Raw genomic sequence first — 144,179 nt, forward strand, 5'->3', positions numbered from 1 at the left:
CACATAATCCCCATCAGTACCACTGTCAACCCCACTGCCAAATACACAATCTAAATAAAACCAGTATGTTTTTCACATAAGCCCAGTTTCAATTCAGGTCATCCAGTTCCTTCCATCTAGATTACACCAATCACAAACTGTTCCTAAGGGGAAATTCTTGAGCTTTCAATGGATTATCCAGCAGTGATGAACATAAACCAGAGAGTCTTCACCATATATCCTGGGACCTTTGTAACACCTGTGGATTTATCGTTCCACCACACAGTGAGATAGGGAGCCCAGAGCCAGATGTGGCAATAATGTTAATTATGATAGTAAGTTACACAATGAGGTATTTCTTACACTTAAATGGAGTGGAGTAAAAAATAATCACATGCAATATAATAATTGTTTAGCTTAAAATCTGTCTTTAGGCAACAAATACTTATGTCCTTCTTACATGTACTGCACCTTTATTCTCTATAAACATTTAGTGAATTTAAAACCATTAAGCTCCCACTTTATTAGTGTCTAAGGAAAGGAGGAGATTTTTTGTACAGAACTGGAAGTATAATGGTACAAGGTCAAACCCAGTGGGAACAAGAGGCATCAGGAAGAGAGAATTCCAAGAAGGAAGAATTTCCACATGGAAAAAGAACTTCCCCAAAGTTCCTCTGCTGTAACTCTATAAGGTTCTGTGTTCTCTTTTCCTAATAAAAGCCATGCATTGAGACGTTAGTAGGAATTTTTTACAGGTAGCTTTAAAAAAAACTCACAAAACTACTACAACAGGTATAAGACAGAATGGCCTTATGCACTGGAAGTCACTACAGCAGAGGCTGAAAACTAGAAAGCAGTGGGTTAACTCAGGTCCAGAGAATTTTTTTAATGTCCACAAAACGTTTATGGCAAATTTTAGGTAGGTGCCAAAAGTAAAAATCAGAAAGCTCACATAAAAATCTGTGATTTCCAGCTTTCTTTAAAAAATAGAAGACTGGACACATTGGGCCCCTGCATGTTCACCTTGCAACAATCAGCTGGACCAGGAAACTGCTAAACACTTTAGACACTGCCAGCTTACCACAGTCCAGCACCTTCAGTCCTGTGGCCCACTCCATTTATTTTGGGTATTCACAGCCCCTGAAGGCATCTGAACTATTGAGCTCAGCTCCAAAGGAGAAGTGAAAAATAGTCATTAAATACGTGGCAACCAGGAATGAGGGTGGCCAGAATTTGAAAATCAGCAAAGACTCTGATATTAACAGTCCTTTGCCCATTTTTTACACTACCTATCATAAATGGAGCAGGCCCCTCCATCAGTTTACTTCTCTTTGGCTTTTTCCTTGCATTGAACTATCATGAATTATCATGTAAGACATATTTCTTCTCAGTTATTAATTTCAAAGAGATATTTAATGCATATAGTGACTAAAAGAGCTGATTGAAACCTACCTCTCCTGGTTATAATAGGTTAGACAGGTTGTTTTTAAATGAATGTCTCAGTGCATTCACTCATAAAATGAATGTGTTCAGCTAGAATGATCATTTTCAGTTGGCCTCTCCCCCTCTATACCATCTCTACTTATCTAGAATCTACTCAGCCCTCCAGAGATGTTCAAGTTCCACTGCCTCTACAAAGCCTTTCCAGACTTCTCCTTCCTTTAAGTTTTTGAGCTAATCACCACCACCACCCAAACTAGCATTTTCTAATTCTCTAATTGCTTTGCTTGGAGTGCATCGGTTCACTAGCCATATTTAAACAAAAAATTCCTTAAATAAGAAACTATACAGTTTAATTTTTAAATTCTCCACAGCATTTTCCACTAAATAGGAATTCAATAAATTCAATTTATTTGTTAATTATTTACTATGAATGAATACAGAAAATAAACTGTATCATATATAAACTGGAAAACTTCCCAAGGAGCAACTTTCATCAGACCCCTCCAAACAAATTACCCTGATAAGGTAATAATTACCCTGATAAGATGGGCATCACAACTTGCCCATCTGATTCAGGCAGGCATAATGTGCATCATGCAATGAAGAGACAAAATACTAAATTACTGTATTACTTTGTACATGATCATTGCTTCCTTTCTTAGTTGAAAAGCTCAAAAGGGAAAAAAATATAAACAAACAATAAGTCACTATAATAAGCTATTGCCCAGTGAAAGATGTTACCCATTAAAATAGGACATGAGAAAAATTTTCCCACCACAACTGAGAAAAGAAAATCAATTACTACTAAGATGCTGCAGGTCAGACATTTGAAAAGTACAGTGAAAATCACCCTTGATCTTCTCCCACCCCTTGTTGTCATCAGAGGTTCTGAGTAACAGGAGACCAACATGACATGTGGGCGGGAATTTACCCACTTTCACAGGAAAAGTAGTGAGATACAGGTTCTACTTTTTCTGGTCAGACTCCTCCCCCCCCACCCCCCAAACATTAAGGTTTTAGATATGTGGTCAGCAATCAGTCCTTGTCTATTAAAGCACACAGGAGAAAAGAATAATTACGTATGAAATTATTTTTTGTGATTTCCTTAATTTCTCTATTCTCTATTCAATGAATTCAAGATAATTTACACTTAAGTAAACTGAATTAGTAAGTGTTAGTTAAACATGTCTTAACAACTAGCAAGTTCTAGTGGATTGAAATTAAGTCAATTTTTAAAATGCTCTCCTGTGATGTAACCAACAGTTAATACAGATGTTTTCACTTAACCCATACTCTATTGAAAGAGAATTAGTTCTATAATTCATATTAGACACATTCAATGCTTGCGGGTCTGAATCAAGAGGCAATGTAACCTTTAGGCTGGGGAAGGGATTAATTCAGGGGGCTTGGGGGGTGGGATGAATCATGAAAAACTTCACTTGGATCTTTCGGGAAAATCACAGCCCTATCCAATTTAAAAGGATGGGAAATACCGCTTAAATGCCTTTCAATTTCTCCAGGGAATGCCTATAAAACGCAACAAGGTTTTCAATCTGAAGGAAAGAACAAGCGTCTCAATTTTTTAAAGTAGATTTTTTACACTGCCTTTTAACGGTTTCGATCCTTCCAATGGTTTGTTTTTATCTGGTGTTTTGAATCCCTGTTAATTCATCCTCCCGGACAGGAAGCCTGTCAGTCTACCCAAACACAGCCTGAAGAGGGCTCTTGATTAGGCTCTCTACTTTAGCCACGCCTACACACCGAGCATCGCGAGGAATGGAAAGTATGCCCGGCCTCCGCACACCCTCACACCCTCACACCCCCATCTCCTCTTCTTAGCCCCCCAGTAGTTTAAGCCCAAGCTAGGTTTTCCCACATCCATGTCAAATAAAATGAGCAGAGATCAAACAGAACCAAAGAATGACAGGTGTGGATGTTTCTTTTGATCTAGGTCAATCCCAGTTCTATTCTTAAATGGTCCTTTGAAAGGGAGATGTTCCCGGTGGCGAGCTCCAGAGAGACAGGATATGTCCCTCTAGGATCAGAACCAGGCATGAAAAAGACCTACAAGCTCAATTTCCTATAGTACTGTGCCCACCACAGCAAAGGCACGTAAGCTTTAGGCATAACGTTGTACTTAAAATGCTCCCCCATGTTCCAGCCAACTCCTAAAGCCTAGGGTCGACTCACTAATTTCAAGGTTAGGGTGAAATGACGAAGGGTCCCACAAGCTTCCGCAACCGTCGGGGAACGAAGTCCTTACTTGGTCACACTTTTGGGTGGAAGGTCTTCGGGGAGGTGGTGAGGGGGAGAGATTCCCTACTCTGCGGACTCTCCCCTACTCTCCCCCAAGGGGCGGAGCTCCGACTCCAGGTAAGCCGGCCAGGTAACCTGGACACCCATTTAGCAAGGGATCCCCCCAAGCTAGCCTGACCAATCGCGGCCGACGAACCAAGACGACCAAACGTGACGTAAGATGTGATTAAATTGGCGCGTCACTTCGACGTCAGCCTCTCACCTCGGACGTCCCGTCCCGGGAGCAAAACTCCAGCGACTTTGGGCCCCGCCCCCGTGAGAGGGAGGGCGTCCAATGAAGGCGGTGCCGAGGGAGAACGAAGCCAATGAGACGAGGCCGGGGCGGGGCGCGGGACCAGAGGGTGGGGCGGGTGGCGGCGGTGGCAGCCCGAGGTCTGGCTGCGCGCAGTATATGACAGTACGTCAGCAGCGGGATGGCCGTAGCTGTGGCGGCGGCTGCAGAAGCCCAAGCAGCCGCGGCCGCAGTGGAGGCTAGAGCCCGAGCGGCGTCGGCGTCGGCACCCCGGGGAGTTTAAGATGGCGGCAGGGGGGGCGGCGGGTCTGCGGGAGGAGCAGCGCTACGGGCTGTCGTGCGGGCGGCTGGGACAAGACAACATCACCGTACTGCATGTGAAGCTCACCGAGACGGCGATCCGGGCGCTCGAGACCTACCAGAGCCACAAGGTGAGCTGGCCAGCCGGACAACCGGCAGGGCTGAGAGACGGAGAGAGCGCTCGTCGCTCCCGGTGGCGCCACCCGGGGCTCGGGACAACCGGCGCGGGGCCACGGAGCAGTGGCTCGCCTCAGCTGCCGTCCGCGCCCGCGGCGGCTAGGCTAAGCTGGGCAGGGCCGGGCAGGGTTGCTGACGCTGCCGTCCCGGATCGGCCGGGCGCCGGGGTGTTGGGAGGCGGACAGGCGGGCGGCCCCTGGCGGCAGGGCCGAGGCAGCCGCAGCCCTACTTGGGCTGCGCCGCCGCTGCGGGACTTTCCGACGGCGCCCGCGGGTTTCCTGGCGTTTTCTGTCCCAGGGAGGGAGGGAGGGGAGCACTAGAGACAAAATTGAGATGACTACGCTGTCCGTGACGGGGGAGGGGGAGCGGGTGCAGCGTACCAGTAACAAATGCCAAGTACCGAGGGCATGAGCCATCCGCGTTTGGGAGGTAACACATAGGCACCGCGGATCCGCAGAGACTCGGACACAGCAGCTCCGCGTATGGCGGTAGGACACACGTTGTACTAGCAAGGACTTGGGGACCCAGGTACACCGCGTGGTGGGGGGGCACACCATGTACTCGCGAAGGCTGGGACACGACGCTCCGTGTACGTAAAGTAGGGGGACACACCTTGCGCTGCCAGAAATTCGGGAACACTGGCGCTTCGCCTTGTCGGAGAGGGACCAACACAGTATACGGGGGAGCCACACACACCCAGCGCTCACCCAGGAGCAAGAGAAAGGTTCGCGGAGGCTCCTCGTACTCAAAAGACGCGCTGTGTGTCTCGGGCTGACTCCCGGTGATAGGGACATGGATCGAGGGTAAGGATGGGGGAAGATACACCGTGTCCAGGGCAGAGCCGCCCCACCCCCCGCCCGTTCCGCACCCCGTTCCGAAGAGACACCCGTGTATCTACACAAACAACTCAAGTACAGCTAAGACTCATAGACGCACACATGCCGCAATTGGAGTACAAACCCAAAAACGCTGGGTTTTTCCCCCTCGTTGGGGGGAAAAAATAAAAAAATTAAAAAGTTGGGGGTGGGGAGACAGCACACGCCATAACCCAGGGTTCATGGGGAAGCCGTTTACTGACATGCAGTGTGTGGATGTAAAAAGGGAGGAATATATCATATGAGAGACGGGTAACATTTACTCAGAGAGGAGGGATAGTCGGAGGGAAGTAGAATCTACAGGGCGTACTGACAAATAGCCCAGTCCATACCGAGGAAGCATGCTTCAGTTAACTGAAACAGGCACTGAGGGCCAGAAGGACACCCAGACGCAGACTCACATAGTTACTCAGATAAAATTGGAGAACAGAATTAACATCTGTTGAGCTCCCACTAGTGCCAGGTACTTTAAATGCATAGAAGGAAGCCGGATTTGGAAGCAGAGCCCAGAGAAAGGTGTGAAACCTGGTTCAGTGGGAGCTTATGAAGCTGAGTGAGGAGAGACTCTCCTCTTCAGAGAAGCCCCCTACATAAAGGCACCCACAGAGGGAGGCACACAGTTGTACACAGCTTGGGAAGTAGGTGAACTCATGATAGTAAAGATGTAAATAGCAGGAGAGACTCACAGAGGTGAACTTGCTCAGGAGGGCGCTCACAGGATTAAGTGGCTGTGTAAATGTACACTTCAGGGCACAGGTGTTACCCACTAGCATTGTGTATGGTGAAAAACACAGACTTAGGAGGGGAGGGCGGAATGTATGTACAGGGGGAAAAAAATACCTTCCTGCACACTGAAATCCCAGGGAAAAAGTCTCATTTGTGGCTGGGAAGTCAGTGTACACCCAGTAATAATGCAAGAAGATATAAGAAATGCAAACTGCATATGTCAGTGGCTGCTCCCAGACAGATGCACCTGCAGGGAAGGGACCAGCACCAGCATGGAGTAGGAGACCCGTATAGGGGAAGTCAGATAGGCAAGCAGAAGAACAGAGGCAGACGGTGGAGAGAAACTCAGCCCTGCAAGATGGAGAGATAAGCTTGCCAGTTCCAAAGGGAGGGCGTGGGAAGGAATGACACTGAAGAAGGTAGGTCAGGGGTGTGAAGAGAAAAGCACAGAGACTGAAGAGGAAGAAACAAGCAGGAGAAGCCCAGCTTTCTGTCAGAGAAAGACTGACACATAGAGGATTCGTAGATTCATCTCTGGGGACAGTAGGTCACCAACAACCTGGGGGAAACAAGAGGCAGACTGTACAGTTGACTGCAACAAAATTGACAGACACTATACACTTGGCAGGGAAGAGGTGGGTGAGGAGACCCACAATGAGGAGGGGGATGGTGCCCAGGGAGAGTGAAGTGCCAGAGGCCTCCAGTGCTCAATGGGCTTCTGGGCTAGAGCCCACAAAGAGTATTTGTTTTTCTACCTTCATTCTGCCTCCTAGATCTTACTGTGACATGCTTGGGATTAAGGTTGGAGTGCTTTGACTCCTGAAGTTCTCACATTTATAAATCATTGTCTTCCAAGAAACAGGAGATCAAAAATTCTCTCCCAAACCGCCACTTAGTTCTTCATTTTTTTTTTCCTTTGTACTTTTTATAGTCAAAGGTACTGAAGTCCATGGCTTTTTTCACTAACTACTTCTCTTGCCAACTAATGTCATTACTACATTTTTCCATCTCTGTGCATGCAAATTAGTGAGTCTGGTCATTCTGTACAGAAGCAAAGAAGAGAAAGGGAGAGGACTTTTCCAAGTCCTTCCAACTTTCTGAGGGTGGACCCAGGTAGATTGAGTTAGTTCTGGTATTCCTTTTCTCCTGAAAAGCTGATGGTAGAAGCAGTGGCATGCAAAGAGAGGAAGAAATAAGCTGACTTGGCCTTTGCAGCTCGACGTTGCCTTGTTTCTGACCTAACCAGCTTCTCACCCCAGGCCTCACTGTCATTTCAGCTACAAAATACTTTTCAAGGGCCTTGCAAAAGCAGGAATTGGGGTGAGAATGTTAATCTCCGGTGGCTAAGAAGTGGGAAGAGGTTGTAGAAAAACAAATGAGGCACCTTTTGGGTGACTACACTGTTGGTACTTATTGGTACTTACTGTACTTACTCTGGTGTATTCAGCTAAGGCTCCTACAAATGTGTTCTCAGTGACCTTCCTCCTGGCGCAGGTCAGACCAGGCTTCCCCATCAGGGAGTTGCTAACAGTACGCATCTGTCTGAGCTTTTATCTTCCAGTTGGAAGATAACTTATTTGGTCTCTTATACCTTAGGCCCTTATCAGAAGTTGGGCTTATGACCTGAAATTGTACCAGCTGTTTGGAAATATGTTGACACATATTGGCTAAATGGGAAGAAGTTTCTGGTGGTCAAGCCTCTTCCCCTTTGGAGAAGAATGGCTTTAATTTTCATTAAGACTGCCTTCACCATTCCTGTGCTCAGATGGAAGGTTTATACCTGGACAAATGGCTCAGTGGCTTTGGCCTGTACAAAGTTATGACTATTATTCCTCTTTTTCTATGACCTTCTAAGAGCCAGAAATTTCAACAGTTTCCTAAATTAAGCATCAGAAAGTGTTTTTTATCCAGATTACTTTGCCCACTAGATTTATTCTAAATTAATCCACTTGACCTATTTCAGGGAGGTAAATTCAGGGATTTTACTAAACTTTGATTTAAGCACAACACAGAAGTTCTTTAGATAGAATTGAACAAATACACGAAATTGTTAATGGTTCATGGAAACAGAATCTTTAATTGGAAATAATTCCTCAGGGGCGCCTGGGTGGCTCAGTGTATTAAGCCTCTGCCTTCCGCTCAGGTCATGATCTCAGGGTCCTGGTATCTAGCCCCACTTCAGGCTCTCTGCTCAGCAGGGAGCCTGCTTCCTCCTCTCTCTGCCTGCTTCTCTGCCTACTTATGATCTGTCAAATAAATAAATAAAATCTTAAAAAAAAAAAAAAAGAAAGGAAACAATTCCTCACTGTTTGAAAAGACAATCAAATCTAATTGACTATCATTATTCAAGTTTTCTATTTTTAGAGAAACGAAAAATGCTAACTTGAGAACTTTCCAAAATAGGGACAGGGTTGGGGGAGAGAGGAGGCATTGTGAGTCCAGGAATACGAGTTAGAGTTGGAGTGAATACCTCCTAAAAGTTGTCTTCCACTCAGTGTGAAAATAGAAACAGTTTCAAGTTGATTGTATATTAAAAAGTGTTAAATGGAAAGTAAATTTAGACATACTAATGCAGATATTTAGGATATATTGCAAAGCTACTTTTTTTTTTTTGTTAACTATAGATAATTTTAAATGAGAGGAAAGTTACTAAATAAAGTTACAAATTGTAACTTTGTGAAGTTACAACTTTATATTCATTCTAAATTGATGTTTGTGATTGCATGGTCTATATAAGCGCTACATACTTTAAGTGAACATATATTACTGTAATTATGTATTTCTCTCAGATGTATCCTAAAACTGTATTTAAAATTAAAACCCCAAATTCTACAATATATTTTAGCTAATTCAGTAATGTGTGGCTGGCTTATTCTGACATTTTTAGTAACAAAAATCCTACCAAAATATTGTAGCAGATTTTGTCATTGCTGAGCCTGTTAATTTATTTTTTTAAAAATTGTTTGGTTAAGGTTTCAAAGATGGTGGCTCAAACAACATCACCATGTTTACCTATTACATAAAAAACCTAGCCTTGATATGTTTGGGGCAAGTCCTTTCATTCTCTGTGCCTAAAGATGAGAAAGCAGATGTGTTTAAGAAGGATTCTGTTAACACATTCTCTTGTCAACCCTAATTATTGGCTTTAAATGCATATTCCTTCTTTGATAAGTGTCTTCTAGGAATATGATAGTGTTTTGAAAATTTGTACAAATACACTTATATTTAATTTTGCATAAGGAACTGAGTTTCTCTCGGTGTTACCAGATAAAATTATTTCTAATCAAAGCATAAATCTCCACAAAGTTACTGTCATTCACAATAGCTCCCTTTGTGTGTTACTTGGTCTTTTAAAATAACTGATTCCACAGGTCATGAGGTAGATGACTTCTCAGCTGTCTATCAGGTGAACTTTTTAGCATTTGATTCATTGTGGTTAAGGTACAGAAAAGACTCCTACCTTACTTTTTCTTTATCTCCATTTTTCTGCCTGTCCTCAAACAGTTTTGAGAATGTGTGTGTGTTCATATAAAATACAGAAGACCCTGTTCTTAAGGCATCACTCAAGCATCCAGACCTGTCAGCACAGAATTGCCACTGCCATAGGACATGTTTATTAACTAAAACAAAGAGGTTTGCATTGTCAGATACTTTTTTTTAAGTTCACATAATGAATTAGAGAACACTACATCAAAAATTAATGATATACTATATGTTGGTTAATTGAACTGCATTGTCAGATTCTTTTTCCTGCATATTTTAAATGTTGTCAGGTTTAATTTTAAAACATTAATCTTACTGACTTTTCCCTTAGATCCTTCTTCAGGCTGAACTTGATTTTAAATGCTTTTTATCAAATAAAGTCAAATTTATACCTCATGTTGCAGTAAGTGTTTGAAACTTTTTATCAAATGATCAGGCACTCAGTGCAAAGAAGGGTGCCGATCCCAGTGAAAAGCAGTAGCCAGATTGCCTAAAAAGAGAGACCGGGAACTTTGGCACCCAAGTTGGAAGGAGAAAGAAAGAACATATGTGAAGGATTGGAACATGTTCAAGAAAAGTGTTTAAAAGGAAAAGGGCATAGAATTCTTGGAATGATTTATAGGAAAGCTTATGGAAGATAGTCACCAGATCCAGCCTTTCCATTTGCTCCATTTGCACTTTAAAACAAAAAACAAAAAAACAAAAAACCATGAAGGCAGTGCTCATCATAGGGCCTACTAAGTAATTTGTGATAAAGCCAGCAGAGGGAGGAAAATTAGAATTTCAGTCGAACTAATCCTGGGTCATTTTTAACAATTTGCAGTGGCTACAGAGAGGCTCAGCTCAAGAGCCTTGCACCAGGGTCCAGCCCATGTATTTGCCCAGTGGGCCAAATGTATTTGGAGAATTTGAAAAGATGTCCCTAAAATGTGATGATATGGGCATTTCTATTTAAGATCAGCTAAATTTTATAAAAGAAAATATTGTATATAACCCCACATTTGACTGTCTTGCTTACCTCAGTTCCATACTGCATTTTCCATGACTTAATGCAAACATGTAACGAAGCAGGTCTGGAGTAGAATACAGTAAGGCAATGGTCGTATTTCCAAAGCCAAATTGAAAAAAAAAAAAAAAAAAAAAAAGCATAACTCAGGACAAATGTACCAAGGAAAATTGCTCTTTCTTTTCTTTTGCTCTCTCCCTTCCTTCCAATTTATCTCCCTATCTATAATTTCTATTGTGGCATTATGGCCCTTGAGATCTATGTTAAATGTTTAAGAAAAACTGGTTTAAGTGTCTCCACTAACTTTACTAGTAAAGGCCAAACCTAGCATTTCCATGGCTGGCAATAATACAGGATATAAGAAGAGAGAATCTTATTAATTAGGCTATATGCTCCTTAAACATTCATGAGTCAAATTGAACTCACCTGGAATTGAACTCACAGAGCATTTAAAAAACATCCTCCAATCTTAAAGGATTTTGTAAGAGTTTAACAGGCAAGGACTGGATGGGAGATTACCTCTCTAGCAGAGGGAGGGACAGCTGTAGAAAAGTTAGGGCTGGGTCTGAGAATCCCATGGAATACAGTGTTCTACTTAACCTGAAGTCAATTGGATTTAAGAGAGGAAAGGGAGATTAGAGCAGGTTAAATTTTATTCTGTCAAAACTGGGAAGATACTGATTAGAAATATAAAGTGATTTGAGCTGTGTTTTAGGATTATCCTGGCCTCAGCGTTCCATAATGAATATAAGGTAAATCTGGAAGGAAGTAGACAAGCTAAGAGGAGGTATGTGGTCCAGGCTAAAGATGCTTGGAATCTAAATTAGGATGCTGTGGGAGACATTAGAGATGAATACAACCTATAGACTTCAGCAGGTTTTGAAAGAAATAGGATTGAATTGAGATTTCTAGCCATCAGCACTAAAGATATTCTTAGTAAAAAAAAAGGGGGGGGAATTAGAGGCATTTGGGAGAGTGGGATGGAGAGAGGGAAGATAAGATGATGGGTACCATTTTAGTGAACGTTCAGTCTTTTGTTTGGTGATCAAGACACTTAGATTTGATTGTTTTTATATTTAAGAAGTTTATTTGGAGGTCTGAGGCTAGACTAGAACAGTGCTATATTGTTGACATATTTCCTACTAACTCTGACATTTGGATGGAAATTTAGAATATTGGTGATATTTGGACGGATGCTAAAATTAAGTGAAAGAAATTTTTGCTTTTGTGTAGGGATTTTTTGTTTGTATTTTTATAGACTTTTTTTTAATAACCTTCTCTATAACTTGCACTTAAGACCATCATCAAGCACAGATAATATGAAAATATAATTTGAGTCTAACATGGAGATTAGACCTTCTGTGGTTTCCATCCCTACTGATTATTGAAACATTAAGTAACTCTATATAAAAGTGCCTGGATTTACATTTCAAGCCCCATTTTGAAATGAGTCTGGAGGCCTTGAAAGAGTCAATGTCTTCACTTCCAAATTACCTCCATTTCTGTTTTGGTGTTTTGATTCTCCTCTTTTTGTTGTTGTTAGTTTCATTGGGGAAAAAAATAATGTAACTACATAAAGCTTTTGTTATACATTGTAATGGACTAGGAATGGTGCTGAGTTCATGGTCCTTAGAGATAATTTTGTCTGAGGAATTTCCACTTGACAGTGAGCTTATTCAAAGGTGAAACCAGGCTTAAACTTACTGGTAAGATTCACTGAGATACTTCAGGATCTAGATATGTTTACCCAGAAACTTAAGTGTTAGCATATTTTAAAATACCTTTTATTTAATATCATTGCTTTTGATTTCCATTATCAGAAATCATGATGCCTCAGAGGACCAGAAAACATATCCATGTAGTAGAAACTCAGTGGCAAAAAAAAACTTAAGATTTTTAAGAGATTAAGAGGTAGGAGTCAGAATTATAATAACCAAATACTTATTTATTCATTTAGCAAACACTTGTTCTATCTGACATGTGCCAGGCATAGAACTACACACTGGAGATACTCATATCTGAGTAAGTCCTGGATGGTCCCTCCCATCAAGAAAGTGCTTTTGCTTTCTCGTAGAAACAGGCACCAGACATGTGAACACATAATTTCAATAAAGTCTTTGTTCAAGGGGACACCTAAAGCGAAAAAGATTACATTTAAGGATGTTTCTGAAAAGCAGTGTCTGTTTCTTTACCTCATGTCCTCTGCTCATATCACTCTGGTTGGGTGGTCTCTACCACACCTATGAGATTGCACCTGACTAGGTTCCTTGTCATCTCTCTGTCAAGTTCATTGGTCATCTCTCTGTTCCTCCCTTACGTGACCTTAGCAGCATTCCATCCTGTTAACCAGTCCTTCCTGTTATGAAACACCTCACTGATTTTCCTCCTACCTCCTTGCCCATTCTTTCTCAGTCTCCTCTGTTGACCATCCTCTATTTGACTGGTGTTTGAATGTTGGAGATTCCCACTCCCTTCTCTTTATCTGTTCATTCTCTCTGTGTGTGCTCATTTAGTCTTATGGATTTAAATGTCATCTATATGTTAATGACTGGCAAATACTGATCTCCAGCTCTGACCTTCCAACTCCAGGCACTTATTTACAATACTTCATCTCCTTATCAGAGTTTAACAGTCTTCTCAGTCTTAACAAATACAAACAGAATTCTTGATTTCACTCATCAAACCTACCTCTTCAGAAATGTACCCCATCTCGGTAAGTGGCAGTATCTTGTCACCAGTTGCTTAGTAATTGACTAGTATTTCTGGATTTGTCTCCTCATTTCTTGACTTACTAGGTCAACAAGTCTGTGAATCTCCAAACATCCAAAGTCTAACCCCATCCTTCACGACTGCTCCAGTCCCAGTCATCTGTCAAGGATTTCCATGGACTTCCAAGTCTTCCAGTGTTACCCCCATAGTCCATGCTTCTCCACACAGCAGCCAGTGATCTTTTAAAAACATTTAGTATATTCATGTAGTTTCCTGGTTTCAAGCATTCTAATGTCTCCCTTTGTAAACATGATTTAGATGGTTTAGTTTATAAATTTCTTCTACTTTAAAAATAATCTCAGTCTTCCATTCCACATTAATCTTACTGCTTCTCCTTATGTTCCAGAGATTATGATCCCAAAGAAGAAATCTTCATTTACATTTATAGTCAGATTTGACACATAAGCTTTTTATATAATCACAAAGCCTTCTCAGAAAAGAAAAAAAAAAAAAAGATGGGATATTATGCTTCAAGTATTGTTATTTTAAAGCCTGGTTCACAGTAACTAACTTTTTAGCTGATTCTTCAGTTTAGATTTTGCCTTCCACATCTCTTTAAGAACTATTTGAAATAGTATATATATGTGTATATATATATATATGTGTGTGTGTGTGTATGTGTTGTGTATGTGTTTTAATTTGGCCTGCATCAGATTGATACAGTTTTCCAGAAGCTATCTTTCAAAACAAGGATTATGTTAAATAAATTTTTTTTTCACCTCTTCTCACTACTGTTTTGGCAATCCTTTTATATTTCATTCTTTTCTATGCTGTAATTATAGAAATGCATTATTCTTTATTGCACATGCACTTTAGTCTGGTTCTTCCAAATTTGTAGAGAAGTTTCTCATATGTGTGAGTTTGGATTACTCACAAAGCAAAATACTAGATTTTGTGAAACCTGGTGACTCTTTCTTATCATCTAGTAAAATGCTGGGGCAAGAAGGAGACACTGTTTAAGGTAGCTTTAGATTATCAATTATCAACAAATTTTTCATTTATGCTCTCATTCTAAATGTTACCAGCTTTTGACAAGAGCTAAATATATTTGATTTCTTCAGAATTAAGTGTCTGATTTCCTGCACTATTTCCTGCTTTAGCTCCAATATTCTTTCTGTGTCTTCTTTCCCTGCCTCTATATATATATATATATGTATATATATATATATATTTTTTTTTTTTTTTTTTACAGTGGTTAAAATACAATTAAGTGAGTTTTGGTTTCTCTATCAGGTAATGTTTTAAGAACAGAATAAAATTACTTTCTTAAAAAAAAAAAAAACACAACCACAATTTCTTAAACTGGTATAGTACTTCTTTTAAGAAAGAAAGAGGATCTTTTATAGAAAATATATCCCAAGAAAAATCATAAATACTTTTTATTATTTACTTGTATAAGTGACAGCAAATTCAAGTACCTGATACTTTCCTTAAGCTATAGTGCAGAACCAAAAAAAACTATCAATGCTTATCAGTTCTTATTGATTCTTAAATTTATAACTTTAAGAAGTTTCGCATTTTATGTAACCATTGTTAAGGAGTGACAGGAGAGGTTAGCTGTGTAAAGTGGTGTATAAGACCACATTTCTTGAATTAAGACCAGGTTTGAGTCCCAAGCCACTTACTAGCTTTGTAATTCTCAGGGACTTACCTGAGAATTGGAAATAATAATATCTACCCCACGAAGGTGTTCTCGGAATTACTGGAGGTGACAGTAAAAATGATTATAGTGTCTGACATATTTTAAGTACTCAATAAATAGTAACTAAGTAGCTATAAGCAATTACACTTAAAGCAATGACTTGACCCATCACCATTTCTAGAAAAGCTTCTGGTTTTGGCAAAGTTCCAAAATTATATTTGACTTTGGAAATTTTTTTGCGCTATCTTTATCATGATTTATATTGCAGCTTAGGCTCTCAGATAAATACCAAGTATTTAATAAATGCCTGTTGATTGAATAAATATTTGAAGTTAACTTTGAGTTACGTCAGAGTTCCACGATGGGTTTAGAAGGAAAACTGAAGAATATATCTAAACTGAGGGAATAAAGTTAGACCTTCCATAGTGTGTTTCTTAGAGAAATCACTCTTTTCTAGGCCCAGAATGCTATTTGTTATGTCTGTATATTCCTAAAACCAATGGTGGTTGATAAAGTCAAAGTAACCATAGATTTAATTTGTCTAAATAGATAAGCAGTATGTAAATAATCAAGAGATAGTTATAATAACTTTTATAGGATAAATAACTTTCTTCTACTCAACCCCAGAAAACTTTAGCTCTGCTCCTTCTCTACCACCCTCTAAGTATCATATCAGAAATTATTATTACTAAGCAAAATTAAAGTTACTTAATAATATTACTTAGAAAATTACATATTACTTTTATAGTCCTGATAAATTGTGAGGAATAGTTTCTGGAAATAAATGGACATAGATTTCTTTGGTCATAGAGCAATTTTTGTTGCAGTAAAGTTGTCTTGGAATGGTAAATGTCAAGAATGTTACAAAACTTGAGCAAAATGTATTGCCTACGTTTCTGTGCTTAAGAATGTCTTACATTTCCTAAGAGATACAGAGGGTTAATTCAAGGATCTCTAAAAACTGTGAAACAGCTAAGAGTTTAACAGAACCTTTTGACTACAAAACACCACCTTTATGATGTTGTTGAAGCATTTGTCAAAAGGAGTTTCTCTAGCCATTTTCAGTCTGTGCTGTTTCTTGGCTGTATGAATATGCAAGATCATTCTTACTTATAGCTCAACTATTACTCAGTTAAACTCTAGAGTTACTTGATTTTCAAAAGAGCTACTTGGTGCAAATATTTAATTAAAGCTAAAAATCAAAAATTGAAGCCCTTGTTGAAACTCATTTGTAATGGGAATGTACTTAGTTAAACATTTATTTTAAAATATACCTTATCACCTGTAATTATGTTATCTTTTAAAATTGAATTAAAAATATATATACAATGAGTTGAGGTCATGTTTGTGCAGTTAAACTTAGGCTAAAGAACATTTCGACAAAAAACTAACATGCATACATTTGCATGTAATGGTATTGACTTTTATAATTTATTCCTGGTAGCTACCCTATTAACACAGTGGTCAGATGCATGATAAGTGGTATAGAATTCCAGCTGTCTCCTCTTGTTGCATTTTTTTAAAGCATTCTAGAACTAGTAACATCTGGTAATTTACTAACATCTTCTTGTCTAAAACTGCAGTTAACATCAGTAAAGCATTGGAATTTCTTTCATGTATTTTTCTCTTCTGGATTGTCAGATAATCTTTTTTTTTTTTTTTAAAGATTTTATTTATTTATTTGACAGAGAGATCACAAGCAGGCAGAGAGGCAGGCAGAGAGAGAGGAGGAAGCAGGCTCCCTGCTGAGCAGAGAGCCCGACGCAGGGCTCGATCCCAGGACTCCGAGATCATGATCTGAGCTGAAGGTAGCGGCTTAACCCACTGAGCCACCCAGGCGCCCCTTGTCAGATAATCTTAAAGGAGTTTTTTAGTAACAGTGATCTTAGTTTATCCTGTTTGTCCTAAGCACCCATAACTATTCCATACATGAGTGTTTTATTACTTTTTAAATGAGGAACACGTTTATATATGTTCCTTTGTTATACATGGTCCTTCTAGCAAAAAAAAAAAAAAAAGTTATTGTTTATATTTTATTAAGCAGAAACTGAAGTCTGGAATTGTAATGATTTTATGAAATTCATTTTCCTTGCAAACAAAATGCCACAAAGAAAAAATAAAGAAAGGAAGAAAGAAAAACAAAAGAAAGAAAAGAAAAAAACAAAATGCCGGAACTGAATTGAACAGTCAAGGACTTTCAAATGTTCAGCACTGGGAAGTAACCTGTTAAGAGAGCCAAGAGAAGGAAAGTGTTCAGTATTTAGGATTCAGAGAGCTGGCTTTGACGTCCAACTTTGCTAATCACTAGCTTGGTGTTCCTGAACAATACCCTTTACCTGTTGGAGAGCCATTTATCTCCCTCTGAAATGGGTGGTAATGATGCCTTCCTACCACCCAGAGCTGGTTTTAGGAGCTCACTTGAGACAATGGATATAAAAATGCCCTACTACAACACTTACGTAAACAAAAATTACTTCTGTTGAGGAATCAAGAGGTACAGATAGAACTGTAAGCATATCAGGAGGTTAGATTCTAAATTCAAGTCCTGAAACAAAAAACTGGTTAAAGTCAAAATTACTCTTGGAAATTCCTAAACTAATATAAAGTGTGGTTCTATTATTTTGTCTATATAACCATAAATAGTAATCTGTAAAGTAGATGTGTATAGTAATATACTGCTATAAAGTAGTATAAAAAAACATGGCCAAAATAATTTTAAAATAGATTTTTTCTTTAGCTGAGCATAATGTAGATAAATACTTTTAAGTTAATATATGTTAGGCCCTATCCTAACAACTAAGAGTAAGACAACCTATGAAAATAATACACCCCCCAATGTAGTGGAACCCTAGACACAGGCATCTGGAAAAACAATACTTAAGGAGAGTTAACTCAAAAGTGGGCATAGTTCAGAATTAGCAAAATGGTGGCATCAGTGGTTTGGCTGGTAAGGGTTTCACATTTTAAAAATTGAATCCTTTTTCAGTTGCATTTATTCCCCAGGTGCTTGATATTCCTTGTTGCTTTACATCAGTCTCTTTCACATTTACTGCCTTGGGTCCTTAAACCCATTGAGTGTTTGATTCCTGATTTATCCAAAGAAAGGCCCACCTGAAGAAACTAATCTTAAACTAGAATGTTAAAAGTAAGTTATTAGTGTGGATTGACAAAATAGTGTCTGAGAAGGCATACCAGCTTGAAGGAAAAGAAGTAAGTAGAAATAGGAAGGAGTGCCTGGCTGGGTCTGCTGGTGGAGCATGTGACTCTTGATCTTGGGGTTGTGAGTTTGAGCCCCACGTTGGATATAGAGATTACTTAAAAACAAAATCTTAAAAAAAGATAGGAAAATGTTTATAAAACAAAAACAGCTGAAGCACCGTTGGGAGACAGTGGAAGATGAAATTATGAAATTGGTTGGTCCTGTAGGTGGAAGGTCTCTTTTCCATGTGGAGGAGTTTGCTTTGCTCTGATAGAACCCACTGGGAAGGAACCTTCTCATGACTGCTAAGGTGGTATTGGAGAGTTTCTGGTGGTTCTTTAAATGATGGGCAGTATTTGGAAGGAACTGAAGGGAAGAAGGAAGGCCTTTATCTAGCTGCTCAGTGATAGGGGCCTAAAACAGTCCAGAGGTTTTCAAAATAGAGACTAAGAGCCTAATTTGAGGGAATCTGGGGCTGACTGGCCAAAGATAAAGATTCAGAGCTGTGAAGCCACCTTTGCATCATTTTTCTTTGGTGCCTGATAATAAAGCTTTCAGCACATTTTATCATTCTTTCTGGGGAGTCTGCTCATTCCACCATCTCCTGTTTGCTCTGGGGAAGCCATACTAATTTAAGCCTTATCACTAGAGTATTTCTAAATAAAGCATCATCTGGAGCTGATGTCTAAATCCTTTTTCCTAGCCCCAATCCATCTCTCTCCCTTTTTCTTACACAGGACCAAAGGAGCTGCTTTCCCTGAAAACACTTCTTTCAGCAACTCACTTTGTTATTCCAAAAATTAGAAGCCCCCTCAATTGTTTATCATGTCAAGGGCAGGACTTAAAGGCCATCCCTGAGGGGGTGATAGAAGAGATTAGGGCAGGGTTATTTCACAGGGTGATAAACCTTTTGAAATCCTGAGATCTAAAATTTAAATTACTGTCCTATTTATTCTGTAGTGTATAGAAGCTAAAACTGAAGTCAAATTTTGAGGTCAAGGAAAGATTAGGCAGGGATGGCCAAGTCCAGTTCTTATCCTTTGTGTTGTGTTTCAAATGTGAAAGAACTCTGTACACACACACACACACACACACACACACACAGATCTGCCCTTTGCTTACACAACATCCATTCCTATCTCCTGGCTTTTCTGCTCAGGGCATTCCCTTTCCCTGGAGTTTGTCTTTTCAAGATTGCTGCTGAGATCCACTTTTTCATAAGCCCTTCAGCTTTCCTGTTTCTTCTAACCTGCATTCTTCTCTCCCTTTTTAGAATTCTTACTGACGCTCCCCAAAGTTACTTAGCCTAGTATTTGATCATTCTCATGTGTTCCCCAACTAACATGTGAACTCTGGCATGAAGGAGTAGGCCCCCATCATACTTTCGAGTGTCCCACTTCTTTTTAAGTGTGTGGAGCGCAAGGCAGTAGAAGAAGAGTGGCATGGGAGAATAGGAGGATTGAGTCCTGGGTTCCTGGTTCCAGCTTAGTTACTACTGGCATGCTTGCCTTGACTGTATTATCTATGATTTGGAATTCTGTAATTCTAGCAGTGTATAATGGGAGAATATGGTTAGGGGTAAGGGAAAAGAGACTGTAAATTAATTTAAGGTTGTGAGCCCAGTAAACCAAAAAGATAGAAGTATGCTTGCCAGAAAAGTAGGAAGGAGGTGCCATTTTGGTTGAGGGAGGAGTGGGGAAGGGCAGTTAGTATAGCGATTGCCAGTTTTGCGGTCATTGAGTTTCTAATGCAAAATGTCCCCAGACAGTGATAAGGCTGTGGAGAGAAAGGAGTTGACCAATAGAGAAGAGATTAAAAAGCATCACCAAACTGGCAAAGTGAACCTCCAGGAGGGTGTGGATGTAGAGAGAGCAAAGTGAAGGGCGCTAGCTTTTGAAATGAAGGGCATGATAGAAGAGCTAAGAGGACTGGTGTCTGATGTAAGGAATCTATGACATCCAGGGAGAAGTGAGCCATTTGACAATTGAGAAAAGTTAGCATTTGTTTGACTAAGAAGAATTGATGAAATTGATAGAGAATTTCAAATTCCAATGGTGAGCTGAAGACAGCTTCTGAGTTGCAAAAAGTCAGGAAGGAAAGTATAACCAGCCTCAAAGGAGTTTGGAACAAGCATTCCCATAGACAAACATTGGTGACTTTGGATATAGAAAATCGTGCCTGAGACTGTGGTAGATACTTACAGCATTTCTTCTAAATACACAACTCTGTGACAAAATATTAGTTATGAGGAGGACAAAGCTTGTTACAAAACAAAACATTCTTCTAGAAATTACATTTCTCCTGGTGAAGATCATATAAGAAAACTGGTAACCTGTTTGACCCTCCACTAGAAACTAACCTATGATAAAATGTGAGAAACTGGAAACCATAGTTCATTATCAAATACTTCAATTTTCTGTTCATAGTATCCTATTAGAGTTTTGTAAAGTTCCTCGAATTATCTCTTCCCTCCCTTTAGCCTTTTAAAAATATACTAAGAAACTAAGCAAAAGTGTGTTCTTTTAATGTGAAATTGAGTTAGTATACTAAACATTTTTTGCCAAATTGTGTCATCTGCCTACACTGCCCCCAACATACCTGTGGTTGTGTGATTTCAGAGAAATGTCAGCAGTATGACCTTATTCATTAAGTTGTCTTAATATGATGATATGTAAACCTAGTTACATAATGAAAAGATATTTTCACAGACTATGGCACTGAACAGATGCACAGATTTAAAATTTAAACATTTAGTTCTGTGACACAGTAATGAAGGCTGACTTATGTGTTTCTTTATGTTTCTTCCAATAGAATTTAATTCCTTTTCGACCTTCGATTCAGTTCCAAGGGCTCCAAGGGGTGAGTACTCCTGTTGATTCAGCAAGAAAATCTAATATTCTTCTTACATACTATTATTTTTAAACTCTTAAAATTTGTTTTTACTTGTGCCTCAATATAAGGTCGCTCATATTTTGTGAACTTTATGACCAAATGTAAATTTCGAATACCTTAATACACTTGAATTACCTTTCTGATTTATTTAAAAAATAATTCCAATGTACTTATTGAAGAATAGTTTTTCCCCAAATCATGAATAATTGCATTTTTTACCTTTTTTTGAAGTATAATATGTGTCACAGTATTAAGAGAATTTTTTTTACAATTAACCATAAGGAATTGCTAATTTCAGTCAAGTTATGATTATGTGATTGTTATTACTATTGATGAACTTTTTGCTGTCTGTAGACTTAATTTGATTGTACATACTAAGAAATGTGTAAATAGAAAATTGAGTTTTTCCAGTACGCAGAATAAATATTGTGTATCTTATTGCTGCATTTAAAAGTGTAATAAATGATAAACTCCCAATAAAATACACCTATGAATTCTGTGTTTAAAATAGATGATAAACTTTATAGGAGTAGTGTCAGAATTATTATTATTACTATTAATATTTAATATTAATAGAAAGTCTTAATCATTCCTTCCTCTAATATGCATTTCTGAATTTGTGTTTATATTTGGACTGTAGCACAGAGATTTGGAATATCTGTAAATGAATTTTAGAGCTCTAGGAATAAAGGCAAGCTGAGGGGAGATCATATTTCTGCTTATTATAAATCTACATTTGTGAATCTGTTTATTATGTCAAAAAAATGCAAAAATTCAATGTAAATCAGTACAGTCTTTCTAACTTTATAACTTGAAAACATTTCAAGAGTGGAGTTTAATTGTATATCATTCAATACCATCTCTAAGAGTACTTCTAAATAATGCTAACTTGAAGGAGATGTTAGTGTGTGGATGTCAGAGCTCTGCTTCTACATGATAGCTTTACAATGCAGTCTTTTTTCTTTCTTCCCTAGTAACTGAGTGTTTATGAATGGGATCCTAACTACAGCAAGCATCCTTCTTTTGTTTTATCACTTTTTACTTAGTCCTTAGCACCTCCTGGCACTATTTTCGAGGTATTAGTTTTGGTTATTTTCATCAGGCTTCTTAAGTTTTCTCACAAAATTTAATGGCATCGGTAATCTCTGAAAGGATGTTCCAGAGGCAAGCCTGAGTCTGTGAACCCTGGAGGGCCCCAGTGTTTTTCAGTAAAGGGTTATCTGAAATGAGAATTGAAGACCTGGCAGACCAGAGTAAGGTTTGAGCTTTTCCCTCACTAGCAGCTGTTAACCTTGCTTAGGACCTGCCTCTTCACTTAATTTTCTCTTTTCCCAGTTAGGACATAAAGGCTAGGGAAATGCAAGAGAAGAACATTTTCTTAGGAGGTACCAAGTTAGACTGAATAATGAGAAACCAACATGTGCAGGGTTCCAAACTCTTGATTCAGACACCCGCAGCTTTTAGCAGGCTTAAAAAGAATATGGTTTTCTCTGGCACACCTTTTGCCCCCAAAAGGCCCCAGGCACCATTGCAAAGCTGGTGGTTGATATTTGAGACCTTGGAAGTCCTTTTCTCAATTCTACCTACCTCCCGGAGGCTTTCCTGTGTCACGTGTCCAGGCTTCCTCAGTTTATCTTCGCAAGCTTCATTCTCCCTTCCTACTCCATTCCTTGCCTGGGTGTAGTTCACTGATAAAGATAACTTAGATGTAAATGACTGATAGGTTTAAATCTTAATGGGTGTTTGAATTTTAACAGATAACCTTTTTTAACCCAAAGGGATGGTTATTGTATTTAGAAGAGTGGGAGGAGGGGCAGGAGGCTATAGACTGGGAGCAATGGAATACTTGGCCCTACCTTCCTTACTTTGCTTGCCCTCTCCTCTACACCCCCCACCCAACTCCCACCCCCAACCCCCTTTTTATTATTCTAACTGGGAACAAAATATATGGACTCAGCATTGTTTCTGAGCCTGCAGCTGCATTCCATCCACCCTTCCCCCCTTCTCTTTGCAGAGCTCTCACCAGCCCTTTGGGACTTAGTAAAAACAAAGAGTCATTACAGGGGAGAGAGTGGGTTGGCACAGCCTACAGGGAATATGCAGAGCCACAAATTGTGAGGGTCTTCTGTACAGTGCTCTTCTGTTATTCTCGAGAGCCATGATAATTTAACCTTGCCTTGCTGATTGCTTTAAAAGCCCTGAAGAAGTATGCTTACAGTTTTCTGGGGTGGAAAATGTTCAAGACTTTTAAGAAGGCTTAAATTTAGATTTCCCACAAAAGTTAGTTTTTCTTAATAAGAAATTTTAATACACTGTTTCAGAAATTTTGTAAGTTTTTCTGGAAAGGATTTGGCAAATCTAAAAAATTTACAGTCTTTTTACATCAAATGTGATCAGAAATAGACAGTAACTATCATGATAGTCATATAGGCATATTTGAAACATAACTGGAGTACTGTTAAAAAATCATTTCAAAAGTGACCATTAAGAGACTGTTAAGGGTATTTCGTTTCCCTGATGCTAAGCACTATGTGGTTATTGCTGTTTCTTGTTACTAATTACAGGATTTTTCTTGCTTCAGTAATGTCTTTAGAAGGTCAGAGATTGGGTCTTGGCAGGTTAGCTTTTAAGCTTATTTACTTTTGTGCCTGAACATGTTCTCTTAGGTTGAAGTTTTCCTCTAAATAAATGCAGCCTGGAACATTAAACAAACTATAGCAGTATGCTGTTAACAAGTGAAATTGCTGAGAACCATTGACTGCCTAGATTTTTATCATTACAGTTGACCTGCAGCTTTTATAGCATAAAAAAGTATAAATTCTGTCTTTCACATTCCTGCTCACCCTTTTCCCTTAGTGGAAGACGGTGCTCAGTAAATTTGAGTGGTCATTGAAGGCATTTTCTGGAATCTGAAAGATAAGGAAATATCTTGGGAGCAGTTGAGTATGATTTCTAAACTCATGAATATTGGGAGCTGAATGAATCAGCCAAACTTGCCTTGTGGACTCTCAAGGGTCAATCAGTTATCCTCACAGTCCTAAACACATCTAGGATACTCATAACTGAAGGTTTATTGGGATTATAAATTTCTATAGATCATTCTAATTGACTGAAAAGATAGCTGGTGAGATTCATAGGGCCTACAATAATAAGGTGTTTTGAATTACAGTGTTCAGAGGTGTGTATTGTTATAATGCACCTGGTTTTCAGAAGCTGCCTCTTGATTGTCAGGTAAACTTTACACAAATCATTTGTATATTTACAGAAATATAGTTCTGTCTCTTATATTTTAACTGTATACTGAAAATGTAGCAGGTGAAAATTTTCCAAAAATATGTGTTCCAGTAAAATTTTTACAACTACACTCTATTTTTATGTTTGCTGAGGCTTCTAGTCTAAAGACACAATAGAGACAGAGCTGTAATTATAGTCTATGTCTTCACACTACCAGAGGAAAGTTCCCCTCAGTATACTGTACAGCTTGGAAGGGACAGGAACTGGAAGCAACTGAACTCATCATTTTCAAGTAATGGCAGTTGTTACTAGTGCAGTTATCTACTGACCTAGTTATTCTTTACAATAAATTATAAACAGGTGCCTAAGCAATGGTGTACTAATAGGTTTGTTGTTATATTTGTTTCTTATTTATTTCACAAACATTTTTGTAGTCCTTACTGGTGTCAAGTACTTTGCTAAGTGCTTAGTGTGTAGATACAGGGATGTGTAAGACATGGGTTCTGGCCTCAGGGAACTCAGAGTCTGACAAACACATAGAGACTAGTACTACAGGAAAAAATTAGTAATGTAGGACTTATCCAGAACTCACCACTCAGAATTTCTATGTAAATGGCACTGTCAGGAACAAGGCTTATGTGTATTTCTGATCGGTATGAATCAGCATTTTTCCCCCAAGATTTTATTTATTTATTTATCAGAGAGAGAGCAGTGTGCGCACAAGCAGGGGGAGCTGCAGGCAGAGGGAGAAGCAGGCTCCCCACTGAGCAGGAAGCCTGATATGTGTCCCGATCCCCAGGACCCTGAGATCATGACCTGTTTAACCAACTGAGCCACCCAGGCATCCCTGAATCAGCATTTTAAATAAAGATGTCAATGGATGCAAAATACATCCTGGTGATAGATATGTAAAATTCCTGAAGGCCTATTAAAATCTGTATATACATACACAAAAAGGTAAATCTGTGGTATTATTTAAATAAAAACTGAATTTCAACAGCAAATAATGGCCGCATCTGCTGGCCTTTTGTGGCCTTGCAGAGTGCACTTGCCTGCAGCCTCAGGACTCCTGTCCAGAGAATGAGTGTCCCAGGGCAGTGAGAAATAATGTTAACTTTGTCACAGTAAATGCGATTCCACCCAGACCTCAGTATTTATGAGAAAGTTGTTCCAGAATTTTCTAATTTAATTGCCTAGTTCAGACTTAGCAATCCCAGAGGCTTTAGAAAATAGAAGTTTGTTTGGCATATATAATTTAGAAATTATTTTTAAGAAGAGGACTGAAAATAGAAAATATTTTCTGTAAGTACCATGTAGTGTCTCCTGTAAAATAGTGAGTCACACATGCGTTTCCAGGAATGAACAAGGAATAACCAGCCAAACAAGTTTTAAATGTATGTCTTCCAAAAGATACTGTGACCTTCTGAAGATTTAGATACATCATTTAACTGCTAACTTTAAAGGCTTGAATAATGCTGTAAAACTCTTACAGTAGAGTCATTAACTAAAAAGAACAGAGGGTTGCATTTTTCTTGTAACCATTCAGAAATATTTTGTCAATGCTTGGTTTCCTTTGCAGGGTCGGAGAGAAGATTGGGTCTGAAATACTAAATTATACAGTATTTGAAATTAGTAGGCAATTTCAACCCACCTACAGATGCTTTCTGCAGACTACCCTTCTCTAACCTACTTGATACCTGGGAAGCAAAGATAACTATCCGTTTGAAACAGCAGCAGAGATAAAAATAAATCTCCAACACTGCCATTCCTTCGTAGATGATATGCCTGTACTCTGCTTTCCCCTGTTGTTTTTGGTTTGGCTAGCCCACTGATTTTGCCAATGGTTGTGTTTAGTCAGTCTGCTCAAAGGTTGCTGACTACTAATAGCTACCTTTAAACATTCAGCCCTGAATATAATTAATACTAGAAAGATTTTAGAATTATATCTTTTTGTAATGGCAGTTCTGTTTTAATTTTTTTAATATTGCAGTGGTTGACATGTATAGATAACATTTTAATATTTGCATTGAATCATAACTCTTTAACCATGTGTTGATTTACTAAGGTGTCAAACAATAATGGCCCAAGACAATAAATGGCCTAATTTGAAATACTTAACTTCAGTATATATCCAGGATATAGCTAACATATTATAATTTCATATATCCTATAATATATAACATATAATTTATATATATATAAAAGCTCATTTGACCAGGAGTATGGGCTGACATCGTAGAAACTCATTTTATCTCAAACAATAATTGAATCATAGTCTGAAGCTCCTGTAAATTGACCAATTGGTCTATTTTATCCTCATAGCCCTCTGCCCTCCTTTTCTTCTGGATCAGAACTAGCAGTGGTGTTTCTAAAGGAGAGCAATGAGCTAATAAATTCACCATCCATTGTTTCACACCTTGGCTAAGTAACAGGACAGGCACCAGGGGTCCAGGCCCCTCTTCTGCCTTGGAAGAGTGCAAAGGGCAGAGGGTGGGAGGATGACTTGGCCTTTCTGTTTGTGGTGCCTGCAGAAACTGTCTCAGAGTACTTGCTGAGCACACCTTCACACAAATTCAGTGTGGGCTACAAAGGACAAGCCTCCCAAAATATGATCACCAACAGGACCTGAGGCATTCTGCTCTGTTCTTTACCACACTGCAGTCACTTTAGAAGGCTGCAGTTGGAACTGTGATTGAAATCTGAAGCAGCCACAAATGCCATAAATTGTGTTCTTAGCAGTGAGTTAAGCCTACTGTCTACATTCAACAAGCATCATGAATACTCACTGTGTACCATGCACCGTGGTTGACACTGTATAGACAAAGGTAAATAGGACTTTGAAATGCCAGCTCTTGTTCCTAACAGTATCTGTTTGTCAATAAAATCTGCCACTGATGGCATTGCCTTTTTGTTTTTCACCAAAAACTGAAACTTGTGAAATTGAGTCACCAGTGTTACAGAAATTGTCACTTTAATAGCACTCGCTTATTTAAGCTTGAAAAATAGTATTTTACCATTCTTTAATGCCTTACCATGAGCATTACTTGAGTATCTTTTGACCTCTAACTATGTCAAGACACTGTTCTAGGCACATAAGATGAGCTTATGAAGACTTGTATTACAAAGAAAAGTCGAAATTTAAGCAGGAAAAATTTAGCAGAATATGTCAAAGCCCTAGATTTTTTCCGTTTAATGTTTAACGTCGTTGGAATTGGAGTGCCTCTCATTATAAGTGCATCTTGGTATTGTGTCGTAGTTGGTCAGCATTTTATGTTATGCAGTGGCACATAAAATCATAGTCTTAGCAATTGCTGGCATCGGAGAGTCCATGAAATACAGCAGTGCAGTGGGAGTGTTTAGACGGTCCGTGTGTTCTGATAAGATTTTATCTGAATAAAATCTTTGCAAAAGTTTTCTTTCCTGACCCCACCCTTGACTAGCTTGCTTGATAAACTCCATATGTTAGATAATCCGGGAGAACTTACAGGGAAGGTATATTTTTATAACCATTCTGGAATTGTGATCTAACTGGAAAGAACAAAAGTAGGAAATTATAATGTTCGCAAATTAGTTTTTAAGCTAAAACCTTTACTTATAAAAGTAACTTGTTTTGAAAACAAGTTTAGAAGAGTTTTGTGGATTTAAAGACTTCAAAAGTCCACAGACATGACTTGAGGCTAATGAATTTGCCCTTATCAGGCTAAGAAGTCTCAAATCTCTCTGCCTAGTCTTACAATTTATACCATATTTAGCATAAAGGAACAGTTATCTATTTGATTATTTTGTTGATAGATTCCAGTTACTTTTCAATGATTACAGCTAAAATTAATTGAATATTTATGACATGCCAAGAACTCCGTACTTTACACACATCATTCTCACTTAATCCTCACAGGAATGCTGTGAAGCAGATACTCCCATTTTGCTGATGTGTATACATGCCATACCTGTATACATACATGAAGTTAGTTTTTGAAGTTCACACAGTCAGTGAGAGTAAAAGCGCCTACAGTCCACTTTAATATCTGATTTCAGAGCCTGCTCTCATCACTACAGTGATCCCCACCTGCGTTCAGTAAGCATTTTACTTATTCTCACATTCATGTAAACATCTGTTCAGTACCTCTCCCACTAGCAAGAGGAAGAGCAACGGTTAGGAAGGTCTCAGGGAACTAATGCTGTTTGAACTGGGCTTTGACGGATTACCAGGAGTTGGCTGATCAAAAGAGGAAGAAAATGCTTTTAAGTCCAATAGTCCAGCATGAGCAAAGTGGTAAGCAGGTTTGTCAAACGTTCCCACTTTCTTAGTGAATTTGAATTTCACCTTGGAGAGCAATACTTCTTCTTTACAAAAATTTTCCCAGGAGGGGCGCCTGTGGTTCAGTGGGTTAAAGCCTCTGCCTCCGGCTCAGGTCATGATCCCAGGGTCCTGGAATCGAGCCCCGCATCGGGCTCTCTGCTCAGCAGAGTCTGCTTCCTCCTATCTCTCTGCCTGCCTCTCTGCCTACTTGTGATCTCTGTCAAATAAATAAATAAAATATTAAAAAACAAAAAACATAGTCTTTAAAAAAAAAAAAATTTTTTTCCCCAGGAGTCTATGATGAGGTCTGGGAAGCACAACTTTAATATTTTCCCCTAGCCTTTCTTACGATAGCTAGGTTTGCTATAATTAAGAACATTATAAGAATATCCAGATATATAGATATATAGGTGTGTATACATTCTGTTCTCAGGAGAAGGTTCACAACTTTCATTATTTTCTGGGTGGCAACTATTGCAGTAGGTGCTTTCAAACATATTTAGAAACAATTCATGGTAAGAAAAAACATTTCACATTATGACCCTCTACACTATAGGTATACACATTTATCCAGCTTAAAACAGAAATTTCACAGCACAATATTGTTTCTTCATCAGTAGAGTCTGATATATTCTATTTCATTTTAAAGAATCCTGGTCATAATCGACTAAATTAATGTCATGACCTTCCAGTGGATCATAGTCTATGGTTTTAAAAAGCACTGCAGGAAATTATCATCTATTTAAAAAATTTTACCCAGGGGTTCATGTGGTCAGATTTGCATTTTAACATCCAGTAGCTCCCCTAGCTTAGTCATTCCTTTTATATTGGAAGGAAGAAAAGAAAAGAGTCAAGGATGGCTCCGTATTTATGATGAGTATTTGGTTGGATGGTGGAGCTATTAAATCCGAAATAGATGAAAAACACACTGAGGCAGGAGGCATGGGATGTGTTTTGTTTGAGACATGCTGTACATGAGGGGGTTAGGTAATACTCCGTCTCTCATCTGTCAAGATGGAGCTATCTGGGAGTTTAGAGCAAAAGGATTTTCAAGAAACAACTCCAAAGGACATTTCATAGGATTTAATTATACATGGAAGTTTAGCAGTAAGAAGGGGAAAAAAAAGTGTATTTACTGATGGAATTCTGATATAAAGCTGTATTTAAGGAGTTATTTTTTTTTCAACTGCTAAAAATACTGGTTGACTTATGAATACTTAACTAATGAGTGTTAGTACTTTTAATTATTAACATTTAGGGAATTTAAAGCTCCTTTTGCCAAATTTTGTTCACACTAATTTAGAATAATGGCACTAAACTGTGCATACTGTTTCAGTGGAAGAATAATATAACAGTGGAAACTCAAGTGGACAGAAGACTGCACATGGCATCACACTGTTTTTATAAAGTTGAATAATAAGCAGAACTAATACATTGTAGGTATACACACATGCAATAAAATTATTGAAAACAAGAAATGATCATCAAAAAAGTTAGAGTAGTTGTTATGTTTGGTAGAAAAAGGCAGGCATAAGGGATTGGAGTGGAGCACATGGTTAGATCATTGCTAATGTTCTATTTCTTAAGTTGGACAGTGAGTTCATAGGTGTTCATTAAATCATCCAGCTGTATTTATTTTGTAGAAATAAATATCACATAAAGATTGTTCTCATTACCATTAACTTCAAATATGGTCTGTCATTTTATCTTCAGGGATTAAATGACAAAAGCCAGAACATATTTCACAGATGTCAAAAGGCATTTGATAAAAATTCATATAAAATCTGAATAAAAACTTAAGGAAATAAGTAAGTAGGGAATAGAAGATTTCTTTCTTAGCATGATAAAAAAAAGTCTCTATGAAACTAATAGCCAGTTACATACTTAATGATAAGACAATAGAAATATCTTATTAATGTTAGCAATAAAGTACACATGCCCACTGTCCTCTCTGTAGTTTAGCATTGTTCTGAGAATGCTCAGTAATGGATAAGAAAATGAAATAAAAGCTATGGATAATAGATGTTTGCCAGTATCTGCAGATAATCCAAGTACACAAGTGAAAAACTATAGGATTTCTTTCAGTAAGGTAGTCAACTTCAGAAAGAACTTGTAAAATCACTGGCTTAATATTGGGTGGCTGGTGTGACAAGACATTTCTCAAAATGAAAGAAAGAGCAGGACTTTTTTTTTTTTTTTTTAGATTTATTGGAGTGCAAGCTGGTGGGAGAGAGGGAGAGAAAGAATCTCAAGCAGACTACCCCCCCGACCCCGCACCACCGCAAGTGCGGAGGCCCACAGAGGATTTGAACTCCCAGTTGACCCTGAGATCATGACCTGAGCCAAAATCAAGAGTTGGACATTTAACAGACTAAGCCACCCAGTTGCCCCCCAAAAACATGATATTTTTTAATTGATGGGAGTATGATCCCAGTAGAAAGCAAAAATTGATAATGTAGAAGAGAGGGAAAGATTTGCTGTAGCAATGTCCCTGAGTAGGTTGGAGAAATGGTATCTGATAAGAGACTGGCTTTAGATAGGAGCAAAGAAAGTTCATCTGTGGTAGCTGGTAAGAAGACATGTATATGAGTGCGGATTTTGAAATTATTGTTGTTAGACCACTTCTTTGGCTATATCTTTGATCTAAAGTCAAAACACATAGGCCAAAGTCTTAAATGTTAGAGCTTGGCAATGTGTTGGCATATGGAACATGCCCAATAAATGATTAAGTATAATTTTTTAAAAATAACTGGCCTCCTTAAGCGCTAGCAATTAGTGTTTCAGTGTAAAAATGATCTCATTTATGGTAGCAACAAAAAATTACCAAAATGAAATACCAAAAATTAAGTATAGGTCATGTTATTCTAGATATGTCTAAAGAGCTATATTACTTTCCTGGTGGGTATAAGAGAATATGTAAGTGGTATATGGCAAAACTGTCCATTTAGGTAAGAAACTTTTAAAACTGTCATTTCATCTCCCTAATTAATCAGTAGGTAAAGGACATATATATACCATTATACTAATTTTAGAAAATATATAGAAACACAAATATAAACCTACGAAGTAAATATGAAACGCTCTAGACCAAAATGTCATTGCTGATAATCTATATGAGATATTTTTTTACATATATATTTGTTGGTCTCCATTCCTGATTGCTCTGTACACGTAAATGTTTTGAGATGCCAAGTTTAAATATGTAAAGAATCTAAGAGAAAGGCTAAATATTAAAGGTTGAAAAAAAATAGGTGGACAGTGAAAATAGAGAAGGCAGGTCTTAAGAAGTTATCTAGAGCTGGACACGAGCTAAATATCTTGCTAGTCAAAGACTTGATAGAGCTGCTTTGTCATCTATCAATGGAGAAAGAAAGTTTTCTCCCCATCTGTGATCTTTCTCCCCATTGGAAGGAAGGTACAAGCAGAGTTACTGGTGTTAACAAGGATATGAGAGGAAAGGGCACTTTTCTTTTTGAGTAAACAGTTGACATTTTGGAGCAGTAGTATTGTGATGTGCCGTAGGAATGGGTCTACTCTAAAAAGGACAAATTATGGCAATGAAAGTTGTAGTCAGCTGAATTTAAAAAGTTAAAATCCTTAGGGATTTATAGGTAATGAAATTCAGAATGCACAAAACTGATTAAGGATAACTAAGTTGGGCCCACAGTAGGAGGGTTGGTACTTAATTAGCCATAGAAAAGGGACAATCTTAAAATGCTTAGTGTTTAATAATAATTCAGTAAGTTATATTGGGGATATTTTAGACTGAGAATGTAAGGCATAGACATATTCACGAATGTGGTAATACTCTACAAATCAATACCAAGAAATTATTTGATTAATCTGAATGCTTTTTAGTTTTCTCTTAATCTAATTGTGCTAGTAATTCATGAAAGTCTTCACAGACTAGAAATAAGGGGTGGCATTTGATGTGTTTCCACATATATTTAAAAGTTTTATATTTGGCTGTAAAGAAAAACTTTGTTCTAGGGATGCTTGGTATTTTGTTTTGTTTTTTTAAGGTAGTGTTTCTGTTCCTTCTTAGAGAACCTGAAGCATAAGATAATTATGAATCCAGGATTAACTTTGGGTAGTCTTATGTTTCACAGTTTTTGATTCTGTAAAAAACCAAACCAAACCAACAAACAAACCAAAAAACTTCTAATTTTTAAAAAAAATATTTAAGGTGATTGAGTCATGAAAGGCCAATGTCATAGTGATAATTTAAAATCTAATTATTTTTTAAAGCTGTCTGTTGTTTTTGATTGAAAAACTAATGAATGTACATTATAGAATTGTATGTAAAATACATACGAGGACAAAGATGAATAAATGTCTTAACAATGAAAACCAGCTAGTGTTGTTGGATTTCTCCTAAGTCTTTTTTTTCCATATTCACAAATAACAATTTTTTAAAAAATTTTTAAATTTTCATATTCACAAATACATGTGAAATTTCACATTCACAAATACATTTTTAAATACATTTTTTTAATTTAAATAAGCATATTTATTGCTTTTTTATATTCTGCTTTTTTCTTTAGTAATCCTCCTATTACTTACATAGTTTCTGTGTAACAGGTAACAGTAAATCTTGTGTGTAAATCTTTATTTAATTTCTAATGATTTCTTCAGGCTTGATTCCTAGATGTGGAATTACTAGGTCAAAGTATGAATGTTTTTAAATTTTTTGATGATTGTTGCTGCTCCCCCATGCTCTCCTCCACCCTCAGAAGGCCTCTGCTGTTTATTTCCACAGCTGTTTGAAAGTACCCGTGTTTTTCCCTGGCCAATACTGAATACACGTTTTTCTTAATTTCAAAAAAAAAAAAAAATCATTTGCTAATGTTTAAAAACTGTTTGACATTGTGATTTGCTTGATAATATCTGGCATAGGTAAAATGCATTTAAGACATTGTTGAAGTACTGTCATGTTTACTGTCTCCACTGATATTACTAGGAGTGGTTTGAGTTTTTCATTTAATTATGTATTTTTCCCAATATAGTGGGCAGAAGTTTTTATTTTAGTAATTCAAGGACCTTCTTTGAAGTAACTTCTCTATTCCTCTAACTTTTTAAAATAATTACTCTTATTTCTCTTTTTATATATTTTACTATTTTGCCATTTCTCTTTACCACTGCTGATGGTTGTAGTAATTTAGTGCTTTTGAGTTTCCTCTCTCGTCTTTGGATGCCAGTCTTTCTTAAAAGAATATTTTGCAAGATTTTACAAGATTTTCATGAAATCTGCTTATATGAATTATCTTTTTTTTAGGGGGCAGTGCAGTAAATTATTGGCAAGGGGATAAAAATATTTTGCTACTTGATGTAGTTTCAGTGTTCTAGAGGAACTTATAGTGTGTGGTTCTGCCTCTTAGCAGAATTACATAACTAGCTAGAAGATAATTAAGCAACAGTTTTGTGCTATAAATTACCCAGATAATGTCATTAATTGTCCATTGTCCATGGCAAAGGGTAAGTCTTTGCCCTTTCTTTGCCAAGTTATATTCCTTTATTTGAAGTCAGGTTTGATGGCTTTGCCAATAGTTCGAACATACTGTCCTTAAAAATGAATCTTTTTAGTCCTGTATTTCTTAAAATTATAAATCAATTTATCTAAGAGACTTGACAGGTCCTCTTATTTACATTAGACTGCTAAGTCTCTAAGAAATCAGAGCTGCAGTTTCTAATTTAACTCTTGATGCACTGTATATATCAGTAGTATATCAATAGCTTTACATGTTAAATAATTTTACTCCCTTTAGAGTCCCGAAGAAAATTAGCACATGAATTTGACTTAGGCAGATTGAACAGAACTAAATTTTATGAAATGGACCCCATATCAGAAATGTATTTTCAGGGTAGGTGTTTAGGAAGAGATCCATAAAAATTAAAATACTGTATAGGCTTTATTCCTTTTTAGGGCTTCCTATAGATTTGACACTAAAAATCCCTACAAACTTTAAAATACTGTTTGAATTTATGAAGATTATAAGCTTTCAAGTAACAAAATCCTTGTGTTCATGAGACCTCTTAATTCTGTTTGTTTCTTTGTTGTGCTGTAGCTAGTATCTAGGGCTCTGAAGGCAGCATATTTTTAACATAGAGGGCACTAGGGAAGCAGTGTTTGCTCCCCTTCTAGGGTAGCAGCAGGCATCTGTAATTTTTCAGCCTTCCATGGATACTTGTAGCTGATTTGTTCTTGTACCTAATTTCTCTGTACTTTGAGTTTGAAACATTTAGAAATACTGCTAGTCTTCTTGGCTGTTTGTTTTCCCAGATAGTTTCTCTCATTTATATTTAAGCTAATGCTAAAATTTGACCTTGAAGGTTTCTAGTCTCTTACTTTTGTAAATACCGAAGATTCAAAATAGGTATTGTCGGCTTTTTTTTTTTTTTCTCCGTATTATCAGCTTTTGATGATCCACAGGACACTTATTATATGTCTCTGCCGTTTGAAAATTACTTCAAAAATCAAACACGTCATTACATATGTGTTTGCATCAAACAAGCTAAAATCAGAGTGGGAGCTCCCCCAATAGTGTCTTTACATCACCAGAGTGAACATTTTGGGGCACATACTATGGGCCGTACATTTATTTCTTTAAATTTAACAGCAGTCCTTTTAGGTGAATATCATTATCCTCATTTTGCTGATGAGGAAACTAGGGATTAATAAGGTTAAGTTATTTGCACAAGGTAACACAGATGGTAGAGTCCAGAACCAAGTCGGAAACTGGGCAGCATGCTCCAGAACTTGTTATGTAGCACACTAGATATGCTGTTTGCACTGTTCCCTTTTGCTCTGTGTGTAAAAGAGTTCCACTTTTCTCTTCTCAAAAACTTGAGGAAATCTACCTTACAACTGGAAATACAAAGGGATCCAATAAAACATTTTCAAAAGCAAAGAGAACAAAGAAGCAGAACACCATTTTTTATCTTTCGTATCCTCCAAATATTTGGCACTAATTCTCTTCACAAAATGGCACATAAGAGTTTATATTTTGTACACTCTATTGTAATGTCATTAAAGATGTGACTAAAATGTAATAAGATTATAATCCCCAACTGTTCTATATCTTGTTGCTGTTTCTCTTTCCTTGGCATAAAGCCTTGGTTTGTGTGTCTTGGGTCCCCAGAGCCTGGGGATTCTGTGATGTCACCACAGTGGCTGCTTCAGCAGTCCCAGTCCTTCATCATTCCTTTCCTCAACCAGAGCAATGCTGACTCTGCCTGTAATACCTGGTGGGTTTCCCCATAAGATTATTCTGAAAAAGATTTAGCTTTAAAAAAAATGATTATTCTTGGCGTTAAAAAAGAGAGAATTAAGAGTTGAAGATACTTCCAAATCTACATGAAAATAGTCCTCAGACTTTGATATTGTTTATGTTTTTGAACTTAATGAGCTTTCACGGTAACATTGATTGGTTTGGGATAAAACCATGTGTTCCGTGAAATTCAGGGCGTTGGCCACTATTACCAATTTACATTGATGTTGAGGATTCACCTCTGCTAAGTACCAGTCCCCTCTAGACTTATACAACTATTGCTGATGGCCACGCATGAATTCTGTTCTCACATTTTGGCAGCGGTTCCTCCTGACATTTGCAAAAAGTGCTTTTTCCTTAAGACTCCAGGAGAGCAAAAAGGAGAGAAGATTGGCGATGAATTTGGAAAGTAACATTTATATTTGGGGGTTTTTTTTGTTTTTGTTGTTGTTGTTGTTGTTGTTTTTCTTGTAGAATTCAGGTTTGGGCTTTGTTTCTGAGAAAAAAATCTTTTTTTTTTTTTTTTTTTTTTTTTTTTTTTTATAACAAAATTCTGCTTTCTACTTGACCAAGACAATGACTAAACTTAGAATTAGTGCGGTCTCCCTAAGTTCTTTAAAATGCAAAATGGGGGCACCTGGGTGGCTCAGTGGGTTAAGCCGCTGCCTTCGACTCAGGTCATGATCTCAGGGTCCTGGGATTGAGTCCCGCATGCATCGGGCTCTCTGCTCAGCGGGAAGCCTGCTTCTCCCTCTCTCTGCCTGCCTCTCTGCCTACTTGTAATCTCTCTCTCTCAGTCAAATAAATAAATAAAATCTTTAAAAAAATAAAATGCAGAATGGTCTTAAAGACAGTCATATTTTCAAATGGAATTTGGTAAGGACAGAGTATTCTGTGAGTATTTTAATAAAGATAGAGAAGATAGAGAATAAAGATAGAGAATATCTTTTAATAAAGATAAAGAAGATACTTTTTAAAAAGAAAAATGAATAATGTAAATTTAAGTTTCAGATCCAGGCAGCCACTTGGCCTGGGTTTCAGGGCTAAACATAGTACAAGAGAGGCCAGAAATCTTCTCATCCTTGTACCACACAGCATGCAGCTGTGTGGGACTTTTTTGTTTTCCATCTTTCATTTTGTTACTTATTTTTGCGTGCTCCGGGGAGCTCTGGTTTTCCACAGGCTGTAGTGACCTATTTCAGATACATCTCTAATTTTTTAGTCTCCCTGGCATAAGGCTTCATCTAAATGAACGTGATCCAGTACCAAGTGAGAAGGATCCAACAGAGATTTGTTAGGTATCTGTTGTGTTCCAGATACATATGGAAGTAAGACCGTGGTCCTTGCCCCTAACTAACTAGTGAGGCAGAAGATACATAAGCAAGTACTTTAGCACGCAGTATAGTAAAGGCAGCACTAAAGGTGAGCCCAGGGGGTTGTGGAGACCCAGAAAAGGAGCTTGAAACTCACCACACTGGAGAAGGAAAGACTCCCTGAGAGAACTGCTCCTGAGCTGAGTCTTAAATGAGGGGTAAGTTAGCACAAGCCAAGGCAAGGAGTGGGGACATCAAATACAAGGTGGAAAGTGAGGGCCAGGTCTGTTGGGAAGGAATCTCATATGTCCTATTAAGGAGCTTAGACTGGGTGGTAGATGATTGGTAGGAGAGAATCATGAAGAAATAAATGATGCTTGGAAATGACATGGTCAGACTGGCATTTTATGAAACTAGCTTTGGCAGCCAAATCGTTAAAAGAAGGAGCTCAAGAACGGAGGAAAGTAGGGGCTGAAAGACAAGTTGTCCAAGCAAAAGGTGATATTGAGCCAAAGCAGAGGACAGAGATGAGCACATATATTTGAGAGATCATTTAAGAAGTGAAAGCAGTGTGCCTTGTGATTATCTGGATATTGAGGGAGGTGGGGTGGTGTGAGAGAGAGGAGTCAAGGTTGACTCCCTAGGCTGCCAATAACCTCAGTAACTAGATAAATGGTGGTTTATTAACTGGGAAATAAACACTGTGGGAGGGTGGGCAAATTTAGGGATAAGATTAGAATTCTTTTCTACATAAGCACTGATTCTATGGAATATATTTAAATATTAGAAGGGACTGGTTAATAAGAGGAAAATGAAAAGCAGTTTCATGATAAGGTTCTGGAACTCAGTGGGAGATTTTAGTTTTTGCTGCCAAAGAAGGACTTTTGGATTAGCCCAGCCATGAAGTTTGAAAAAACTTAGATTCTCTCATTTTTCTTCTAAAAGCTTCTTTGACATTTCTCAATTTTTTAGTCATTTTTAAATCTAAATTTTCTATTCTGTTATGCTGCATAGTCTGTATACCTTTTCCTTCATACAGTATCTCTAGTACCTGCTGTTTGCATCTTTCCCCTGCCAATAACTATCATCCCCCCTTTCTTCTTGGAAATAATCAGCTACCACCCAACTATACCCAGCCACCTGGTCTGTTCTAAATTTTTAACTGTGAAGCTACAAAATGAGTCATAACAAAACTCAGTTTGAAGCCTCTTTTTAGTTGGTGAAACCAGCACTGGTCAGTTGTCTTTTAGTGCACCTAAATAATATGAATTGGGTTATTATTAAGGTACTCATCATATATCAAAGATACCATATATGTGTATATGAATATATGTGTACATGTATATATGTATATGTGACACACATATACACAGACACATGCACACTCATACTTTTCTTCCAGGGAAAAACACCTTGGTGTCATCCTTGATTTCTCTCTTTTTTTCATTCCTCACACTCAGTATATCTAGGAATCCTGCTGTATCTATCTGCAAAATATATCCTGAATCCCTCCACTTCTTCCTATCTCCTGATCCAACCCACCATTGTCTCGTTCCTGGATTTCTATACATACGTGCTGTAATGGCAGGGATCTTTGTAGCTTTTGTTCATTACTGTGTCACAGAAATGTAGACATAGTAGGCACTCAATTAATATGTTGTTGCTTACTTATATCCAATTAAAATTAGTTTTGAAATGTTCCTGTCAATGATATTTTCCCCAAGGTGGCCATAAATTTAAAAGGATATATTAGAGATGAGAATGCAATTCTCAGGAAAGATTTTTCTAATAAGACTGTATGCCACAGGGGCTCAGGTGGTTCAGTTGGTTAAGCGTCTGCCTTTAGCTCAGGTCATGATTCCAGGGTTCTGGGATGAGTCTCACATCAGGCTCCCTGCTGAGCTGGGAGCCTGTTGCTCCCTCTTCGTCTTCCCCTCCCCCTGCTTGTTCTCTTTCTCTCTCCCTGTTTCTCAGATAAGTAAATAAAATCTTAAGAAAAAAGGGGGGGGAAAAAAAGACTATCCCCCAGAAGTAATAGAACCAAGGAAGCTCAATATTGTCCTACTCTACCCTTTCATCAAGAACTTTTAAAGAAATTCTAATAATGGATCTAAAGTAGCTATATGAAGAAAAATAAGGAAAGCTATTCTACTTTATTTTTTTCTATAACATCTTGACAGAGAGCAAGAATGAAGGAAATAAATGGATTTATTTTGTCCTGAATTATTCATATTAATTGTTACATGACCTGAATTTTTTGGATAACTGCCAAATATTTCTCTTTGTGCTAGATAAATTGAGCATTTTGCACTACTCTCCTCAGTACAGTATCTATCATGTAAGTATTTCAGATGTTATCTAGTATGCATGGGATCTTCTCCAACCCCTGCTATTCTATGTCAGTAGGAATATTTAGCTGTTACTGATTTCCTTAATACGTTTTTATTGCCAGTGAACGATAGCCTCCCCTCCCTACTCCCCCATATCCACCCGGATGTTGGTTTTCACATCTGGGTTGATCTGACAGGCTTTTTTTCCTTTCCCTAACCCATAATGTTAGGCCTAAAGTCATAACTGCCTCTCTGGTTTGAAAAATGGGACTTGTGGGTTTCAGGTTGAGGTTTCTGTTTTCTGTTCTGATTCTAGATTATTCATTCTGCGCCTTAACTCTGGAACAGTACATGCAAATACATTTCTGTAGCTAAACTGAATTTTCAAGATTTTTAGGAAATCATAGAATCATTAAAATTCTTTTAGAAACGGTTTAAGAACAACAGAGAATCCTAATGTTTTGAATGTTGGTAGCAATTTTTTTTTTTAATCTTAGCTAAGGTATATAGATTATATATGGGGAAATAATAGAAATATTAGTAATATAGTATTAAAAGACCAGCTAGTCCCCTAAGATACTAGAGAAATGGAGGAGGTAGGTTCTGAGGTTTTATAAAATGGGAAACTATTATTCAATATGAAAGGGCCTACAAAGCAAAGATAGTTATTATTTTAACCTGGCATTTCCCAAATTTATTTCAGGATAGAACCTTTTCACGGAAGGAAAATTTTCAGCATACTTTGGAAATACTGGTGGAAAAAAAAGTAGATACTTTAATTCTAGTCCTGGCTCAGGCATTAGTCAACATTTTCATTCATTCAACAAACATGTATGGAGTATTTCATGGCACCCACTATTTGAAATATTGGTAATATATTCAGGGAACAAACTAGAGAGAAGCCTCTGTCCTTCCAAGGATTATACTCTGATCAGAGGAGAAAGACAGTAAACATAATCTGTAAGTAGTATAGTTACTAAGTGTTTTAGACAAACATGGAGCAGGGTCAGGGGGTCAGGAGTACAGGGGTTGCAATTTTAAATAGTCATAATCTTGAGCAATCAAGTGTCTCTGTTTTCCTAATCTATAAAATGAAGAAATTCAACTAATTTGATCTGAAAGGGCCTGCCAGAACTATGGGTTTGCTTTAATCACCCAAGAGGTGTATCCAACTGTGTTAACTGCTGGGCCATGAGCATCTTACTGAGCATTTATAATCACCAAGGTTGGAAAAGTTTAAATCATTTGTTAATACCACAAAAGAACAAAGCATTCATTAGTTTTAAATAAATGCAAAAAAAACACAAAAAACAAAAACAAAAAACCCACGATGGTCCTGTTTTTAATCTAGCGTGTACCTTAATCCAATATTGAGTACAGAGTACTCAAAGGTTAAGAAACCTCTGCTGTAAAGTACCAGTGGCTTTTAAGCAGATGTTAGCATATCTGTATGAAAATTTGCAGCAGTATGCACATTGTGTTACTGCTCTACGTCTTTGTGTACATTTTGATGTTGAAATGACCTTCTAGACAGTATTCCATTGCTGTATGCCTGAGCTTGTATCTCAGAATAATTAGAAGTTTTGACTTAAACATCTTGGTATACCGTGTTTATGTTAATTATAAATGTCTGGAAGTTTTCTGAAACTTTGTAGCTTTTTATCAGAGACAGACTGGAATTTGGAAGGTGGGCTATGGATTGTGGTCCCAAGCCTTTGATTTTTAGCCCCCCATTTTTGGAATGAAAGTTAAAATCTACTTTTCCGATTGCCCAGAATATGGTGGCATATTTTTATATTATTTGTCTTAAATAAGAAACTGTTTGGAATCATAGTCTTTGATAATTTTTTTAAGTAATATTCTTTAGGCATTTAGCTAAAAATTTCAAGTAGACCATGTGTCCCTAAATATAATGGCATTCCACTGACCTGCAGGAAAAGCCTACAATACTAGAATTAAAATTGAGAAGTTCCTGTCACACAAACGGATGCTCTTCCAAGATTGTTTCTAAATCAGACCTCAGTATTTCTTTTCCTCATTCCCCAGAAGCTGACGCTAGGGCTCCCAGTAATAGTCATTTCACATTCATCCCCCACCCCTTCATATTTCCTAAATTTAAAGGCCAGTTCATAAGAAAATGCTCTGTAACCATTCTGAAATAAAGAACTAACTACTGGTTCACTATCTAGACAAGCTGTTCAGTAGGCTCCTATATATCAGAGAGAGGAGTGTCAAGTATCCCCAAGTTCCCCTGAAAGTCTAGTCTCTGAAATGGCTCTAGATTTGGCAGGGTCTTGAGTCCCACTGTAGCTGTGGCCTTTAACAGTCCCAGAGGCTCTGGTCCACTAGGAGGTACCCCATAGTTAGGTCTGAAGTTCCCACTTACCCACCCCCACCTGCCCTAATTGTCATTACACAACCTGCTCTTTTCATTAAGTCTCTTGCTTTACTGCCCATGGGGGCCGAACTGTTAGGCAGATTTACCAGCTGTGAACATAAGAGCTCCTTCCTACATCCTTTTCATTCTTTAGAGCATAGTTATTGATACAAATAAAATTTGTACCTAATTTATACTACCTGCAGGAGATGAGACATACTAAATCTATAGACAGCATAATTTAAGCTTTTGAGATATTAAAGATGTAAAAGTTGCTTGGCAGCACCTTGCTCTGAGATCTTTTACAGGAAAAGCCCGAGATTAAGCCAGGCTGTACCATCTGCATTGGTGCTGCTCTGAAAACCACTGAGGAAAGGTGACACAGAAACCCAGAACTCTGTTTTGTCATCATTCCTTAACCTCCAACCCCACTGCAGCTCCATAGCTGGAAGAAATACTATGATATACATCAAGATTCACCTTTGGGTCCCAAATTATCTCCCTTCTTACCTTTCATTATGTTTTTGTTTTGGTTATTTGGTTATTTGTTGACCTCATGACGTTTGGAAGTTGCAGAAAATCATTTGCAGTAGGTACTTAAATGTTCATTCTCTCTCTGACTCTCTTTAAATATGGTGCGGTGCACTTATTTGCCTTCGATATTTTTATGATCAGAAGTTTTAAACATGGAATAGTGTTGCAAATAAGTTAAAACCATTCCTTCCATTTGATACTAATTGGGACTTTTTTTTTTAAGATACTATTTTTCCTTCTATTTCATTAATATTCAGAAATCACTGAAGTCGGAATTCTCTGACTATTCTAAGAGATTGACCTACGTCTATTTCTTTTCTTTTCTTTTTTTAAGATTTTATTTGTTTATTTGACAGAAATCACAAGTAGGCAGAGAGAGGCCGGGGGTGGCGGGTGGGGAGCAAGCTCCCTGCTGAGCAGAGAGCCCCACGACCTGGGGCTTGATCCCAGGACCCTGGGGTCATGACCTGAGCTGAATGAAGGCAGAGGCTTCAACCCACTGAGCCACCCAGGCGCCCCAACCCACGTCTATTTCTAATCCATAGTTTCTTGGCCCCACTGACATTTTAGAATGTCATGGTAGTCCTTCGTTGTGGGGGCTGTCCTGCACACTAGAGGGTGTTGGACAGTATCTCTCCCCTCCAGGAGGTGCCAGAAGCACCCACCCAGATCAAACGTCCCTGGAGGCAAAACTCCCCCTTGTTGAGAGCAGCTATTCTGATCTATGTGTAACACATGCTTCCAAACACTTCCGTGGGGATATGGCATGGGTTGTGTGTGCTTTTCTTTTTAACTTTCTTTTTAATCTGATTCTTTCCTATTTGGTTTGTGATATTTTTTAAATGACTGTAGGATTGGTTGGTTGGTTTGTTTTCTATTCCAAGACACTTTTAAAGAGAATATGAAAACCTTCTGTGTCCACCATCAGGCCAGACCCTATTACTTTGAGGAGTGTGCACAGTAATGCATACCAGATATTTTTGTATTTTGAACTTTCCAGATTTACACAAGACACTGTGTGTGTTTAAAATTTTTTGAAATGTATAGGAAGATAATTTTTCACCTTAAAAAGTATAAGCATTACTTCAGAAGAATCACAGTTTAGAGGATGAGAAAGGAAAAAAATCTACATTTAATTATTATAAAGGTTTGATAAGAGCTTCCCTGAAGTGCTCTGTTTAGTATATGTCTGAGCTTGAGAATTCCTATAATTAAAAGTTTTTAGTGAAAGAATACCGAACATTTACAGAATTTGAGTAAAAAGTCTAGTCACTCTTAAAAATAAAGATAGAAAAAACTCTACGATTCCACTTTTTAAAAATGCGATTTAGAATCTCCCGAAAGGGACAGTCTTCCTTATTTTGCTGGGTGAAGTACTTCTGCATTTCCCAGACCTGAGCTGCACAGGAACGAGGACTTCAGACCTCAAGTGAAACCAGAGCCCAGCCTGCAGATGAGCCTGTCACCACTGTGAAAATCTCCCCGCCCAGGCTCCACAGATCTGTGTGAGGGTTAAGGGGGAAGGAAAATGGAAGTTAAGTGAGTTAGAGCAGGAGAGGATTCCATTCAGGTGTTCACACTGTCTTTACCTGTCCACCTTCTCTCCTAAGTCTTCAAGGAGGCTTTAACTACAGGGCACATTCCTTCTCTAGCAGCAGAACCTTGCTATTCTTTAAAATATGAAAGCAGACAAATGTCAGTGAGTGCTGTTACACTCAGTGCCTGAGGATGGACTTTTTGTTCCCTTGTATCTCACACAGCATTCCTTCGGCTCTTGCTCTCCCATACCTATACAGAATTAAGAAGTAAAACACAGCATTCTGTTTCACCAGTGTATGTGTGCCAACTAGGCATTCACTTTGCACACCCAGTAATACAGCCTGATGAGTCCTCCCAGAGTAAATTAAGACTTGCTCTCAAAGTTCCAGCACTTTAGAACTAGGGCGAAATTTGAGAAATCAAAGTAACTATAGGGAACAAAAAAGGTATAATTCATAAAGTAGATAATAAGTGTAGAAACTTATCACCCTAGCAATTTGAAACTAATTTAAAAGAAGGAGTCAGAGATAGTTTAAATTCACAGACGACAGAGGCTCTATGGAGTATAGTAATATAATACTCAACATCTTTGGTAAAATTTGGCCTCTCAAGCTTTACATGCGTTTTCTGAATCTCCTCTGAAAAGATGTTTTTCTTTGATTTATTTCTACCCCATATAAGTAAGATGTTTTTCTTTGACTTATTCCTACCTCATTCATTCCTTCAACATTTATTACATGTCTGCTGTGCACTAGACATTGCAAATTATCTCCCTTCTTGCCTTTCTTTACTTTTTTGTTTTGGTTTTTGTGGGGTGGCAGGGAGTTGTAGAATTGGTAGCTTGGTAGTTTCAAACAAAATTCTCTTCCTTAGGTCAGAAGCTTGGTGTGTTTCAGTGAGCAAGTCAGAGTTGCTTGCAGGGTGTCCTTCCTCACCAAGCAGAAGTGACACATGTTTATGATTACTAGCACATTCATGAATATCTGTCTGTCTGGCAACCAGTTAGTTCTGAATCTTCACCTTACCATAATGGAAAGGGCAGATTTGGTGGGGAAAGAATGAGAACTGGGAAACATTACCCCACCCTACCCCCCACTTCCTACTCATCTCCTGAATTGCTAAGACTGTGTATTTGGGGGCTGGAAAGCAGGAAGTCATATTTTATATTCTCGCCAGTGAATCCTTTTCATAATTATCACCTAAAACCATGGTAGCCCCTGCAAGCCCAAAGGGAGAAAGGTCTTAGGAGCTGCAAAGGGTGGAACCATTGAAAGACAGTGAGAAGTTTTCAGTTCATTTGTTCACAGATGTTTAGTGAGATCCTACTATGTACCAGGAAAATGGGCCTAATACAGGGGCTCTGTGATCTAGAGCAACCCCATCCTTTCACTTTTGATATAGAAAAACTAGACCTTGAGTAAGAGCATAAAAAACATTTGCCTTTTCCACAGTGTTGTAATGGGCTCAGCCTTAGAGTCCACAGAATCCTCTCTCCAGGTTGTTGACCCTATTCTGTAAATATGAGGGTAGAGAATCTTAAGGCATGGAGAAATACCCCTCCGCATTTTGCTATGAATGTAACTATGGCATTCACCTTATGTTGCTAGTCATCTCCAAAACTGTACTCAGAGAAGCAAAAATGAAAATGAAATGTATATATAGTAAGAGGATGAAGTTTAGGATATAGTCTCTGTCTCAGAGATCATTGAAATATCTAGAAGCTATTCAGTGGTGGGGTTGGGGAGGGCAACATGCCAGCCAGAGACAGAACCTTGTGTAGCTCTAAAGAGGAAAAGCTTTTTACTTTTTAGAAAATTCACTAATGACTCTTTTGTGTGAACTATAATCATTTGCTAGTTTGAAATGAAGAGGTTTCCTCTTTAAACTATTGATCAGAAGTGATTATTGACACTTAAGGGTAGAAAATGGAAATGAGTGATTTGATTTCAAGGCATACATGCTTGATTCCTTCAATGATTTGGTAATTTAAATGCTCAAGAGAGGTTGCCTATAAAATGAGTGTCACTTGAAAAACAGTTAAGTCAGTCATCAGATCATTGTTTGTCAAATATATAATTTGAGATGTTTCTCTTTTTCCCTACCTTTAGCTTGTCAAAATTCCTAAAAATGATCCCCCCAATGAAGCGCATACCTTTAACTTCTATTTGTCAAATGTGGGTAAAGACAACCCTCAGGGCAGCTTTGACTGCATCCAGCAAACATTCTCCAGGTAAGTATGTTTCAAGATAATGCTGAAAGGAGAATAATTTTTCTTTGAGGTTTTTTTTTTTTTTCACTTAAACAATAAAATGTATAGTAGTCATTCCATAAATGTTTATGAATTAAATTATAGAGCTCTTTTATTAAGAAATATTGAGTACCTACTATGTGCTAACAGTTATATTTGTCACTGTGGGATATAATCATAAAAATTTTAAGGTTCTTGCCCTTAAGAACTTTTAAGGTACAGATTTTTTTATCTATAAAAAATGGTTTTTTTTAATTAAAGACAAGTTTAAGAATTTTTTAAAAGTTTTTATTCACTGTGTTTAAATAAGAGTGCCTTATTATATACTCAACGTTCACACTCCAGAGTAAAGGAGTTAAAAAAAGTACGTGTATCTTGTATATCCCTTTCTTTCTTCCCTGTGCAAGCCTTGTTTTAAGATAGATTTTCAGAAATTTTTATGCTGCAGCATAATGGAAACTAGAAATTAACCCCAGTAGCGCAGTAACTTCTAATTTTAAAGGGGAAAAAAATACAACAAAAAAAGGAGGGAGGAAGACAAGACTATACAGCCACATCCCAGGGTACCATGGAACACTTATCTACTTAGGTCCTCTATAAACAATAAGCTACTTGTTTGACTTGTCTTTGCTGTGGTTGTTTCTGATTAAAGAATGGGCCCCTTGAGTAGGGGGAGTTTGTTCTGCCCCTGGATAAAGACAAGGCCTTAGAACCCCCAACATCCTGAGAACATTGAAATGGGCCCAAAGTGTCCCAGGCCATGATGCATCCCTATCTCTCATCTGTGCAGTACTTGAAACTGTGTAAGCGCTTGCTGTATGTGGGAGAAAGGGAAGGAAAGCTGTGTTGCAAGGGAGCATGGGAGGCAGAGATACAAAATAAGACACTTCACTGAAGGAGTTCTGAATTTCTACTCACATTTAGGGTGACTAAATAACTTTCTGTTCTGTCTCAATATGCCATTTTCCTGAGTAAATGTTAATTTTGCTTTTTAAAAGTCACACACGCCTAAACTTGCGTTTCTTGGTATAAACGGTGTATGTTGTAGGTCATATAGACTTTTCTGTACTACCCACTGTGATAGCTACTGGCCACATATGGCTGTTTACATTTCAGTTGATAAAAGTGAACTAGAATTAAAAATTCCATTCTTCATTCACATTTACCACATATTACAGCCCCGGTAGCCACATGGCTAGCGGCTATCACAGTGGACAGCACAGACGCAGACGTTTTCAGCATTGTAGAAAGAGATGTGGGACTGCGCTGCAGGAGACTCCAAAAGCATCAAGTATGAGGGTCTGTGGTGACTGTGCTGTTCAGCCCCTTCGTTGCACAGACGACGTATTCATAGTTACCCAGCTGGTGAGTTGGTGATGGTGCTGAGTGAAACCTGGGCCCCCCTAAGTCCCAGACCAGTATTCTTTACGTACCACAGAGCACACCGATTTCAGATTGTGGTGCTTTCACTTCGAATGCTTGCCTTTAGAGAATTATTTTATTATAGTGAAAGCAGTTAGACCTCAACTTGTACTATGTCCCATTAGGAATTTTATTGAGAAACAGTCCTGTCTTCAAAACCAGTGATGGCACCAGAGGTAATGGGTTTCTCCCTGAGATCATAAACACCCTGCGTGTTTATTCCTACCTTGCTCGTTTGGAAAAGGATTTAAAGTCACTTACAAAATGCTACATGATGCAGCAAGAGAAATGAAAGTTATTGTGAGAAAACTGGGGGCAAATACATTAGTACGAGCCAAGTGTGTTTTATAAAAAAGTATGATCCAATTATAAATGTATGATTTAAGGTGCTTTATAAAATGGCCTTGCATGGGTATAAATTGAAATCGCCACTATGAAAACAAAAGCCCTGAAACTCTCAGTTCTCAACCTGGCAAGCAAGTTTTGTTTGTTTGTTTTTAATAATTTCATTGCACCTTTTCTATTCAGTTGAATTTTTATTTTTCCCTTGGTTCTTGTCTCTACTGTAGTTTAGCTTCTCCCTGAAGGTCACTTTTATCATATCTAAAATGGAGGAAATCCCAAGGTTAAAATTACCTTTCAAAAATTCCTTAAATCTGTCCATTCACAGGCCTCTTGGAAATACATGGCTCAGGGCAGACAGCCCCGTAGAGTAATGCACAGTCTACTGTAGGAAACTGAGCTAGGCTAGAGAAAGGCTCTAGGAATGCTTACATGTCAAATGTCAAATGCTTATATGTCAGAGTATTTAAGGTACTCTTAAGGTACTTTTATGGTAACTCAATTGAAAAGGGATGAGTAGACAATTCCAGGGAGTCCGTTCTTGCCTACAGGGTTTTAGCTTTATTTTGTTTAGTGGAAAGATGTCTTCTTGACTTTGAATGGTATAAGCTGTAACTTCATTGTGGTTGGCAAAGGTTTAGCTTATTCTCACTATTTAAATTACTTAATAAGTAATTTCTGGGGGAGATGCTGAAATTCAAATTTCCTCCCACCAAAACTTCAAACTGTAGTCTCTTCTTAACCACTTTTCCTCCTCCTCCATCCCACTTCCCCTAATGGGTTAAGCATTCCTCCCTCCTTCCCTTCACTAGTCTTGCAGCATTCGTACAGGTACACCTAGTAGCCTTGGTATTATCTTTAACTTGTCTCTGTTTCCACCAGTGGCTAATCACTTATCAAACCCTGTCAATTCTACCTCCTCACTGTGTCTGGAATCTGTTTACTATTCTGCATTCACACTGCCCCACAGTAGTTCAAGCTCTTGCTCCTTGCCAGTAATCCTTCAGTAGCCTCCTGAGCGGTCTCCTGCTTTCACTTTTGTGCCCCCTACCTCCCAGTCCCTTCTTCCGTCAGATTTGACCTTTTCACAGTACAAATTTTCTCTCCCCTGTTTTCAGTCTCTCTTTTTCTTGGGACAGAGTCTAAAATCCTCCAAAGCCCTGTATGATGTACTTTTCATGCCCTCTTCAGTCTCATCTGTAACTGTCCTTTCCAGCTTTCTTTGGCCAAACTGAAAACTTTTGCTTCCCCTGGGCCCCACACAGGTTGATTCTCCTCCCAGAAAACTTCTATCCTCCCCTGCTTCCACACACATACACACACACCCTGTAGACATCCCTGTAGATCACCTTTGGCATCACTTCCTCCAGGAAGTTTTAGTCTTGCCCACAATCCAGGTGAAGTACCTTCCTAGGGATTCCCTGCCTCCCTGCCATTTGTCACACTGTGTCATAAATTCCAGAGTGCTTGTCACCCATTAGACAGCCTCTTGAATGAGGGGCCACATCTGTCTTTGCCCTTGTCTCAGCCTGACCCTCACATATTGCCTGGTGTGCAGTCCCTGCCTAATAAATATTTATGAGATAAATGAACTGGTTTATTTTCTTAAATAGCATTTGTACAGCTATTAGGAATTTACAGAAATTTTATCAACCCTATTTCTTAGCCTCATAACAAAGCTAGTTTGGAAATAGAGTAGCAGAGGTAGAGTGACATTTTCGTTACTTCTATATTCCAGTCTGTTTTAAGGCCATAGTAATTTCTTTTTAAAATACTAACATAAGGGCATCTGGGTACCTGAGTTTGTTAGGCATCTTAGTTCCTTAAGTGTCTACCTGTGACCCCAGGGTCCTGGAATTGAACCCTGTGTCAGGCTCCCTGCTCAGCAGGGAGTCAGCTTCTCCCTCTTCCTCTGCCCCTGTTCACGCTCTCTCTCTTGCGCAGTCTTTTACTCTCAAATAAATAAATAAAATCTTTAAAATAAATATATAAATAAAATACCAGTGTAACTGCTACCAGGATCTCCTAATATTAGCATAATACTTTGAAATGGAGCCATCTTCCAGGCCAAAGTTAATTTTCATGATTTTTTTTTAAATAAAAATTTTTCAAAAAAGATTTACAAAAATTTCTTGTCCAGTATTTTCTTTGATATTTGCCACACAAATAGGTCATCTTATGTAGAGATTTAACAAAATGGCAAATAAAAGGCTACAAATGTTTAGGATATTTGGGCTATAATAAAACCTAATGTTCAATATTTTGGCCTTAAAATGAATTATCTCATTAAAAATTAAAACATCACAGTGGGTCTGTTTCTTCTAGTCATTTCTAAAGCATGCATATTATGGTTACTCCAAAAGAAAACTTTAAACATTTTTCGTATCAGTGGTAGAAAATTTTTTATAAAATGAAAGTAAAACTACAGTGCTCATTGAGACTCCTCTGGTCTTCAATACAAATACTAATTATTTTCAGAATTTTACAGATTTGGTCTCTGAGAGTTCATTTTACCCATTCTATTCAAAATATGAATAAAACGTGATATGAAATGAAGGAGAAGAATTTAAATAATTTTGAATTTCAACACTTCAGATTATTAATATTAGTTATTTCCAGATTGCAAGGCCATTATTTGGGCTACTGATTTTAAGATTATACATTTCTCACTTGCCTTTGTTCTGAAAATGAGGGACATCTCTAACAAAGCCACCATCTTACTTGACAGCTCTGGAGCCTCCCAGCTCAATTGTCTGGGATTTATACAAGATAAAATTACAGTGTGTGCAACAAACGACTCGTATCAGATGACACGAGAAAAAATGACCCAGGCAGAGGAGGAATCCCGCAACCGAAGCACAAAAGTTATCAAACCTGGTGGACCATATGTAGGTTTGTATAGATATCGTTTTCCTTCTCAGATTGATTGGAATAATTCAAGACCACTGTAGGTAAATACTGGTAATATTAACCTAATGTTAACACAGAATTAGTTTACAGAACATTTTGAATAATAATAATGGTCGAAAAGTTTTACTTCTTTCATAAATCCCAAATCCATTGTCGGCTATTTGTTATTATTTTACAATACTGGGTTCTGGTCATGTTACTTTACTATGTGAGGTTGTAATAGTGGTACTGTTGTGTATTCTTGGACACTGGATATCATTACAATGATGGACAGTATAGGTTTTCTTTGGCATTTTTGTAGGATTATTTTTACAGTAAAATCTATTAGTAGAATTTCAGAGGATCTTTGCACACGGAATTTTTATTGCAAAATATAAAATGTGCTTAAAGCAAAAGGGTGATGCCTTTTTGGTACCTCAGTTGTGATATCATTCATGCATTCTCATCCTCATCTATCCATTAATTAAGAGGCTGCCCACCCCCATCATCTTTATCATCAGCTCACTCAAATATCCATCAGACTGAAGAAGTAAGACCGGATCAGCAAGACGAGTCTCTCCTTTATGAGCAGTGGCCCTAATAAAGAGTTGATTGGCAGTGACTATTAATAGTAATAGGAAGAATTATCAAGAGTAAAGATGAGCTCTTTGAGGCTTTGGTCAGTTTAATAACATAAGTCATCATAAGTAAATGATGAAAAGATAGAAATTTGGAAATGTAAATGCACACAAAAACAGTCTCATGAATAACCAGATTCTTTCATCAACATCCTTCTATGGTTTGGTATAATTTTACTTCTGTATTTTCCCATTGCTGACCCAGCTATAGTACATTCAGCTTTGAGATTCTCCACTGGTGTCTTTAATAAGTATTTCTTTGGAACAAAGCCAGTGCTCCTGGGACTTAGTGCTTAGCTTAGATACATTTAGTTTGGTTTAACAACAATTCATGGCTCCCCCAGGTATCTGTACCCATGCGGCCCAGTCCCAACCCAGTAAGTTACCAGCAGTGAGATTTTTCACCTTCCCTTTCCTGCTGAGTGAGGTAACAACTTCCAACCTCCTTTCTCTTTATTCTCATGAGTAATTTAACTTTCTCTGTAGTAGGCTAAATCTCAAATTGTTTTTAAAACACACAAGATCTGCCGCACTTTGCTGTCCCTGTTGCTTTGAAAGTATTCTTTTACGCTGTCCAGTATCACCATTTTATAAACAGTGAGGCAAGTTGGTGTGTTTGACAAAGGACTAGAAGACTAAACCACCAAAACAGTGGGTTCAAGCCTCTGCCTTCAGCTCAGGTCATGATCCCAGGGTCCTGGAATCAAGCCCCACTTCTGGCTCTCTGCTCGGCAGGGAGCCTGCTTCCTCCTCTCTCTCTCTGCCAGCCTCTCTGCCTACTTGTGATCTCTGTCAAATAAATAAATAAAATCTTAAAAAAAACAAAAACACCAAAATGATTTTTTTTTTTTTTTGCCTCTTGCCTGAAAAATTTTACCTTGATTTATTCCAAAGTTTGCAGATGAGCAGTGATCACTGTACGTTCCCATTGAATGATCCATGGTGTCCCCTCCGTTCGCATGTGTGTTTTGATAGGGTCAGGTGCAGTTTATCTGCACAGCATGTTACATGGCAGACTTGACACCACCCAGAATCACATAACTCATACGATTCCTAAAGTGCAGGAATTTTCAAACTTTTGAATTTTCTTAGGCACTACAGATAACTTATTTACATTTTTTAGGTGTGACCATGTAAAATTTGAGGTTATCTAAAGTTTAAATTTGAGCCAGAGTACATCCGTGCCATTCTCAGACAGGGTGGCCTCCCTCTGCGCACACATAAATTTGCCCCCACAGAGCTCTACAGTGACCCTGCCGGGCTGCACACCCCACTCTGCTGGGTCCTCTGTGCCCTGGCCACTTGCCAGCACAGTACAGTGTTCTCTGGTCTTCAGTCTTGTCGATAACCTCTTCAGCCTTTATACTTTTGGTCATATAACCCCAGCTCCTTTTAACTTTTCTTAAGATGGCTGTATGCCAACCTTTTAATTATTTTTATTGCTCTCCTCTGGACTGCCTCCATTTCTTCAGCTCAGAATTCAAACCTTAAGTGTTTTATTTTTTTACTGTGCTTTGTTCTGGTATGTTTTGACCTTTTGATTTTAATCTCATCCATTGCTAGACCTTTACCATATTTCTTTCCTTTTAGGTGGCTCTGTTTGTATCTTCCTGCTTTTTTAGTACTTCAGAACTCTCTGACTCACTCATTTCTTTCAAATGCAGTCATTCACCCTCTGGTACTAATATTACCAAACACTTCTGGAGTGCTTGCTGTGCACAAGACACTGGTTAGCACTTTACATGCAGTTCCTCCTCTAGATCTCAAAACCACCCTGTAAGGGAGGTTATGATTACCTCTCCATCTTACGTATCACCTAGTTGGTATCAACAAATAGCAAATGATATGGATTTGGCCCCTTAACAAGTTGTGTTACTTTCATAAGACAATAGGAGATACCTCTTCAGTTCATAATTGAATATATCATATAAAATAATGCCAAAAGCTCACCTTCGCCACCTTAGAAGTACCTGCAGAGTAAGGCTTCTCTCGGGAGTGTCAGCCTAGCTGGAGGACAAATGGGAATAATGCTGGTCTCGCTGAGGGGTTGTGCTCTCATAATGCCAGGCCAGACCTCTGGCAGCTGAATTAGGGCACAAGCCCTCCTGTGACTCCTTTGGGTCACCTGGCCTAGTCACCCAGGAATAGAAGCTTTTGAGACCCTTTTGTAGACTGAAAAAAAAAAAAAACAAACAAACAAAAAACAACTTATTTTGCCTGGAGAAGAGCAGGAGAGTCTTTAACCTACGAAACATCATTATTTCTTCAGAATAGTTATGCTTTTAGTCATGAAATTTATATCAGTGGTGAGCACTGTTGTGTTACAATCATTTCACTTTGTTTTTTTGTTTTTTTGTTTTTTTTTTTTTTAAAAAGCCTCAAGAATCACTTGAAGGAACCACTGCTCCATTTTATCAGTGTATGTCTGCTCACTGATTTTTACCTAAATTCTGGAATTTTATTGAATTGTAAATTTTTAATACATGCTAATATTTATTTAAATGTATAAAATAACCCAACCAGTATAATTTCTAGAATTCTTTCTCCAATTTTCCCAACTACTGCCCCATCCTCCTTATTTATAATGAGTTGATACATGTTTAGATGACCTTAGACAAATCATTTAACATCAGTGGATCTTAATGTTCTCAATTATTAGATAAGGGGTATTTGAACTGGGTAATATCAAAGGTCCTTTGTAGTTCTAAATTTTGTGACCATTATGTGTGTGTGTGTGTGTGTGTGTGTGTGTGTGTGTGTATATATATATATTTGGATAATAAACCTTTTGAAACAAAAGAGCATAAGTGCCAAATGGTGGAGATGGTTTCCACTGCAGTGGATTACGTATTAAATCATGAAGTCACCCCATCATCAAGATCCTGCCAGTGTTTTTTTAAAGCATTGGGTTGGTGTTGCCAGGGCTTCTAGTCAGGTTCCACAGAACAGAAAAACCACTGCAGAAGATATCTACAGCCCCTGCTCTTTCTGATGTACTGATTTAACACCTTCCTTTCAGAGAGTTTAATCAGAGCCACTAGACAAAGGGATAAATACTTCTACAATCTCATATTAAATGGAGACGCTATAAGTGGACTCCTTGTTATGAAACAGCGGTTCAGATATAGTCCCAGATTACACAACTCTGTCAGACCCACTGCTGCTGTTTATATAAGGAGCCCGGGGAATTGATTAGCAGTTGAGTCTGGGAAGAGAATTAGGTTCTCCCACAGGCTTTATTAAAAGGGCTTTTCTGAGGCAAATGTTGAAAAAATAAAAATAAAGCCTTTCTTCTTCCAACTTTGAACCTCCCGTTTTCTTGCTTTACTTTTTTTTCTATTTTTTTTCTTTAACATCTCAGTTCCATAACTACTTAGAGCACTGATGTTTTCTCATCTGTAGCCTGTCTTATGTTAAACCAGAGGACTCCTTCCTGGCTGGATAGGCACAGACTGATGGGGAGGCAGCAAGCAAGTGATCTTTACGTAAAACTCAGGGACCCAGTGTGTCTGGATTGCTCTGTCAGCATTTAAAAGAAGTGAGTTACTCCCACAACTGGCTGTTTAAAGGAAAAATGAGAGTGGGGCATCTGGGTGGCTCAGTCAGTTGAGCATGCAACTCTTTTTTTTTTTTTTTAAGATTTTATTTATTTGACAGAGATCACAAGTAGAGAGAGAGAGAGAGGAGGGGAAAAAAATGAGTAAAGGAAAAATGAGATAAAGGTAAAGTGAATGTACTGGGGGTAGGAAATTCATGTATTAGTAACAGCCTAGCTTTAGGCCCCAGGTGAGACTCCACTGCTGTCATATCCCTGACCAGATTCTAATTTCTCGTCAAACATCATACCCCTTTCAGGGGCAAAATGAGCCTCCCTTATTTGTCTGCCCTATGCTTGCTTCAGGGAGGAGTGGCGGTAAACTCATGAGACCTTGGGGCTCTCCAGAGACTGAGGATCAGAGGTGGGTCAGACATACAGAGGAGGTAGGGCAGCCTGGAACACACTGGTAGTACTGTGGCTTTTTGTTTTTATTTTATTTGCCTTCCTTGCTGGCTTGAGTTCATTCTAAATGATCAATCATGGTACATGTGAGCTTAGCTAAAAAACTCACTGTCTACTCCCCTCCCTAGAGAAGAGTGGTTGGGAGGGCTCCAGCTTTGTTTGGGGAAGTGTAAGCTAAACAGGTTTCAAGGGGGAGAATGTGGAATTCATAACGTTTCCTAAACTTTTGTGACCCTGGCTTTTTTTTTTCCCCCACAAGTTCCTATTAAAATTTCAAGGAACAGTACTGTTTGTTGATACTGTTGCAACTGCGAAGTGGTAGATTGGAGGGTGTGCAGTTGCCACATTAGAAATTTCGGTGTTTCTTCAGACGCTGGCATCCTCGCAATGTGGGGACATACAGACCACATTGATTCTGGCTCCTCTGCTGTTTACTTGTTCTCTCACTGCCATTCACTTTGACACTTTGCTAGTCATCAAATGCTGATTCAAAGTCCGCTAGTCAACAAAGTGGCTACAGCCTACGCATAATGGAGCTTAACCTAACAGGAAGCAATGGCAGACATGAGGCATTTGTTCATAAAACCTTTCCTACAAAGAAATACATGTAAGAAAAGTCACGTACTAATAACAGAATTTTCTAAGTGCTGAGTGAGCACTTTAGACCATTTGAGTTTATCTCCTTGAAAGCCTCAGTTTTGGGGCGCCTGGGTGGCTCAGTGGTTCAAGCCTCTGCCTTCGGCTCAGGTCATGATCTCAGGGTCCTGGGATCGAGCCCCGCATCAGGCTCTCTGCTCCGCAGGGAGCCTGCTTCCCCCTCTCTCTCTGCCTTCCTCTCTGCCTACTTGTGATCTCTCTCTGTCAAATAAGTAAAATATTTTTAAAAAAAAGAAAGACAGACTCAGTTTTCTCACCTATGCCATGTGAGACTGACATGAGTGACTGACCATGCCTGTTTCATCAGGTTACAGACTTAGTGTGTGTACAGATCTTAGCAGAGTGTCCCCACCACCACCACTTAATTGGTTCATGGTAAATATTAGTTCCCTGCCCATCTGGCACTAGGGTAAGCTATCTCTACATTAATAAAAATACAGAATCCAGATCTATCTCTAAAACTTTAATCACACCTTTAATAGCTTTTCCTACTACTGGGCAGTGTTCCTTTAATGTTGAGTTCCTTTGTTGTGCAATATTTTGATCTGATACTAATAACTCGTTACGTCCAGACAGTAGAGAAATATAAGAGTCAGTGAGATATCTGTCCTTTCTCCGTTTTCTAGGCAGGACTGTGTAGACAGCCCCTCTGGCTAGGCCTCAGGACCCCAGCAGGGACAGAATTATTATTAAAGCTCCTGCCCAGTTAAGCTGTTTTCACACAGACCAGACCATAGCACTTAAGATACTGCTCTGAATTACCTACTGTTTCTAGTTGCTAGTCTTGTTCCTAATGTACTTGCCCCACATTGCATGTCATCACCAGTTCTCCCCACCCGTTGACCAGAGGGCACAGAGTTGGAGGTTTAGAGTGTACTAAAGGTGCTAAAAGATTTCACCTCAGAAATGATAAAATGAGGGTCTTCTACAGTGTCATTCTAATTTTTTTTTTTTCCTAGTTTTGTCAGTGATCAGCTATGTCCTGATGGCTCTGCGCATGCAGTATCCAGGTCACTTCAGCCCAGAGATACTCTCTAGAAGTAGCCACTTGCCACTTACCAATGTTAAGTTTAAGCAGAAAATGGGTTAATTACCAAATGGCACTTGCCTGGCAGGAATGATGTGAAGGCCTCCTTTTTACCATTTTCCGTTGCTCTAATTCACCTGTGTACCCTCAGCCTTGCAGTGGAAATGTCTGCTTGTGTGGCCCTCTTAGATTCTTTTTAGTTTGGTTAGTTTTGGTTTTGGTTTTTGACTCCTAAAATTTGGTACGGCCTATTGAAAAGGAAAATATCTAGTGGATGTCCTTCTGAATGTTGATCCCAAATTATGCCTGAACCCCCTTTTCGTGGTTCCTGAATCTGTGAGATTAAGATAATTCCCCAGCTCAGCCAAAAGTATGGTCTCAGTGAGAGCTAACAGGTATTTCTCATGTTTCACATTTGCTATATTCTGTCTGCCAAAGAAATGACATATAATATGTAGATAAGTTCTGTAAACAGCACAGGTAAACACAGAAATTATTAAATTTCCACTTAACATGAACTACCTATGACCTTAAAATTTCCAGTCTGTTGCTACAGTGTGTCACTAATGTACCATATGTAGCTAATATAGAATAATTCTATATGCATATTTATTCCAGTAAATAGTTCTATCAAAACAATTTCAAATCCATAATTTTAGGCCATTTATTCAAAATGCTTTCTGTTTGTAGATCTCTTTAAAGTAAAAACTGAAATAAAAAGGCCTTAATTCCCTTCAGAAATGAAGAAGTACCTAAATCAGAGTTGAGGAAACTGAGATGCTCATTATGTTCTTAACTGCAAATGTGTAACAGTGTCATTTCCACTGGACTTTAGGGAAAAGAGTGCAGATTCGGAAAGCACCTCAAGCTGTTTCAGATGCAGTACCCGAGAGGAAACGGTCAACCCCCATGAACCCTGCAAATACGATTCGAAAGACACATGGCAGCAGCAGTGTTTCTCAGCGGCCATACAGGGACAGAGTGATTCACTTACTGGCACTGAAGGCCTACAAGAAACCTGAGCTGCTGGCTCGACTGCAGAAAGATGGTGTCAATCAAAAAGACAAGAACTCCCTCGGAGCAATTCTACAGCAGGTGAGACACCTGGAGAGAGTTCCTTCCTTGTACTTTCTTGTTGAGAAGCTCATGTAAGAAGGCTTCTTGTTGTTGCTATTTGAGGTAGAGAAATTTCAGGATCATCTTGATCGATGGTATATGAATTATAAGTCTTAAATATTAAGTCATCTTGTTTTAAACATTTAATTAAAAAACGAATTGAACTATAGCATTTATAGTAGGTTTTATAAGTTAGAGGCTACTGAATTGTTAATTTTAAAAAAGTAAATTTCAAGTCATTCTCTTCATTTGAATTAAACAAATTTTGCTCTGAAATTCCATAAAAATAAGTTTCTGTTGTCTCTTTTTGGTCTTGAATCACCTAAACTATTGCTGTAGTATTTATTCTTTATATAGGTGAAGTTGTACAATTTATTTTTATCAGTCTTCGGTTGGTATAAGGTAGAGTATTTTTATCTACAAGTTTTAAATGTGTCTTGCCTTGCATGCTCTTTACTCTGTTTTTCTACCACTGAGTATGCTGAGATCATTCACTTGTCTTCATTAAGGGATTTGAGTGTGTATTAACTTCCATCAATTACCTTATAATCACAAGCTTAAGTATAAAAGTAGATCATTAGTTTTGTTGAAGTACTAGTTTGTCAGACTATAACTCTGTATGCTTTTTGTATTGATTTTGGGTCATAAGTGTTACAGCATTCAAATGCAATTTTTTCTAAAGCAGTAACATTTCCAAAGTTCTTAAATTTCGCCATTAAAAAATATAAACCTGCATGTTTTCATTAATTATTCAAAAAATAATACTTTTAAGTCTGTTTCTTCATTTATTCTCCTATTCAAGTCATGATACTAAATATTATGAAAGAATAAAGCCAAAATCTCCAGTTCTGGGTTAACCAATCTCCAAGTGTCTTGGGCAGTCTCAAGGATCTTACTAAATTATTTGAGTACTTTTTGGAAAAACTTAATTTAAATCCTTATGTCACATAACAATTTTAAGAGCTCAAAAGACAGGATGAAAGTGAATAAGGGTGAGAGTGTATATGTTTCCGATTTTTTATTTGGGGAAGGAGGGAGGTTCAGGGTACAAATCACAAAATACCCGGTAACTGAATCTCCAGAAAAGTTGTAAGTTAACCTCCTAGGCTAGAGGATGAGATGGCAAAATGGTGGCAGTTGGTTCACACAGAGGATACTGGTGATGTCAGTAGTGAAGTGATTATGTATACAGACATGAAGATTTTAAAGTGTAGATGTGCTTAACTCAGCAGCAAATGGGACATGGGTGTCATTAGTACTGATCATTTGGCAGAATCTAGAGCATTGTCTCATCCTAGCTGCACGTTAGAATCTTCTGTGGAACTTTAATAAAACGCCAGTGTCTGGTTCTAACCCACCCAGATCAACTACATGGAGCAACTGAATGGATACTGAGCCATTGACTGAGATGAGAGGGATGGCAAGGAACAAGTGTATGTTCGGCAATCGGGAATTCTGTTTGGAAAAGATGTCTGTTAGACATACCCAAATGGTGATAGATATTCATTAGGTACATGTAAGGGTCTGGTGTTCAGAAGACAGTTGGAGCTGGAGTTACAAATTAGGAGATAGCAACATATGGACTGTCTACTGAGAAAGCTTTAGAGCTGGGGCACCTGGCTGACTCAGTTGAAGGAACATACAACTCTTGATCTCAAAACCATGAGTTCAAGCCCCACGTTGGGTGTAAAGATTACTTAAATAAATTAAAAAAAAAAAAAAAGATAAAGAAAGCCTTAGGGCTGAATGAAATAATCTTAGGTGAAGATGATGACAGTGAAGAAAACAGAGGATAGCTCCTAAGCAGTCTAGCATATAAAAGAGTGCACACACGCACACACACACGCAAAACAAAAGAAAAGAAAAAAAGAGGGAGGAGGAGGAAAACAGGAGAATATCCCAGTATGAAGCCTAGAGAAGCAATGGGGTCTTAACTCTATGTCGTCCCAAGGATAATAGGAAAGCTAAGCATTGTGGCTATTTTTCCATTTTGAGAAATCTGGTTGTGTCTCATTCTAATGTATTTGCAAATTTGAATCATAAGCCTACCATTTTCTACTTTATAACAACATTAATGTTAATGTTATTAGCGCTTTTCTTATAGCTTTCCTTACTGTAAGAAAAGCATAAACTACCATAATACATTTGATAGCACTTTACTTTAGAAGGACACAGAAAGAAGTGAAGCTGTTAAAAAAAGACCATTCCAGTAGAGAATGACAGGAGAAATATCTTTCTGCCAGCCTTAAAAATGACTCTTGGTTTGGCACCTGAATCCGTACATTTGTATTGTTTGTGGGATCGAGGCCTGGACACTCTAGGAATTGCAGTTATATGGTAGGAAAAGATTACACTTAAGAATAAACTGGTTGACTAATAACAGTAATTTGAGGGTTATTTCTTTTTATTAGTTTTCAGGAATTTCAAGGACTTTGAATAAGTGGTTCTTCAGGAGAACTGGCAGTCACAAGAAGCAGGCTTAGCAAGCCAAGAAAATGACAGACAAGGGCATCAGAATTGATACTATTTATGGAGATAATTTCTGCTGATTACTGAAGGGAAAGTTTATAACCTAGCATTTGGGAACTCTTTGGTTTCTACTTAATACAAATGACCAAGGATTTTTACTGTGATTCAAAAGTAATGGAGTTAATGACCAGAAATAAATAATGAAGTTCTTAAACCTCACTCCTTAGACTAGAAAAACTTAAATTTAAAAAAGTAAAAAAAAGAGGGCACCTGGGTGGCTCAGTAGGGTAAGCCTCTGCCTTCGGCTCAGGTCATGATCTCAGGGTCCTGGGATCGAGCCCCACGTCGGGCTCTCTGCTCAGCAGAGAGACTTCTTTCCCCTCTCTCTCTGCCTGCCTCTCTGCCTACTTGTGATATCTCTCTCTCTCTCTGTCAAATAAATAAATAAAATATTTTTTTAAAATAAATAAATAAGAGTTGAAAAAATAAAATAAATAAACCTCCCTCTACTTTTTGCCTACTGTAGGTTTTTTGAATAGAAATATGACTTACAGTGGATGTTCAGGGATAAAATATTTAGCTACTTATATAAAGTTTAAATTTCCCAAATGAAGTCAAATAGCATTTATTGAGATCTGGCATATGCAAAACTAGCAGTCCCTTTGGGGCCAATTGGTACAGTTGTTTTCAGTGTAAAGCAAAATGCTGCCTATTTTGGGTTAGGAAGTAGCAAAAAGATCTAATGCTCTGTTTTCATACCATGTACTAGGTAGCTAATCTGAATCCAAAGGACCTCTCATATACCTTAAAGGATTATGTTTTTAAAGAGCTTCAGAGAGACTGGCCTGGATACAGTGAAATAGACAGACGGTCATTAGAGTCAGTGCTCTCAAGGTAAATCTTTTTTTTTTTTTCCTTAAAAAAAAGTTTTAGTCATTGTCACTTAAGTGTTGAGAAGGAAAAAACAAAGGTAAGCTTTTTATCATGAACATTTGAAAATTCTCCCCATAACTGGAACTTGTGTCCCCTTTACAGAAAACTAAATCCATCTCAGAATGCTGCCAGCACCAGCCGTTCAGAATCTCCCGTATGTTCTAATAGAGATGCTGCATCTTCTCCTCAGGTATTCACAAAATTATATAATCATAGCCCTGAAGTGAACCTCAGGAGCCACCTAGTTCAGGTGGTCTGATTTATGCGTGAGAGAAAGGAGGCTCCAAGAAGCTGCATAGCTTGCCTTCCCACAGTCACATAGCTAGTTCTCGAGGCAGAGCTCTGTCTAGAATTCAGGTCCCAGCTCACAGCCCAGACCTCTTTTTCCCTACAGCACTGCTTGTCAAAGTGCTTAATATCTGCTTTGCTTCTCCATATTTAAAGTTTACATGTATTATAAGATTATCTACTTTTCTATTAGGTCACTAACTAGAAGACTTATCTAGTCCCATATCCAGTCTCAAATTATACGGAAAATTGATGATATTTAATATTATCTGAAAGATGTTCGAGAAAACTTTTCTTGGGGAAAAATGTTTCTAAAATAAGCAAAGAAAAAATTGCGTCATTTTCAGACATGTCTCTTTAATGTACTTTTTTCGGTTAGATCCCAATCAGAATACTCCACTTAGACCTCACTCCTTCCAGCTTAAGTTCCCCCCAAGAGATTCCTTGGTTCCCTGGTTTGGGGCAGACCTATCTACCAGTGCTACCGACAAAATGCTCCTCTCTCTGGACCGTCCTCCCAAGGACTGGGGAGATGGGACAGATGTGTGGAGAATGGTAAGCATGCTCTGGGCAAAAAGCTGTTCGTATATCCAAAAAAGTTAGAAACCTATTGTGAGTAACAGAGGAAGGACAAAATAAAAGCAGTTCTGTCCTTGCATGGATATTGTCTATACAAGCCTCACTTTTAGTGCCAACTACCATGGAGTTATTTATACTCTGATCTAATTATATAATGGCTGCCAAATCAATGATGCTAAACTGAAAAGAGAATAAATTGATGGGATGATTAACTATTACTTTCCTCCAGGCTGAAGTTTAGGCCACATCATTCATTACGTTGGATATATGCTTCATACTTTTCAACTATCAGAATTTCCTTTTCCATTTAAATATTCCTGTTGCTGGATTGGGCTAGTATAAGCATAATTTTTAAAATTTTTGAAACATTAATTCCATATCATTTTTGTGGACTCATTGTCATTAAGACTTATTTTCCAATACATTGAAGAGGTATATTTACAGGGAAGAAATTGAACAGCATTTCAGCAGGGATGGAGATACTTAGAGAAGGTGCCAGCTGTTCTCATTTTAAGACAGGTGAAATAATAAATGACAGCCAGCATATTCATAACTGGAGCATCTTAGCACATTAGGGGAGATTAAGTAAGTATAGGCTTTTATTGCCCTTTCCCTACCCTTCTTAGTCCTGACAGCGTGAAATGGTACAAACTGCTTTCTCTTCTCAGTGTAACTGGGTCAGCTGTGGCCCACAGAGGAAGGAGGGTACCTCTATTTAATACTCTCTGAAGTGCTATAGTCCACATAAGTTGGCATGGTCTCCCAAAGAACTTAGGGTGTGGCTATAGGATCAGAAAATTCAGAAAACATATTTGCCAGATTCTCCCTTTTGTTTCTGTGGATTGTCTATTCCTGCTTAAGCTTGCAGAGTGGTAGACACAATGCTGGTGATAAACTTAAGAATGAGTAAAATTACTCAGTTGTTCATATGATAACCAAACCAGTGATGTTGAGGTTTCATACGAACTGGCTCATTTTTTTTCTGCTTCCCTCCTCCCCACAGAAACGGCTTTTAGATTCAGATTTCATCGATCCTTTAATGAATAAAAAAGCTCGAATATCTCACCTGACAAACAGAGTTCCGCCAACATTAAATGGCCATTTGAATCCCCCCAGTGAGAAGTCTGCCGCAGGCCTCCTGCCGCCCCCTGCAGCTGCTGCCATCCCTACCCCACCACCGCTGCCTCCAACCCACCTGCCCGTCTCCAATCCTCCTCAGACTGTAAACTCTAACTCCAATTCCCCCAGCACTCCAGAAGGCCGGGGGACTCAAGACCTACCTGTTGACAGTTTCAGTCAAAACAGTAGTATCTATGAGGACCAGCAAGATAAATATACCTCTAGGACTTCTCTGGAAACCTTACCCCCTGGTTCAATTCTACTAAAGTGTCCAAAGCCTATGGAAGAAAACCATTCAATGTCTCACAAAAAGTCCAAAAAGAAATCTAAAAAACACAAGGAAAAGGACCAAATTAAAAAGCACGACATTGAGATGACAGAAGAAAAGGAAGAGGACCTTAAAGGAGAAGAGGAAATTGCCAAGCTGAACAACTCCAGTCCAGATTCCAATGAAGGTATATTTTACATTTGTAAAACCAGCTGCATGTGTTCAGTGAACGGGCAGAGCAAACTCATCATGAGTGTGAGATTATGCTATTTATGATGACTAGTGCTTTTTTATCCATTGACTTTCTGCTATTAATCTTACATAGTATTGCGGTTTTGAGAGCAGATATTTTTCTTGTATTTAACAGCAGTCATTTTCCATCTCTTTTTAGCCAACGATTAAACACAGTTTCTTGAGAATAAGATGGTAACATCTGAAAATGACTTTATTATCCTCCAGAGAGCCCCTTCTAGAAGGTAGACTGTGTTGCTCTTTCCCATAACTGCCAGGGTACTATGCAACCTCAACGTGACCTATTATTATGTGCCAGTCTTGAACTAATTTAACCAGACACACAATTAGCGATAAAAATAATTCTTTTCCTTCTTTGCCAAAGAAACAGGGTCACCCCTCTCTTAATTAATATTAACACAGGGGAAATGTCAAATTCTTTATAAGACAGGCAAGGTAAGACTGCATATGCAAATCCATCACATCATCGTTACTCAGAGTGAAAGCAGTTTGTCTTATGTAAGGCTATTGGCAATTTGCATGACAGAGCTTAAGAATTCTTTTTCAATTTTAAGAACACTGTTTTAGTAAACTAGTATTAATTGTTAGCAAAATTTAACCATTTCAAGCTTTTGGAAACTGTTAAAAGCCAGATATGTAGAGATGCAAAGAAGCTTATTACAATGCTTTATTTCTGAAGAAAAGCTAATCAGTAGAAAGACCACTTACCTGAGGTATAATGATCTTTAACACAGAGACAAAAATTCTATTTTTCTTATTTTAAAAAAATTGTCCTCTAAAACTTAACGTCCCCCATGCCAGCATGTCAGAGATTCAAGCCCATCATTTAGCATTGCCGCCAGTTTTAAACCCAGCTTAACTAAAGCAAAATTCCCTAGGAAAGTACAACTTCAGAAAAGTTACTTTAATGAATAGAATTTAAGGAGTGTTGTCTTTCTGTAATTCGCCCATAATACTGGAAGTCTGTAACCCTTTGATTTAACTGACCATTTTTACAACATGAGAGAAACTTTGCAGAATAGTATGATGCAATGCCTTCACTGGGTCAAGTGTACTGCACATCAAAGCTGACCTGTTGAAACACTGAAATCCGTATGGTACTGTATAGTGACCCAAAATGTATTGGTAAACTTTTTCCCTCAAGTACTACTGTACTTGAATTTGCCAGGTCAGGAAATGGCAAGAGGTAATGAAACCTTGTGTTCAGTTAGCAAGCCACATTCCTGGTTCTATCCCAGCCTCCACACTTCCCACTCTGAGATGGTAATCCTGAGTCAGGCTGGTGTTGGGGCAACTGGGTCCCAGTATTAGGAAACCTACAGCAGAGTTTGAGTGTTCGAGTTGGAGGCCTGGAGAAGCAAACCTAGTCTTTGAATCCTCCACTGAGGATGTAGTACCTCTCAAAGCCAGTTGAGATTATCACAGAATACTGAGGATAGATCCAGACCCACAGCCCTTGAATCTGTTGGAATTTATCTGGTGTTTGTAGCAAAAAAGCCAGGTGACATTCACTTGATAGTGCCTTTTCCTTTAAGACTCAGGCTGTCATAAAAAAAGACAGACTCAGGCGTGAGTCAACACAAAAACAAACAATAATCCCACAGAGTCTGCATAATTTATTTACTATACTTGGTCTTTTAAAATATTAAACAAAGAAATTATGAAATTTTCACTTTTGTTTTATATTGGACATGCATGTTTTGCCAGCAGGCAGGGTTAGGACTTGAGTTATTGATTTAATTCTACTATAAATGATAAAAAATTACCCTATAAAGTCTAAACATACCCTCAGGAAATGGTGCATTCACACAAATAGAATACTGACTGGGGGATTTTACACACTTAGCATAGCCCTGAATGGCTGGCAGTCTCTTTGTCTGTTTATTTATTTTGTCCTTTTAAAAACAAATCTGTAGTATTATGAGGTATAGAGATGGGAGGAGTATAAATCGTGATTCAGTAATGCCTTATTTTGAAATACTTTAAATTGATAAACGGGAAAACTTCTTCACTGCTTCCACTGTCTGCATACAAAAAGGGTAGCAATAAAATACAGTGACCGCAGCAGTCTGCTACCTGACTTCATTGTCTCATCTGCCTTGTTTGAATCCTATGAAAAGTAGATGTTGATGTAAAATTTGTATCTTGCATTGTCTGGCTGCATCTGCCACCACAGTCTTTGAATTGCTGGGCAGATGCCACAACTGCTGTGGAAAGAATAGGAGATTGACCTTGGGTTAAGATGGAATTCCTTTATTGTGCAGACACTGCAGTAGCCAGGGCGCTTTCAATGCCTGGCGTCAGTTCTGCTGGCCCTGGTCATAGGGCCTCTATTGTTCGTGTTCAATTGTATTCCTTGCTCACTGTTGCTTATTGAGATGGAAGAATAGAATTTGAGGAAGAGTGTTCCAGATGTTTCTGATCTATTTTAGAATTATAGGCATTTTATAACCATACTGTTCGGTGAAAGCTTGCATTTTTCTTCGTTATAGGAGTTAAAGAGGGATGCACTGCCTCCACGGAGCCTTCTTCAACAATTGAACTCCCAGATTATTTGATGTAAGTTCAGACGTCTGCCAATGGGAGAGAACTGTTTAATTTTAGAAAGTTTGCAAATTCTTTTCCCATAATTTGCAAATCAAGAAAAGAAGTTCCAGAAATAGAGCCCTGGAGCCACCCCTGCGTTTGCAAGGCTGCCATTAAGCCTCTCATTCCAAATCCACCCCTGTCTGCCTGAGCAGGTTGTGCCTCCCCCTGCTCTGAGCTCTTCTCCATGGCCTTTAAGTACAGAGAAGCCTGTCCTTTGTTCCGAGGCCAGTCCAGGCATTTGATTATGGAAGATTTCAGGGATCTGACTCTTCAAAGCTGACAGTCTGTCAATGCACATTCACTTGTTTCCCCCAAAGAGAGTTTATTACTGATAAAGAGCTTAAACCTCCACAGTTAATACAAAGTAGAGATAGGCTGATTTTCATTTAAATAAAGCTCTGCCATAGAATTAATTTTAAGAGGAGAAAATAGTAAGATTTGATCATTTCACGTTAGTACCAGTTATTAATGTTTTTCTTGTTATGGCAATAAGTGGCTAAATGCTGAGCTGGGAACAGTTTTGTAACTGGCTATCACAGAAATTATAACTTGTACACATAATTCTAGCTTTTTTATAGACTCAGGCTTCTGCGTAAGAAGAAATAATTAAGTTGCAAGAGCCTGGAAAAATGGAGAGCGGAAGAGCGAACAGATATGACTGCAGGATAGCTCTGAAAATTAACAAATGGACAAAATAACTTGAATGTAGACTGGAAAATGAACTCTGAGCTCTATGAACATTTTTTCCTCTTTTAGTAGCATGGTGGACAAAGTTAAACTGTGCTGTTTAGCCCTCCATGTACCACGAAATGTTCATTTCTAAAGTGGAGAACATTTTATACTTAAAATGTGTTACTTTTGCTTAACAGTAGTGTGAAAGCTATACTTAATGGGGAATGATACAGCATGAAACCATAATGCTCGTTATCATCTCTTAACTGAAAAGATGCCAAGAAACCATGCTCAGTCCTCTCTCATCTGAGATGGTGGTATAGTTTTAGAGTTCTGAGAGGGAGTTTTGCAAAGCAGCCACCACTGAACTGGCCCAGGAAGGGCTGGTTGGGGGACAGCGCCTGCAGGGCTCCACTGATGAGGAAGTTCACCTCTCCTTTTGCAAACCCACTTCTCCTCAAAAGTCTTATGAAAGTTGCCCCCTCAAATGACATCTGCAGTACTGTGCTCTTGTTCTCTTGTGATGGATTTTGAATTCCCCTTTTTATGTAATAATGACACAGACTAGTTATATGTGACAAAATCATGTGGGGAGACTAAAAAATAATTCTAACCCTTTCCCCATAGATTCAGGATGTTGCTGTGTTTTGTCGACTTAAACAGTTCTATATTTAAAAACTTGTTTTTAACTCCCTCATCTAAGAATGGTTGCTACATCCTCCTCAGCACGTATGTTTGTCGTGTTTCTGGCTTTTAAAAATCATGAAAGTACGTAACCTCTGTGATTGTTTAACTTATTTTATCCCAAGACTATCTGATGTAAATATAGCAAATTTTCTTAAAATGGTGAGAAAGCATGAATTTTCAAAAACACCGAAATTACAGAACTTAAACTTCAGTTGTTTCAGAAGAAAACCAAAAAGATATACAATAAAACCTTAATGATCAGTCTCTGAATAATTCATACTTAAACCACAATATTCCTAATTTTTGTATAATAAAAATACTTCTGTTACTTGTGGTTGTGAAATAGCCAAGCCCTTTAAAATTTTACTCCATCCCTGCAGTAGGAACCAACTAGAGAACCATAACAGTTTTTTGGGGTTTTTTTTGTTTTTTTGTTTTAATAGTGAAGTGCTTTTTGTTAGAATGCCAGTATAACCAAATAATCTTCTATAATAGCAACACAACTGTTGGCCAGTTTGGTATTTTTCCCTAAGGAAATTAATTAAATAAAATACCGAGGGTGTAGCCTTGTTTGTGATTTTTGAGAAAGCAGGATATTTTATACAATAAATGAAGCCTGAGTTTCATGAGCAGTTTAGCCATTTTGCTTACATACACTTATTCCCAGGAATCTCTTTTCCCACCCTGGGCTTCCTCTGGTGTGCAGTCAGGACAGCCCTGTCTAGGAGAGGACTGCTTCTCTGCGTGGCTGGCCCCATTCCTTTTACAGCACAGACACCAGCAGGGCGCCCTAAATCAGCATACTACTGCTGTCTCAGTTACACTTAGAAAAATAAACCTCCACAGTGTCTAACTCAGCATGAATAAAAATATTAATGAGGACATTAAGGTTGCACAGTTGCATCACTTTTCTCACATTTCCAACTAGACATTTTGCCCTCTCGTTTTGAATAAAACTGGTAAGATTATCTGAATCCATTTTTGTAGAGGACTGAACTCCAGGGTTTTCCCTGCAGTCAAGAATATATGTGCATGCCTGAGGCATGCTGAGGCACCTGCTACTTGCCTGAAATTGCTCTGAAATCTCAATTTTTATCTCAAAAAGTCGAGGGAATTTTGCATCCCACCACAGGAATGGAGAACCCAGGCCAGACCCTGGTGTGGTCCCACTTCCCAGAGCCACAAACAAATAATACTAACTTTGTTTTAATATTAAAATGCTGTTTTAATTTGCTTACCACTGAATAAACTTGACACTCTGGGAAAATGGCCTTCACTTACCAGTTTCCTTAAGTTATTCACGACCTGAAGTAAAACAGATTTATGGCCTTTTAATTAAGAAAGTAAATTAGAATGATAGTATACACTGATGTTCAGTTACACAGACTGTGATATTTTAGTGTTGAAAAGAACTAGAAATATGCCCCTTTTTTTGCCATTTTTTCCCCTTGGTCTCTCATTTCAAAAGAAGACAATTACTCTTTTGTATTTTATACATTTGCCTAGTCAAACGTGGGAGGAAAGAAGTATAGGGAACAAGCCAGAGGCACCTTGCTGGCAGCAGGTGTAAACAGCCAAAGACAGACCTCCTCTCATAAAGCAGCAGATCTCCAGAGAGCTCTGACTTCAGCACTGAGTGACTATGTAACACTCTCCTGGTTTCATGTTACCCATGGAGGCCTTCTGTTTCCATGTGACTCGTGACAGATGGGTTGGCCTCTGCCACTAGTGTGGTAGTGAATTATTTTGGATAAAGAAAGATTTGGAAAGCTAAATCTGTGTTAAGTGGTGTTTTCTAGTCACAGTTCAGTTCCATTGCCACCATGTTTTTTCACATTTCCTTTCCTTCACTGGAGGTCTTAAGCTCTCCTGTGGGATAATTTCACGTGGAAGTCATCTGAAGGAATGACATGGGGCAAACAGTGGCAAGGCAGCATTCAGTCTTGGGATACGGGCTTGGGTATGGTTTCCAAGTTTTTGGTTTAAATATCCGGCTTATGCATCATGTTGATTCTAGAGTCTCTCTCCATTTATCTTATTTCTTTTTTCTTATTAGAAAATATATTGCTATCGTCTCCTATGAGCAACGCCAAAATTACAAGGATGACTTCAATGCGGAGTATGATGAGTACAGGGCCTTGCATGCCAGGATGGAGACTGTAGCTAGAAGATTTATCAAACTAGATGCACAACGAAAGCGGCTTTCTCCAGGCTCAAAAGAGTATCAGGTAAACATGTTTGCTTCTAGATAGGCTGACTTCCATATTTTACCCTCTTTGTTCTCTGCCTGGCCCATTCCCAGGCAATCTGCTGGCCTTCAGAGCAGGTCTTCTGGCAAAACCAGGCTCTCTTCAGCTTTTGGTCTTCATTTAAAATTAGCTAGGAAACTAAATATTTGAACTAGTTCTCAAACCTAAGTGAATACAATGAACTGTTTTCCGGTCAGTGGAAAAAATAACTTTATATGGCAAAGTATGTATAAAATATGTAATATATGCTTAATCTTTACTGTAACATACTAAAGAGAGTATCAAGGAAAAAAGCAAATACAACTAAATAGGAAAAAAAGTTGGATTGGGGATTCACTGAAATATTTGATTGAACTGCCCACTCAGATATAGCTGCTAGTTCTGGTGCTGCTCCCCAAAATTGCTATTTCAAGTACATTAAAAAAGAAAAAAACCTCAATCGGGCATAGAATAGGGAAGATACAGACATAAAATACAAACGGGGTTTAATACTCCAGAGATTTTGGGTTTAAGTGAAAAGTTTGGTATTTCCAGCTCTTCCAAAGACTGACAGTTAATACATAGTAATCTCTTTTCACTTCCCGACTTTAAGTAGTAGTATTACCACAGCTGACAAACCAGTAGAAGCCAGCCAGACCCGTGTACTGGTTGTTCTCATGGTTAACAAGCAAAATGTTTAACTGTTTAATGTTTTAAATGAAGGTTTCCCTCTTTGTGTGGGCCACATAACTTATCACACTTCACAACCATAGATGGTGCCTTCATCTGGCCTACTACTGTTTTTCAGACAGCAATCTGCATAAGAGAATGAATGGGTTTCCCCCAGTGGAGAAAATAGCCTGAGAGCATCTGTGCTCACAGGCACAGAAGACTCCGGTCTCTTCCTCAGATCTGAAAGACTCAGGTGTCTTTCATTAGTGGGCCTTAATCTTTAAACAGTCTGCCTAGAGTTACAGAAGGTTTTTCAGAGGAATTAGTGTCTGAGGGTGCTCTTGATATGGTGGTTTGGGGTTTACTTTTTTAGATATAGCTATTTACCGTTGTACCATGATTATATTTAAACTAAAATGTAATTCCAAGAACTGCTTAGTGGTTAGGAGGAGGCTCCAGAGCTAGACTGCCTGGCCTTGATTCCCAGCTCTACCATTTAATATTTGTGTGACTTGGGCAAGTTACCTTACTTTCTTCAAAATCCCCCTCCATAAATAAGGTGATTATAGAGTTGTGCAGAGTAAATGTAAGCATTTGGAAACCGCCTAAATCCATGGTATATAAGGTTAAATAAATATTAGCCATTTTCTCCAGCCACCTAATATCCCTCCCTAGAGGCAATCAGTAGTACTGGTTTCCAGTGTATTCTTTCAAAGGTCTGTGTATGTGTTTGTGAGGTGTATATACACAAGCAGATTCATGTATGTGCCATATATAATTGAATTTAAGATGTCATCAATCGCAGTATGTACCATGGTCTTCTGTCCCAGTAAGTTAAACTGATACATTATTTATCTGATCTCATTAAAATGAGAAGAAATGGGGCGCCTGGGTGGCTCAGTGGGTTAAGCCTCTGCCTTCAGCTCAGGTCATGATCTCAGGGTTCTGGGATCGAGCCCCGCATCGGGCTCCCTGCTCGGCGGGGAGTCTGCCTTCCCCTCCTCTGCCTGCCCCACTGCCTAGTTGTGATCTCTCTCTGTCAAATAAATAAATAAAACCTTTAAAAAAATAAAATAAAATGAGAAGAAATGTGCATCTTAGAAGTAATGAAATTCTTAGACTTATCATTCTATTTCCCCTTTTAAACAACTAATATCAAACTGTATAAATCATTCTGTACTTTGCTTTATTCATTAAACAATATAACGTACCTTAGAGAACTTTATATAAACGCATGAAGCACTTCCCCTTTTTAATGGCCTCCTTGGATCCCTTTGCATGCATTAATGGACACTGAAATTTTGTGTACTGTCTTTTGCTTTACACATACGACCGCAGCAAGTAACCTTGTACACATAGCATTTCACTCAGGCACGAGCAAATCTGGAAGAGAAGTACAGAAGTGCTGAGTCGGTTCTGCGTTTGCTGTTTTGATAGCAGTTGCCAAATTGCCTTCCTTAAAAATGGTACCAGCTTACGTTCCCGTCATCAGTATTTCCAGCACCCTTACTGAGTGGGTCTTAGCTGTTTATATTGCCAAAAAGAAAAAGAAAAGTCGTTCCCTTCTGATTTTAATTTTCATTTTGTAGAATGTTCACGAAGAAGTCTTACAAGAATATCAGAAGATCAAGCAGGTAGGGATCATCACTGTGGGTTTTCTGACCCGTAGTTGGGAAGCATTACACATTCTACAACCTAATTCCTCCCTGTTTTTTTCCTCTGCAGTCCAGTCCCAATTATCATGAAGAAAAATACAGATGCGAGTATCTTCATAACAAGCTGGCTCACATCAAAAGACTAATAGGTGAATTTGACCAACAGCAAGCAGAGTCATGGCACTAAATCTGCTTGGACCAGAAGATGTGAATAAACTTAACCTTATTTATTTAAAATTCCAAATGAGTTGCTCTAAGATTCTAAAAAAAAAATGAAACTTTGCTTGTTGAAAGTTTCAGTATTAGTAAACTTGAGTTAATTTACTTTTATTTTTTCCCCCTTTTTACTTTGCTTCCCTGCATTTTTGAAGCTCCTTTTTTCTGGTCCTTCTCCCCACCCCGACCCTACCCCCAAGACTTATGTTTGTCAATAGAAATCATTTTTTTTAGACATTGGGGATCCAGTGTCTATACTTCAAATCATTTTTTTTTCCTTAAAAACTTACATTTGTCATTAGAAATGATTTTTTTTTAGATATTGGGGATCCAGTGTCCATACTTCAAAGTTATGTGTGTTTAAAAAAAAAAAACCACAAAAACAGTAATGTGCAAGGTGAAATGCTTTTGGATAAACATAAGCCTATTTTCTGACCTTTCTTAATGCAAACTCTTTGCCTTAAATGGTAGATTATTTAGAAATTTGCACAAAATACAAAAAAAAATTTAAACATTGTTTTGGAGGGTTAAGAAATAGAAAGGCATATGTGTATGTGTACAAATAAGCACACACATATGTACATACAGGCTGACTTGATCCAGACAGTGAATCTGCCCTGCAAGTTAACCCCCCATTGCAATGGTTGCCTTAAGGTGTTTGCTAGTTGTGTACATAGTGTGGTTAATCATTAGCTACACTGCTTCCCACTTGGTTAGAGCAATGGGAAGCATACAGTGGCCTACCAGCGTCTGAAAGCGTGTGCTCGACCAGTGTGTGTGCAGAGGTGGTGTGGATGTGAGCGTGCATGGAGGACAAAAGCTGCTACTCTCAGTAGGCCAAACGCTCAGGTTAAACAACTGATGAGTGTTACTATAGGGGTTGTTGTTGTTGTTGTTTTGTTTTTGTTTTTTTCCTGTCAAATTGCTACTTCTATTGTGGAAGACAAAAGCATTTCCATTTCAACAGTTTGTCAGCTTTATTAATGTTGGACAAAATCAATATGTTATGAAAATGAAACAGATCTATAGTTTTGGGGCAAAATTATAAAATTAAACATGTAGGTAACCTATTTATATACTGCTATAAAGTATTTTTTGAAGAGAGATATGCAAAGAAGCTATTACCTACATGAAATGTATATTTAAAGATTTTTTTTTTTCATCCTGGGAGCCAGGAATATAAAAAAGAGCAGATATATTTAACCATAACATACTGTGATTCATCAAACAGCACAAACTTTCATTTCATGGAGTTTATCTGTTGACGTTGATTTAAACTATCATTTGCTTTATCATGTGGGAACATAAGTTATGTGGTCAAAAATATAAGGATTTTGAACTAATGTTGATTCAACTTGTGTTGTCTTACCGTATTGTCTTTTCAAAGTGCTGCCAGTTGAAAAGGGAAGCATTATGTTTACAAATCTGTTTTGAAATGTTTGCCAAAATTTTGGTAGTATCTTTAATAAAGATGTTTGTCTCCAGCATCCAAAAAATAAATAAATAAAAAATAACTTTGTTGTGTATCAGTGTAAACCAGAAAATGTTGGCATCTGGAAAACCAGAAAGAGCATATAGATGAACTTTCCTCTTGGCAGTTCTTCTAAAACACTAACTGGAAAGAGTAGATAATATCAAAGAGTATACAAAAGTAAAAAGACTGTACAAAGACTGGTACAAGACTGCACTAGAACTCTATAACATTACTACAGAAATTAGATTCTGTGTAGCATGGACCTCTTAAGGAATTGGTTTCTTTTAGCATTGAGATCCCTGGTGCTCTTCCTTTTACCTCAGAATTGGAACAATCATTACTAAATGTTCACTGATTTCAAACTTTGAGTTGTAAAAAGATAGGAAAGGAAACTTAATTGAGGATAACTTTGTTCCTCGCATTATGGTGGAGTTTCCTGAGGGATTTGTTTGTAGGTGATGACCTCACTGGTGTTATTTCTTGGACAGGTTGGCCTTTTAATCAGAGATTTCTGCTGCTATTTGCTCTGAGCAGTGTTTCTCAAAAGCAAGGTGCTTGGACCACTTGCCTCACCCAAATTAGAATCTCTGGGTATAGCGCCCAGGTATCCACGCTTCGGTAAATAGCCTCCAGGTGACTTTTGCAAGGGAAGGTTTGAGAACCATTGGCTTAGATATGGCGTTAAACCTTTGGGTCTCTAAATCTCAAAGTCTTGAACTAAAGTTGAACTATTTGCTTTTTTTTATGCCCATCCCTGTCAGCAGGCACAAATCACTCTGTCCCCTACGTGATCTGAGGCACCTCTCAACTGTTTCACTGCCAGCCCTTATCTCAGAACTTGTTTATGAACAAGGATTCCAGTTGGTTCTTAGCCCTTGGAGCTCCCACCCACACACATCAGCACATATTCTGGTTTACAAATTGGGTAATAATGGAAACTGGAGATACATTATAAAAATTCAGCATTGCACATCCATAGACTTGACCACCTATCTATAAAAGCCTTAATTTTAATGTTTGTTGTATACACTGGGCAGATCCTTGCGAAATGTATATCTATCAGTTGCAAATTTGAGTTATAAATCTCTGAATCTGCTATTACCTGAGGCTGCATCTCTTTTGAAGATGGGCATGAGCCTATTAAAATATTTATAATCATCCTTTATCTCCTACTGCAAGATTTTTACATTCTCTCAAATAACTGCTGCAGGAATGAGTGGCCACTTAGTACCAGTTACTCTGGTAGAATTTATTTAGTTGTTTTGAGAGACACAAGTATAAAACACATTATCAAGATGAGACAATGAGTTGTGTTACTTTTTTGGTCACATTTCATCTAAAATAATTTGAAGGACTTCCGAAAATTTTTACCAACAGCAGATTAGCTCTAAATTAAATTAGCATCTGACTTAATACAAACCAAAAGGAACATTGACTAGATATGCTTTTTTTTTTTTTTTTTTTTTTAAGTAGGGTTTCTGTTTCCTATCTTGTCATTTATTTCCCATGGAATATTTGAGAGGGGGTAATAACTTCCAGCTCTGAGTAGCGATGGAGGTTCAGTACTTGCTCTCACAAAAGTAACTGGTATGATCAGTTTATCTCATTGCTCCACGCACACTGATCAGAAAAAATTCAGTATTAATTTCCTTTCATCTCTGATTGATCTTTTAAACTTTATAGTTTTCTTGTCCCTTAAAGTATTTCACCTTATTATGTAAAACAAACACATACTTGCATGTTGGAAGTGAGATGCTGAAATGAGGGTTAGACACAAGTGGTCCATCAGTTCTGACACTCTCCTGGGTTGCCTTATCCCTTCCACTAGTGCAGTCTTTGCTTCTGGAACTTGGCTGAAACACCTGGGCCAGTTCCTGGTGTTTCTGGCAGTGTGAGTGTTGAGTCATGTACGCTTGGTATCCGCCCTCACTACTTTTGAAGTTCCTACGGTTTATTACTTGCCTAAGTGTTACTAAATCCTTTTCTTATGTATACTGGATGGGGGGGGGGGATTATAGCCAGCATTTTGAGGAAACTTTTGTGAAAGGACACAAATTGATTCTACTAAATGAAGGCAACAGAAGATGTTATCAATGTTCTTTGTACTCTGAAACTAAACAAGGCTGTGAGGCTCATTTCAAAATATTTTGAAGTGTTAAAAATATATATGTGTGTGTATATATATATGTATGTGTGTGTGTATATACATATATACACATATATATAATCTCTACACTGTTTCTTAGTTGTTCCACCCAAACCATGTTAGGACGCTCAAAGGTAAAATGTCGCAGGGACTTTTCAGTTGTAACTAAGCTTGGCAGCTGTGGTGGTCCCTTTTGTTCTACACCAATTTCAGTTCAATAAAAATGTTAACTTTGCAATTCTGGCAATTGTTTTTCCTTTGTCTCATTTCAAGGCTCTTAAATTTCTCTAAAGAAAAAAAGAAAAGAACCCACAACAAAGTGCTCTCTGATGCCCTAATGGAAGTGATCCTCCTGGGACACAGATACTTATTGGTGACTCCAGGACATAGGTGCTGGGTATTTACTCCAGGATCCTGCCTGTTTCCTAAGTGTATGGCATGCCCTCCAGAGGCAACATCTACTTGGAGAACAATAATCACAGTTACCATGTAAGGGTTTCCTGTGGCTTACACACTTTGTGCATGCACTGTCCCATTACTCCTCACCATAGCCCTGTTAGACCATTTTATAGGTGAGTGAACTGAGGCTTAGAGAAGTTGAGACTTGTCCATGACACAGCTGGTAAACAGTGGAAGCTGGGAAGCCTGACCCCAGCGTCTGTGTCCTTCACCGCTTCTGCCCCTCATAATGCTGGCACCTTAGCGTGAGCTTCACACAGTGACCATTCCAGCAACACCACACAAGCTAGACAGACTCTAGATGCAGAGGATACTAGAATGTGAAGGCTGGGGAATATCTAGTGGATTGTTTTCAATGAGTTGATTTTTTCAGAAATGATGGATAAATGTGAAGAGAGGCCAAAATACTTTTTGAGAAAAAATATGTTTCCTTTGTTTTCAAGTGTGTGCAGTCATAACAAGCAGGCTCTGTGGGCCCGACGGGGGCAGGGTTGCGGGGAGGGTGGGCTGTGCAGATAGGGGCTCAGGGCAGGGTATAGTCCTAGAATCACACCGTCTCCTCTTCGTAGTAAAAGGCTATCTCAGTAACAGACTCCAGCTTAGGCACTGTCCAGTATGAATTAGACAGACATAAGAATATTTCTCCTAGCTGGGTCCTCAACCTCTGCTTTCTGCAAGTTTTCTGAAGGAATAGTGGAAAGGGGAAAGATGAAGTCCTCAACCAAACACTGATACAGAAAACCTGGAACGATGGATCAGAGCCAGGAGTGGTTCTGGTTAGGTTTATGAGGAGCCTCGTGGATGAGTGAATGAAGTTCCTAATGTTACCATTGTGTCCAGCCCTCGCCCACAGGTCATTTAACACACTCTTCTCAGCTGTAAAGTGGAAACATGCCTTCTTACTGAAGGCATGGAAGAGGCTTCATCGTTGTTTGTAATGCACTGGGGAGTACCATGAGAAACTGCTCTCTAAATTATGGCTTGTCTGCTGGATGCAAAAGGGAGAGTTTGTCGGAGCATTAGTTTCCTGGTGAACAAATCCTTTCGGACTGATTGCTGAGGGGGCAAAGGCAGAGAGAGGCTTGAGGTTTCAAGGTGGAGTGTTTGGGGTTTGTTTTATTGAATGCCGAGACCTACACAGACTTGCTCCACTGGTTTTACCTTTCTGAGATTGGGACAGGAGGCTGACAGTGGCAGGAAGTAGCTCAGATATTTTGTGATTGCTCAATTCTCAAGCTGGGGTCAGATGATCCTGCTCTGTGTGGAAGTAGAGATGTGTATTTACAACTGCTGCTTGCTGAATTCAACTGGCCAGCCAGGCTGGTTTGTCTTTTTTTTTTTTTTTTTTTTTTTTTTAAGATTTTATTTATTTGTCAGGGACAGAGGGAGAGAGAGTGAGCGAGCACAGGCAGACAGAGAGGCAGGCAGGGGCAGAGGGAGAAGCAGGCTCCCTGCCGAGCAAGGAGCCCAATGTGGGACTCGATCCCAGGACCCTGGGATCATGACCTGAGCCGAAGGCAGCCGCTTAACCAACTGAGCCACCCAGGCGTCCCTGGTTTGTCTTAACTATAATTAGATCCTTGGTACAATATGGGCATTTGTAGATGGAAGACAAGAATTCCATTTCTGGGTTTGTGAAATGGATGAGAGTGCTTCCTAAAGTTGAACCCACATGATTAGCCACCACACTTGAGTTCTAAAGCTGGGACTTCTAGAGGAATGGCCACCTGCCTTTCTATAGTTCGTGGATTTCTAAGGGCTTACAGAATTCCACTGTGGTGTAGACAGACGGCATGCTCTGCCTTGCCAGTCTCATCACCTGCTGCACCTACTCTCTCGGCACACCAGTCACCTTTGGATTCTCCAGTAACCCCTGCTCCTCCTATCCCAAGGTCTTACTCAATACTTGCTGTCTCTTTGTACTACCGGATCCGTCCTCCACCCCTTCCTCACTTAGCTAAGTCCTCCTCACCCTCAAGATCGCCCCTTAACATCACCTTCTCCAGAAAGCTGTCCCTGACCTCTTAGACTAGCTCAGGTCATGCTGTTCTATGCTGTTTCATCTTCTACTTATCCTTCATGGCATTTATCCCAATTATAACTTAACTACTAATTGTATTAAGTTCCATGAGAGTGGAGACTGTTTCATTCTCTAGGGTGTTCCCAGCTCCTAGTCTAGTACCTGGCACAGACGAGGTGCTCAGTAACAATTTATTCAAAGAAGGAATGAGGAAGGTTATTCATATATGTCCTACTTAAGATTCATGTGGCCAGAGGATTTGGATTACTGCAAGAGCCTGCTGTGTCATTTAGGTTTACGTGCCTTGCCCTTTCTTTCCAAAGTCATGATTTAGAATTTAGTTGCTGATGGCGGACTGACTTGCCTTTGGGAGTCCCTTTGCCACGATTAACTAACTGGACACCTTCAAGGGGATGTGTCTGTCCAATTTGGCATTCATACCTCTAGTCACTTCTGGAACATGAGCATCTCAATAGTCTGTAATGGTTTGTAATATAAAATTAAATGATTTTGAAAGTGACTTTTATTTATCATTAACGGATGGGTTCTGATTTTATTTCCTACGGTGTTTTTTCTATAGCTTTTCTCCCACTCCTCAAAGACGTGGTAGAGGATAGCAGTCTAGAGATAATGTTGTATATCATTTTTCTATCTTCATTAAAGCATCTTTAGCTTAACATTTCTTTAAATTTGATTCTTAAAAGGGGTGGCCACTTGTTTTATTCCTAGCATTTCTGTCATCTTCCAAGCATAGACATGTTGAGGATAATCGGACTGTGGGATTCCTGTAATGACAGAGCTAGCAGAGCCCATCCACTAATTCCAGAACAACTGTCTGGATTCCATAGATGATGAAATGAAGATGTTTAAATGATGGCCACACAGACAGGCTGAGACCCTAGGAGCTTACAGACCCTCCTGGGTTCGGGGGGTGGGGGCAAGAACAGCCCAGCAGCCACTAATGGCAAACAATACAAAGATGGAGTCATACAGCCAGACAAGACGCACCATACACACGTGGTTTGGAGCAGGCAAGCCAGACAGCCTGGCTTAGAGTCCCGCTCTGCCACTCACCAACTACAGACCATGAGCAGGTTTATAAAGCCCCGCAGCTCCAGCTTCCGAGCCACGAGTGGGCAGGGCCTTCCTCAGGGCGTTAGGATAATGTATGGGCAGGATGGTGCATGGCATAAGTTTCCATATATATACATACATATATATATATTTGCTTATTTTCTAATTATTTCTTTCCATCTTTCATTTGGATTTGGAGAGTTCTGTTACAATAATCCTGACAAACAAGCAGCCAGCCAGGACAAAAAAGCCTATGGGGTTTATTTAGATTTTTGCATCACTGTGATTGAGTCCCTGTGGTAAGATAAACACAATCCAGAACATTCTTAAGGCTCTGCTCCTTACTGCTTTGTGAAGGAAGTTTTCTCTGTGAATCTTTCCAAGTAGCACATAGCATCTCTTAACGTTATGGCTACCAGTAACAGTGCTTATGCACTTGTCCCAAACTTGAGCTTCACTTTGACTATTCTATTAATTCTCTCTTCCACTTGTCTTCATAGGGGAATTTTTAAAAGAGCCTTGTGGTCTCTAAGCCTGAGTGCTTCTCGCCCATGCAGGTACTGGAGGGGGCTGGCACAGTTCATTTCAGGTAAGATGTTTTGGGGAAAATCCTGCTGTGAAAATGACTCTCTTACACCTGTAAGCTTTTCCTTCTCTTCTCAAGGATAGAGTTCATTTAAGTCAGCCTTGTCAAACCAGTGCCAAGAGGGTCTCCAGGGGTCTTGTGGCCACCTGAGCCACAGAGTTCTGCAGCTGAGGACAGGCTATAAGGGGACACTAGGGACTGTTGGCAAAGCCACCGCCTAGCCTCCCTTATCCTTCCTTCCTCCCTCTGCCCCTGATGAGAAGTCTTTATTGCGTGGTAGCCAATTATCACCACCCCATCTGCTCCTCCCTTCTCTTAACTCACTGTTCTCGCCTGAATGAACTATTATGGCTCCTCCCTTCAGTTGAGATGTGTAACTTATCATTTCTCCTGTCATCGGTTACAGATGACTTGGCTTATAGATAATGAGAAAGCCAGTTCAAAACCAAGAACCTGTAAGCAAAACATGAAAAGTCTTGGAAGTAAAATTGAAAATGCTTCGGTATATGGTACGAAGAATAAAGAATAGAAGCACCCCTGGGTTGGAGTCCTAGTTCTGAGATTTACCTACCCGTGACCCCGAGCCATTTGCCTAATCCCTTGGCTCTTCCTTCCAACACTCTGATGAACTAGTATAATACCTATATTCCATAGTTATGCAAGGATTAAACAGAGTATGCATTCAGTGAGAGGGACTGGGCGGGGCAATAATGAAGAAAACTATTTATTCTCACACAAGCCCCTGCAAACACACTTCGGTGGCTGTTTCCTTGCCCTCAGGAATGAAATCTCTGGCAGGTCTCAATTCCTCCAGGACAGTTGTTCTTGATAAGTCCTGTGGTCACTCCTAGCATAATTCATAACTAGGAAGTCCAGCCTTCTATAATAGCCAAAACTCTGAAATTCATTTAAAATTAAAGTCTCGGGGCTCGTGGGTGGCTCAGTGGGTTAAAGCCTCTGCCTTCTCTGGTCATGACCCCAGGATCCTGGGATGGAGCCCTGCATCGGGCTCTCTGCTTGGTGGGGAGCCTGCTTCCTCCTCTCTCTCTCTGCCTGCGTCTCTGCCTACTTGTGATCTCTGTCTGTCAAATAAATAAATAAAAATCTTTAAAAAAATTAAAGTCTCTCCCCTCCTCCAGCTTAGACTCACTGGAAGCCATGTGATTCTTGCCAGGCTTCCCATTGGCCCACAGTACAGCCACCCCTGGGTTGATGGAGGAGAGGGTAAGGAAGAGAGATTAGGGCCACAGAGATCCTAGCACCTTTGGAATCTGGCCTTAGCTTCCTGCAGGCACCTTCAAAACCCATCCTGGGTTCCTCAGAAAATGCCCCACTAAGCTCCTTCAGTCTTTCAGGGTGTTAACAGGACCTCTCCTTTGGCCAGGCCTCCAACAGCACACGGGTGTGTGCGCGCGCACACACATGCACACAGACGCAAGCGCCCCTCCTCAGGAAGGAAGCTAGTAGCTCAGGGCCTCTTTCTAAAGGACCATGCCAGCATGGCGACTTCCAAGTGTTGCGTCCACCCTCCCACCTCAGCCATGAACAAAAAGAAGCACTGAATGCATCCTTTACTGTACTGTAGGGGTGTTTTGTTTTATATGTATTTTCAGGCAGATACCAGCTTCTGGGCCCCCCAAGAAGGAGGAATCACAGATCAGGGGTGTTTTAGTTAAACCACTTTATTAAAATATGACTCACATGTAAAAAGCTGTACCCATTCAATACATACAACTCAGTGAGTTGGGGGAAGGATACACTTATAAAACCATTGCCACCATCATGGCTGTGGATGTACCCAGCCACCTCCCAAACCATCCTCTCACATTATTTTTGTGTATGTGGTAAGAATATTTAACAGAAGATCTCCCTCTTCAGAGAGTTCAAGTACTCAATATCGTACGACAAACTACAGGCACTGTGCCGTATCGCGAATCTCTAGAACTTGTCTACTGACACTTGGTACCCTCTGACCATCACACCTCGCCATCTCCCCTGCCTACTAGGCCCCATGACCCCCCTTCTGCTGAGCTTCTATGAGTGTCCCTCTTTCCGATTACACATACAAGTGACAAAATCGAGTATCTTTCTCGGTCTGGGTCATTTCATTTAGCATAATGTCTCCAGGTCTATTCGTGTTGTTGCAAATGGCAGGACTTCAATTTAAGGCTGAAATATTCCAGTGTGTGTGAGTGTGTGTGTGTGTGTGTGTGTGTGTGTGTGTGTGTGTACAGCCCATTTTCTCTACCCATTCCTCTGTCTATGGACATTTAGCTTGTTTTTCTAACTTGGCTATTGTGAAAAGTGTGGCAGTGCAGCTATCTCTTGAAGAACTTAAGTTATTTGGATAAATACTCAAAATTAGGATTGCTGGATCATATGGTAGTTCCATTTCTAATTTTCAAAAGAACTTCCATACAGTTTTCCAGACCGGCTGCTCCAGCTCCCCTCCCGCCAGCAGCAGCCCAGATTTCCTTTACGGCACGTCCACGCCACCATCTATGTGGTCTTCGTGAAGCTGCTATCATCTCTCACTAGCCTGTGGTAAGGGGAAACACTCTCAACCCTCTGGAGAAACCCTCTGATTTCCCACGTCAGTGGACTTCTCAACTAAAAGCCCTTATGCCAGTGAGTGGAGCCAGAAGCAAAGGGGAGCAAAACTAGGTCTTTTTTTTTTTTTTTTAAGATTTTATTTATTTATTTCACAGAGATCACAGGGCAGGGGTTGGGGGAAGCAGGCTCCCCGCTGAGCAGAGAGCCCAGTTTGGGGCTCGAGCCCAGGACCCCGGGATCATGACCTGAGCCAAAGGCAGAGGCTTTAACCCACTAAGTCACCCAGGTGTCCCAAAACTGGGTCTTTTGACACTGTGCAGCCCTGTGTGTATGGTCCAGCATCTTGCTTTACGGTTGTGGGCATACAGCCACCTACTGCCTGGCAACATCTGCCGAAGTGGTCAGAGTCCCACCTTAAACCCCATGATACCTGTTGGTGGATTTTCAGCCCAAGCACTGGAGCGTTAATCCGACAAATATTCATGTGCATCTAGGCACTGTGCAGGGCAGTGAGCATCTACCACTGAACCAGACCCGTGCAAATGACACAAATTCTTTGATTCCAGCTGTGGTAAGTGCTGCAAAATGAAAGGGCGACTATGAGAATTAATAACATGGGGACATCGGGCAGTGAGGGAATGGAGCAGGGGACGTGGCATGGAAACTAGTAGCTGGAGGTTGAGTAGACACTGGATGAGGGGAGACTGTACCAGAAAGAGTGAGCATGTGGGAAAGCCTTGAGAAGAAGGCCTTTAGCCCTCACGGAATGCCTCTTTATCCAGACCGCTTCTCATTAACAAAAGGCATTTCCGGTCTGGCTTTTTTGTTCTTGAACTTGTTTTCTCAATTGCTGCTTTGCCTTTACCAAGCATTTCTGCAGAGACGAAGCCCAGACAAGATTCCCCACTGAAGTCTAGGCACTTGAAGTTACTGCCTTATGACAGGCATTGGGGTTCTTATCTGGTGGCCTCCTCACATTGCTAATAGTTCTGAGGGAAGTTTCTTTTGGAAACTTCCCTCAGAACTATTATCAGTTTAGGGGCCTGCTGATCTCCAACCAGGTCCCAGAACTTTCACATGGCGGTTTGAGCTGGGGAGGAAAGTGACTGGCCTTTCCCAGAAATTAGCCAGCCCACCCTGTCCCCTGAAGTTGGAGGCGAGTGCAGGATGAAAAAATGCCTAGAGAGCCAAGCCTGCCAAGTGCCGTGCACTGGTGGAGGTTTCTGGGCTGCAGTGAGAAGTTATGGCCCCAGGGATAGAGCCTTATCAGCCGGAGGCAGTTTCTCTGAGAAAAAGAAATAACTCCTGGACTATTAACATCGCCAGCCTTTTCTCTCTGCTGCCAGCAACCAGTCAGACCATCTGTGTGGTGCGACTCTGGGGAGGTAATTGGTGGGCAGGGAGGAAACCCAAAAGAGAGGTGTGGAGAAAGATGCCAAAAGGTCAGAGAAGCTGAAAAGGAGCACTTCTAGGAATCGATGTGAGCAGAAGTTGGGAAGCAAGGTGGATATTTTGAGAGACCACTTTATGGCATACAGTGCTTTGTGCCTCTTCCAGGCTTAACCCCCCCCCCCCCCCCCGCCACATATTCTCTATCCTCCCTTTAAACCCTTTTAGCTTGAGGTGGGATATCCTACCCAGAAAAAAATAGGCCTAGAGGGGTCGCATGGTACCAGCACTAGGACAAGAATACCAGTCTCGTTCCTCTACTATACCCCACCTCCTGTCAGCACACCTCAGAAGCTTGCCCTCGAGGACTTGGTGCTGTTCCCCAAGATCTACCTAGTTACTAAGGGGACCCAGTGAGGTCTCCTCCCCGCCAACTCATGTTCTGCCTCCCTGAAATTTAGTTTCTCCTCTAAAAGTGCTGAAGTTAAACCTCTGTTTTTAGAAATTTTGATCCCTGTCTATGATCTGCCTTGGCTTCTTCAACCAGGTAAACAGCTCAGTCTGCTATGAAATTGCCTCATTCTGGAACACCACCCTTGAGTTCAGGCCATTCCATATCTCGGGTGTCCTTTCCAAGCTCCCATCCACTGCTGTTAACCATCCCCTCCTCCTGTTCTCTACCAGGAGGCGGGATGCCCTCCACCATAGCCAGAGTAAGTCTTCTGGCAATGGGAAGAGAATCTTAAATGACACGCCTAAGTCAGTTTCGCCAGATTTTCTTTCTAACTCCCCAATCATGACTGTTATGGTCATCCAATGAAATATTAAAATTTGTCCTTAGTCTTTTTCTTAATCTGTGGTAAAACAAAACAAAACAACACTTCTTTCTACTCTTGACAAAAATGTCCAATAGTACATAGTAAATAAAATAAAAAGCAAAAGTCCCCTGTTCTCACTCATCTACCAGGCCCCAGAGGTAGCCACAAAACATGCACAGTATCACGCAGTCTTCTTTTTGGTTCAAATAGCATATCAAACTATAGTCTCCAACTTAATTTTTTACCTAATAACACTGCTTGACCGTCATTGCATGTTAGTCCCTGTGGATTTATGTCATTCTTTTTAACAGATGCATGGTATTCTAGCACTTGGGTTATAATTTCATAATCTAATCACTCTTAAGATTCCAAAGGATTATCCCTAACAGTGAAAAACTGAAATCACCAACGACCACATAAATTCTCTTAAAAAAAAAAAAAAAAGATTTTATTTAGAGAGAGAGAGAGCGCACACAAGCAAGGAGAGGGACAAAGGGAGAGAAAGAATGATTCTCAAGCAGACTGCACTGAGTATGGAGCCCCATGAAAGGCTCAACCTTGTGACCCTGAGATCATGACCGGAGTTGAAACCAAGAGTTGGGCACTTAACCCATTGAGACACCCAGGAGCCCCTGGAGGAAAAAATTCTCTTTTTAAACTGAATGGTGTGACATTTTAGTCAGTAACCTTGCTGACAATCTCTACCTCACCTTGCCTTACTCACCAAATCTTCTTAAAGCATGAGAGAACTGTAAAATAGAAAGACTGTTTAGAGGATGTTCAGAAATCATTTACAAATGCAAAACACTTAAATATTATTGTTCATCAGTTTCAAAAAGTGATCAAGTCTTAAGTTCAACAACTTTTTTTTTTTTAAGTTCAACGACCTTTGATGGTAGCTGTGGCTCCATGCTATGAATGGGGAAAGAAGAAAAAAGCTAATTTCCCTAGTGACCATTTTGGACTAATCTATATTCATACTAAAATTTTATGATGTTGAGGACTTACAATAGTTACATTCTGTTCTTTAACCATAATTGTGTATATTTGGTTCAGTTCTATAATTAAATGATTCAAGACTACTTCTAATTCTTTGACTCTAAGCCTTTCCCATTCCTGAGACTTTATTTTGATTCATCTCATAGTTAACCAGATTTTGTTGTGTGCTTTTTTTCCTAATTAAATATCTCAGTGGGAAATTTGAGGTCAGTCTGTTCTTTTCTCCTTTGTAGGAAACGTGCTTTTTCTGCCTATGTACCCATGGGACTCTTATATTGTCCTTAAAGCTCAACTAACTTGACCATGTGTCTTTGTGTTAATCTGTTACAAGTTTCTTCCCCTTAAGATCTCCTCCAAAGCACACAGATCATATTTTATTCCCGTGGAGTTTTCTTTCATTTTATTTTTAATATTTTTATTTTCTGGGTCATTTGTTCTATTATATACTTCAGGAATACTGTCATCCCATATGCTGACTGTTATCTGACTGACTGTCATCTTATACTTAGTTTTTATTTATTTGGAGACTCCTTCCCCAATAAATGCCATTTTATTCTCTTCAGCCTGACCTCTGCATCACTGAATATGTTTTCAGCAATATCTGTTCTAATGTGATCTTCATTTCTAGGATAGTTGTATTATCTGCAATTTCATTCATCACTCTTAGCTCACTTTGTCTTCTTTTGCCTCTTCTTCTTTGATCTGATATTTCACTTCAGGATTATTTCACAAAGACCTTCTGTATTTTTAAAATTGAGAGTGTGGACAAATACACGTCTGAAATTCCTTGGTTTGCTAGGATAATTCTGCTTAAGAGTATTATTCTTCATTTGCCTTTTGGTTTTTGAGTTTCTCTGCTCGTTTTTGTTTGTGATTTTTATTCGCTTTTGACGTTATTAATGACCTACATCTATTAAAAACATAGACCCTGCTCTACAGGAAATGCAGCTCTCTCCTGACTTGCTCTTTGTTTGAATTATGGAGAGGAGTCGAGGGGTAAGGTGGAACAGTGGCAGGCTTCAAACTGGGTTTTTATTGGGCTTCAGTAGCTTTTAACCATATTTGCCATATTCTCTGACCTCTCAAGTGAGCATATGGCCCCAGCAAGGTGTAAGCATCATGGGGGAGACCCCTAGCTTTCTAATCTTTTATTTGGATGATTTATGTTTACCTGGAGCTGCTTGTTTGTATCAGTCGACCACCACTAAGCTGACTGCCACTTCCACCCTCTCCCCCTCCCTGCCTCGCCTCCTAAAGAGGAATTCTACTTTGGGAAATAAACATGTCTTGCCCAGTAATGTCCTTCCATCAGTCTGACCACCCGCTCTTCTCGGCAGTGTGGAACAAACCCCCTCAGCCCTTGCTCTAAGTAAAAGAGCATCACCTGGACCCTTGTAACACTTCCCGAAAATTCAGAGTCCTCACTGGAACCCAAGAGGCGTGTTTCAGCTCCTTCTAGCCACCCTTGACTCAGTTCAGATTCACCATTTGGAGGATAAAGTACTTCGAGATTTTAGCTACTTCCTAGTTTTGATGCAGATGGACTTTTCCTATCAAAACTTCATCCATTTTGGGGGTGCCTGGGTGGCTCAGTGGGTTAAAACCTCTGCCTTCAGCTCAGGTCATGATCTCAGGGTCCTGGGATCGAGCCCTGCATCAGGCTGCCTGCTCAGCAGGGAGCCTGCTTCCTCCTCTCTCTCTCTGCCTGCTTGTGATCTCTGTCAAATAAATCAATAAAATCGAAAAAAAAAAAAAAAACAAACTTCATCCATTTTAAACTTCATGTTGTAGGTTTCATGGACAGGATAAAGACAATAGAACTTTACACCAGAACTTTACTCCCTCGCTTATGAGCATTTTGCTTCTCTTAGTTTCATTCAAAATCACTTGCTAAACATTTATTATACTATTGAAAGCTACACTCCCCCAGCACAAATCATCAGTAGTAGAATTATGAAGTTGGCACGAATCATTTACACTACTAACTTAAAAATTTAGTGAGTAAATATTAGATGCAGAACAGTATGTAAGATGCTGCTTAAGATATAAAAATGAGTAAGAGTCAAGACCTACTTTCAAGGAATATTATGGTATAACGTGAGATGAGGATCTTGAAGTAACCATAGTTAGATGCATTGAATGAGGTCAGTGAATCATCTCTACCATTAGGATGTGATCGTGAGGATGGAAATAGCTATGGAGGGTGTGATCACATCCAACTGAAGTGATGATGCAAATCAAAAGGAAAGAAGAAATGATGAGCACCATTCATGCTAAGTAACTTGAGGGAGGGTGGCATGACAGCAAGACACTGGGCTTTGGAGTCATACGGAGGTGGGTTCACCTCTCGGATCGTACAATTACTATACTGACTCAATGAAACCACTCCTCTGTCCGTTTTGCTTTGGTAAAATGCCCAATATCTCCAATCTGTTGTAAGGACTGAGCAGAATAATGCATGTCATGATCCCTGCACAGGGCCAGGCTCACAGTAGGTGTTTTGAAAACGTTTATTTTCTTGCCAAATTAACTCTGTTCATGTTTCATCCCTTAATTGCCATAGCTGTTATATTAACTACTTAACACACAGGAAAGTTTTTTGTTTTTGTTTTTAAAGATTTTATTTATTTGTCAGAGAGAGAGAGAGCACAAGCAGGGTGAGCAGCAGGCAGAGGGCGAAGCAGGCTCCCTGCTGAGCAAGGAGCCCAATGCAGGGCTCAATCCCAGGACCCTGGGATCATGACCTGGGCCAAAAGCAGACACTTAACTGATTGAGCCACGCAGGTGTCCTGGAAAGTGTGTGTGTGTGTGTGTGTGTGTGTGTGTGTGTGTGTGTGTGTGTTTTAAGATGAGTGTTCTTTCCCCTTGTTAATTCTATCTGCTATATAATTGCATAATTCTTTTTTTTTAAGATTTTATGTATTTATTTGGCAGAGAGATAGATCACAAGTGGGCAGAGAGGCAGGCAGAGAGAGAGAGGGAAGCAGGCTCCCCACTGAGCAGAGAGCCGGATGTGGGGCTCGATCCCAGTACCCTGAGATCATGACCTGAGCTGAAGGCAGAGGCTTAACCCACTGAGCCACCCAGGTGCCCCTATAATTGCATAATTCTTAACGATTATCATTGCTCTATTAACTCTCTCTCTCTGAAAAATCCAAAAGAGAGAATCATGAAAGTACTCCACAAACTGTTAAGTAATAGCCAGTGTAAGGAAATAGTATTACTGTCGACCTTATCCCAGGTTCCGGCCTTTAAAACAACATCCCAGCCCCCCTTTGAATGGGAGAAACCTTTAACAGACCCGAACTGGGTTTTACCCTGCTGTGCATTTAGACAATTTCTCTATTGATTGAAGGCTATTTCTCTGAGAATATTTAGAGTCTGCTTGAGGCTGGCTTGGGACCTTGCCAGTGTTTTCTGTGGATATGCAACATTATACACATAAAAAGAAAATAGGTCAGAATCTCCTCTGGTTGTGCTGCCTCTTTCCTTAGCTAAAGGTCATTCTTAATCCTCCCCCAGCTCCCAGAACGCCGTGTGCAATGGGTTTTGAAATGTTCTGGGAAGGAAATGGCTTCTATAAAGAAAAGCAGGGAAGAGATTTTTCATGAGAGCGAAGGGCCCTGCATGTTTCTCAATTCCGTTTAAAACGCTATAAAGAGGAGTTCGAGGGAAACTTCATGTCGGTCTACTTGCCGTGGTTAAATTTTGAAGTTACATCCCTGGACAGAACCCTGGCTGGAAGTTTAACCACAAGCCCTCCGTGACAGAGCATGGAAAATGAGAGGATGCCACGGGCTGGTGTCACCACACCTCGTGCAGAGGTGATATCAACACGGCTGGAGAGTTCCCACGAAATCCAGTGACCACCATGCTGGGACCAGAGTGAGACAACACCACTTCTTAGAAACCCAGCAATGAAGACAAATTCTGAGAATGCCAAGGGGCATCCTCAGACCGCCACAGAAGATGTGGGGTGGAACAAGACATACACACGACAAGGAGGCCAACCTGGAAAGCTGCCTCCTTGCTTCCTCAGAGCTCCCGCTGCTCGTGAGGAACACCAGCTGCTCCCAGATCTCTGCCTGCAGCAGTGGCCAACCAAGTCCATTTCCCAGAGACACTGGCAGGCCCTCCATCACCCTGAGTGTTGGCCACTGGCTAGACCACACAGCAGTCCCCACCTTAGAAAAGCAGTTATTTTCACCATTTGTTGTTCCCTGTGTATGAGCTCATTTCCACACTTCCTAAGGCTACCACACAACTTGAATTCCCTTTTTCTATTCATAGCAGTTGCCTCATCTAGTTTTGACTCAGCCATTATCAAAGCACATGTCACTCTCTCAGACATTTGTCTGGAAATACTATGTATGTAACTCAGGAAACAAGGAAACATGAGCACGCAGGTATCATTCCTTTGGGATGATGTCCTTTATTTTCTAAGAGTGATGTTTTCCAGGCATCTGCTAATAAAAACTATACCTACCTACATACATGCATGCATGTGTAATACATGTACATATTTATGTGCGTATATAAAATCTGGTTGACGCTAACATAATCTGTAACAACCATACACGTTAAAAGAAAGCATGGTAGTAACGTCTCCTGAAACAAAAATGATGAAATGGAAAACTATGTCACTGAAAAGAAGAAACAGAGCATGTTATTTCTAGGATCTATTACATTCTTTTGCTTCCTTGAGCACACACTCTATATTAATGTTGCTAAATTGTGGATATCAGTACATTTCTGCCTCCTTTTAGCCACCCCTCCCTTCCCCCCAAAAAAACCCCAATTCTCCTGAACCAAGAAATGGTAGGTTTTGTGTTTACTTCCATTATGTGGTATTTCCATTCATGCTGGGGAAGTGACTATGTATGTGTTTGCTGTGAAACTGGTAAAAATGCCTGTGGCTACCCAGGCTTGGGGGCTGGAGTTCTAGGAGAATGCCCAGCCCAGGCTTATCTCAATGCCTGAGCTCAGACATTTCCTGCCTCTTCTACCTCCCACTTCTATGTTGCATCTTAATGTGGGCCTTTACTCACCTTCGTCTGGCTGTTAGCCCACCTTTGTACTGATCTCCTTAGCTTTCCTATGGGGTCTGAAACACTCAAATAACATCAAGATGACCCTAACACTTTGTTTTGTCAAGTACTCTGAAACCTTGGCTCCCTGTTGTAGAGATATCTGATCACCGTAGCAAAAGCACAAAACAAGTATATATTGACTCTAGTTCCCAAATGAATTTTACCTTCATTTCTTGCCATTAAACAGAAGTATGGCATTTGGGAATGAACTGGGTAAGTTGAATTAAGTAGACACATTGAGAAGACATAAGTAAAGCTGCTCTTAGTTCACATGGCTGTCCTTTGAACCAAGAGCAAAGAAGCCAAGGTGCTTACCCTTGGGCCCACAAACACCCAGATGGCTCTTAGATAGAATTTCACGGGTCTATACATTTGAAGGAAAAAAAACACTTACTTATTTTCCAAACCTGTAACTGAAATTTTGCTTTTCTTTTAACTATGAAGATAGGCAACAAACTATAATGGTTCCCTATGACTTTGTCACCATTAGTTGTTGCCAGTACCTTGAAATATCATTAATGTTCATCCCTACTTTGAAGGTGTAACACTTACTAAACCCACCAGATCTTATTTAATGTATTAATAAACACCTATATTACTATACCACATCTGTTTTTAAAATTTTTGTCAACATAATTGGTTCCCTTAGTATCCTATGTTTTTTGTTGTTTTTTTTTTTTTTTTTTTTGTCCTTTCAAGAACATCACTCTAAGATGTGGTTCACAGGCTCCACCAGACTTCCAAACAGGGCCGTGGCTCAAAATCAAAGAACGCGACTCCCTGCGCTAGGGTTTTACAGATGACCTTGCGTTGCCGATTTATATATACATCATCCCAGTGGGAGCACGGCAAACAATAATGACTAATGCTCCAGAAATGTGATTTAGGCATGGGCTTCTAACAAGTGTTCAGCCCTCCTGGGTCAAGAAACTTCAATGAAAGGGCGGAGAGAAAGAGAACCCGCTGTCAGCAAGCGTTCAGAACTGCAGAGCAAGCCATTGCATAACCATAGGCTGGATTCGCTGGTTGGCCTTCTTTATCCAGCTTGCTGAGATGATGATATCCCTGTCTTCAAGAATGATCATAGGTTACGAGGTCTGCAGGTTCAAAACTGCCCTCTGAGGCTATTTGTAAGTTCCTCTGACTCTTTCTTCATAGCCTACTGAGTTCCCTGGTTGTTTGTCCTGGAAGTTCTAGCTCATTCCTTTGACTCAGGGTTTCAATTAGACCTTTACAACGGAAGATGATTCTTCGTCTTCAAGAGAAGCTGACTCTGTAGTGTCAGGTCCTGCCGGACTTGAGATGACTCCTCCCTTCATTTCAGTTGATTCATATTCTCCATGGCTGACTCAGAGGCATGGCTCAAATAATGATGACATCCTTTTAAACTTATAAAATTTGAAGGGAGCCAGGGACAGAAATAGAAGGGAAAGCTCGTAGAATGGATGATAGGAATAAAAGGAAAACTGTATACGGAATGAATGACTGCCAGAGGCCCTTTGTCTTGGAATAAAACGGAAACTTAACTAATAATAGCACGTAATTTACATGTGAGTGGGGTTTGTCTAGTCATTATTCAGTTCAAGGTCCTTTGAACCCAGCCAACAGTTACAAAAACTGTATCTCAGAAAACATTAAGGACAGGCCACAGGCCCCATATTGGAAAGTGAGGCTTAAGCCAGGCCAGGGGGCTAGGCCCTCTACTCCCTGCTCTTGGCAGGACTTCTCCACACAACACAAAATCTGAAAAGCCTAGAGTCCTCGGGGGTACTGCTTGAGAAAAACGAAACAAAACATAGAGCTATATACTGGCCGAAAACTAAATGAGACTCAGGAGAAAAACAGTAAACATCAGCACTTCCTAATGTTTATAACACTCACCAAAGATCGAAAAGGACAGGGAAGCACTGTTGGCCATTTGAAGCAAAACAACAACAAAAATGGTAATACATAGAGAGGACAGGATTTAGCAAAGGAAACTGGAGGTCAAAAACCATTGAGAATCTACTTGAAGTTATATTTCAATTTTTTAAAAGGTTATTGCTTATCTATTCTTATCTTATCTTATCTATGCTTATCTATTTAGTTTTTGTTCATATACATTGAAGCATAATATATGCACATTGTATTACCCACAAGGCAACAGGACCTGTGATACAAATAATATCTTCCATGGTTTTTAAGTACATTTCCTATATAGTTTTCTGAATAATAGCCAACAAAAATTATGTAACATTCTTGGGCTTTATTCAAAAATAAGTAAATAACTTCATCTTTGGGTTATTTTGTTTCTCATGATCTCTCACCCAACTACAGGGAAAGCTTGATGCTTGTAAAAAGGAAAAAAAAAAAAACACAAAAAAACACAAAGGAGGATGGAGGGCCCCACTGGTCTCTAAACATTGTGCACGTGAGCGGTTGCTACACAGGTTTCCAGATCCTGATTTGAATCTCAGGGGCCCGAGCTGTGTGTGTTCCACAAAAGGCCATTTGAAACTCTGTTCCCTTCCTGGTCTGACAAAGCCCTAGATGGCTGACCTTTGAGGGATGCACAGGTTGGTTTGGCTTGGCCTCTGATCTCCATGAAGGACAGTGAGCCATGCTCCTCTGTCTGGGAGCTGCTGACTACTTCCTCCATTATATTTAGCTCTTCGGTTATTTTCCTAATGAGCTGTCTGTTTGCCTCCAGCCTTCCAGCCAGAAAATGAATGTGTGCAAATTATAAAGTACCCAGTGCTTGAGACCTACAAGGGGCTGCTCTACACACTTTGAAATCCACCCACTCTAGAGTTCTTGCTGGGGCTGGGTCTTTATTCTTTTTGCCCTGTGGCCTGGCAGGAACATGACCCTCTAGTCATTCTCTCAAATGACCACCTCCACAGCTGCCCTTCCCCGTACCCCCGAGCCTTGCTGGCGTGCTAAGGTAGCTAAGAGGCTGATCAAACACGTGCTTACTGTGGCAGCAATTCAAGGACAAAGGAAAAATTAAAATGTATTTTAATCAACCTGGTAATTGCCACGGGAGAATTATTTACAATTATGACGTGACTCTGAATAGCCTATTTTGAATTATGTGCAGAGGGGTTGGAGAAGGAATCTTAAAGTTTTTTGACTCATGGAACTCTTTGGGTCACCATTAGCCTCTACTTCCTAGCGTCCTACAGACAGGTTTTTGCCCCGCCCCACTCCTCTGTGAATCTTCCACCCAGAGTCAACATGACTCAGAGAATTCAGCCCCACTGGAAATGTGGAATGTGGTGAGCCTCAATCTGCCTTCACATGAACTTCTCCACTCCTGTCGTTGTACCCTTGCATGCCCCCAAGTAACTGGAAATTGTAGAAACTCACTACTTTCCATCTTCAAAGCCAAGTGACATTTTGGTGGTAGCTTGGAATCTTCATTTTCAGGGAGTTGATGGACACCAAAATATATACATGGTTATGTCTTCACAGACAGAATATCGCACGACCCCCGCCTTTCATGTCTTACAAAAGACTTACGTGCACATTTTAATTAGGTCCCATTATATAAAATGGACATTGATATTTTTAATTTTAAGACCTAGGAGGTGCTGTCTAACCAAGCTCTCTCTGAACCAGGAAAAGCATTTTGTACATCGTGGTGGAAAAACCCATCATCAGTATGTCTGTGAGAGTCAACATGGATGGACACATGGCTACTATGCAAAAATGGTTTTCTGCTCAAGGTGACACCAAAGGACAAATGACCTAGAGAAGATCTGGAGTTGATTTAGCAACTGTTAGATACTGCCAAATACTGAGGTCTTGTTTTTAAAAACTTATTAAAAGTATATATACATGTATATATATACATGGATAGTGTATGTTTTTAGAGGACTCACAACAAGAATTCTTAGGGGGGAAAAAAAAAACATTACCCAGAGCATTTAAAATACAGTGTAGGTTTTAAAAGTTAATTTATACATAGCTTTTAGAAATCGTTTTAGAAAAAAGAAAATTACAGGCAGAAGATCCCATGACTTGATTGATGGTGACAATTTTTAAATTATATTTCCAGGGCTCAAACAACCAATACATTCCTGTGCCCCACGTATCCCTACTTTTCCCCCAGTAACTTTGTGCTGGGCAGGAACGAAGGGACAACAGTTGCAGGGTCTGACTGACATTATGTGCCTACTACTTCTCCAGCCCTGGCAGGGCGAAATCATGGGGCTTGGGATTTTATAAACATGAGTTTCTTACTCAATGCTCTGGGGAAGGTAAACTCCAAGTCCTGGCAGACGGGGAAAACGCCTCCCAGTTTCCAAAATTGGACAGTCAGGCCTAGTTTGAACCATGGGATTCAGCTGCCCCAGAGTAAGCCTGGGTGGCCACGGTGTGGCCACATCAAAGCAAAACACACATGCAATTTGGGGACATTCGCCCTGCAAGTTTTGATGGGAATGTGAGTGGGAGGAGAGGGAGTGACAGTCCTTACCTCTTCCTTCCAGGTGCCCCCTTCCCCTGGGACCTCTAGGATAAATGGCTCCCCTCTGTGGTCTGGGACTCTCACTTGTTGGACAAGGAGCTTGTTGAGTCTCACACATGAATGAGGAGCAGATGGAGAAGTAAGCCTCACTGACCACTGCTTCCCTGAGTGATTCCTCTCCCACACCCTTCATGGAAAGCCCTCCACCAAAAAAAAAAAAAAAAAAAAAAAAAAAAAAATCAATCTCCTGACCTTTAAATCTACCTTCTGTCCTACTGAGAGGTTGCCAAGCACAAAGCATTATGGGGACTCCTAGCACAAAGCTAACAGGGCCTGAGCCACCGGAAGGAGAGAGCTGCTCTTTAAAAGCTTTTAAATGCTGTTATATTTTTACAACCACTTACTGAAGAGGTGACTTATTTTCTACTCCTCCTTCCCCAGAAGCACAGCCATTAAGGTTACCTGGAAACCTGTCCAGGAAGCATGTGGCAAACAGCAACCAAGCAATGGAAACATCCAGATCTGTCATCTAAAAGGAGATGCTATCAACATGGTCGTATTTGGGTAGAGGTGGACTGGAAACTTCATTAGTTTGCATGTTCTGGCTATTTTGGGGGTCTGATTACACATGCATTTGGGAAGGGAGTTTGTTCTTAGCTTGGCAGGGGGGGGAGCTGGGTCGGGCTAAGTTGGAAAAGAGGCTTGAGATTGGATGCTACTCATACTATGGACTATCCCGAGGAAGGAAGAAGCACAAGGAGAAAAAAAGGCATCAGAAGGCACTGCGTCTCATCTGGAAGAACTTCTAATCTGCTGGCGATGTGATGAACACAGAGAATGACCCAAGAGCCATCCTCAGGTTTCAGAAGCACAATAACATGCCATGAAATAATGTCTCCTAGGGAGACAGGATTTCATACTGAAGGTGGTTTTGAATAAAGTCTTGAGAGACACGACAGCAAAGGAGATGGGAGAAAAGATGGGGTGGGGAGCGCCTGGCATGGTGTGTTAGCCGGACACGCACACCGAGGACACGAAACAAGATGACGAGAAGAGGGTTTGAGGAGAAATTTACAGTGTTGTTTATTTGGAGGTTTTCATTTTCCTGACTGTATGGGTGGGAAGGGGAAATGACTGCTCTGTCTCTTCATGACCTTAGCTACTGGAGAAAAGCCTTCACATTGTGAAAGCCGGGTTTTTCGCTTTTTTTTTTTTCCCCTTCTATTTCTAAAGAGCTTATTCCTAATGTGTATTTCATTTCCAACCAACACCCCGTCTATGTCAGATGAGGTGATAAAACGTGTAATTATAGAGAAGCAAAGCTGTGACTCAGCTCCTTCCCCGCGCAGCCTTGCCCACAGACGCGGGGCTTTGGGAAGTCCAGATGGCAGAAAAGCATCCACAAAGAGCGGGGACACAGAAAAAAAGGCTGTGTGGCCACTCACGGCACCCATTCCCTTTTGCTCCACCCCCAGAACATGTCCTTTCTCTGATTCAGCATTAAGAAAGCGAACCAACGAAACTGTAATCCTGAAAGGGAAGCTATCGGCAAACCCTGTTGTGAAAAATCAGCTGGAACCCTTAAGGCAAGCTGTGGGACAAGCCCTGGGCTTTCCACACTGAGTGCTCTCCACACAGCGGCCCTCGGTTTGATGAGGGGCGTCAGGGCCTCTGGTGAGTCTGTAGAATATGGCCACGGATCTTGAGCAACCGTGGAGAATCAGACACTAAAAATACAGACAGGAAATCTCTGCAACACAAACAATTCTCAGGAAGGGAAAGGGGGTGAGTGATAAAACCCCAGCCAACGGGCCACACACCTCCCCAATTACACAAAACCAAAGCTGTCAACCTGGGACTACCAAACGACATTCTCGCCAGCCTCTCAGCCTGCGTGTTTCACAGATGGTGGCTTCCTCGGGTAATAGGATTGAGAGAACACTCACCTGAGCATCAGGGGACGTAGCCATGGTCTCGGCAAGCCCTCTTGACTCGTGGGAGACACCTGAGCTCGGCTTCTCTGAAAATGGAATGAGCACATATCAGATTTGCTCCTGGTCTTCCCCACTCACCTCACAAAGGGGAAGAGGTGTTTAAAGGCATGAACTGGAAGCTGGGTACTTCACTGTACCTGTGATATCCCATGGTCTTAAAAAATTCACATAAGCCCTCTCTGAGTCTTAGTATCACCATCTCCAAAGTGATGTGAATTCACCTTACCTATTTTATTCTACAAAGGTCACATATTAAAAATGCCAGACCAGCGCATGGTTCTTTGAGTGAAGAACTCTTGTTTTCTGGCTTTATTCATATCTACTACCCTCATAACTCAGGATCAATCATAATCTCTTAGCAAAGTTTCCTTTTGCATTTGTTTCCTCTCCCGCATAAAACACATGCGCATGCGTGCACACACATACGCGCACACACACACAGGCTAATAAAGACTGAATTCTTTCATTTTCTTCAATTTCCGTACATTTCTGAGTGAGCAAGAACAGGAGAGAATTTACAACACAAGCCAAGAATTACTCATAATATTGCATACATCCATGAGAATATATTACACACACAAGCATCATTCTTCCCGTGTGCCCTAAGGGGTAGGGATAGGGATGAGTTTATTTAGACTAAGCTAAACTCTGCTGGACTTGGTTTTCAAGGTGTTCAAGCTTTTGTGTGCTTACTCACCTGAAATGTCCCTGTCCCTGTGCCTGGAAAGTGCTCAGTGCTTGCATCATGCCCCTCACTCCCGTGGGCCCCCACCCAATTCCACTAAAGCCAGAAACCCTGGGACAGCTGGAGAACCCCCCCGCCCCATCCCCCACCAGTGAGCCCTGGAAGGAAAAAGGCAATCAAGAGAAACCATGTATTTCCTAACTTCTCCAGCCCCCAAAGATCATTTTTCCCAGTAAAAACCTTCAAGAACCAAACACCAAAAGCCAGAAACAAAGCCCAATTAAAAGCACACACACACACACACACACACACACAAATTAACGAGGCATAGAGATTTCTGTAGGAGAACTTTGAGGGAACAATGAGATTTGAGATTACACAAGGTGGGAAAGGGGACTGGACGCGGGTAGGAAAGATCCCAGAAGAACAACCGGCTGAAACTGGAATGAGGACGTAGGTATCTTCTCTGGCATCTATTTCCCTCTAAATGTAGGAGAAGAGTCAGAGCAACACGCTGAGGAGAGTCAGGTGAGAAAGTCACCTTTGTGTGGCCCAGACGCTACCCTGCTACCCTGCATACCTTCATGTCCTGGCCAGAAGCTGCTCCCATCCCCCTCCTGCAGGTGAAAAGCTTTCCCAGCCTGTGTCCCCTCCCTCCCAAATCCAGTCAAGTTAATCCTCTTCAGGTGCTTCTGTTGTAAATCCAGGCTATCGTTCAGGCTCCTTGGTCACTGGCTCAAACCTTTCAGAACTTTCCAGGTCTGTTTTCTCTCCAATTCTAACACCATCTTGTGTCTCTTCCCCAACACCAAAATTCTGCCATAATCCTCAGAACAGATCAACTCTAGTCATCTACATTTTTTTTCTAGGTGCAGAAAACAAAAACCAAACAAACAAACAAAAAAACGAAACAAAACAAAAACCCAAAAAACCAAAACTCTGGGCAGGTTCTCCTCAGTTCATTTCCCCTCAATCACATTTTCAGCTCCTGCTCTGACCAACTCACGGTCTCCAAGAACAATCCCATCCTGGGCCTCCTGCCAGAATAATGTTTTACAGTTTTCACTTGAATTTCTAAACAGCATACTTCTGAACACATAAATAATAGACAAGGCAGACCTATTTTTGGAGCTAAGAGTGACAAAAATCTCAAAATACAAATCTGTCCCAAGTTGGGTTTAAGAAAAAAAAAAAAGTGCCCTTGAAAAAATAGATGTGCTTATGAAATACTCAAATATCTTCGGCGAGCACAAATACAACTGGTCCCCTAAAAGTCTGAGTAAATGTCCAAAGCGAGGGGAAAGGGTCAATGCTGACTGGTTTACAGAAAATGAACCTGAGTCATGGCGAGGTCCTGAAATTTCACATGAACTCATTCTGCCTGTAAATGCCCCAGAACCAATGGTGAGGAAAGCAAACTCTGGCCAGGCACGCAGAAGCACTTTGTTTTCCATTTCGCGGTGACGCCAGATCCCCCGTGCCTCTGACAAAGGCCCTCGTCAAGCCGGTGTGTCATCACTTGCGTTCGCCACGGCTGCAGCTTAGGGTGCGCGAAAACCCACTTCCCGACTTCCCAGTAACTGGGGTGCCTCCCCGGGAGCGTGGGCCGGTCGGCCGGGATCACGCGGGGTGCAGCGCCACCTGCTGGACGCCGCCCGGAAGAGCCGCACCCGAGCTGACCGCGGACTCCCCGGAGTCCCTCCCTGTAGGTGCCCTGTTTGCTTTGAGGCAACGACCGGACCTGACTGGAAGGAGAACAAAAACACTAGCAGAAATACGTACTCTTGATCCCAACCCACCCTCAGGGGCACACGCGATCCTTTCTCGACTATAGAATGGGGCGTGGTGTGTGTGCACACGCCTGTGTGTCAAGGTATAGTGTGGTTGTGCATTTGGGTGGGTCCAGAGGTGATCTCTTAAAGGTTGGGAAGGTGTATCCTCATCATCCTCCGTGTTGGATCTGTGAGGAGCTCTACAGTGGGCAGCTACTCTCACATAAATTATCTCACTGAATCTCCTACTACTCTGTGCAGGGGATAAAACCCTCTCACCCTGGTTCTGCTCTAGCAGAATTACTCATAACCTCACCACGTGTGAGGATGACAGCAAACCAATAAGTTTTCCCCCCTCTCAAGCAACTTCACCCACATGGAGGCAAAGACTCACAGTCCCTCAGCCAGGTGGCACTGGCCATCACTGTGGAGGAGATCCAGAGCACACCCCAAGGGGAAGTAAACTCCAGCCAGCTGTGTGAAAAAATCTGAAGTCAAAACTCAGCCACCTCCAACAGGCTGTACGGGTGTGTCAGAAAACCTGTGCGTGTGGGTCTTTGTCAAAGATATACTCACATATGTCACAATTATGAGGTGACTTTCCCTCAGAGGTTCCTGACCTAAAGCCGTGGGTATTTGTTGAAGCAGGAGGCCTGAAAGACAAAAGTAAAGGTGTTTCATGAAGAATGCCACTGTTTAGCAAGATAGCAGTGTCTACCAACAGTTCTAGAAACATCAGGGATTGACCCAACAGACTGAGTCTTCTGGATTTTCCTGGTGACTGAATAATCCAAACAGTAGTACGGCGAGGGCTTCCTTATGTCAGGCAGTAGGATAAGTACTTTACCTGTTCTTTTCTCCTGTGATCCTCACAACTACTCTAGAAGATAAGCGCTAGGCTTAGCCTACTTTACACATGAGGAAACTGAGGCTCAGAGAGTTTAAGTGGCCTAAGTTTACCGAAATCAGGTGTAAAGATAGGACTCAAGCCCAAATGTGTCTGGCCCAAAGACTATGTTCCCAATGTTTACTGCTTCCCAGCTGTTAGTGCCATACTAGGCAGTGAACTATAGTATATTTTACTTGTTATTTCAAGGCCAAAATGACTCATCAGCCACATGACCACACCAGTCATTTTCACTGACCCCTGGACTACCCAAGCAGGGCCTGAGGAAAGCACTTTCGTTCATTTTGTTTTGAGCCAGGATGACAGACCAAGAATGGCTGGAACAAATAGTTCTAGGTCAGAGGTCAGAGGACAGACCCGGACTCCCAGGGCCAAAACAAACAAGGCTCTCTGTGCCTTGTGGGGGCCCACAGGCTGGGGCTGGCACCCATGCCTTGGGATGGGATGACGGGGTGTGAAAGGTGGCCTCCCCCATTCTTGGGCAGCTGGGGTGGATGAGGAAAACATCGTCCTGCCTTCAGCTTCCTGTTCTGCCACATACCAGCGGGGAAGCTGTGTGACGGCCAAGAAGGGCAGCCTTCGGCAGCGTCATCTCCCAGAACTTCACATAGGCCAAAGCTTCTCACTCTAAAGTGGCATTAATGACTTCCATGCTGAACTGTCATCAGGTCACACGACCCAGTGTGTGAGAAGGTGCTGGTCGCCCCAGGGTTCTGCAGATACAGTGAACGTATGGTTATCGGTTTCACAGCAAAACAAATATTTTATTAATTCTGGAATGTGCTTGTTGGAGAAATGGTAAAGGGATATTATCTGTGCAGTCTTTTGCCCTCTGATAAAAATTCTGGGCAATTATACACTTGGAGATTTCTGTGAGGCGGTTTGACCTGCCCGGCTAACCCAAGTGACATGTTCATCAAAAGCATCCTATGGGGCCCAAGTTCACGTCTACTAACAGCAGTGCTATCTTCCCCCATTGAGCCAAACAGTCTTAAGAGCAAACAAAAATAGTGCCAGGTGTACATATAAAGGCTCTGAATCATTGAACACTACATCAAAAACTAATGATGTACTATAGAGTGGCTAACTGAACATAGTAAAATAAATTTTTAAAAATAAATAAAATAAAAAATTCTTAAAAATTTAAAAAAAAAAAGAAAGAAAGAAAGAAAGAAGGCTGTGGGGAGTGCTGGAGAGACGAAGTGAAGAGGGGAGTGAATGCCAAAGCCCAGGGCCTCCCTGTGGAAGCAGGGCACTAAGCCCCAGCTGGTCTCTCTCCCAGCCCTCCTAAGAAGGCCCAATCTGCCCATCAGTGCAGGGCAAAAGGACACTGGAAGTCTAGGCGACACAAGCCTCAAGCCTTCTGACAAAAGTCTTTTGTCTAGGAGGTGCTGGGGGACGCCATACAACATATTTCTTTCTAAATTGATTTTTTTTCCCTCCTAAATGTTATCTAAGTCCTGGCAAGCTATCTCCATGAGCTGATTTTAAAATATCATAAGGTATTTTAAAATACCTTATGATACGTGAAAAACCGCCAGCAGCATGAATGTCTACCATGAGGGGAATGGTGAAGCAGAGGCTGTAGTCTATAATGTTTACAAGAGCTTATTAACACAGAGAGAAGAGCCATAACATAAAGGAAGGCTTGTGTCAGGCTCTAGCAGAAAAGCATAGAGAAAAGCACAGGCGGAACTATCTTACGGTGGCGTCGGATAGTAGGAAAGATAAATGATGACGGTGATCATTATGATACGGTATGAACTTGTGCATTTGTCAAAACCCACAGAACTGTATAACACAAAAATAAACCTTAATGTGAAGAAGGCAGTTCAGCTAATAATAGTGTTTCAATATTGGTTCATCAATTATAACAGCTGTACACCTCATGCAGGATATTAATAACAGGACGAGCTGTATGCATGGGAAGTATGTAGTATTGGTTCAGTGTTTCTGTGAACCTAAAACTGTTCTAAAGAATAGTATTTTACTTTTGTTAGCAAACTAAAAAACAAATAAATGAAAACCCAGAAGGAAATAATTAAAATGCTAACAGTACTGTTTTTTGGATGGTGAGATTATGACTATTTTCTTTTTTGTTGTTGTTATTTTTACTCTTCAAATTTTCTACATTCTAACTTTGTCTCTTTTTACCTATGTATGTCACTTTGCCAACTGGGAAAAATAAATGTACGGTTTTACATTCTTGTCTGGGTGGCCAGTCTCTGTGACAGAAAATGTATTTGCTCCAAGAGTTTGGTTGTCTAGTTCCTTATACACAGTAGGAACTTAATAAATTTTGTTTATAAAACATAAGCACCTTTAAATATGTCGTCACCTCTGTCAGCCTTGGAGCCCAAGAATTTGTTGCCTCACGGCTCAGAAGACAGCAGATTAGAATAAAAATTGTGAGAGAAAGGGCTCAGAGCCTTGAAGGATGAGCTGGATGGGTCTCTGTGAATTGAAAGTCTCTTTTCAAGTAGCCAGAGGCCTGTTTGGGCATCTTTAGAAACACCCAGGAAATGGCATTGACTGTCAGGAGAGTAATGGGTGCTGAGATAAGACAAGATCCCAAGATGTTGTATAATTAAGCAAGGAGAATCGTATAGAAATTAGTCGTAGTACTGGTTTGAGGACTGGGGAAGGTTAAGCCAGGAAAGCTCTTCACTGAGTTCCTGATTCCTGGCAAACTGGTCAAAAAATGGTAACTGGTATTTGAGAGCATCAGAGGAGTTTGTTATATTCTAGTTTTAGAGCAAATCTTCATAGTAGAGGTGTTTTGCAGTTTACAATGAATCTTTGCATTGATCTCATTTCCTGCTTTCTTTTGTTCATTTGCCATGTGACCCTTATGAGCTTCTCGAAGACAGAGCCGTGTGTTATTTGTTTTTGTATGGCCTATGTATGCCTGGCCCATTGTTGGATTAAAGGTAGCTGCAAATTTTTTGACATCTCCCACCAAGAGATGCAATCTATTTCTCCTTCTTTTGAATCTGGGTTAGCCTATGACTGCTTTGAGCAATGGAGTAGAGTGGAAGTGGCATTATGCCAGCTCCAAGCCTAGTCTTAAGGAGAACTTGGTATCTTCAAGCCATGAGTGTTCACATACAAAATCCAGCTACCCTACTGGAGAGCCCATGTAGGGATCACATGGAGAGGGAGATGAGCCCAACTGAGCCCAGCCTTCCAGCTGAACTTGCCAAAAAATCAGACAAATACATGGCGCCATTTTGAACGATCCAGGTCAGATCAGCCACCATCTGCCTGTCCCAAAGGACCCCAGCTGACTCTGCGTAGAGCAGAATAATCACTCAGCTAAGCCCTGCGTAAATTCCCAGCTCACAAAACCATGAGATGCAGTAAAATGGTTAATTCAGTCACTAAACTTTGGGGTAGTTCATTATGAAATAAGAGATAACTAGAATAGCTCTTAATGAACATTTGCTGCTGGCTGGCTGGCTGGGTGGATGGACGGATGAATGGATGGTCGGATGGATGACTTAAGGGGCCATTGTCTTTCCTAGAGAAATGATGCTCAAAGAGCTAAAGAACCTTGCCAAAGCTATCAAAGTGCACGTTTGTCATTCACCCTCTTCCTCCAGGATTTGAACCTCCTCCTTCTTTTGGAGAATCCCCTCCCATTTGAATGTGGCTGGAATATAAGAGTCTAAGTTGGAAGAGGGCTGCTCCATTTCTTGGCTACCTCCAGTACTGCTGTGAGAAGTCGGCTGTCATCTGACTCTTGCTCCTTTACAAGAGGGTAGCATCTTTTGCTAGCAGCTTTTAGACTTTTCTTTTGTTTTTAAAACTTTTCTTTTGTTTATAAAACTTTTAATTGCTCTACAGTTTGTCTGGGTGTGGGTTTTTCTTTATCTCTCCATGTGGTACACCACAAGTCTAGTTCATCTGAGACCTTTAAAGTTCTTTAATTCTGGGAAATGTACCTCCATGATTTCCCCAAATATTTCCTGTATTTGGTTTTTAGTTTTCTCTTTCTCTGGAACTTCTGTGGTCTGGATGTTAACATCTTTACTTCTTTCCTCCTTATGTCTTAGCTTTGTTTTCATACTATTGTCTCTTTATCCTTTTTTGCTCCCTTCTGGGAAAGTTCCCTTAACCTTATCTAATTCATTCTTCAACTCTATTTATCCTACTACTTACCTTATATATTGTGTTATTTCAGCTATTTTAATACTTAATATTTCTATTTAGATCTTTTCATGACCTCCTTTGCTTGTTTCAAATTACTAATATATTGTCATTTTCTTCAGGATATTTATATCAAGCTCATTTTATATCTTCCTTCTATTCGTTTTAGTATTTTTGCTTGCATAGTATGTATTGTCCAAATTGGGGTACTTTCTGTCCTTTGAGCTCATACTGAAAGGGGGAATCAGCTATCCTCTGAATAGGAATAGGAATAGGAATATCCTCAGGAATAGAGTTTAAGGAAAAAGAGGCATGCACCCAAGCACTAGATCCATTGCCCCTATTCCCATCTGCAACCCCTTTATGGAGAAGCACTATGGAGGTGGGTAGTTTGTTCATAATTTTTAAAATCTATGTTTCTTTCTTGCTTCTGTAGTTTCTTCAGGGTTGATCTGGGGAAAGGAGCTTCAGCCATGTCAGCTGGGCAACTGTCAGGAAGTTCTGATTCCAAATAATTAATTAATTAATTAATTTCAACTAAAAGGACAATTAAAAGAGGAAGAACTCACATGTGAAGCAAAGCTGGTTCCCAGCTCGTGGGGGCGTGGATTGTTGGCTCTGAGTGTCCCTACTGTCATTTTTGCCATATAGTCACCCAGTGGTCCCATGCCTGGCCTGCAGAAGCAGCTGATCTGACCACAGAGCAATAACATCTAGAGTCCTGGCCTCAGTGACCCCGTCCACATCTGTGTTTGAAGTTTCTGCAGCACTCGGAGACTGATTCAAAATTGCCTAAGACGTTTCTTCATTGCTCATTTCAAACACATGCCACAATTGCCCAAGCAAGTAGGAAGAGAAGGAGGACAGTCAGCTACAGGGTGGACTTCACCAAGGAAAGCCTGGCTTGGCCGCTGCCACCGCAGCAGCAATGGGCCAGGTGGACAGGGACAGGACATAGAGCTTCATGTTACACAGAATAGCAGGTCTAAGAAACAATAGGGCCTTGTTCTGTATTGCTTACTGAGAAGTGTCCTCAATATCTCTTTGCTCTGAGAAAGTCATTTCCTTGGTAACAAAGGCACGTCCTTGTGTGCTGTGCTGAGAGTCTACAGCAAAAGGCCAAGGCTATGACGTGTGGGTGCGCACCAGTGCTGAGCTTTTGAAACAGGTTTTTTGCAGATGCTCATATACCAACAAATGACCTCTTAACCCTGTTTCCTTAAAGAGTTCAGAGTTAAAATTTTCTAAGTTTCATAAGTTAGAAAGAATCAGAATGACAAATCTTTTGAATATCAGTGTCTGACCCTGAACTTAGGCCTGAAATTTTTAGCCTTATTCCCACTGGTTAGGGTCAAAATCTTATTATCCATTCCTCTCCATGCTAAAGGAGGTTCCTGTTCCTGCTCCTGAATACTATATCATACTTTCAATTTATTTTTTAGAAAGAGAGCACACAACGGTGTGTGCATGCATGCATGGGATTGTGGGGGGTAACCATAGGAGGGTGGGAAAGGGAAAGAGAAACTTATGTAGGACCCATGCCCAGTGTGGATCCCGATGCAGGGCTCGATCCCAAGACCCTGAGATCATGTCCTGAGTCGAAATCAAGAGTTGCATGCGTAGTAGATTAAGCCACCCAAGCACCCCATACTTTGAGTTAGAAACATTCTACCATCTAAAGTCTATGCATTATTATTCATGTAAACTTTTATAGAGATATAATTAAAATATCTCAATGACATGTTGTTATTATACACAAGATACCAGTGAGTGAATAAGATGATAACAGTTGTCACATATCAGTGCTTTACATACACTTATTTATTTGTGCCTGTCAACAAGTAAAACAAAGGCCATCAAAGGTAAGGGGCACGAGGCTGGCTCAGTGAACATATGACTCCTTTTTTTTCTCAAGATTTGTTTATGATTTGAGAGAGAGAGCACATGCATGTGTATGAACGTGCACGCACGTGCACACACACACACACGCACGTGAGCAGGGAGGGGCAGAGGGAGAGGGAGTGAGAGTCTCAAGTGGACTTGAGCATGGAACCTGATGCAGGGCTCAATCCCACGACCCTGAGATCATGACCTGAGCTGAAATCTAGGGTTGGACTCAACCGAGTGAGCCCCCCAGGTGTCCTGAGTATGCGACTCTTGAACTTGGGGTTGTAAATTTAAAGCTCCACATTTGATGTAGAGATTAGAGATTACTTGAAAATAAAATCTTTAAAAAAAATTTAAAAAGAAGACCATTAGAAGTAATAAAGAAGTGGAGAAGAGACAGATAGATGGATGGATGAATAGATTTAAAAAAAAAAAAAAAGCGAAGTCTACTGATTTGCCAGACAAAGGAGCACAGACTAGTGAAAAAAATTCACGGAGTAAGTCAGGGTTCACGGAGAGGGAAAAATCAGAGTTTTTAAAGTCCTGGGGGTAGGGAGGTGTTCCTGTGGTTGTTGCTGACTAAGGCATGAAAGCTAGTACTCTGGAGAGGACAGAAGGAATCCATGGAGTTTAAATACAGTTGGCTGAAACAAACCATACTCCAAGCTCATTCCTTAGTAAAGCCTTCAGTTAGGACCACTAAGAGTCTGGGGTTTCAAGGTCAATACAAGGTCCTGGTCCTTTATCAGCTCCAGCTGGTCAGAACCAGCTGTGAGAAAGACACCGGGGTTTGTGATTTCTCCTTCGCCAGCACCACGGCCGGCGGAACCTTTTCCTTCATGTTCTTCACCACAGCCTTTAAGACAGTGCAGGTTTTATTACCCCCCCATTTTACAGAGCAGCAGATGAAGGCACAGGAAATGTTAAGGAATTTGCCCCAGGGCAAGACAGAATTGGAACCTGGGCAGGGGAGTTCAGAACCCACATGCTTAACCCCTCAACAGCTGAGCGCAGATCTAAAATCCATATTGATATACGTTGCTTATGTAAAATAATTCAAATTATTTAAATTATATTTACCAAACTTATTTCCCCATCTCACCTAAACTAAACAAACAAATATCAGTTCAAAGAGTGCCATGAGTAATACTATGACCACATGCTAGATTTAACTTGGATCTGCCTTTAACCTTAACAAACTGCTTGGTACATGTTGAATATTTTATGAAGGTAAGAAAAGGATATATTTGCCTTTTAATTTTTTGCATCTTCTGTCACCATAGGAACCAAGTCTGTCTCTCTACAGCCCTATACCTTATACCAAAACCATCCTGAAGGAGCAGGGGTCCCCTTTATAAAGACTTTCTCACAGACATCCCCTCCACTCATCCCAGACTTACCCACTCCACTAGTTTAAAACCTCATATGAGGAATATTATCTTTTTTTTTCTTTTAAAGATTTTATTTAATATTTACAGAAAGATAGAGAGCACAAGTAGGCAGAGTAGTAGGCAGAGGGAGAGGGGGAAGCAGGGTCCCTGCTGAGTAAGGAGCCTGACACGGGCCTCGATCCCAGAACCCCGGGATCATGACCTGAGCCAAAGGCAGACGCTTAACGCACTGAGCCACCCAGGTGCCCTGAGGAACATTTTCTAAGTGAAAATTAATTGCAATTGCAATTAATTGCAATCTTTTCCTTGCATCTTAAACTCCAACAAAAGTGAAGCATCTCTTGGATTTAGAGGAAACATTGTCTTCTCATTTGGGGAGATTTAGTTTTTAGAAATCGACAATCTCTGATTAATCTGATGACTGAGAAAGTTGGCTAAGCTGCCTAATGGAGTTTTTAGCTCCATACGAGTGTCACCCAAAATAATGTAATGTGACTTTCACCTCACCAGTGAAAACTGTCAATAAGGCAATTCCAAAAGAGAAGCCCCCAAAATTTAAAGATCAGTGATCTGCCATTGGAATGAAGGAACTGCCTCCCAATATGATTTTCATGATAATATTTAGGTGTACACATGTCAGTATGTTTGTTAGAAAACGCCATGTGATGCAACGTGAGTCATACCTCAGATGAACATTGAATTCAAGCTTATAGACAACCGCATGGCTTCCCTTCTTGCCAAGTCTATGGGTTATAAACCTAAATATAGATGGCCAAGTAAGATTTCACTAGGATAAAGAGTTCCATGGCCAAGAAAACAGTAAGTAAAGGACTACAGTATCTTTAGGGCCCTTTACAACACAAAGATTCTAAGATTCAATATTTCAAAAGAGCTTCTGGCAGCTTGAATTATTTTTCAGCAGTGAGTTCCCACTGAATCAACTATATTCTTTCTCCAAATTTCTCTTGTAAATGATGATGATCATTTATAGGCTGGTATTAAGAATCTTGTCACTGAGAACCCTTTCCTTAGACTCATTAGCACTGAGCTCCAGGCAACTGAATTAATTAGTTTGGGAAGTAGCTTCAACTCCCACTTCTCCAGGACCCAAATAACCAGAGAGCTCAGAGAACCAGATTTATTTTCTGCACACAGCTTTGCTAGAAGGAAATGAAAAATGTCAATATTATGACTATTCCTAATACTGCTACTACCAATAATCATAATAATGGTTACTATTTATTAATAAGTACTATTAAAGACTTTACATTTTTTCTTTATTTGGATATGTAACATATTACTTACCTGAATGCAAAGGGTATAAAAAGAAATAGCATCAACAAATTAAACATCTGTGTGTGTGTGTGTGTGTGTGTGTGTGTGTGTTTTCTTCCTTTCCCCAATCCCTTGGTTCCTCTCCTTGGAGACCACCAGAATGATTAGTTTATTAGGTATTCTTCCAGGATAACAAAACAAATATGTATTGCTATATCGTAAATCATACACATACACATAAAATATGTATGTGTGTGTATATATATACATGTATGTATATATGTATTTCCATACATACTTTTTTTTTGTTTCCCATGTGAAATATAGCATTCCAGTGATACTGTTCTACATCTTCCTTCTTTTAATATTTCTTAGCCAGTTCTTTTTTGGTAAGATTTATTTATTTATTTGAGAAAGAGAGAGAGCATGCATAAGCAAGCAAGACAGCAAGTGGGGGAAGGGCAGAAGGAGATAAGCAGACTCTTCACTGAGCACAGAGCCCGACATGGGGGCTGTCGACCCCAGGACCCATGAGATCAGGACCTGAACTGAGACCAAGGGCTGTACACTTAACCAGCTCAGCCATCCAGGCACCCCTCTCAACTAGCACTTTCTATAACCCTCTTTCTTTAATGGTTACAGGCTATATTATTTCTGGATGTACAGATTTTTAAAAATAGAAACTTAGATGAGATAAAAAGTGTTTTATATATTTTTACAATCTGTCACATTTATAGCACTCTATAACAATAACTAGCGTTCATTATGATGACACTCATCTGTTCTTGGAATCATCAAGATAAAACTAAAATTATCTTTATAGTTAGTATAATTAGTATATATATACTAGCATATGTTACATATATAATCTAGTACGCTTATTATAATGTTGCTTAAAATCATATTCTCAGCAGAATTGTTTTTGGAGATCAAAGATCCCTGAATGCTACTTACCTCGCTCTCCATCCATTGGAAAGATTTCTCATAGTCATTCATCTCCCGCACACTGTTCTTCACCACCACTAGATGGCGCACACACATTAATGTCTCTACCTGAGCCTCAGGGACACTTTCACCCTACACGTTGTCCTAGGTTAGGCCCCACACTGGATAAGGGCAGACCTGAATGAAATTGCAGCATATGAAGTATGTTTTTAAGCCCCATATAATTTACCCAGATCCCCAGAATGAGGACGAGAGTGGTAAGGCCCTCTAGTCAGAAAAGCAGAAGTCTCTTTACGGTGCTGAGGAAATGACTAAAGCGGGTGGGGTACAAGTGACTGGCCCAGTCTTTTTCCTCCTGGTGATGCTTCCAATAGTAACTTAATCTCCCACTCCAGGAACTGGCCCAGTGAGGCTGAAATGTGAGGCCAGCACCCAGCTCACAAAGACCTCTTCCGTGACCTTCCATCTACCACAGCCGGGCCGGCCTGTGCACAGGGGAAATAAAGCTCTAGACAGAGCACCAAGGCGGGACCCTCCAGCGTGCTGGTCCTGCTCTGCCCTGGGAGGTGCTCCGGAACAGTCAGCACAGCAGACTTGCTACAGAGGGCAAAAATCCATATTTCCCCAGTCTATGAGCAAAACGTCTCTCCGCAGTTCCTACCGTTCTTTCCATTACATTCGGTTTCTCAAGCAACTCTTGAGCCACTTCCCAAAAGAAACACAAGGATACACCAACTTCACTGGAAGACAAATCCTCATATCCAGGTCAGTTTGCAAACACGGGGCAGGGTGTGTGTGGTGTGTTCCCAAACGCTAGTGGAGCACAGAGAAAGATGGGATCTGCACAGACCAGGGTACTGACAGAGTTTCATGAGAGCTGGCACTTAGAATAAGAGAAGTGTCATATTTGGAGCTGGAAAGGCCTTGGCAAATATCTACAGGAAAGGGCGGTGGGAGGGGCGGGGGGCATTCCAAACAGTCCCTCAGAGTCCCAGAGCTTCAGGGACTTACTTCAGGAGCCCCCTGTGAGGCCCAGTTGTGCGCAAGCTACGTCGGAACCCAGAACCTCCTCACTCGGTTTCTGTTTTTGTTTGTTTGTTTGTTTAAGCTGGAACCACTGGTCTCATCCAAATTGCTCACTTTACAAATGAGAACATTGAAGCAAGCTGGGGGCTTGCCCTAAGTCACACACAGTGGAGACCATTTTGGATATGGTACAGAAGGGAGAATGAGGAACAAGAAAGAATCAAATTTCATCTGGCGCGTGGGTTCGAAGGGAATATGTGTCAAGCCATGTGAACCTAAAGGCAGTTTAGACTTACTTGCCTCTCAGGTTCAATTAAGAGATACATTTCCTCTTACGAGAGATAAAGACATGGAGCAAGACATATTTCAAAGTTACTAAACCCAAGCCCACACCCACAGAACTTGAAAAGTAACAGAATACTCAGACCCATTGTCCAGACACACTTTTTTTTCCATCTTTTCACTTGCTCTCTTAAAGCCATTTCCTACTCTGTGTCAAAATACAGTTAAGAAAAAGGCAACCCTCCCTCCTGGGAGGCTGATCCAAGCCCGCTCAAGCCCCGGATCCAGACTTGGCAGTGGCTCTACACTATTGATGTTGGCAACAAATCCTGTCTCATTGTAAAATGTTTTCTCTTTCTCACCAACTTCTGTTTCCCCTTATTTCACAAATGTGAAATTCATTTCAGACTAGCTTCAAGAACTTAAGTCAAGAGGTGGGTTGGGAAAACCAAAAGTGAGCACGGAAAGATCAACTCTTAAAAAGTGGTGGGAAATCTATGATCTGCGTCACGAGGAAAAGGACCCTTTTGCTTTTCTACTCCCTTGATGAAGAGAAAACAGAAGGTGGCCCCTCAGTTTCCTGCTGTATTTAGGTGAAGAAAGCCCACCTCAAACCAACTTAAGCAAAAAAGGGAATCAGTTAGGCTAAGCGATGGAAAGGTCCAGGGGCGGGTTATGCTTATCCGGATGCAGGTATACAAATAGTGTCTTCAGGCATCTATTTCTCCCTCCCTTGTCTCCACTTTATTCTTGTCTCATCCTTACTCAGACTTTCCTAAAGGGAAGGCAAAATTTCAGCAGTTGCAGGCATAAAGCCTCCCAAGGAGGGAACACCCATGTCCCAATGGCTCTAGGTATTGGGAATTGCATCTCACTGACTTGGATGGTACCACATGCCTCTCTTTGAACCATACTGGTTTGGTTCTGATGGGTCAGCCTGTCTCACATGCCTGCTCCTGGCACTGGAATTTGAGAACTAACCAGGGGTCATGTCCCATGAGAACGGAGTCCTAAAGGATAGAACCCAAACCAAGGGCCAAGCATAGGAGTGGGGTAGTTCTCCAAAGGGGAAAGAGAGGTTCTGGCACTGGAAGAAGGGATGTAAAGCAGGCAGAAACCCTTCATCTGCCCAGCTCTGCTGCTCTCCATGCGAATGGGAGAAGGCACATCTGGTACTCGTGGTCTTCTACAGATCAGTTAACTAACAGCAACGGTTAGCTAAGCTACCCCACCCATTCAAGGATGTGCTCGTTCAACAAATGTTTATTTGTAATAGGTTTTGAACTTGGACTGAGCTCATGCAGGGAGTGTCATTGGGTAAACTGGCTTCCAGAAGCCACTGTGTCAGGAAGTACTGCAGGCTGATCAGGTCCCTAGGGCTACATTTGGAGCCTCAGCTGACATCAGCTACCTTTCTTCCTTTCTGCAGACCCCGGGTTACCAGCCGTTTTGTTTTTCTGTCTACTCTGTTTCCTGGGAGTTTTTTCTTCTCCTAAGTTTAAAGAGGACTAGGACACATCCTTCCAGCTACCTCTGATACTCCTGAAAATGAGGAGCGTGATTTTCTTCCTCATTAGACCTAGAGGCGCACAGAAGACTGGGAGCAGTTCAAAGATTCAGAAGCCTTTCAGTTTCCTCACGCTTATTCCTGATCATCATCCTTTTCAGGTTCCTAACCTTAAGGAGTTCCTAAACCTTCATGACATCTCTGTCTCCTCTTACACTCATGAAGTGGAACCCACCCCCAGAATCTCTCTCCTGCCCCCATGGATGACCAGTCCCGGCTACCACTTCCTGTCATGTAATTCTCACCCCTCCTCTGAGGGAGGTGGCCATCTTGCTCAATCTAATATTGCCCATCAAGGAGGACACTGGGGGCTGGAGAGATGAAGTCATTTGCCTGAATTCACATGACCGGTCAGTGACAGCATGGGACTGAACCTAGGTCTGCCTGACACTGAAGCCCTGCCCTTGACAATTACACACTGTCCTCCATGGCCTTCTGCTTCAGAAAGCCCTCTCACAGCCTGGAAGCCTGAGGGCACAGAATGATAAAACCAAACATGGGTGTTCTGGAAGACCACTCAGGAGCTCCCAGACTCAAGAGCGCCATTTGCATCTCCAGGGGTCTCAGGGATTTCAGTCTCCATGTCTGACGAAGCAGCCTTTCCCCACAGCCAACATACACAGAAGACGTTATCCTTACAGGGGTCTTCTCCATGCATTACCCCAGCTGGTGCCTAACCAGAATCACCTCTGTCTTATGTAGTTGAGTGTTTCTCAACCTATGTCATCCATGTGCCCTTCTGATAAGTGCAAACTTCTTACTACCACTGTCCCAACATCTGGGATGGTCCACGGTGGTTTCTTCCCTTCCATTCTGTCCTTTGTGTTCCTCCATCTCACCAGCCAAACCATTTCCCTGATTCTTCATTCCCTGTAGTTTGAGTTATAAGATGAATTGCCTTTTATAGTCTCCATGTATAAAACTATTTTGTGATGGTGAATATGATTTTCAGAATATGCCCAGCCATACCTAAAATAGTTAACAACCCAGATGGCCTGAGCCCCAGCCTATCAGAGCTGCTGCTGGCCCTTCCAGCCCCCCGGGGATCACCACCAGAACATCAGCCCACCCAGCCAGGAGTCTCTGCTGCACTTCCCAAGGGCACGTCTCCCACCATCACAAATGAGAAAAACTGAAGTAGGTCCCAGTGTTTCTGCGAATGTTGCCACCAAACTCCACCAGGTGAGGAAGAAACAAAAATGGAAATTGTGTAATTCTCTTTCTCCTTTCTTTTATATACAACTTCCTTCCTAACCAATTTCTTCTTGTACAAGAGCAGAGGATTTTCAACCATGATTAACAACAGCCCAGTGGGCTACTGAGTGTCAGAATGAGGACCTAGAGTCGATCAGGTGGCGTCACCCCACTACTCATCTCAAAATGCAACTCTTAGGAAACACCAGGCTCCTATCCAGCAGCCACCCACTTAGTCCTCCCAAAGGAAGCTCGTGAACTTATGAGGGCATGAGGTATGTGGTTTTGTAATCCATGAACATTGACCCAGTCCTGGAAGAACAAGCCAACACCCAAGCCTGAATACTTCTGCTCTTTCTTTTAGTAGGGAGGGACTGTGGTGACAGCAGGAAACTTGGAGGACCCATGCCCATCCTGTGAACACAGCTCCCAGCATAGAGCCTCTGGGTCACGTCAGAAGTGCAGAGTGCTGCTTGGCCCAGCAACACAGCAGGAGGGCCCCAAAGAGATAGGACCAGAGTCAGAAGGAAGGTAAAAAGTTTCACAGATATACTGCAGTCACTGAAGGGATTTATTATTAAGTGCATGTGAAGAACCCTCTGTTGATTCCCAGAAATAACTGGAAGTTCTTCACAAGGACCATTTCTCCACTGGAAGATTCAGAAAGGGGGAAAAAAACCACACACGAATAAAAACAGTGAAACAGTGGGGCGCCTGGGTGGCTCAGTGGGTTAAGTCTCTGCCTTCGGCTCAGGTCATGATCCGGGGGTCCTGGGATGGAGCCCTGCATAGGGCTCTCTGCTCAGCAGGGAGCCTGCTCCCCCACCCCCACCTGGCTGCCTTTCTGCCTACTTGGGATCTCTCTCTGTCAAATAAATAAGTAAAATCTTTTTAAAAATTTAAAAAAAAAACCAGTGAAACAGATGTTATATTTTTGTTCACAAAAAATACGGCATATTTAATTTGATATTTAATTCAATCAAATCATATGGGGAGCCTGTGAGTAAGTGAGTAAGCACTGCCAGGAATGTAAAAGCAGGTTTCCATCCTCAAGGTCCTACTGCAAGCCCATTAGAAGTAAGTTAAGATATTTCTGGATTCTGGGGAAGCAAAAACCTGAATGAGCAGCTCTTGAGATCTCTTGAGGATCACCTCAAATCTCAATACCTGAGCTGAAAAAGCTCCCAAATTCCCCAGTATTAACAATTTCTGGAATTAATCTCTCTTGGTCCTCTGACTACGGAGTGCCCTCCAGCCACGCGTGCAACATACAGCCTCCCTCTCAGTTCTGGGAGAGAACACACTTACAACACAAAGAAATACACTGTAACAGTATGTGCAGACTGAAACAACCCACAACTCCAGCTGTAGGATGTTGGTTATGTGTGTGGTGGCACATTCATGAAATGGAATACTAAATAGCATTTACAAAGATGAGTGGGAGGGGCAGAGGTAAATCCGCCAGACCATTTAAGAAAAAATACATAAATGACTATCTCCAGAAACGTGGTTGCATTTGAGAGAGGAACATGAGGCTAGAGATCAAGAAGAGGGGGCAGCATGTCTTCCAAGGTGATTTGGGGTAGCAATGACCCAGAGTTACTTTAAAACATTTCCAATAAGGAAGAAGGGAGAGGAGAAGCTGCCCACACAACAGCATTAGGGCACAAGTTTCAACTTCACTGAAGATGTCCTGGAGAAGGCACAGGGGACCTTTAGATCCACACTCCACGGAAAACTGCAGAGATTTCTGGTCCCATAGTCCCTCTTGGAACACGTGCTCCCAGGAGCTCTGCTGCTGGTTTCTCCCAATCACACAGTCAGCTCTGCAGACCCTATTCATGCGCTTTCCTTTCTCCACACACCAAACTTCAATTCTTCCCCCTCCTTTAAAGCCACTAGAGGAAACTTTCTTCTTCAATGACCTACTGGTAAACCAGTAAATCTCTGCGTGTGGTGGGAATCATTCCACTACCCTAGAGCCCAAGAGTTCCCACCATTGCTTAGTTTCTCCAAAGAAAATGAAATCCGGCTGTCCCCAGCCACCCTCTTCCCGTCCCTCCTCCCGATGATTCTTTGGGATCATCAAAGAACTCTAGAGTTCTAAAGTTTCTAGGATCCAGGAATATGATGCAGGGGCCCTGGATGCGTCGTGATCGCCGTCCCCATCTCCTGGCCCATGGTCCAGCTCCCCAGCTCCTCTGTAGGCCCCTCCTCCTCCAGGCCATGTGAGACCCATTGCTCACCCCTAGGTCTCCACCAATCTCTGTGCTTGATTCCCACTGGGTGTATCGCAGCTCAGGATGCTGGACGTGAGAGGCACACAGGCCCCTGATACTCAAGACTGGCTACCCTCAATCTGTTCTCAATGCCAGGCCACTCCCTTCCCTTTAAATCCCAACCCCCATCCCCTCCTTTTCCAGCTCTTCCTTACACTGCAAAACCAACACTTCCATCAAAAAACATGGTGGGGCTTAACACTGATGCCTTTCCTACCCAGAACAAGACAACACAGAGCTCAGAACACCAAGGCCTGTTTGTCCCATCTGCAAAGGGGAAAGAGAATTTACCCACACCACAGAATCCTCCCCATGGTAATTATCAACCCACTACTCTCTCATACCTTCTGCTCAATAAATCTTTGTGCTTTATAAAGGGGAAATACTTTCCATAAATAAATAGGGATGCTTTCAAAGGGAGGTAAGTGCACTTCTTAGCCAGGGTCGCTGAAACACTTTTTCTTACACTTAATTTATTATTGATTTAGGGAGAGTAGTTTTCATAAGAAAACAGCACCCCACAATGCAAACAAGCTTCCCAAGCTTTGGCAGATGAACCTGGGCACAAAAAGGACTTTCCCACCTCCTGGCCAGGACATATGTATGAGTGGGTCTTCCTCTGTGGAAGGAAGGTCTTTGGTGGAAGCATAACCCCAAGGGGTTCTGACTCAATTAACCCAGACTGGGACCCAGGCAGGGTTTTTTTTTTTTGGTTTTTTTTTTAGATTTTATTTATTTATTTTACAGAGAGAGAGAGAGAGAGAGAGAGAGAGAGAGAGATCACAAGTAGGCAGAGAGGCAGGCAGAGAGAGAGGGGGAAGCAGGCTCCTTGCCGAGCAAAGAGCCCGATGTGGGGCTCGATCCTAGGACCCTGAGATCATGACCCGAGCCAAAGGCAGAGGCTTAACCCACTCAGCCACCCAGGCGCCCCCAGGCATGTATTTTTTAAAGCTCCCAGGTGCATCATACATGCAGACAGGACTGAAAGCTGATCACACACAGGCCTGTGGCTGTAAATGTCCTCCAAGCTATGAAATTGGTTCCCAACCCCAATCTCTGTATCACTGTGGCGCATCCTCAAATAATCATTCTGCGTGTTCTCCAAGTATTCGAGCTCCGCACAGTCCCCAGACCAACATGTGTAGATGGCAATATCCCCTTCCTCCTCCTGGGTCTCCCTTGTAGTAGCAAGTGCTGGAAGTGGAGCCCCCAGGCACCCTCATTAGGGTTGAAGAGAGAGGAAAGTGGAGACCCTTCTGGCTTCGGAAGCCGGAGAGAGTGTGGCAGGGCAGAGAGGACATGCCACAGCAGGCTTTGGGAATGCTGCACTTGAGCGATCCCAGGTTTGGACAGCTGAATGACACAGTCTTGGCTCTCCCTAGTGGGCAAGGCCCGGATGCCCACTTCTGTGCTGCACTGCCCGTGACCGTGGAGACAGGCCAGAACTCCATCTCCCTCCCCTTCTTTCACCCGTTCCCGCTAGCTGTGAGTTCCACCACTGCTTTCCTGCTGTTGACACAAGGCGACCTCTTACTCTTGAAGCAGTGAAGACCTAAGAAGGGCCTGAAGCCAATCAGGCTGGCAGAGAATGGCAGCGTCCCTCAAGGTGTCCCTCTGGGTCCTCCTGCAAATGGATGGGCCCGGTCCCACAGCTGGCTCTTCACCTCCCCTAATGAGGATGCTCTGCACCAGTATTTCTAACATACGGGCCATAAAAATCACATCTGGCCAGGTTTGAGGAGGGGACTCAGAAGACTAACATGCAGCATCCCCGGGCCCATGTTCTCAGCTTGCCGTGGGTCTAAGGAGCCTCAGGATGCAGTTGAAGTCAGGTGATGTTCACTTAGGGTCAAGAAAGGCCTCGAAGGTCGGGTCTGTAAGACATTTCAGCATCCCGGACCCCGGCCACCAGCCACTCGCACAGCATCTCCGTTTGGGCCAAGGTTCAGATGTTCCCTCCTCCGGGATGAGATACTCATGCTCAGAGAATACCCGGCATTTCTGAGCACCCTCCATTGCTCTCACATGCAGACTGGCCTTTGCTGACACACGTCCCACCAGGCTGGCCCACCTCACTGGGCCACGAGGCAGCCTCACGGGCCAGCTCAGGCATCACCAGCCATTGGGGTGACCATCTGCCACCTCCAGAAATAGTTCGAGTTTTTAGTAATTCAGAGTTCAAAAGCAAATCCTTAAAATTCCGCATCCTGAAAATTGTAGAGAAATGACTCTTCCATGGCCCTGAGAAGGCTGCAGTTGGTTTCTCCCCACTCCCCATTGCCTGCCAGCTGCCCAGTGGTTCCCGCTATTTGACAAGGACTTTGTCCCCCGGCCTCCTTACAGCTCCATGGTAGCCCCATGGCTGTGGAAGTGAGGGACTTGGGCCTGGGACATTCCCTCTCTCTTTTATGACCCCTCTGTTGGTCCCTCCCAGCATACGTGTGATTTACTAAATGGGGGATGTGTCACCTCTTGTCTGTACCTTCTGGTCCTCTACGTTCCCAGGAGGGTACCAAGAGTGATCACACCACTTTCATTTTTGGCCCTTATTGTTTCTTTTTTATTTTTTTCCTTACATAAGTAAGATATGAAGACATCCTTACTGTACAAGTTTCAAATAATATATAAGTCTATGGAACGATGCTGAAAACCTGCTCCATCCCTCCCATGGCCACTTTTCCCCTTAGAGACCCCACTGTCCACCATTTGCAATGCACGCTTCTAGCCCCCTGTCTAGGCACTGACATCATATGTAGTACATGGATCTATGCATCTGTATCATTTTTTACTTCTCATTTAATATGCAAATATTATTTCGCAACTTTTAAAACTGGGTAAGTTTTTCCCTAGGAAATCTTTCGTGTTAGGATACGCAGATACAGCTCATTCACATGTACGTATATATATCACACGCACACATAGAATACTCTCATAGCCTACATTTTTATCTTTGTACAAAAGACACTGTCAGTATACACGATTCTGCAGTTGGATTTTCAGACCCTAGAGAACTCAGGTCATGTGCCTGAGGGGTCTCAGGCACTCTTCATATTAACAGCTGCATCCTGTTCCATCATTTGGATATGCCAAAATGTACTAACTGGAAGCCCACTGAAGAACATTCTTACTGCAAATATACTTGTCCCCTGTCTTCAGCCACGCCTCACGGTCTGTGGAGGAATCCCAGAACCAGTGGGTTGCTGTGTGGGGACAGAAGCAGGGCTAAACGGGTGGGGGGAGGGCCCCTGGGGCAGCTGTTTCCTCTTGGTCCACCTCCTAACACTCCTGGAGATTTTGTTCTATCGTTACCATCTGCTTGGATCTTTTTTTTCCCGTTTCAGCTTCTTTCCGCTTTACCTCAGGCGCTCGGGACCGGTCACTTCCAATGGCAGCTCCACACACGTGTGCCCAGTGACTGTCTCCAGCTGAGACCAGCGGTCCTTTCCATCACAGACACTCTGTCCCTGTGATTCATGGCTTTTGAGCTTCTCCACTCAGGGCTAAGGACTGGTTTTCACAACCGGCGGCACCTGGAGGTAGGTGGTACTTCTGCAGAAGGCAGTTGCTGTGCAACTGGTAATCTGAAAACACGAATTTGAGATTTGGATGCGTTGGAATGACTTGACCTTGGTGGTTAGTTTTCCTCCAGTGCTGCCTGCCTGGAGAAGCAGACTTTGGACCTCCGTTAGTTATAGGGTCACTGTGGCCAAAGTACAGTTGCGTTTCCCAAGAAAGATTTGAAACCATTTTTTTTTAACTTTATTTTGTTTCCACGCTCTTATTTGGTCACACAGTCAATCATCCACCAAGTGCTTGCCTAGGAGCCTGAATTTCTTGTCATGGAGCATAACTTCTTTGTTTTTGTTTTTTTAAGATTTTGTTTATTTATTTGACAGAGTTCACAAGTAGGCAGCGAGGCGGGCAGAGAGAGGAGGAAGCAAGCTCCCCGCTAAGCAGAGAGCCCGATGTGGGGCTCGATCCCAGGACCCTGGGATCTTGACCTGAGCCGAAGGCAGAGGCTTTAACCCACTGAACCACCCAGGTGCCCCTGTTTTTGTTTTTTTAATATGATTTTTTAATCCCTGCTGCTGAACCAATTTTTCATCTTCATTTGGCCATCAATTCCTCCCATTCTGCTCTTTCGTGATCTTCTCCTGGAGCCCAGGCCTGGCTGTTTCAGCCATGCATACATATGGAAGAGAGAAGATTGACTTCAGTTTCGGTCACACTGAGGCTAACACTTCTTAGGAACCCCCGGGAGATCTTCTCAGTAGGGAAAAGCTGTCCATTCCCGAGGCTTAGGATAGAAGTCTAGATAAGAAAAATAAACGTGATACTCCTCAGCAAACAGGTGCTAACTGGAGCTACGTGGGCAGATGAACTCTTTCAAGGAGTGTGTGTGCACAATGACAAAAGGATCAAACCGCAGGATATACCACATGTGTGGGCAAAATTCTTGAGCGAGAAATCTGAGACAGAATATCCAGAGATACAGGAAGAATTTAAAAAAAGCGAGTTGCAAATGACCTTTTGAAGAAGAAAGCTTCAAGAGGGGATGGTGACCTATGTGGTCAAGTCCTACAAAAGGGGAAGTCAGGAAAAAGCCTGAAACATGTTCATGTGTGGCCAAATTTCCCCAGCCCTCATCAGCCTGTGGGTCCACTCAGGGTCACAGGAATAGTACCAGCCACCATTTCACACACATCACTGGCTCGGTGCCATTGCCAACCATCTGCAGAGCAGGACCTCCACTCCCTGAAGAGAAGTCCTTGCTTCCCAGTATTTCTCTGAGTGCCTGGAAGAGCAGTGTCCAGGCCCAAGAAGAGGGCCCGTGTGCTTCTCCACACATACCAGCATCTGATATCCACCACACTTGGGGACCGGGCCTCCCCACAGCCCCCCTGAGATGCCCCCGAGATTAACGGGTTCCATCTCTTGAACTGCCAAAGCAACGCACCTTCACGATTCTGAGGCAGCAGAGTATTCTAAGCTCTGACCTGTTCCCTGAGCTGAAGCCGCAGCATTTTCTGAGAAATGAAAAGGACACCCCCCTATTTGTCATCTGTTTGTGCTCCATGCCTCACAAAGTCCCTCAGGAAAATGCCTTCTCCAGGTGTGTGCCCATCCGTCCTAAGGCCTTAGACACCAGTCCGTGGGGCTGAGCTGTGGAGCAGACCACAGAGTCTCCCCCCACCCCAGGCTCTGCCCTAGGTACCCAGACTCCCAGGGGACCCTGCGTGCCAAGATCTTTTGGGAAGTTCACTCCACCAGTTTACCAATAACTCCACACCCACACTTGTGCATTAGTCTCTCAGGACACCTGGCCACACAATGACTTAGCAAAAGAGTTTGGGCAGAAGAGCTGATAAGGAGGTCAGATTGCAATGAGGTGAGGAAAGAGTGGGAGGTGGAGAAACTACAGACAGCAATCGGAACAGCTTGACACTTGACAGACACTTGGTTGTGGGGAAAGGGCGTGGGCAGGAGAGCAGGTTCGAAGGAGATGAAAGGTGGTGGTTTTCAACCATGAGGGACTTGAACAGGGTTGCAACTGGCAAAAAAGATCCCCAGAGAGGGGCAGGCAAACCCCAGACAGTGGGAAGACAAAGGCTCTGAGGAAATAGCCAAGTACAAGGCTTGCCAATGAACCTCAGGCCCAGGGAACAGAAGGCGGCACCCAACTCCCCCAGGTCCCTGAAGAGACTCGGGGCCCCGGGGAGGAGCCTGGCCACAGGAGCAGCAGCTAAAGGAAGGAAGTGGGTGGAAATGGTGAGAGAATCTGCTCTGTGCTTGGGCAGGAGGGACGTGAAGCCATGGGCTGGGCGGTTCCCAGCCCTGAGTTGGACAAGCTGCCTCAGGCCCCTAGCCCCTAAGCACATTCTTTTTGCTGACAGAGATTTCAGTAGCTCCCTTTCTGTGACTCAAAATCTGGGTTTCTCATTTTGCCATTTAATTTTTGTAATAGTTAGAGCTGCTCCTGGGAGTCCATCTTCTTCCCTCTGTGGATCATACGATGCTAGGGATTCTGCTGACATGACAATCCAAGAAAGGGTCCCTCGCTGGCCCTAGCCCTACCCCTCCTGAAAGAGTTTCAGTGTAAAACTTCTTGCAGAAAAGAAGGACTCACTTTTAAAGGTGGTGTTTCTTGGATTGTTTGATTTACCTGACTGCATACAGGGGGGTCAGAACTGAACCTAGAACAGAAGACTGCTCCCCCAACCAGGGACTGTGGGCCATGCAGGGGAGAACATCAGTTTCCGGTGCCACAGGCCCTGCTTGAGGTGAATGCAGTAGCCAAGTTATTACACTACTTCATTCCCAAACACAGAAAACAAAGGGGCTCAAATGGAGGGTTAAACAGAGAAAAAGACCCTCCTTGAACCTGCAGTTTGAAATTGGGGTGTGTGTTGGAATCTGCTTTCATGGTAAACTGATGTTCAGAGGTCCCAAATTCAAAATGCTTATGGCCCTAAAGCAGCAGGTGTCCGGGAAGACTGGAGCTAGCCGGTGGCCTATAGCAAATGGGAGCCACTCCCATCCGCCCCTAGGAGAGGGTGCTGCCACAAGTCAGTGTGACCCGGCTTTTCAGAGAGAGGTTGCAAGACCATATCCGTCTATGAAATCTCCAGATTTTTAAGGGTTGGGAACTAATTCCATTAAAGCAATCACAACCACAAGCCACCCATCCACCGGGCCAAGCCAAATGCCCTGGGAGCCACGTCAAGATGGAGGCAAAGTCCCAATTTCAGTTTCACTTCCTCTGAGGGGATTTCCATGTTTCATGAGTGATTCTGTTTCCACGTGAGCATCGGTGGGTCTGAGAGGGAAACCAAACACTGGACTCCTAAGAAGTCACTGCTGGCTCAGCCCTCTCCCCAGGGGGCTGGTCTGCACCCTGGATGATTCCCCGAAGGGTGCTTTGACTACACTCTCTGCCAAAGGGGGGTGCTCCTGGAAAAGCTGAGGACAACGCCGACACCCTGGACATCCTATTGATGAACAACAAGGATGTCGACCTCGGCATCTCCAGCTGGTGAATCATACCAGGCTGAAATGACATTGGAGCTGTCTCTTTAAAACCCCAGCACGCGCCAGGGCAAACTCCTCCTCCGGGGAGGTTCCTTTAAATGCGAGCCAGCTGGCCCGGCCACCGCTTTACACCCCAGCAGTACCGGCACTTGAGGATTCCTCCCCAGGAGGCAGCCGCCTGTCAGCATGGCTCAAGAGTTCGTGAACAGCAAAATCCAGCCTGGGAAGGTGGTCGTGTTCATCAAGCCCACCTGCCCCTACTGCAGAAGGACCCAGGAGCTCCTCAGCGAGCTGCCCTTCAAACAAGGGCTTTTGGAATTTGTCGATATCACGGCCACCAGTGACACAAGCAAGATTCAAGACTATTTGGAAACGCTCACAGGAGCCAGAACGGTGAGTTCTCAAAGGCTGGGCCAAGGGTTCTCAGATTCCCTTTTCTTGTGGGGGCTGTGCAGGGGATCCGCCTGTGCCTTTCTCTAGGACACCGCTAGGGCTCCCTCACTCAAGGCGCCATCGGAGGGCTCTGCAGGGTGGGGGAGGGTGACGAAGAGAAGACACTGCCGCTGAGGGGACCGGGCAGCTGGGCTGCAGCCAGAGGTCCTCGCAGACCCTGTGCTGTGCGTCGGGTCCGCAGGCCCAGCAGCTGTCCCGGAGTGGGTGAGCTATCTGGAGTCTTTGTTTCAAGCACTGCCGGGAAATGACAGTTTGCAGCTTGCAGGGCTGGGGTTGGAAGGTGGGCTACAGGGGCCCTGGGTGACCTGGGCATTTCTGCTACTGAACGCAGGAATCCTATGCACTCTTTCTTCTGGGTTCACCTGGCCAAGCAGGATTTGCTGTCCTTCAATCTTTTCTCTAAGCTTGCTTTAACCATATAACCCAATTAGCTCATTCTTCCCTATCTTATCTAACTCCACCCACTGGAACAATCTAAAGGCTCCTGATTTGCCCCTTCTCTGAGATACTTCCAGGCCTGTGCTAGTAGGGAGTCCAGGGGCCAGAGTTCCAGCATGGCTCTCACAAGGGCTTTTGCAGTGTGATCCTGTAAGACACCACCTGGGTGATCCTCAAGGACCTCCCCCTATGCAAGACCAGACGAGAGCAAGAGAGCAAGGGACCACCAAGTCCCCTTCACTCTCAATAGACCATGAGCCCCTCTAAGAACTGCTTTTCTCTACCTAAAAAGGCTTCCTCTGCCTCGGCACGCCTGGCTTCTGGAGTGATGGCCAGCCAGCTTGCCTGAGTCCTCTGGCGCTGTAGGGGCCAGCCCCCCAGCTCACCCCAGCCCGCCTCAGGATGCACGTTCTTGGACACACAGCGTTTGCAGAAGCACATCTCCTGCTTCGGTCTGAGTTAGACTGAAGGCTTCTGTCTGGGTTCCAAGCATAAAGCACTGGAGGCTGTTTCTCCTTGCCTCTCCAGTCACAGACCAGTATATTTTGGCACAGATGGAGGCTAAACCTGTTACCCTATTGCTTCCAGGGTCCCAGCTGTGAGCTGAGGACTCCAGTGTCTGAGGGGTCCTGCAGCAGAAAACACAGTGGTCAGAGACTCTTGCTGTCCGCATCCTGAGAGCCAAAGGGCAGGGCAGACGCTGCCAAGGACCCCTCTGGGACGGATGGACCCCTCTCAGTCAGTGGCTCCTAAAGCTTGCTGCACATTGGCACCATGAGGAGCTTTTTAAGAAATCTGGATGCTCAAGTCATTCTCCATATCAGTTAAATCAGAGTTGGGAGCCAGGCATCAATAGTTTTAAAGATCCCCAGATCAAAGGGTACAATCTCTGAGTCATAAGACAGGGAAATTCTAAGGATCTAGTGGACAGCAAGATGACTAGTTAATAATACTGCACTGTATGCTTGAAGTTGGCTCTGGAGGAGATCTTACGTGTCCTTGCCACACACAGACAAAAGTTAACTATGTAAGGTGATGGGCTTGTTAATTAACTTGATTGTGGTGATCATTTAAAAATGTGTATGTATATCAAATCATAGTATTGTAGATCTTACATATATACAAATTTGTCAATTATACCCTAACGAGGCTGGAAAAAAAAATTAGTTCCTTTCCTACCAAAAGAAAAAAAAAGATCCCCAAGTAATTCCAACACGGAATAAATTTTGAGAATTCCTTGTCAGCCTTGTAATATCTCTTCTTTAGAGGGGGAAACCTCTTCATGCATTCTTTTGGCACAATTTTTCCCCTGTCTCTCCACAAAGCAAAAATTTGTCTTCTAGTCTTTTAAGTTTGTTTCTGAATTCTTAAAAAGACCTTTCACAGGTTCTTGAGCCTGAATGCATTCCTTCAAGGGGAAGAACAGATCCTTTTATGGGGTCAACTTCAGGTTCCCTCCCAAGGAAGGGTTTACATCTGAAGAAACAAGAGACTTGGAAGTCGCTGCTCTTACTTCCCTGTAATGACCTATGGTGATGGGCACATAGTAGGAGCCCAGCGGGACCTGACTGATTCCAGAAACTTATGTCTTCAGTCAGGCCATGTACTTGAAGAAATTGTTTGGGTTTTGCCATGGCCAAATCTCGCAGATCAGTACCTTCATTTATTTCTCTCTCTCCTGCTCTTCCTTTACATAGTTCCGAGTTTCTGACCCATATCATATTCCTTCTCTCTAAAGAACTTCTTTGAACATTTCCTGCGAGGCAGCTCTGTTGGCAACAAATTTCCTCAAATTTTGCTTGTGTGTGAAAGTAATTTCTCCTTCGCCTGGGAAGAATAATTTTGTTGGGTGCAGCAATTTTTTTAAGCACCTGTGACCTATCAGAGCACTTTCCCGGACATTGGAAAATCGCCAGGAACCAAACAAAAACTCTTTTGCCTTTGAGGAATTTACATTCTAGTAAACACAAAAAGTAAAACAGTTTGTTGGAAGGTGATAAGTGCTAAAGAGAAAAAACTAGGTAGGAAAGGGAGGTGGACACTTGGCAGCAAGGGCCAGTTTCAAACGAAGCCATCGGTGCCTCACTGATTTTAGATCTCTAATGATGGTGAGAGAGCAATGAAGGCAGAAATTTAGTGGTACAGTGTTCCAGGCAGTGGAAGGAGTGAGTGCAGAGGTCCTGTGGTAGAAGTGTGCCTGGCAGGGAGGCTTGCGCCGGCTGGAGCATCATAAATCAGTAGGAAAGTAGGAGGAGAGGAGGTTGAAGAGGTAATGGTGAGGGCTGGGAAGGCTTCTCAAGCTGTTACAAGGACGTGTGAAGTGGCTTGTGAAGTGTAGTATGATTCCACTGAAGAGTCTGGAGCAGAGGCGTAACCCAAACTGACTTTGAAAAGGGCCGTGGCTGTGGGGAAAAGTGAGGGCTGGAAGGCCAACCTGAGGTCTGAAGCTGGGAGACACCTGGAGGCTATAGCAGTGACTCAGATTAAAATTGATGGTGGCCTGTACCAGGGGCATAGCCAGGGATGGGGTGAAGAGTTTGGGAAATAGCTGAGTCCTTGGCTCCAAGTGAGCACCCTGGAGTATAGGAGAAGCTGCCTAGCTGGGGCCAGGGCCGGAGAAAGGTATGCCAGGCCCGTCCAGGCCCCAGGATCAGAAAGCTTGTTTTTATGATGGCAAGTGTCTTCCTGCTCCTTGACCATAAGAGACTCTCAGGTTCCTGGAAGGGGTGCTGGGGCCAGGTGGGGAGGACACAGGGCACGTGCTCCTTCATCCTTCCTCAGCCAGGATCAAGAGGTAGCCGCTGGGTCCCCACAGTTCCCCAACCGGCCCTGTGCAGCCTATGGTCCACCTCCTTTCAGAGGTTCCAGGAACTGCCCTGCTGGAAGTGGTTTTGCTATTGCCTAGAGGGTGGGCGGGAGGGCAGGGGGCCTCTCAGCTCTCAGGCAAACCAGCCTCTTTGCCAGGTGGGGTCTAAGAAGAGGACTCCTTGCTCTTCAGGGCACCCTCTCCAACTAATTCAAACGCTCTCAGCCCACAGCCCAGCCGAAGGTGACCATCGCTCAGTTCTTTTAGAAAATACAGACGTTCAAGAGTGAATACATCTCCTCCTTGTTTAAAGCTCAGAAGATTTCGGGGCACCTGGGTTCTTGGTTTCAGATCAGGTCAAGATCTCAGGGTCATGGGATCCAGCCCTGCTCGGGCTCCATGCTCGGCATGTTCGAGATTCTTTCCCCCTTTCTCTACCCGCCCGCCCCTCCCCCGACACGTGTTCGCTCTGTCAAATAAATACACAAATAAAGCTCAGATGTTTTCTACTTCACTAGGCAATGCCTTTAACAGAAGGAGCCTTGCAGCATAATTATATTGAAATTACACTGGGATTCTGTTCTGGTTACAGCTACCCTGACCACAGCTGGGTGTTCCTGGGGTGATAAAAGCCAAAAGACCCCCCAGTAATTTGGAGGAGTGGGAGCTTTGTTTCCAAAATAATGGAAGGACCCAAGGGAAAACTTAGATGTCTGACCTCCTCTTTCCACAGCTATCCCGGCAGCTGATACAAATGATGTTTCCTTGAGGGCAATCCCCATGTACGGGGTCCCCACGCAGCCATGGGGCAAGTAGGGCAGGCAGCACTGTGTGTGACTGAAGAGGACACGTGTGCCCTTTCTCTCTGACGTGCAGTTTTCTGTGCTCTTTCCCAGTCTCCAGACACAGGAGATAGCCACGGAAATGTGGTGCAGATTCACTTACTATCTGGCCTTCATTTTTAAAGCTCACTCCCACCAAAACACCTTCTTAATAAAAACACTGTAAGAACTTCCTGAGTAATTCAGCCCTCTTTCTCATCTCTCTTATACTTGAAAATATTCACTTGAATTGTGATGCCTTCTGAGGAAAATCCAATGCTTTGAAAATATTTTTACTGCCTCCTATCTTTCATGTCTCCTGCCCCTTGTGGTAGGTTGTTATTAGGGTTCAGGAAGAGGCCCTGCTTGCTTCTCACAGTCAGGTGACCCGTACTGTTTGTTTCTTCAGGGCCAATCAGCCTTTCCTTACAAGTTGGCCTGGAAGCTGTCTGGGCCACAGGGAGAAGACTTCCTCCTCCCCCCAGGACTCTAAAAACACTTGGGAAGCTAGTAGCAGGGAGGGAGCCCGAGTGTGACTGGAGAGGATCTCAGTCAGCAGGGGTAATGACTCTGTCAGCCTGGCCTTCCTTGGGGGACCAAACCAAACCCTTACTCCCGTGAGCGTGAGCGATAGCCCTCGGACAAATGATGATGCGGGAAGGACGGAAAAAAAGGAGAGTCACATGCCACCACCGCTTCCCCAGCAGAGGATAGAGCTCACAGCAGAGAGAGATCAATCTACTATGAATCAACAATAAGGGACCAACACAGGATGCAAATCCTTTTCCAGCTGTGTTTAGAAACCAACTGACCTCTGGTTGTCCTGGTTCAGCCTCAGGGCTCAGGTGTGGTCCCAGCTGCAGAGAAACCAGAATTCAACCAGGGTGGTCTAGCCGGGGCCAACCAAAATTCTTTCCCTGAAATGTGTATCTCGAGAATGAAATTTTTAAGTTATTTTGACAAGTCAGACAATCGCACGCACCACATTCTCCATAGGAAATACATCTTGGCTTACCAACATTCTTTAAGGAATAATTTTATGCTTGTAACTAAGTTCTGACCTGAAAGAACATACGTGAGGACATTGGAAAGTGACGGTAAAAGCTCTGGATCATGGGAAACTTTTAAAGGAAGGAAAAAATGTCATTCTTCCCAACCCAGTAATGAAGGTCCTCACCTATCGTAGCTTGTTTGCTTTTCTAGGTACCTCGCGTCTTTATCGGTAAAGATTGTATAGGTGGATGCAGTGATCTGATGGAAATGCATCAGAGCGGGGAACTTTTGAAGCGGCTCAATCAGATTGGAGCTCTGCAGTAATTCTAGGTGAGTGAAGGGTGGGACGCCGGCCAGGACACTGGGAGATGGTGGCATTCTACTGGATTTTATTCTACTCCAGAGAGGCAGTTCAGCTAGAGAAAGAGTGTTGCGGGGTGATTTAAAGAACTGTGAGATCACTGAGGAGTTTCCTGTTTTACAAAGAGGTTGTGTGGATAGGAGGAAATCCTTTCACTTGACCTTCATTTAGCACATCTTTATTGAGCACTTACTATGTGCAGACAGTGTACAAGGCACCGGGAATAGGGAGAGGAACAAAAAAATGGTGTGGAACCACCATCCCAGAGAGGGAACCCGACCAAAAACAAGTAAGGAAATAATTTCTGGAACAAATTAATAGAATAACGTGATAGGACGAGGCAGGGGGTGGGGAGCCAATTTAGAGCTAATATGGTGAAGGAAAGCCTTTCTCAGCTGGTGGAGCAGAAACCTGGTTGACAAAAAGGAGAGCCATGTAAAGATAAAGCCAAAGAGCTTTTTGGGCAGAAGAAATAGCAAGTGCAAAGGCCCAGAGCTGACAAGTCTGGAACATTCGAGGAAACGAAAGTGAGCAAGAAAAGATTGAGTGAAGTGTGCAGTGAGAAAGGAAAGTAGCAAGAAATGTGGGTGGGGGCCCAGGCACAGAGGCCGTGGTAAACCATTTGGATTATTCTCCGTGTAATTTTGAAATCGAAGTAATTTTTGCATTATCTGTGTTCACATTGCAAATCAATTCAATCTCATTGGGTTCCCAAATGTCAAAACAAAGTTTTCTGCAGTTTTCACCCAGAAGAGATCCTTGGCTGAATGGAAAGCCATAGGGTGATGAATTTTTCAAAAATGAACCAGGGCAATTTTGGGGTCTAACGAGCTCTTCTTTCCCCCAGATCTCGCTATTGCTAGTTAGCTGCTAAGTAGGCCGGTTTCCCTGACTCACAAGCGGAGAGACTCAGTGTTTTTTTGTTTTTTTTTTTTTAGTTAAAGGAGACTTTGACTAATACATGGTTCTTAGACCAAAATATTCCCTGAAGGATATTTATTGCCCACTAATTAATAACTTACCCTTGAGTAATGTCTGTATATAATTTGTGGCGGTTACTCAAAATAGTAGTAGAAGTTAAAAAAGAATTTCTGAAAAAGTATAATTGAATACCTTGAAATGAAGTAGTCAATACCATAAAACACCTAATCACAATTCCACGGCACCCTCGCAGCAAGTGAACACTAAGTCTGTTTGTGGCCTCATGCAGCCTATCAAAGCACTCAAACCCCACTTAACTGTGATGCCAGATGTTTTCTATTCCAGAACACTTTTGAGCAATTTAGGCTTAGATTAAAAATGGAAGAAAACAAATGACCTTGCTGGGAAGTCAGGAAAGACCATTTCCCCAGCTACCCCTGTGTCGTGGTAGGCGTTAGCGGCCCCCCATTTGCACTTTCAACATTCTACGATCTCAGTATTTTGCTGCTGTTTCTGAATGAGTCCGTGTTCTGGTAATGGGAAAAATAAGGGGATTTACCTTTTCACGAAAATCCACTTCTTTGGTTTTTTTTTTTTTTTTTTTCCTGGCAGAGCAGATCCCAGGATGCTATCCCCGAGAGCTGGATGACACGTCAGTTGATAAGCACACTTCCTGGTGTAGTGGATCATGTGGTGGATGGAGCCGGGGCTAAAAGCCACAGCAACTCTTTATTTAAAACTCTGAAATATGTTAACAAAAAAAAGGGGGGGGTTGGCAAAAAAGAGCTTCTTCTTCTTTTGACTCAGGATTAAAAGTAGACCAACTTGCCCCAACCCACAGGTCTGAGAAGGTTGGTGGATATCTTGGGTTTCTTCTTAATTGGCCCTTTGGGTTCCAAAAGACCCTGACTGCTAAGTGGATTAGGATTCACTCAGTGACCCAAAAGGTCTTCTTTCTCTCTGGCACATGTCTCTTCCTAACTGCTCTGCATATGCTAGGACACCTCTACCTCTAAGCCAGTGTTTATCCCAGGCCCCCTGGGATGAATCTGTAATTGATTTTTGGCTATTGCCTGAAAGGTACTTCATTGAGACTGACTTATAGAATTTGCATTACAAAAACAGTATGTCTTTTAAATGTACTTTTTCAAGATATGGGGCTCTCCCCAGTCATGAGCCCCATTCCACCCCAACCTATCTTGAGAATCACTGCTCTGAATCAATGTTTTTAACCTTGGCAAGTCACAGATTCTCCTAGGGAATGTTCAACAATGCCTCTAAGGGTCTTGAGAACCTAATTTGAGAAACACCACATGAAAACAGGTGCCAGAGAGATCACAGCTGCTGCAATCATGGGCACCTCTGTTATATAAGATGGCGTCCAGGTAATCCAGAATAACTGTTTATTAACTTGTTTAGATTATTAACAGAAGTAAAATACAACATTGAAAATGCTACCACAGGGGCACCTGGGTGGCTCAGGGGGTTAAGCCCCTGCCTTCGGCTCAGGTCATGATCTCAGGGTCCTGGGATCAAGCCCCGCATCAGGCTGTCTGCTCAGCGGGGAGCCCGCTTCCTCCTCTCTCTCTGCCTGACTCTCTGCCTACTTGTGATCTCTGTCAAATAAATAAATAAAATCTTAAAAAAAAAAAAAAGAAAAAATGTTACCACAGAAAACTTACAAACCCCTCCCCCAAGAATAGTTCTGTGAAAGTGGCCATATTTGAGAAACAAGGTCCTAAGTGATTTTCTCTCTCTCCTTTTTACCTCCACAGTATGAAAACTTGAGTCTCTTATTGTGAAGTTTGTTCTAGAATTGCAATTTTAAGTTAATTTTCTTCTGCAGTCTCTAGTGTGAATGGTTAATTGACAGAGATTTTTGTCTAATTCTTTTCTATGTTCTCAGTATCTTGAGGAATGGTATTAATTTGAACTACACCATATTAAAACTTTATTCGTCTTTGTCCCTTACCATTATAAATAAAGGTACATACTATTGTCCTTTATGGAGTACAAAAGGTTGGTGTGATTTTAAATTTTATACTGAAATGACAAATAATTGGGATATGTCAACACAGCACTGAATAATATCTAGAATCCTGTAGTAGTTTCATTTCACATTCTATTTTTCCATTTCTTACCTAATACCCTTCAACCAGATGGCTGTGGACGATCGTGCAGGTTACGTACTGCACAACACTGTGAATGCCCCCCTGGGGGTTGTGCAGTGTGCAACCTGCATAGTCTCTAATCCCCTCCAGACCATTTGCCCATGCTTGATTTCATACTTCATCCTCAGACACCCTTTCTTCGCCTTTACTTTCAAACTTCTCATTTGAGGCCTGATTTATAGATTATCTATCTCCCTGTATCTACCCTCTCCCCTCACTGCCTTTGTATGAAAAAAACGCCACTGCTCTCTCTGCTGTATCCAAAAGTATCTGCATACAGGGACTTCAAAACTCTCATAAGGTTGAACTGCAGTTAATCCTCTGTACTGGTCTCTTGCCAGATTCAGAAATACTCAAAGGCAAGTCTTGACTTAAACGTCATAGTAAGCCCAGTTTCAAGCACAGATCTTTTTCTTATCAAAGCAACACATGCATGAGATTTAAAATGCCAAACAATACTGAAAGTTCTTCCTTTTCCACCCATCTACAAACTCTGTTTTGACCACATATTTATCAGTTTCATTTAAGCCTCTTAAGAAATGTAAGATAAGGCACGTGGATGGCTCAGTGGGTTAAGCCTCTGCCTTCCACTCAGGTCCTGATCTCAGGGTCCTGGGATCAAGTTCTGCATCGGGCTCCCTGCTCAGCAAGAAGCCTGATTCTCTCTCTCCCTTTTCCCCTTTTCCCCCTGTTCTCACTTGCTCCACACACACTCTCTCTCTCTCTCTCAAATGAATAAATAATCTTAAAAAATGTAAGATATATTTGACCTATATAAGAGAGTGTACAATGCATAGTTCTGTAAATGACCAGCCATATATCTCTGCCTCCTAGGTTAAGAAATGAAACCCCTCTCTAATAGAGTCATTCTAAGGTTCTGATAAAGGACCAGAGAGGCCCATGTGCCCCTTCCCAACATGCCCCCTCCTTCCCTCCACAGAGGTAACCATGAGCTCATTTTTGGAATAATCATTCTTATACTTCTCTAGAGTTTTATGCCCTAAATATCCCCAAGCAACACATTTTAGTTTTGAAAAGCAATAACAAACACCAACCCAGCTGTGTAAGGCAAGGGCAATGGTATGACAATCGGGTCAATGGCCCCAGGAGAAGATAAGCTGAACAGAGGCTCTGAGTCTTCAACTGGCTTCTGTTTCCCTCCGAGTTTACTAGAGGGGTGGCCCCATGAGTCCTTGGGAATCCAGGTACACCCTGGTTGGGAAAGCTAGTGCAGGAACAAGTACAGGGCATCCCCCAGAAACAGAGTCCATGGACGTGGGCTGCTCTGCATTTTCTCCTTCCACGGCGCCCCTCCGGCCATCAGCAGCAGGTCAAACCACGCCACTTGGTGTGGGAATGTGGCATGCCTGTACCCTCTCAGCTAGCAAAATGTGTGCTGTGAAGAATGAAAACGTCACCAGCACACAGCGAGCCAAGTACAGATAAGGATCTGCTTTGGGTTCATTTGGGCACTCTCTGTTCAAGTTAGGGGGGAAAAAAAAAAAAGATACAAACTTGAGAGCCATCAATGGCTCCAGTCTGGGCTGGCTGCCCTCTATGTCTGGGCACGGCTCTCTAACTGGGATCTCTCTTCACTGCCATCTGCGTACTTTGTTTCTCTCCTGGGCTGGATCTCCTGTTTCCCTCTCTCCATATGTATTTGTTACAGCTAAACTGCTTTAACAAAGACATATACTCTCTATCCTGACAGCCAAGAGGCAGGCAGGAGGCTTTGTCCCACAAGGTCAGAGCCAACCGGAAGGTTGTGTGAATCACTGCTGCTCACATCTCATTGGCCAGAACTCAGTCTATGGCCCCAGTCGGCCGCAGCGGAGGCTGGGTCATGGTGTGCCCACTGGGAAACCCCTTGCCCAGCGAAAACTCTGAGAGGCCTATACCAAAAGAAAGAAGGAAAGTTGGCAGATCGTGTCTTTTCTTTTTTAGTCTTCTTTTTTATTCTGGAAGACCCTATATCCTCCAAGGTTTTTAAGAAAGCGTAGAAGGTCAATTTTTTGAAACCTGGCTTGTCTAAAAATGTTTTTATCTTACCCTCCTATTTGACTGCTAGTTCATCTAACTATAGCTTCTAGTTGGAAATCATTTTCCTCCAGAAGTTTGGAGACACAGCTCATGGTTACCAGTGCTGCTACTAAGTCGGAAGCCATTCTCATTCTTGGTCTTTTGTAGTGACCTGTTTGGTTTTCGTATTTGCTTTATACTCCGGAAGTCTATAAAAATCTTCTCTTTAAGCCCCAAGTTCTGAAATATCACAGTGCAATGCCTGGGTGAGGGTCTATTTATTTTCATACATTTTGGGGACTACATGGAGGTTTAGAGTGTCTATGTCTAGTTTTATTGGATTATTTGATAATTTCCTCCCCTCCATTTTCTCTGTGTTCTCTTTCTCCAACTCCTAGTAGTCAAATATTGGCTTTTCTGGAATTGTCCCTTAATTCTTGTTCGATTTTCTCTTATTTTTTTTTCCCTGAGGGGTTTACTCATCTTTATCTTCTTATTTTTCTAGTGAGTTTTTCATTTCTGATATCAGGTTCTTAATTGCCAACAGCTCTCCAGTATTATTTGTACCTTTTTTTTTTTTAAATGGGATTCTTTTTGTCTCATGAATGCAATATCTTATCTCTCTGAAGTTATTGTGATTTTTTTAAACTTTTTTTACTGAATTTTTTTCCAACTCTGATTTATTTATTTATTTTTATAATTAAAAAGTTTTTTTTTTATAAACATATAATGTATTATTAGCCCCAGGGGTACAGATCTGTGAATCACCAGGTTTACACACTTCATAGCACTCACCATAGCACATACCCTCCCCAATGTCCATAACTCCACCACCCTCTCCCTACCCCTCTACCCCTGGCAACCCTCAGTTTGTTTAGTGAGATTAAGAGTCTCTTATGGTTTGTCTCCCTTCTGATCTCACCTTGTACCCCCCAAGCCCCCCACGTTGCATCTCCACTTCCACATATCACGGAGATCATATGATAATTTTCTTTCTCTGATTGACTTATTTCGCTGAGCATAATACCCTCTAGTTCCATCCACGTCATCGCAAATGGCAAGATTTCATTTCTTTTGATAGCTGCATGGTATTCCATTGTATATATACACCACCTCTTCTTTATCCATTCATCTGTTGATGGACATCTAGGTTCTTTCCATAGTTTGGCTATTGTGCACATTGCTGCTATAAACATTCGGGTGCACGTGCCCCTTCGGATCACTACGTTTGTATCTTTAGGGTAAATAATCAGTAGTGCAATTGCTGGGTCATAGGGTAGCTCTATTTTCAACTTTTTGAGGAACCTCCATGCTGTTTTCCAGAGTGACTACACCAGCTTGTATCCAACTGTGATTTATTTCCCAGAGTTCTTTCTTGTTCTTAGTTGTTGTTTTTTTTTTTTTCTCCTTGTTTTGTATTATAAATGCAAACACTTTTTCCCCGCCTTAATCTCTCAAAGATACTAGCTATATTTGGGGCTTTTCTAAAAGCTGTCTTCTGATTCCTGCCTCATCTCTTTTCCCACTGAGTCCCTATTTTCTTTTTTCTATTTCTGCTTTATTCCTGCCTTGAACATTTGAGATCTGGCTGTCTGCACCTATTTAAGAATGAGGTACCAAAAATTGGTTAGAAGATCTGTGTCCCTGGATTGGGCTCATCCACTGGTGACCTTCCCCACAGTCCTTATGCAAATGTCACCTTCTCAACAAGGCCTCTGGTAGTACCCTGTTTAAAATATCACCTGACATTCCCTATCCCTCTTCCTTGTTTTATGTTGCTTTATAGCATTACTCACCTAATACAGTGTGCAGTTTATTTTGTTCGCTGTCTTCCCTAAAATGTAAGCTCCTCAAGGCCAGGAATTTGTGTCTGTTTATTTACTGCTATGTCTGCAGCATCAAGAAGTCTAGTTGCACATAATAGACATTTGATAAATATCTCTTAGGTGTTTGGATGGATGAATGATGAATGATCAGTGGAGGCTCACCCAACAGTTAGTTCTGGATGTTTTCCTTTTAAGCCATTGGGTTTCCCCAGTTTCACAGCTGAGGGGTTGGGTCTTGTCTCCAGGTTCTGGCTGCCAAGCAGGGGAAAGGGATTTGGCAGCCCCCCTGGGCCAGTGTGCAGTCTCTCCTGTGATTAATCTCCTGTTCCCCGTCAGCTCCTTGCTGAGTAATTCTGTATGATAAGCAGGGATAGAGAGGAATATCATCCAAAGGGCACCGAGAGGTTGGCACAAGGCGCTGGCAGAGAAAGCAACAGGAACAACCAGGCAAACAGTTCAGAGCCAAAGCTCTCCTCCTTCTGTTTATGTTAAAAAGAAAGTAAAGATTCAATCTCCTCCACGTGTCCCATTTTAATAACGGCCGTAGATCTGCTGTTTCCAGCCTGGCTCCTCGAATGGGACAACAAACAGCTGTCCTTCCAAGTTCAAGGCTGTTCAAAGACAGCCCGTAAGGGGAAATAACACCTAGGATGATAAATGGGTCTGTGTGGCCCAGATCACGCTATTTATATCCCCAGTGAACATTATTAGGCCATTATCTTAACATTTGGTTGTAAGGGAAAGCCACACTCCCTAATTCACTGTACCATACCTGGTGTTAGTAGGTTCTGGGAAATTCGTTAAAAGAACCGGCCTCCTGAATGTGTTGAGTCAAATTTCTTTCTTATATTAATAGCAATCTTTTCTTATTAAATACATTCAACATTTCAATGGGTAATATTTGCTCTTAATAATGAATGGAAGAGAATTCTAGCCTGGTCTATTTAAACACAGGTGATATTTAGACACAGGTCTGTATTTACACACAGGTTTGTATTTGCTGTCCCCAGGTGACTTTTCTGGTAAGCTGTGCAAAGCTGAAGGGAGGAGGGGGAGAAGAGAGGATGGGGTATTAGGAGAGGCAATGAAAGTGCAGAACTCTGTGTCACCTTCCTGGGGTTGTACCCACCACAGCTGGGGTTTGGTTCTTTCTGGATCTTCCTGCCCAGTCAAGGTTCTCCCCCCACTGCCAGCAGGTCTGGAGCCCCTGGGAGCCCACAGCCGAGCTTTCTCAGGAGAGAGCAAACCCACGGCCTTCTTGATTTTCTGAGTGCCTTGTGAAACTTGGCATACTTTATACATAACATTACAAGTTGTTTTTAAGGTGAGGGTTTTCTACTGCCTCTCCTTATTATTCTTCCAAGTTATCCTAAGGATCAGGTATGAATGTTCTTTAATACAGTCTTCCCTGACTGCTACCCAGAGATGTCAAACAGAGACCAGAGGATCCGCTCTGGGAAAGAAGAACCGACAGCTCCTGGGAAATCAGAGAATTGAGCCTGAAGCTGTGGCCACGAGGAGGGCGGGAGGGCCGTCCCTTCGCATCTACGATGCAAACCCCATGTGCGGCGAGAGCTGACTCCGACTGCCTTGAGCTAGCCACTTGCTTGGAAGATGTCACTCACAAACCCAGTCATTGGGTAACTGCAGAGGGCCACAGAGTGCAAGGGAAGAAAAGGATGGTTTACGAGCCGTCTCCCAAAAAGGCAGAATGTGAGACAGACAAAATGCACACCGACCGGAAAGGAGCTGTGCTTCCTGTCCCAATCAGGGAAACCTGAGGCAGGCAGCAGCACCACAGACGGGGAAAACGTGGCTCTGGGCCACTTTTGAGGAAACTTACCCCACCCCCGGCACCCAGGTATGGCCCAATGGCTGATAGACTGTCCCTATTATAACCAGAAAAATTTCCTTTGTCCAAATGAGGGATGGAGCCACGAATTCAAAGTGCCCCCTCAAACACACCCTGAACTGGCAAGAGAAGAGAAATACCCCTTTATAGGAATTTAAGGGGTGAGGGATATGTGTTCCCCACTAACGAGATCATCTTCAGCATCCTCCTTCCACTGGTTATTCTTTGACTTTGGGAGAGTGGACCCTGTGAGCTTCAGAACCTGGCCTGGTCTCAGGGCTATCAAGAGGGTCAGAGAACATACACAGATCGTCTCATCTTTATGAAGTGCCTTTGCATGTATCTTTTACTGCTTCTGTTTTTTTCTAATATTTCAATAAAAGTGAACAATTGGTTTACTCAGGAAGAAGTTTTTCTTGGTTCATTTTCTTGTATGGCAGCAGGAGTAGGGAATAAAATATAATTCATCTAAAGAACCATTACACGTACATATAATTATTCAAAATACTTAGTTTACTTACTTAATTAACTTATATTTTTTTTTTCCACGGGGCTTGAACTCACAACCCTGAGCTCGAGATCTGAGCTGAGATCAAGAGTTGGACCTCGATAGGCTGAGCCACGCAGGCACCCCGATACTTAATTTACTCTTACAAAAAGAGCATCCCAGCATATACAGTGGCTTTTGATCATTACTGTTTTCTAGGTCAGTGGTTAAAGCATAACCACTATATGTGAAGAGGCTGTGGTCCGCCCCATCTTTTAATATCAAAACATGGGGAGGGAGGTGGTCCACAAGTTTGGAAATATTAGAAACTGTTGCCCTGTAACAAATGGCTAATACCACTGGTCCTTGGTCTTTCTGCTTAGATAGATCAAAATCTAGAAAACAGCTGCTATGTACAGGTAGTATTGGATAATGGTTAACTCATCCCAAAGCAAGTGTATAATGAATTCTCTCCCATATTTCCCAGGCATTTTTGAAGGGCTGCGGAATCTCCCCTTCAGCTGAAATAGAATATAAAATTCTGCGTGTTTTTTTTTTTCTAAAGATTTTATTTATTTGATAGAGAGATCACAAGTAGACAGAGAGGCAGGCAGAGAGAAAAGGGGAAGCAGGCTCCCTGTTGAGCAGAGAACCTGATGCGGGGCTCGATCCCAGGACCCTGAGATCATGACCTGAGCTGAAGGCAAAGGTTTAATCCACTGAGCCACCCAGGTGCCCCCAAAGTCTGCGTGTTTTGACAAAAGGAGCTTAGAGAGACCCAGCTGCTCCCACCGGGTGCCACACTCATTCTAACTTTTGCACATTTTCCCTCATGGGATCCTTATAGCAGCCCTGTGAGCCAAATACTGTCACTGCCATTTTCCATTCTAAAGACAGAAAAAACCAAGACACAGAGAGGCTAAGTAAGTTGCCCAGAGTCTCTCAGCAGAGCCAGGATTTGGACCCAGCAGGCTTCCAGGAGCACATCATGATACCATGCTGCCCTTCGCTAGCCTTTCATTGTAAAGAAGACCTACCTGTGTTTCCTGGTCCAAAAGGAAGCATTCAAGTGCCTTCACAGGCCTCTGGGCACCGAGCCACAGCCATAAGACACAATCTGACTCTTCTCCAGCATGGACTGTCTCTTAGCTCAGAGATTCCCAGGGTGGGTTCTAAGAACACTGCCTCCATGCCACATTACTAAATGTTACATGACAAAAGCAGTTTGATGGTCAAATAAGTTTGGGAGAGGCTGGGCTACACAACATGCTGGCTGTGGGCCTTGTACTCTTTTTGAGAGTCTGTTTTATCTGAAAGACTTTAAAAACTGATGCACTTGAGGACCTCCAGTGTCCAATTCAATATGTAAGAAGCTTGGAGGTTGACATTCCATCTCAACAGCCCGTAAAATGCTGAATCAACTGAGACATTTACAGTGTTCCTTACATCCCGAAGAGGAACGAAGTCACAGGGTAAACCACTGCCCCCCAAATTGGAAAGACTGAGGCCGACACAGTGTGTCTCAAGTGACCAGAGCCGAGAGCTCTGTGAGAATTAGAGCCGGGGAGGGACACCTGGACTGTAGCTACTCAATCACGGGAGGCTCAGTGTGGACTACATGGGGCCCCGTCATCAAGGGGCCCCCATACTTGGGCAAGGTTTACTTCCTGGAGTTCAAACAAAGGTCTTACAGTGAATATTGGAGAAAAGTCCCCTCTTACTTCCAGCAGGGGAAGGAGGGAAAAACAACTTTGAAATATATCAGAACACTCTGTTTTTCTTAACAAGGTCTATTCTCAGGAATGAACTCTAACTGGGGCCTAAACTGCTGGGCTTTTATCAGAAATGAACTGACCTGGGGGAGGGGAAAGTCCAATTTTGACCCATGTAGTCTTCCAGGAGGGAAAATAGAAATACCCAATTCTATTTAAGCCATCCTATCCTACTTGGCATGTCTGTGTGTGTGTGTGTGTGTGTGTGTGTGTGTGTGTGTGTGAGAGAGAGAGAGAGAGAGAGAGAGAGTCATGTGAAGCTTATAGTCCAGAAACACAGACTCACTAAAACCTGACACCTACTCAAGGGACCATGGAAGGCTTCCCTCCTGCCACACCACCACATTACTAAAGTCCCATTTATCACAGTTACCCAGGACATCGTGAAAAAAGGCATAAAAAAAAAAAATTGGAAGAGAGGGAGAGAGAGAGAAAGCATCAAAACCAGATACAGATAGGGCAGGGATGTTGGGATTATCAGACTGGAAACTTAAAACAACTATGATTCATATGCCAAGGGTTTTTGTGGACAGGGTAGACGCATGCATGAACAAAGGGGCAATGTATGCCGAGGGTTGGAAATTCCAAGAAGGAACTAAAAAGAAATGCCAGAGATCAAAAATAGCATAACAAAAATAATCACTTTGATGGGTTCATTAGTAGACTGACATGTGCTATGGTCTAAAATGCACCCCCTTCCAGATTCACAGGTAGGAATTCTTTTTTTTTTTAATATACTGTTTTTATTTTTATTTCTTTTTAAATATTTAATTTATTTATTTGACAGAGAGAGATCACAAGTAGGCAGAGAGGCAGGCAGAGAGAGAGGAGGAAGCAGGCTCCCAGTTGAGCAGAGAGCCCGATGCAGGGCTCGATCCCAGGGCCCTGAGATTAAGGCAGAGGCTTTAACCCACTAAGCCACCCAGGTGCGAATTCTTTTTTTTTTTTTTTTCAGTTTTTTTTTTTATTTCTTTTCAGCGTAACAGTATTCATTGTTTTTGCACCACACCCAGTGCTCCATGCAATCCGTGCCCTCTCCAATACCCACCACCCCAACCTCCCACCTCCAACCTTCCCTTCAGAACCCTCAGATTGTTTTTCAGAGTCCATAGTCTCTCATGGTTCACCTCCACTTCCAATTTCCCTCAACTCCCTTCTCCTCTCCATCTCCCCTTGTCCTCCATGCTATTTGTTGCTCTTAGGCACAATGTGAAGGTGTGAGAAAGTTGGTCTTTTCAGAAGTGATTAGGTCATTAGAATAGAGCCCTCCTGAATGGGATTAGTGCTCTTATAAAAGACCCTCCAGAGCTCACTAACCCCTTCCATCTTATAAGGATACAGTGAGAAGCCACCAGATACCAGGAGGAAAGTCCTCATCTGACCATGCTAGCATCTTGATCTCAGACTTTCTAGATTCCTGAACTGTGAGATATAAATTTCTGTTGTTTATTAAAAAAAAAACAAAAAACAAAACCAGTCTACAGTAATTTGTGAAGCAGCCCAAATGGATTAAGACTGAGGAAAGAATCTTTAAGCCTCAGGGTATCTCAACAGAAACTTCCAAAACTGAAAAGCAAAGAAAAAAAGATGGGGAAAAAAAAATACAGAGCGGGATATCCAAAAACTATGGAACAACTACAAAGGATAGTACATATGCCCAATGGGAATACCAGAAAGAGAAGAAAAAGGAAAGGAACAAAAGAAGTTTGAGACAATAATGACTAAGAATTTCCCCCAAATTAATATCAGCTACCAAACCATAGATCCAGGGAGCTCAGAGAACATCAAGCAGGAAAAATGCCAAAAAAATAAATAAATAAATAAAACTATATCTAGGTATATCGTTTTCAAACTAGATTTCAAATATAACTATATTTGAACTATATTTAAAAATATAAGAGAAAGAGTAAATCCTGAAAGAAAACAGAGGAAAAACCATCTTACCTATAGAGGAAAAAACATAAAAATTATATCTGACTTCTCTTCATAAACCATGCAAGCAAGAAGAGAGTAGACTAAAATATTTAAAATGTTGAGAGGAAAAAGCCCACCAAACTAGAATTCTCTACCCTGTAAAATTACCCTGCAAAAGTGAAGGAGAAATAGAGATTTCCCTAGACTCAGAAAAATTGAAGGAATTTGTTGCCAGTATTCATAATTGAGCTAAGAGATAGCAGTTTATTCAAAATAATAATAGCAACAATGTATTTATTACATATGCTTAAGTATATATATGGACATATGTAAGCTTATATATAAGTGAAATGAATAATAGCAATGATATAAGGGACGGGAGGGAGAAATTAAGATGAGTTTGTTAGTTACCTGTGAAGGAGTACTGTGTTATTTGAAAGTGGACCTGGATTAGTTGCAAATGCATATTGCAAACTCTAAGGTGACCACTGAAAAGAGTAAGAAAAAAAGAACTGATATGTTATGAAAGGAGAAAAAACTGAATCTTATAAAATGCTCAATTAAAGCTACAAAAGGCAGAAGAATGGAAGACAAAAATAGGAACAAAGGGCAAAAAATAAAAAGTAGTTAATAAATATGGTAGATATTAATCCAAGTGTATCAGTAGTCACTGAATGTCAGTGGTCAAAGTGCACCAATTTAAACAGAGATTGTCAGAGTGGATCAAAAAACAAGGCATGTACTTTAAATATAAAACACATGAATTAAAAGTAAGTGGATGGAGAAAGCTATATCATGTTAACATTAATCAAAAGAAAACAGATAAAAGCTATATTAATTTTAGGCAGAGCAGACTTCAAAGACACAGAAGTTACCAGGGATAAAAAAGGGCATTACCGGGGTGCCTGGGTGGCTCAGTGGATTAAAGCCTCTGCCTTCGGCTCAGGTCATGATCCCAGAGTCCTGGGATTGAGCCCCACATCCGGCTCTCTGCTCAGCGGGGAG

General features: G+C 41.3%; 2 protein-coding genes and 1 long non-coding RNA gene across 4 annotated transcripts; 2 read left to right on the top strand and 1 right to left on the bottom strand.

Annotated features, from left to right (window-relative positions):
- The first annotated feature begins 4,098 nt into the window (after nt 1–4,098).
- Nucleotides 4,099–74,060, top strand: ELL2 (elongation factor for RNA polymerase II 2). The gene is made up of 12 exons (XM_032846118.1): nt 4,099–4,401; nt 20,959–21,006; nt 46,043–46,164; nt 50,675–50,838; nt 57,993–58,252; nt 61,512–61,636; nt 61,778–61,865; nt 63,546–64,116; nt 66,674–66,740; nt 70,186–70,357; nt 72,619–72,663; nt 72,755–74,060. The coding sequence occupies exons 1-12, from the start codon at nt 4,255–4,257 to the stop codon at nt 72,869–72,871; spliced, it is 1,926 nt and encodes a 641-aa protein (XP_032702009.1). The 5' UTR covers nt 4,099–4,254; the 3' UTR covers nt 72,872–74,060.
- Nucleotides 74,061–100,772: 26,712 nt separating this feature from the next.
- LOC116858803 lies at nt 100,773–102,114 on the bottom strand. The gene is made up of 3 exons (XR_004381016.1): nt 101,858–102,114; nt 100,986–101,062; nt 100,773–100,883 (listed from the first exon to the last, which is right to left on the bottom strand). It is a non-coding gene; the product is annotated as an uncharacterized LOC116858803 (long non-coding RNA).
- A 22,209-nt stretch (nt 102,115–124,323) lies between these two features.
- GLRX (glutaredoxin) lies at nt 124,324–132,275 on the top strand. Of its 2 annotated transcripts, none has more exons than XM_032846135.1 (3): nt 124,324–124,733; nt 130,062–130,181; nt 131,751–132,275. In XM_032846135.1, exons 1-2 carry the CDS (start codon nt 124,527–124,529, stop codon nt 130,173–130,175), a joined length of 321 nt encoding a protein of 106 aa, XP_032702026.1. In that variant the 5' UTR covers nt 124,324–124,526; the 3' UTR covers nt 130,176–130,181; nt 131,751–132,275. The 2 variants fall into 2 exon arrangements, with proteins under 2 accessions (XP_032702026.1, XP_032702019.1); XM_032846128.1 differs by having other exon boundaries at nt 124,327–124,733; nt 131,746–132,275.
- Nucleotides 132,276–144,179: the final 11,904 nt, after the last annotated feature.

The sequence above is a fragment of the Lontra canadensis genome, unplaced genomic scaffold, assembly GCF_010015895.1.
Source record: "Lontra canadensis isolate GAN:19392208 unplaced genomic scaffold, GSC_riverotter_1.0 scaffold4, whole genome shotgun sequence".
Taxonomy (NCBI): Eukaryota; Metazoa; Chordata; class Mammalia; order Carnivora; family Mustelidae; genus Lontra; species Lontra canadensis.

Excerpts from the sequence above, each read along its gene's own strand:
- ELL2 (XM_032846118.1), top strand. The coding sequence starts at position 4,255 with ATGGCGGCAGGGGGGGCGGCGGGTCTGCGGGAGGAGCAGCGCTACGGG. Across the intron at positions 50,839-57,992 it reads ACCTGGTGGACCATATGTAG|GGAAAAGAGTGCAGATTCGG; the intron begins GTTTGTATAGAT and ends ACTGGACTTTAG. Across the intron at positions 70,358-72,618 it reads CAGGCTCAAAAGAGTATCAG|AATGTTCACGAAGAAGTCTT; the intron begins GTAAACATGTTT and ends TTCATTTTGTAG.
- GLRX (XM_032846135.1), top strand. The coding sequence starts at position 124,527 with ATGGCTCAAGAGTTCGTGAACAGCAAAATCCAGCCTGGGAAGGTGGTC. Across the intron at positions 124,734-130,061 it reads CGCTCACAGGAGCCAGAACG|GTACCTCGCGTCTTTATCGG; the intron begins GTGAGTTCTCAA and ends TTGCTTTTCTAG.